This window comes from Acanthochromis polyacanthus, chromosome 18 (genome assembly GCF_021347895.1).
Source record: "Acanthochromis polyacanthus isolate Apoly-LR-REF ecotype Palm Island chromosome 18, KAUST_Apoly_ChrSc, whole genome shotgun sequence".
In the NCBI taxonomy this organism is placed as follows: domain Eukaryota; kingdom Metazoa; phylum Chordata; class Actinopteri; family Pomacentridae; genus Acanthochromis; species Acanthochromis polyacanthus.
Window position 1 is genome coordinate 34,589,474 of NC_067130.1, and position 142,229 is coordinate 34,731,702.

The 142,229-nt window shown below is 43.1% G+C and overlaps 7 protein-coding genes, 1 long non-coding RNA gene and 4 other non-coding genes across 31 annotated transcripts; 1 reads left to right on the forward strand and 11 right to left on the reverse strand.

Annotated features, from left to right (window-relative positions):
* Positions 1-6,898: 6,898 nt before the first annotated feature.
* nkx6.1 (NK6 homeobox 1) lies at positions 6,899-9,770 on the reverse strand. The gene is made up of 3 exons (XM_051938829.1): positions 9,058-9,770; positions 8,783-8,955; positions 6,899-7,435 (listed from the first exon to the last, which is right to left on the reverse strand). The coding sequence occupies exons 1-3, from the start codon at positions 9,578-9,580 to the stop codon at positions 7,199-7,201; spliced, it is 933 nt and encodes a 310-aa protein (XP_051794789.1). The 5' UTR covers positions 9,581-9,770; the 3' UTR covers positions 6,899-7,198.
* Positions 9,771-19,003: 9,233 nt separating this feature from the next.
* Positions 19,004-27,499, reverse strand: rpl17 (ribosomal protein L17). The gene is made up of 7 exons (XM_022216186.2): positions 27,450-27,499; positions 26,914-26,963; positions 26,689-26,729; positions 25,098-25,232; positions 24,830-24,928; positions 20,779-20,970; positions 19,004-19,081 (listed from the first exon to the last, which is right to left on the reverse strand). Exons 2-7 carry the CDS (start codon positions 26,951-26,953, stop codon positions 19,034-19,036), a joined length of 555 nt encoding a protein of 184 aa, XP_022071878.1. The 5' UTR covers positions 26,954-26,963; positions 27,450-27,499; the 3' UTR covers positions 19,004-19,033.
* Positions 19,146-19,212, reverse strand: LOC127530997 (small nucleolar RNA SNORD58). Its single transcript, XR_007937789.1, has one exon. It is a non-coding gene; the product is annotated as a small nucleolar RNA SNORD58 (small nucleolar RNA).
* On the reverse strand, positions 24,540-24,605 carry LOC127530996 (small nucleolar RNA SNORD58). Its single transcript, XR_007937788.1, has one exon. It is a non-coding gene; the product is annotated as a small nucleolar RNA SNORD58 (small nucleolar RNA).
* On the reverse strand, positions 24,996-25,062 carry LOC127530993 (small nucleolar RNA SNORD58). Its single transcript, XR_007937785.1, has one exon. It is a non-coding gene; the product is annotated as a small nucleolar RNA SNORD58 (small nucleolar RNA).
* Positions 26,809-26,876, reverse strand: LOC127530995 (small nucleolar RNA SNORD58). The gene has a single exon (XR_007937787.1). It is a non-coding gene; the product is annotated as a small nucleolar RNA SNORD58 (small nucleolar RNA).
* Positions 27,500-31,086: 3,587 nt separating the features above from the next.
* On the reverse strand, positions 31,087-58,038 carry mfhas1 (multifunctional ROCO family signaling regulator 1). The gene is made up of 3 exons (XM_051938215.1): positions 54,554-58,038; positions 33,307-33,517; positions 31,087-32,371 (listed from the first exon to the last, which is right to left on the reverse strand). The coding sequence occupies exons 1-2, from the start codon at positions 57,489-57,491 to the stop codon at positions 33,387-33,389; spliced, it is 3,069 nt and encodes a 1,022-aa protein (XP_051794175.1). The 5' UTR covers positions 57,492-58,038; the 3' UTR covers positions 31,087-32,371; positions 33,307-33,386.
* Positions 58,039-61,024: 2,986 nt separating this feature from the next.
* Positions 61,025-66,432, reverse strand: ppp1r3b (protein phosphatase 1, regulatory subunit 3B). Of its 2 annotated transcripts, none has more exons than XM_022216263.2 (2): positions 66,270-66,432; positions 61,025-62,816 (listed from the first exon to the last, which is right to left on the reverse strand). In XM_022216263.2, exon 2 carries the CDS (start codon positions 62,801-62,803, stop codon positions 62,000-62,002), a length of 804 nt encoding a protein of 267 aa, XP_022071955.1. In that variant the 5' UTR covers positions 62,804-62,816; positions 66,270-66,432; the 3' UTR covers positions 61,025-61,999. The 2 variants fall into 2 exon arrangements, with proteins under 2 accessions (XP_022071955.1, XP_022071954.1); XM_022216262.2 differs by lacking the exon at positions 66,270-66,432 and adding an exon at positions 66,115-66,263.
* Positions 66,433-68,315: 1,883 nt separating this feature from the next.
* epb41l4a (erythrocyte membrane protein band 4.1 like 4A) lies at positions 68,316-80,235 on the reverse strand. 6 transcript variants are annotated; one of them, XM_051938217.1, is made up of 23 exons: positions 80,074-80,235; positions 78,887-78,978; positions 77,791-77,895; positions 74,572-74,617; positions 74,367-74,445; positions 73,391-73,488; positions 73,197-73,275; positions 72,927-72,966; positions 72,753-72,841; positions 72,569-72,632; positions 72,200-72,291; positions 72,036-72,080; positions 71,766-71,863; positions 71,592-71,646; positions 71,444-71,512; positions 71,275-71,343; positions 71,158-71,208; positions 71,003-71,089; positions 70,874-70,927; positions 70,705-70,740; positions 68,768-68,836; positions 68,570-68,650; positions 68,316-68,490 (listed from the first exon to the last, which is right to left on the reverse strand). In XM_051938217.1, the coding sequence occupies exons 2-23, from the start codon at positions 78,974-78,976 to the stop codon at positions 68,418-68,420; spliced, it is 1,569 nt and encodes a 522-aa protein (XP_051794177.1). In that variant the 5' UTR covers positions 78,977-78,978; positions 80,074-80,235; the 3' UTR covers positions 68,316-68,417. The 6 variants fall into 6 exon arrangements, with proteins under 6 accessions (XP_051794177.1, XP_051794176.1, XP_022071958.2 ...); XM_051938216.1 differs by having other exon boundaries at positions 72,927-73,014; positions 80,074-80,234; XM_022216266.2 differs by having other exon boundaries at positions 71,003-71,086; positions 72,927-73,014; positions 80,074-80,232.
* A 648-nt stretch (positions 80,236-80,883) lies between these two features.
* LOC110966799 (FSD1-like protein) lies at positions 80,884-100,051 on the reverse strand. 3 transcript variants are annotated; one of them, XM_051938930.1, is made up of 13 exons: positions 99,940-100,051; positions 98,394-98,489; positions 98,165-98,296; positions 97,928-98,026; positions 97,824-97,846; positions 97,407-97,528; positions 95,592-95,816; positions 93,423-93,521; positions 93,179-93,308; positions 88,484-88,569; positions 82,330-82,584; positions 81,511-81,599; positions 80,884-81,331 (listed from the first exon to the last, which is right to left on the reverse strand). In XM_051938930.1, exons 1-13 carry the CDS (start codon positions 99,952-99,954, stop codon positions 81,230-81,232), a joined length of 1,473 nt encoding a protein of 490 aa, XP_051794890.1. In that variant the 5' UTR covers positions 99,955-100,051; the 3' UTR covers positions 80,884-81,229. The 3 variants fall into 3 exon arrangements, with proteins under 3 accessions (XP_051794890.1, XP_051794889.1, XP_051794888.1); XM_051938929.1 differs by having other exon boundaries at positions 88,484-88,566; positions 97,928-98,029; positions 99,940-100,050; XM_051938928.1 differs by having other exon boundaries at positions 97,928-98,029; positions 99,940-100,050.
* LOC127530941 (uncharacterized) lies at positions 81,553-82,322 on the forward strand. 9 transcript variants are annotated; one of them, XR_007937748.1, is made up of 4 exons: positions 81,581-81,656; positions 81,699-81,851; positions 81,886-81,953; positions 81,988-82,322. It is a non-coding gene; the product is annotated as an uncharacterized LOC127530941 (long non-coding RNA). The 9 variants fall into 9 exon arrangements; XR_007937747.1 differs by having other exon boundaries at positions 81,699-81,834; positions 81,869-81,953; XR_007937744.1 differs by having other exon boundaries at positions 81,699-81,817; positions 81,869-81,953.
* A 1,564-nt stretch (positions 100,052-101,615) lies between the features above and the next one.
* Positions 101,616-140,601, reverse strand: apc (APC regulator of WNT signaling pathway). Of its 4 annotated transcripts, none has more exons than XM_051938925.1 (18): positions 140,356-140,601; positions 118,231-118,386; positions 114,576-114,663; positions 112,749-112,971; positions 112,521-112,629; positions 110,958-111,071; positions 110,782-110,844; positions 110,599-110,649; positions 110,428-110,514; positions 110,134-110,311; positions 109,860-110,060; positions 109,642-109,737; positions 109,386-109,525; positions 109,225-109,302; positions 108,337-108,453; positions 108,008-108,222; positions 104,934-107,922; positions 101,616-104,494 (listed from the first exon to the last, which is right to left on the reverse strand). In XM_051938925.1, exons 2-18 carry the CDS (start codon positions 118,363-118,365, stop codon positions 102,530-102,532), a joined length of 6,849 nt encoding a protein of 2,282 aa, XP_051794885.1. In that variant the 5' UTR covers positions 118,366-118,386; positions 140,356-140,601; the 3' UTR covers positions 101,616-102,529. The 4 variants fall into 4 exon arrangements, with proteins under 4 accessions (XP_051794885.1, XP_051794886.1, XP_051794887.1 ...); XM_051938926.1 differs by lacking the exon at positions 140,356-140,601 and adding an exon at positions 140,085-140,328; XM_051938927.1 differs by lacking the exon at positions 140,356-140,601 and adding an exon at positions 125,898-126,016 and having other exon boundaries at positions 110,958-111,059.
* Positions 140,602-142,229: the final 1,628 nt, after the last annotated feature.

The following is a 142,229-nucleotide window of genomic DNA, read 5'->3' on the forward strand; positions in this document are numbered from 1 at the left end:
TCTTATTGGTATTTTTTCATATTTCTGTAATTTTTCATCTAGTTGAATACAATCTATTTGTGTATGATTGTCAGTCCAAAGAGGGAGAGATGAAAAAGGGGAAGGAGAGGAGAGAGTGCAAAGTCAGGAAGAAGCAGGTAAGAACACAAACAGAGAATAGAGAGAGGTGTGCACAACAGCACCTGTTAAGATGACAAAGAAGAACATTCATTCACAATATAATTTTACATACATGTCATGGAGGTTATGTGTTCTCCCCACAGTAAATGCTTTCCAGAAGCACACTTAACAGATATCAGTGGACTTCATTCTAAACAGGACGTCTTCATTACATTTTCCTAATTATCTATATGCTTTAATATTTGCTTAATTTGACTACAAAAGGAGGAGAAGATCAGGGAGAGACTCTGGAAGATGAGAGAGAACAGACCAGGGAGAGAGATGCTGTGCATCACTTTTCAAATAAAAGTCAAAAAATAAGTCCAAGGTCCATATTTGGTGTTTTTGGTGCTCAGTATAGGGGCTGGTTTACTCCAGAAACATGCATTCTGTTTATGTGTATGTTAAGGAGCTGCTGCATCTAAATGAGTCACTTTTCCCAGAAATTAGGGTTACAATAGGTTTCTTTTAAGATTCCAGAGCATTTCTCCTTTGCTGTGATTCAGCATTTAAATATCCTTTATCAGACTGGATGGTTTAGTCACAGACTTTTTAAAAAGTGTTGCTTTTCTTTGACAAATGTGGGAATGAAATTGCGTTAAAATGTAAAAAACAGTGAAATTTATGTTGCCTGGCCGGACACCTCTGGGTGCTCAGCACCCCTAAACCTCTGATCCTAGAATCGCCCCTGACTGTGACAATATCAAAACTGTTGTCCCAGCTGTACTTTAATGTCAGAATGATTCATTTATTATTATTTATCTCAGCATAATGAAGAAATATTGTGATGCCAATAAAGGTAAACAATGAATAAACAGTAGTGACTGAAAACAGCTAAAACAGCTAAAACAGGGACAGAAAAGGGAAGTAAACCAACACATATTTCTACAAAACAGCAACTTTCTACCATCTGGAACAGAACTCTGAATAGTGGCACTATGAGTCACACACCTGCAGTCTTGTCAACCTCATGTGAATCTTATGTGAATCTCATTATGTGAATCTCATAATCTCATGTGAATCTCATCATGTGAATCTCATCATGTGAATCTCATGTGAATCCCATCATGTGAATCTCATCATGTGAATCTTATCATGTGAATCTCATGTGAATCTCATTATGTGAATCTCATCATGTGAATCTCATCATGTGACTCTTATCATGTGAATCTCATCATGTGAATCTCATGTGAATCCCATCATGTGAATCTCATCATGTGAATCTTATCATGTGAATCTCATGTGAATCTCATTATGTGAATCTCATAATCTCATGTGAATCTCATCATGTGAATCTCATCATGTGAATCTCATGTGAATCCCATCATGTGAATCTCATCATGTGAATCTTATCATGTGAATCTCATGTGAATCTCATTATGTGAATCTCATCATGTGAATCTCATCATGTGACTCTTATCATGTGAATCTCATCATGTGAATCTCATGTGAATCTCATCATGTGAATCTCATCATGTGAATCTTATCATGTGAATCTCATCATGTGAATCTTATCATGTAAATCTCATGTGAATCTCATTATGTGAATCTCATCATGTGAATCTCATCATGTGAATCTCATCATGTGAATCTTATTATGTGAATCTCATGTGAATCTTATCATGTGAATCTCATCGTGTGAATCTCATCATGTGAATCTCATGTGAATTTTATTATGTGAATCTCATCATGTGAATCTATGTGAATCTTATCATGTGAATCTCATCATGTGAATCTTATGTGAATCTCATCATGTGAATCTTATCATGTGAATCTTATGTGAATATCATGTGAATCTCATCATGTGAATCTCATCATGTGAATCTTATCATGTGAATCTCATCATATGAATCTCATCATGTGAATCTCATGTGAATCTCATCATGTGAATCTCATCATGTGAATCTCATCATGTGAATCTTATCATGTGAATTTCATGTGAATCTCATCATGTGACTCTTATCATGTGAATCTCATCATGTGAATCTCATGTGAATCTCATCATGTGAATCTTATCGTGAATCTCATCATGGGAATCTTATCATGTAAATCTCATGTGAATCTCATTATGTGAATCTCATCATGTGAATCTCATCATGTGAATCTCATGTGAATCTCATCATGTGAATCTCATCATGTGAATCTCATCATGTGAATCTTGTCATGTGAATCTTATCATGTGAATCTCATGTGAATCTTATCATGTGAATCTTATCATGTGAATCTCATCATATGAATCTCATAATGTGAATCTCATGTGAATCTCATCATGTGAATCTCATCATGTGAATCTCATCATGTGAATCTTATCATGTGAATTTCATGTGAATCTCATCATGTGACTCTTATCATGTGAATCTCATCATGTGAATCTCATGTGAATCTCATCATGTGAATCTTATCGTGAATCTCATCATGGGAATCTTATCATGTAAATCTCATGTGAATCTCATTATGTGAATCTCATCATGTGAATCTCATCATGTGAATCTTATCATGTAAATCTCATGTGAATCTCATCATGTGAATCTCATCATGTGAATCGTATCGTGTGAATCTCATCGTGTGAATCTCATCATGTGAATCTATGTAAATCTTATCATGTGAATCTCATGTGAATTTTATCATGTGAATCTCATCTTGTGAATCTATGTAAATCTTATTATGTGAATCTCATCATGTGAATCACATCGTGTATCTCATCATGTGAATCTTATCATGTGAATCTTATGTGAATATCATGTGAATCTCTTCATGTGAATCTTATCGTGTAAATCTCATGTGAATCTCATGTGAATCTCATCATGTCAATCTCATCATGTCAATCTCATCATGTCAATCTTATCATGTCAATTTAATCATGTGAATATCATGTGAATCTCATCATGTGAATCTCATCATGTGAATCTTGTCATGTGAATCTTATCATGTGAATCTCATGTGAATCTCATCATTTGAATCTTATCAAGTGAATCTCATGTTAATCTCATGTGAATCTTATCATGTGAATCTTATCATGTGAATCTCATGTGAATCTCATAATGTGAATCTCATGTGAATCTTATCATGTGAATCTTATCATGGGAATCTCGTGAATCTTATCATGTGAATCTTATCATGGGAATCTCATGTGAATATCATCATGTGAATCTCATGTGAATCTTATGTGAACCTTGTCATGGGAATGTCATGTGACTCTCATATTAATCTTATCATGTAAATCTTATCATGTGAATCTCATCATGTGAATCTTAGCATGTGAATCCTATCATGTGAATCTTATGTGAATATTATCATGTGAATCTTAGCATGTGAATCTCCTCATGTGAATCTCATGTGAATCTTATCATGTGAATCTTATCATGTGAATCTCATGTGAATCTCATCATGTGAATCTCATGTTAATCTCATGTGAATCTTATCATGTGAATCTCATCATGTGAATCTCATCATGTGAATCTCATGTGAATCCTATCATGTGAATCTTATCATGTTAATCTCATGTGAATCTTATCATGTGAATCTCATCATGTGAATCTCATGTGAATCTTATCATGTAAATCTCCTCATGTGAATCTCCTCATGTGAATCCCGTGTCGTCTGGGGAATCTTTCCGTGTCAATCTAACCATGTTAATCTCGTCATGTGAATCCCGTGTCGTCTGGTGAATCTCTTTGGGTTGAATCTTCAGTCGGATCAGAACTTTGATTATTTTTCCGTCTGGCTGCAGCTGGAGGATCGACTGCGACACAGAATCAATCTGCAGCTCTTTTAATAAATGAACAGGAAATAAATCACTGATCAATAATAAAAATAACGGATTTATTCTGATTCTAAACCAAACCGTTTGATCAGAGGATTCACTGCTTTCATCTTAAACTAAGAAAACGACACGATTATTATTTTTTCTGACATTTTATGGAATAAAAACATGAATTCTTTGTTAAGAAAACATAAATGTTGGGTTTTGGTGCATTAATCAGATTTTCTGAACGTTCAGGAGAAAAATAAGAGCAGAAACCAACGTCCAGGTTTGACTTTATGCTTCATAAATAAACTATCAGTTATTAGTGAACAGAATAATAATAATAATAATAATAATAATAATAACATGAAAAACAGCTTCTCAGATCATTTGCTGAACAGAAACTGAAAAACTGGGTCAACAAAAGATGCGTTTAAAGTAAAAATAAGAGCACAGTGTGTTCAGGTGATGCAGAGAAAAGCAGCAAAATGTTCATTTAGTTTTTACTGATGCATTCAAATAATAATAATAATAATAATAATAATATGAAGCTGATCATTGATTTTATATTTTCTGTTTTCTGACACTTTATGGAATAAAAACTATAAATTCCTTTAAATAAAAAGATAAATGTTGGTTCATTGATCAGGTTTTCTGAAGTGAAACTGAAGAATCTTCTGGAGAAAAATGCAAATGGAAACCAACATGAAGCTTTGATTTTATGCTTCATAAACGATCAGTTATCAATGAAAATAATAAAAACATCTTCTCAGATTAACAACAGAACAAAAAGAGAAAAACTGGATCAGAAAAATACGTTTAAAGTAAAAAACATCATTAAAGTGATGCAGAAAAATCTCCTGTGAGGCTGAAATACGTTTGTTTAATTATTACACATGCAATAATAATAATATTAATAATAGTAATAATAATAACATAAAGCAGCTCTGTATTATGTGGGTGAAGCTGATCGCTCATGTCTCATTTATCAGCTCTGGGTTTTAAATCCCTCCTCAGCTTTCTGTTAATAAAATCACCGCTTTAAGAATAAAAAAAACCCAGGAATAATTCTGAATATTTTCTAGAATTAAAACTCTGCATTTATTGTTGATTAAAAACAGAAATATATGAATTTATATCAATCAGGTTTTGTGAACGTTCAGGAGAAAAATAAGAGCGGAAACCAACGTTCAGCTTTGACTTTATGCTTCATAAATAAATAATCAGTTATTTTAATTATTAACAACAATAATAATAAAAACACGTTCTCAGATCATAAACTGAACAAAAAGAGAAAAACTGGATCCTAAAAATACGTTTAAAGTGAAAATATCATTAAAGTGATGCAGAAAAACAAATGTGTAAACGTTCATTGAGTTCTTACTGCTGTATTTAAAAGTAATAATCATCATTTTTATTTTTTGGTCTGAGCTGAAGCTGATCGTTGTCTCTGATTTATGAGCTTTAACTTTTACGTCTGTTTCTCTTTTTAAATTCTCCTCAGCTTTCTGTCGACTCCGTGTGAAGTTTTCTCAGTTTTCTGATCATTTATGGAATAAAAATGTGAGTTATTGATGAAAATAAAGAAGGTTTGTTATTAATGTGAATCAAACATGAAATCATTTCATCACTGAAGCTTTAAGATGGAAATTCATCCATAAAAACAGAAAAACTTCTCAGAACAAAAACGTCCTCAAACGTTTCGTCTGAAATGATTTAATTAAAACGAATTCATTAAAAGGAAAATGATGTTTTCACCGTTTAGGGGCTGATTTTTACTTTGTTTACTGACGGATTCGTTCATAAATGAGCTTTGCTTTTTAATTCTCTCTTCAGGTTTCTGCTGCCGGTCGATGAATCCACCATCAGAATTAAATCGGTTTAAAAATGAAGATTTTTGTCGCTTTTATTCGTCTGAACTGAGATTTTCTGAACAAATGAAGCAGATTTTAATCTTCAGGTTTCCATCAGAGGATTTTAGATCCAGAAACAGAAAACCTGAAACCGCTGGAGAGTCTGACAGAAAAAGAGTCGAAGCCGCTGGAAATTAAATCATTTCACTTGAAATAATCGATTAGAAATCAAAGCGTTTGATCAGAATCTGGTTTAAATGTCCAGTTAGAAGCTTCTCAAAACACTTTCTGACAAATTAAACCAACATAAAACACAAAACCAGCATTTATTTCCTGGATTCCTGAAGCCTCCGGACCCATTCTGAGTTTAAATCTTTCATGATTTAAAGCATTAAAATAAATTATTTCTGCTCTTTGCTTCCTGTTTTCTGTCTCTCCTGCTGAATAAACGTCATTATTTCTGGGTTCTATCAGAGTTTCTTCCTGTTAGAGTTTTTCTCTTAATCTGAACTGGAATTTATTCTATTTAATTTGTTCTATTTCAGTCAATAAAACTGAACTGAAATGATTTCTGCTCCTTCAGAGGAAACAAAAGCACAGAAATCCTTTTTATTCATCTTCATCTGCTCCGCTTTGATGCAGTTTAAAGGTTTCATTCTTTAATGAGCAGAAATCTAAAATCTGATGGTTTTAATTGAATGAAGGTTGTTTGAAAGCTGCAGATATTAAATTTAATAAATTATACTGATGCAGACTCACAGGAACATTTAGTGTTTTTTTTTCTTTTGCTCTTATTATTTTCACAGAAACAGAAGAAAAGAAAAGGTTGAAGCTCAGCTCTGAGTCTGAAGCAGGAATCCAGAAATCATCTCGGATTTATTTCCGTTTCAACGTTTTTTCCTCTGAATCTTTTTTAAACGTTTCGTCCTCAGATTCCCACGAAACGAACCAGACGAAACTCCGAGAAAAAAAAGAGAAAATCCACCAAATCTGACGGAAAACTCCGGAAGATTCTCCGTTTAGAAGAAGTTTAGAGCCAAAAAAAATCACCTCAGATGTTGGAAAAGTCGAGTTCATCTCCAGAAAAAAACAGAACCAGAGTCAGAAGGTGTGAATAAAAGAAGGTTCTGGTCGAAGCAGCTTCGTGGAAACAAGAAGGAAACAGTTTTATTAAATAAAAGTGCATTACAGGAACCTGCGGGCTACAAGTGCGCAGGCGCAACTCACAACTTAAACATAAATAAAAAGGTGTGCGCGTGTGTGTGCGTGGTGCGTTCAGGGTCCGGGTCCAGATAAACTGAGTGGATCTGTACAAAACTGTTTGTTGTTTTTTACACATAAATTATTCACAGCAGATAATTTCTATCGGAACAAACTCACGGTTCTATTTACAGTCAGCAGTCCGGTGCTCCGGTAACGGGCCGGGCCGGGCCAGGGTCCGTTAGGAGCTGTCCGTCTCCGAGTGCAGCAGCAGCGCTCCCGGTTTGTGTTTCTTCAGCAGCTGCGTGATCTTCTCGTCGTCAGAGTTCGGGTCCAGAGGTTTGTTGTAGTCGTCGTCCTCGTCCTCCGCGTCCGAACCTTTGAGCCGCTCCGTCTCCGAGTCCTGCTTCTTCTTGGCCGAGGCCATCTCCGCCGCGTGCTTCTTCCTCCACTTGGTCCTCCGGTTCTGGAACCAAACCTGCCGGAACCACACAAACACGGACTCTTTTATGCACGGAACCAAAACTACTTTTACGCCGTTTTTACGCACAGAAAAGTCTCATTTGTCGGATCTACTCTCAGATGAACGTCGCTTTGGATGAAAGACTGAAAAATGAAGCTGAGGAACTGAAGCGGAACCTCACACTGTTTTCAGGCTCAGAACAGCGGAGTGTTTAACTCACAGAATCCTCAGAAACCTACAATTACAAACACGAACTGAACTAAACTTGCTGTCAATAACTAAATAAATGAATAAATACATAAATAAATAATAATAATAATAATAACAATAATACTACTACTAATAATAATAACAATAATAATAATTTGATTAGAATCAAACGTAAATCTGATTTTAAACACATTTCACTGGAAGTTCCATTAAATGAAACGAAATCTTCACTTCCCAAAAATAAATTGGTTTTATTAATTGATTTATATGAAAGCAAACCGCAGAAACAACACATTTAATTATTCACCGTCAAATTAATAAAGAAAATGTAAATTTCAATTTACAAACAGGTTTTTGTTTTTTATCCGATCTTTCCTTTTAGCTGCTTTAATGTTTTATTCTCATTTAAATGAATAAACTTCCGTTCTGTGAACCTGAAACAAAACCTGAAATAATAATAATAATAATGTTAAAAAGGCCTTCATGGTGTTAAATGAATTATTTTATTTGAACTCATTCAGAATGAACGTTTAGAGTTTTAGGAAGATTTTATTCTTTGAGCTGTCTTCTTTTTTAAAGTTATTTCCAACGGGATCAGAAAAGATTCTGGAAAGAAAAACGGAAAATGCCCGAAATTATCTTTAATATTATTAATTATTATTATTGATTATTAATTATTGATTAGCAGAGTTTGACTCGTTTTTGATGAAAAATCAGTTTTAAATCGAATTATAATGAATCAACTGGTTTTCCTCCACACACACACACACACACACACACACACACACACACACACACACACACACACACACACACACACACACACACACACACACACTCAGGTCGGTTCTTGAAACTTCCTGATGAGCCCAGAGTGGGTTTTTTCGTGTATTATTGTATATTTTTGTGCAGTATTGTGTAGTATTATTTGGAGCATTTACTGTCGTACTGTGTGTGTTTTAGTGCCTTGAAGTGTCTCTCTGTCATGTCCAGGCTGGAGAAGTGTTTTACTGCGTTAATGTGCATTTTCTGTCAACATTATTGAGGATTACTGTGCAGTATTTAGTGCAGTACCCGGTGCAGTACCCGGTGCAGTACCCGGTGCAGTACCCGGTGCAGTACCCGGTGCAGTACCCGGTGCAGTACCCGTACCTTGACCTGGCTCTCCGTCATGCCCAGGCTGTAGGCCAGTCTCGCCCTCTCGGGTCCCGCCAGATATTTGGTTTGTTCGAAAGTTTTTTCCAGCGCAAAGATCTGCTGTCCGGAGAACGTGGGTCTGGTGTGCTTCCTCTTCCCGTCCTTATCCAGCAGAACCGAGCCCTGGTCTGGGAGAAACACAAACAATCAGAACCGAGCCCCGGACTGGAAGAAACACAAGCAAACATCAGCTGAGCTCCACCGGTTCCGGTTCCGGGTCTTCCACTTACGGGGCGAGCAGGCGAACCGGGCGTCCCTCCAGTGCGGACTCTGCATCACTCCGGGCCAGAAGATCGGCGTCCGGCCCGGCAGCTCCGCCAGCGGCTTCGGGTACCGGGCCACCGCCGCCACCGCCGCGGCGCCCGGGCTGAAGTAGAGTCCGGGGGGCGGCGGCGGGCTGAGGCTGCTGAAGCGGGGCAGCCCGCTGAGGAGGCCCGCCGAGGAGGAGGCGGCGGCCGCGGCGGAGGACGCCGTGGGCCGGTTGAGGATGTCGTTAATCCCGTGCGGGGTGGCCGAGGAGCACTGCTGCGGGGAGCCGAGCCCCGAGGACAGCCCCGAGGAGCTCTTGATGCCCGGGGAGGAGCCCGCCATGCCGCCCGGGTTGGGCGACGTGGTGGCCGGGGACGTGGAGCAGTTGGGCCCGCCGGAGGGCAGCGGGTAGGCCGGGTACAGCGGCGTCTTCATCTCGGTCATGCTGGTCAGGGCGGCCAGCGGCGGCGGGCTGAGCAGGAAGCTCTGTCGGGACCCGTCCATCGGACCGCCGCTAGCTGCTCCTCTCTGCGGCCCTGCGGGAGGCTCACTGCGGCTCTCCGGACTCCATGGTCCGCTCACGGTCACCGGGAGGTTCGGTCCCGGGCGGCGCGGAGCTTCTGACGGCCGACCGGCGGAACCGGAGGTCCAAAGTTTGGAGCCGCCGTGGGGAGGGGGGACCGGGGCCGCTCCCGATTGGGTGACCCGCAGGTGACGTGGGCGGTCTGGCAGCAGCGGCGGCTCCTGATTGGCTGAGAGTCCGAGACGGAGGCTGCAGAGTTTGAGGTGAAGAAGATGAAGTTTGATGAAGAGGAGCAGCTTGAGGACAACAAAACAGACAGAAGAACAGCTTTAACCATCAACAGGAGGAAAAAACACTTTAGAATAAAAATAAAACGTTCCAACAGACAACAATGAAGAGTTGATTCTGTACAAATGTTCATTAAAATTAAAATGAGCTGCTGGAGGTCAGAGGTCAAACATGAACCTCATTAAATCAACATTTAAACTTTATTCATGACTTCTGCTTTAATGATGCAGCTGAATATTCTCATTAAAACTCATTTAACAAAATCTGAACATTCTTCAGTCAATAAATGATTAAAACATTTAAAGCAGTTTGTTGGTTTCATTAGAATTTAATTTATCTAAAAGATGAAATGATTTAAAGGTTCTTTAATGAACAATAATTCAGATCCTTCATTTATGACCGAAATAAATAAAATAAATTAAGACATTTCAACAGTTTTATAGATTTTTTACTATTAAATGAACCAGCAGGGGGCGCTCTATGTTAATCTGTCAGTTTAAGTCATTTAGTCTATCCCATAATAATAAAAATGTGCTTATTAATTGTTTTCTATTATTTAACGTTTGTTGGACAGTTTTAAATCAGAGCAATATTTCTACAAAAACTAAACACGAGGTTCAAATTAACTTAAATAAATTAAATTAAATTAAATTAAATTCACATCTACTCTTTAATAAACTGGATATTCTCCTGCGGCCTTTTTCAGGCCCGCCACCCTCATGTTGGACACCAGACCTGTTCCAGATGTTTTACTGCAGAATAATATTTTTATGTTTTTAGTTTTGATGAATCAGATCTCAGTGAATCTTCAGCTGCAGATTATTTCTGTAAAACCATGATTTAATCCAGTAGATTTATTGTTTCCTGATTATTCATTTAATTTTTTATCATTTCTGGATCCACTGGAAGAGAAAGCTGCAGTTTAAATGAAATAAATATGAAATAAAAAGCTGCAGTTTAAATTTGTTCTGACGTGAAAAAGGCCTGGAGAAGCAGATCCTTGTTTCTTCATAAAATCAACATTTAAACATGAGATTATTTGTGTGAAAACACGGATTAGACGGAGACGTTTTACCTAAGATCAAATAAAACTGATACATATACGGTTTGTTCCTCAGAATGAAGACTTAAATATGAAAGATTTAAATAAAAAGACTTAAATATAGAAGATTTAAATAAAAATATTTAAATATAGAAGATTTAAATAAAAAATATTTATAGAAGATTTAAATAAAAAATATTTAAATATAGAAGATTTAATAATAAAGACTTAAATATAGAAGATTTAATAATAAAGATTTAAATATAGAAGATTTAATAAAAAATATTTAAATATAGAAGATTTAATAATAAAGACTTAAATATAGAAGATTTAATAATAAATATTTAAATATAGAAGATTTAATAATAAAGACTTAAATATAGAAGATTTAATAATAAAGATTTAAATATAGAAGATTTAATAATAAAGATTTAAATATAGAAGATTTAATAATAAAGATTTAAATATAGAAGATTTAATAATAAAGATTTAAATATAGAAGCCTTAAAGGACTGAACTCTGGTTAACTGATGATCATCAGAGTTTTCTGCTGCAGATTAATAAACTCATTATTTCCTCAATAATCAGCTCAATGTTTGATTCATAAAATAGCAAAAAATAAAAAAACAAAGATGAAAAATATTAGAAGCAAAAGCAGAAAATAGTTTGATCTATAAAGCTGGAAACATGAAGAGTTTTTTTTTTTACCAGAATGAATGAATAAAACTGATTTTATTTATTATTTACAGCAGAATCCACGAAGAACTGAAATAAAGTGAATGTTTAATATTTAGATTTATGTTTGTTTCACTGATTTAACATGAAAACTAAAGTAAGAAGTTATTGTTCAGATTTAAATCCAACATTAAACCTTTGATACGGCTCTAAAATGAGAAGAGCTACTAATCTATAATCAATAATCCATCATTGATCCGTTATTTATTAGATAAAAACAGGAGAATAGTTTAGATTCATTCTCTGATCTGAAGATAGAAAACAGCTCACATTTAACTTCTGCTTCTAGATGGTTGTTTTATCCTGATAATTAAACTGATCAATAAATAAATAAACGATTAAACTGATCAATAAATAAATCATCTGCAGGCTGATGAACTTCATCTGATGTCAATCACAAGAAACCAGCAGCACAACATCCCATAATGTCCAAAAACATCCCATAATGTTCAGCATAAAGGAAGCAGTGAAGCTGCAGCGCCTCCATGTGGCCACAGAGAGAACCACAGCAGCAGCTCATGGTGCTGATCAGCCCCTCATAAATCATCAATATATTTATTTATAGGTCAATAAATCACCAGAAGCTTTAGAACACCACAACATCTCCGGTTCTTTATGGTCAGTTCTGCTTCTTAACGCCTGATTGTTCTCTGAAATTAAAGCAAAGAACAAATTAATGAAGTTAAAATAATACATTTAGAACCAAAGAGTCTCCTAAACTTTGACTCATCAGAGTTCCTCCTCTGGCAGATCCAACAGCTGAACTCATTCTGTCCTCAGTGGAAACCAGATGTTCTTCACGAAGTTCTTCCAGCTCTGCAGCAGAAGTTCCATAAATGTGTGGTTCTTGTAGGTTCTTTGCTTTCTCTCTTCTGTCCACTTCATCCAAACCAGCTCCATGGGTTTAAGTCTGGAGACTCCATGTTCTCAACCATCTGGTTCTTTGTTCCTCAGGTGGTTCTACAGAGCTTGGACTGATGTTCTGGGTCATTATCTTGATGGCCAACTAGAACATACCAGAGGGTTCTGCATGGAGCTGCAGAAAGCTGTGGTAGACGTTTAGGTTCAGGTTCCTCTCAGTCTGTAGAAGAACCGACCCTGGATCCATCAGAACAGCCCCAGAACATCACACTTCCTCCTCCATGTTGGACAGCTAATATCAGTTCAATTCAGTTTTATTTCTATAGCGCCAGCTACAGGTCAGATTGTCTGCAGATGCTTTCCAGAACCCATAAGAACCCCAGAACAGCTCTAAGGAGACAGTGGGAGAAAAACACCCTTTTAAGGGGAAGAAACCTCGAACAGAACCCGGTTCACTCACTAAAAGATGGAGCGACGGGAAAACAACTCTAAAAGGCACACAGCAGCACTACAAGAAGCAAACATTACACTAAAAATGCAAAAATTACACTAGAAGATGCACAAACAACACTAAAAGACACACAAACGATACTAAAAGATGCAAAAATTCAAGATTCAATCTTGAATTGAATCTGGAAAGATTCAAGATTTAAGAACTTGAATCTTGAACTAAAAGATCTGAAAATGACACTACAGTCACTTTGGTTAATAATCAAAGTTCTACATTCATATTATGAATATTTTCCATAAAAACAAGCAAACTGACCAGAAAAGCTGCAAAATCGATGGCAAGATTACTGCCATCATGATGGGATGTCAGCTAGCTTTATAGCTGATACTACAGAAGCTAATGCTGCTAATAAAGAATTTCTCACATCACCAGAGACAATTAGACTAAATTAGCAAAGAATTCCAGCTATCTAACTAGTGCTGCAGTAAGCTAATATTGCTAACTAACAAGTCCTAACATCACCCAGGATAATTAGACTAAACTAGCTAAGAATTCAGGCTATCTAACTAGTGCTACAGTAAGCTAATATTGCTAACAAGTTCTAATATCACTCGGAATAATTAGACTAAACTAGCAAATGATTCACATTAGCTAAGTAGTCAATGGTACATAGACCAAATTGTCACATCAGAGATAATTAGCCTATAAATTCAAGCCATTTAACTCGTGCTACAGGAAGCTAATATCGCTAACTAGCAAGTTCAAACATCACCTGGGATAATTTGCATAAATTATCAAAGAATTCAGGCTATCTAACTAGTGCTACAGTAAGCTAATACCGCTAACTAGCAAGGATAATTAGCCTAAACTAGCAGAGAATTCAGGCTATCTAACTAGTGCTACAGGAAGTTTATATTGCCAGATAACCATTTTATTTGTCACATCAACAGGAATGTTTAGCAAACATTTGCTAACACCAGCTAAGAACGCAAGCTAAACAGGTAGCTAGTGCCAGAGCCCGAGAGCTAGTAAGAGTTGCGACACTCCCATAGGGTGCCGTTGTACGCTTTCTTTCGGTCTACTTCCGGGTTGTGGAGGCTTGTTTAGTTCCAAGCACCGCTTCTACAGTGATAGCCACCGTTCATTTGCACTGCAGGTTGTTGAGTATATGTGGAGGTAAGTTGATGAAATGCCTTCCTCTTTTGAATTGTCAACTGCCTATATTTTATCAGAGGCTCTTTATGATGCACATGCTGAGCTTTATTTGTATTTGCGCAGCGTAATTATACGTTTTTTTTTATCTTGGTAGACGACCGAATTTCTGCTACTTTTTTTAGCTCGACTCTGCTGTTAGCTGTGAAGTTGACGGATTAATTGCTGATGAGTCGCTACCTCTTTTTAATTTTAACGTCTTTATATTATATCAGAAGCCCTTTGTGGTGCATACATTTATCTGTATTTGTGAATATTGGCAGATGAACGACTTTCAGGCATTGCCTTGTGCTTGTTAGCTGTTCTTTGAAAGCTACCTAGCTACATCGCTACCTCTTTTTAATTGTCAAGACTACGTCCTTTATATGAGACCCTTTATAATGCATAAACTTATACTTGTAAGTATTTAACAAATATATTTATTAATATCTATCCTATCTATCTATCCTCCAGTATCCTGAGAACCCTCACTGAAGACACGAAGACCCTCATTGTTTCTCCCATTGTCAATAAAACAAACTATTTCATTCATCAAAGCATAATGAGTTGTTATTCTTGAATATATATTTTGTGCATGTCTTAAAATGGTTATAGTGAGTCAACTCCTGCCTGGACACTATCTGCTGAATGGACTGTTGTTACTCTGCTTTTCAATAACTCCCAGACTACGGGTAAGTGAATCAGAGAAATATAGACATTGTCTGGAAATACAATAATCCAGCTGGGCAAAAATTAACATCTTCAATCATCTTACATTTCTGTGTAAAAGTCGATTTTCCATGCTAACACGAATGTGAAACATTTCCTCCAAAACCCCAAAAGTGTCTTTTATATGTCACCTTACGGCTCAAAATGTAAAACTGACATTTACATACATACTCCAATGAATTAATAATCAAACAAGTACTTGGAGGTGTGATTTTATTCCTTTTTTACAGTGAAATCGCCGCTCTCAGTCCCATAGAAGGAAATGACAGCGCTGGCTGTTTGGAACTATTCAGGCTTACATGAACCACGTGACCCCCCCGCTGCCAGAGCAGGAGTGTCGCAACTCTTACTGTCTCTAGGGCTCTGGGTAGTGCTACAGAAGCTAACCATTCAAATTAGCAGTTTGTCACATCAGGATATTTAGCAAACACTGGCTAAAAGTACAAGTTAAAAGACACGTCAGGGGAGGGATGGATGGATGAATGAATGGATAGATGGAACCTTTATTAATCCCACAGCGGGGAAGTTTACATTGTACAGCAGCAAATAGAACATTTGAATCAAAACAGAGTACTGCACACACTGCATGTATATAAATAAGAATATTTTCTTCAGAAGAAGAGAGAAAGCAGTATTTACAGCAAAATTTCTATGAAATTGCACAGCATCATTATTTACATTTCCTATTGCACAGTTCATAAATGTGTGAACAGAAACTACTGGGAGCTTGATTGTAAAGTGTGACTGCAGCAGAAAGGAAGGAGCTGCGGTATCTCTGCTTTAGACACCGCGGGTGAAGCAGTCTGTCACTGAAGGAGCTGCCCAGTGATCTTACTGTTTCCTGCAGGGGGGGGAGGTGTCCTCCATGATAGACAACAGCTTTGTCATCATCCTCCTGTCTCCCACCACCTCCACAGGATCAAGGGGGCAGCCCAGGATAGAACTGGCTTTCTTTACCAGTTTGTTTAGTCTCCTCCTGTCTGCAGCCGTGATGCTGCTGCTCCAGCAGACCACTCCATACATGATGGCTGATGCCACCACAGAATCATAAAAGGTCTTCAGAAGGACTCCCTGCACCCCGAAGGACCTCAGTTTTCTGAGCAGGTGGAGTCTGCTCTGACCTTTCTTGTAAAGTGCGCTGGTGTTAGTAGTCCAGTCCAGGTTCTTGTTCAGTGAACACCCAGGTACCTGTAGGAGTCCACAATCTCAATGTCCGTTCCGTGGATGTTCACTGGTGTAGGAGAAGTGTGTCTGTTCCTGCTAAAGTCCACCACCAGTTCCTTGGTTTTCACCGCATTGATCTGGAGGCTGTTCAGCAGGAACCAGTCCACAAAGTCCTGGTTAAGTTCTCTGTCCTCCTCCTCGTCTCCGTCTGTGATGAGGCCGACGATGGCAGAGTCGTCAGAGAACTTCTGAAGATGGCAGTTTGTGGTGTGATGGGAGAAGTCTGCAGTGTAGAGGATGAAAAGAAAGGGGGCAAGGACAGTCCCCTGTGGGGCCCCTGTACTGCAGACCATAGTGTCAGACACACAGTCTCCTGCCCTCAAACTGTGGCCGGTTGGTGAGGTAATCCAGCAGCATTGTGAGGTGAGAGTCCACTCCTGTCTGCTCCAGCTTGTCTCCCAGAAGCACAGGCTTGATGGTGTTGAAGGCACTGGAGAAATCATAAAACATGATTCTCACAGTGCTCTCCAGGTGAGAGAGACATCTGTGCAGGAGGTAGATCACTGCATCATCAACCCCGATGCCGGGCTGGTAGGCAAACTGCAGCGGGTCCAATGATGAGCTCACCAGGGGTCGCAGATGACAAAGGACCAACCTCTCCAGGGTCTTCATCGGGTGGGATGTTAGTACCACCGGCCTGAAGTGGTTGAGGTCCTTGGGGTGCGATATCTTCGGCACCGGTACCACGCAGGACGTCTTCCACAGCTGTGGTTCTCTCCCCAGCTTCAGGCTCAAGTTGAAAATATGTTCCACAATCCTGCTCAGCTGATCTGTGCAGGACTTGAGGAGCCTGGAGCTGATGCCATCTGGACCTGTAGCCTTCCTGATCTTCAGTCTGCTCAGTTCTCTCTGTGCAGATCTCATCTCCTCCTTGTCTCCTGACCTAAAAGCCTCCGTTTGTTCTTTAGGAGAGCCTTTAAATCAGGAGTAATCCAGGGTTTGCTGTTGGCGAAACAGCATAAAGTCCTGGTGGGCACAGTGTAATCCACACAGAAGTTCATGTAGTCTGTGATGCAGTGAGTGAGGTTGTTGATGTCCTCCCCATGATCCTCACAGAACACTTCCCACATAGTCGTGTCTAAACAGTCCCTGAGAGCCTCCTCAGCTTCCTCAGACCATCTCTTGACCATGCGGGTGACAGCTGGCTGTCTGTGTATCAGAGGTTTGTACAGGAAGGAGGTGAACCAGGTTATGGTCAGATTTACCAAGTGGTGGAAGAGGAGATGATGTGTATGCCTCCTCGGTGTTGGCATAGAAAAGGTCCAGTATTTTATTGTCTCTGGTGTGGCAGGTGATCTATTGTGTGAAGGTGGGTAGTGTGGACGATGGAGAGGCATGGTTAAAGTCCCCAGTAATAAGGAACAGGTTAATTGGGTGCTGTGTCTGCAGCTTGCTGAGTGTAGGACATCACAAACAGAATTAGTGTTAGCAGCTATCACGACAACATGAGGATTCCCTCAGAAGGTAGTATGGTCTCATGCTAACAGTTCAATGTCCCTGCTGCAAAGTCTGCAGATTATTTATGGACTTAAAGATGTTCGTAAAGCTTCACATCAGTTTGACCGCTGGAGAAACCAAATGTGTGAACATGAGCAGATCAGTGGTTTAAAGTGTTGCTTCATGAACTTCACTCACCTGTACTGACAGGTAGGGACGTTTACTGACAGGATGTGACATGAATCCATCGTTATCATCCACCGCCACCAAATTAAAACGGACCAAACTAAATTAAATGTCAGAAAAACCTCAAACTAGACAAAAGAAAAATTAAATTACTAAATGAATTGTCTAAAAAATTACAATTAAAAAACTGAAATATCCCCAAAAGTATTACCATAATCCCCAAACAAATCCATGAAACACTACATCTTAAAAATGACTTCAAATGGCTAAAAATGCTAAAGACAAAACCAATGTGAGAAAACTGCCTCTAAAGATGTATTTTATAAGAATAAAAACAGACGAGTGGAGAACCGTCAGAAAATAAACTTAGACATAAAACTGGATGTTTGTTCACTGCAGAATTATGGATCAGAGAATAAAAAGAAATGAATCCAGAAGTTTTTAAACACTGAAAGAAAAACAGAAATGTCTCAAACTGAAAAAATTCAAACAATAATTCCTGAAGATAAATGTTTAAAATAAATGAAATGTAAAAATAAAGAAATGGTCTCAAAAATAATCATTACATTTAATAATAAAACTGATAAAAGTCTGAGCAGCAGTGACGTCAAACGCACCCTAAAATGAAACCGTCTGTGGAAAAACTCTAAAATGTTTAGATTTCAACCTTTTGTTGGAAATCAATTTTAATCAACAAACTGTTTAAATGTTTGTTTTGCTGTTAAATAATGACAGAACATTCCAGTTTTTCAGTAAACGGGGGCCCAGATGACAGAAAAAAGCCTCCACAAACACGTTTAGATAAATATAAAGTTTGATCAGTTTCTTCCACTGCAGGCGCTCAGAACGTTTGGTTTCAGTGAAATAAACGATTGGAAGTGATGAAGGTAATTAAAGGACAACATCTGAACAAAGACAAAGACTGGAGGAAATGTGATCAACCATCTGATTTTAGTTTGAATAAACATTTTTAATTCCAAGTTTTTTCCTTAAATTCACCGTTTGGATTAAATTCAACAGAAACGTCACTTTAAATCTGATTTAATCGTCCAGAAATCAGAGTTTTCTGTATTTTAAGGAGCTGCTGGATCACAAACCCACCTGAAATGATCCAAAGTAGTTTAAATGAATCCACTGAAGAACTTTCCTGAAGTCCAGTGGATTGAGTTAAACTACTTTGGATGAATGAGAACCTACAAACCATCCTGAATGATCTGAGGCGCTTTTTAGTTCGACACAAATGAAGACAGAGTCCAGAGAGACGTTATAAATCAGGTGTTTTATTTCAGTTTACTCCCGTGCCATCAGCTTCTGCTTCTTCAGCTTCTTCTGTGAAACCTGCAGAGAAAACGTTCAGTTATTTTCTGATCACTTTGAAGGAAACAGCAAAGATCCAGTTACAGTCGCTCAGAGTTCAACAGCTTGTTTTCATCACAATACAAAGGTGTCCTAAGAAGTCATCAGAGCAACAGCAGAGGATCAGGAGGCCCTCCACCAGGAGGCCCTCCACCAGGAGGCCCTCCACCAGGAGGCCCTCCACCAGGAGGCCCTCCACCAGGAGGCCCTCCACCAGGAGGACCTCCACCAGGTCAGCAGGAAGGTTCTGGTCCACAGCAGCTTCTTAAACCATCACATTAGAAACTCAGAATCACATTTTTTATGGGATTTTTTTCAGCATTTTTGTTCTTTTCAATCATTTTTAATTCGATCATATGGGAAAATACTTTAATTTTGTGTATTTTTATTTTAATTAATAATTCCTAAATATTAAAACAAATACGACATTAAAAAGGAATAATTGTTCATACTGTTTGCATTTTCTAGAGTTTGGGATATTTTATTAAAAAACAGTAAAATATTGTATTAAGAACTAAAAATATCTGCAAAATAATCTCATTACAAACTGATTAATCTTTTTTTTTTTTGGCATTTTTGCAGATTTTTCCCATCATTTAATGATCTTTTCAACCATTTTATAATCGTTTGGTTTATTTCATTTTATGGGATTAAAAACCTTTTATTAGATTCTTAAAACATTTCTGGGGAATAATTGTTTTTATAGTTCAGGTTTGAAATAGTAATTTAAAATTTAAACCATGTAAAAGCTGAACGGTAAAAACACTTAAAAATGTAAATCTCTAAAAGCGGGGCAGAAACTATTTTAACCTGATTTAATGGAAAAGTTTGTGGTTTTCTGATTCTGAGAGGTTTGGACTTTTTCTGGCATTTTTATTCTTCACAGCTTTTAAAGAATCTAAACAGACTAATAACTGTAAAAACCTGGTATGAATATTGTTCTATGTAAACTGAAACTATGCAAATCCATGATGTAATGTGACATTTAGCAGCTGATCTGGATGAACTAGTTCTGATGCTCTGCAGGGAAAAGTACAGATATTTACTGGAAACACTCAGATTCTACTTCCTGTCCACGTGTAAACCGGATTAAAGGACCTGGAACAGAACTACGACCCACAGGACTAAACTGGATTAAACAGATTTAAACTGGACTTAGACCAGAGCTCAGAAACTTGTGAAGGCAAAACCTGATCAGACATTAAGCTACAGACGTCCCAATAAAATGCTTCAGAGTTCCATAAAATCAGCAGAGCAGTGGACAGAAGGCTTCAGTCAGACCGATGGAGGGCAGAGCAGCTCAGACATGGAGGTTCATCTGCTGGGTTCAGACGGGTCACAGCTTACTGGACTCCTGTGTTCTGGTGCTACATGCTGCTGATGGGCTGAAACACTCACTGATGTTAGAAACCTTCATGGATAGAAGAACAGGAAACTGTCTGGATGAACCCAAACTGTGGACCTGCAGACTGCCAAACGGTCCACAGAGTTTGATCTGCAGCCTACCATCTGATCTTTACCAACAACCTACAGTCCTATATCCGTACAAACCGTCTGGGTGATCCCAAGCTTTCTAACGGTAATGAGGACATGATTAACTATTAACAGCCCACTTCCAGCAGGTCCGGACCGGCCCCCATGTCTGAGCGCTCCTGCAGCGGTCTCCGGCTCACACTGACCTTCTTCTTCTGGGCCACCTCCTCCTCAGGCTTGGGGACGATCTGCTCCTTCTCGGTGAGGATCATCTCGATGTGGCAGGGGGAGCTCATGTAGGGGTTGATCCGGCCGTGGGCCCGGTAGGTCCGGCGCCTCATCTTGGGGGCCTTGTTCACCTGGATGTGCTCGATGACCAGAGAGTCCACGTCCAGACCCTGAAACAGAACCGGCTCACAGTCAGACATCTGGGTCCTCAGACCAGCAGCAGCCAGAATCAAACTTTAGTTTACAGAACGTTCTCCTCTGTTCTACAGCTGCTCAGTCTGAAGAACTAATGATCAGAGCTGCAGATGGTTCTTCATGGGAAACCTCAAACTAACACAGACCTGCCAACCTTGGCGAAATATTTTGAGTACCACTTAATCACACACACGTTGATTGGAAAAAAAACTCTCGGTGCTCATTTCCCAATATGACATCGTATTTTCAACGTGAAAGTAACGTTATTAACAGTACATATTTGCCAAAAGACAGACACAGACACACACACCATTTTAACCACCAGCTGCTGCGGGTGGGGGCACAGAGAACGGGGAGAGAGGAGGAGGGAGGCAGAGGACAGGAGAGAGCCGACCAACAATGGTTCTGCAGACTCCTTATTCTCCGCTACTCTATGATGATTGGTTGAAACTGCACCACTACACTGCTGCATCAGGCATGAATATTGCACGTCCACATTTCTAACAGCACTCACAGATGTCTGCAGCTTTTTCAGTAGTTTCATGAGGCGGAGCGTACCAGCATATTTTGATGTCAAATTGCGTACCTGCTACACAAAATGCGTACAGGTTGGCAGGTCTGCTAACAGATCATTCTGTGGGAGTTTTGGATTAAAATAACAACCCGATTCTACAATCATGTTCAGGTTGTGGTCTGTATGAGGGACACGGTTTGATTCAGGAGGACTGTCAGTTGTTTCCTTCATCCAAATAAAATCAGCATCAGTGACTAAAGAAAACATCCAGATTTAACCCTTTAAGCTTCAGTCAATTCCAGCCGTTTTCAGTACAAAAAATCGCTAATATTCTATTTTTAAATAAAAAAAATTACGAAAAATACGGGGAATATTGGACGCGCATCGGGAGGTGCATTTCCTTGAAAATGACCGATTTGGGGATTTTATACGACTTCAGGACATGTTTTGGACAAAATAGTTTACTGGCTTGTGTCATCTGATGTAAAAGGTTGGATTATGGCCGTTTTTTGTGGAATCTTTTTTTTTGTGTGTAATAATAAACCCGGAAATGTGAGTCGCGCTGTGTGCGTTGAAGCCGTGTACAGAGAACGGATGGATGGATATTCGTTTTTGTCGGACAAATGTGTTTTTCTCACCCGCTGTGGTAATCGCATCTGAAAGTGGTTTATACCGGCGGATTCATGAGAATCTAAGCTTTCCATCGGCGTATAGTGTTTGTATAATCGCGTTTGCAGCCGTCGGACATTCTTGAAATTCCTATGCAAATTAGTAGGTGTACCACCGGCGGTACACTGAAGCTTAAAGGGTTAAAGAGCAGAAGTCATGTCTGTGTTCATTATCCAAATAAAAAAACATTTACTTTAACATACCTCTGCAGACAAAAGAACAGATTTGATTCAGCTAAAGTTCATATTTTGGTGTTCAGGGTCATGTAAAGCGTGTTACAGTTCATGTAAAGCGTGTTCAGGGTCATGTAAAGCGTGTTCAGGGTCATGTAAAGCGTGTTCAGGGTCATGTAAAGCGTGTTCAGGGTCATGTAAAGCGTGTTACAGTTCATGTAAAGCGTGTTACAGTTCATGTAAAGCGTGTTACAGTTCATGTAAAGCGTGTTCAGGGTCATGTAAAGCGTGTTCAGGGTCATGTAAAGCGTGTTCAGGGTCATGTAAAGCGTGTTACAGTTCATGTAAAGCGTGTTACAGGGTCATGTAAAGCGTGTTACAGTTCATGTAAAGCGTGTTCAGGGTCATGTAAAGCGTGTTCAGGGTCATGTAAAGCGTGTTCAGGGTCATGTAAAGCGTGTTACAGTTCATGTAAAGCGTGTTACAGTTCATGTAAAGCGTGTTCAGGGTCATGTAAAGCGTGTTCAGGGTCATGTAAAGCGTGTTCAGGGTCATGTAAAGCGTGTACAGGGTCATGTAAAGCGTGTACAGGGTCATGTAAAGCGTGTTCAGGGTCATGTAAAGCGTGTTACAGTTCATGTAAAGCGTGTTCAGGGTCATGTAAAGCGTGTTCAGGGTCATGTAAAGCGTGTTACAGGGTCATGTAAAGCGTGTTACAGGGTCATGTAAAGCGTGTTACAGTTCATGTAAAGCGTGTTACAGGGTCATGTAAAGCGTGTTACAGTTCATGTAAAGCGTGTTCAGGGTCATGTAAAGCGTGTTCAGGGTCATGTAAAGCGTGTTACAGGGTCATGTAAAGCGTGTTACAGGGTCATGTAAAGCGTGTTACAGTTCATGTAAAGCGTGTTACAGGGTCATGTAAAGCGTGTTACAGTTCATGTAAAGCGTGTTACAGGGTCATGTAAAGCGTGTTACAGTTCATGTAAAGCGTGTTCAGGGTCATGTAAAGCGTGTTCAGGGTCATGTAAAGCGTGTTCAGGGTCATGTAAAGCGTGTTCAGGGTCATGTAAAGCGTGTTACAGGGTCATGTAAAGCGTGTTACAGTTCATGTAAAGCGTGTTCAGGGTCATGTAAAGCGTGTTACAGGGTCATGTAAAGCGTGTTACAGGGTCATGTAAAGCGTGTTACAGGGTCATGTAAAGCGTGTTGCAGTTCATGTAAAGCGTGTTCAGGGTCATGTAAAGCGTGTTCAGGGTCATGTAAAGCGTGTTACAGTTCATGTAAAGCGTGTTCAGGGTCATGTAAAGCGTGTACAGGGTCATGTAAAGCGTGTACAGGGTCATGTAAAGCGTGTACAGGGTCATGTAAAGCGTGTTCAGGGTCATGTAAAGCGTGTTCAGGGTCATGTAAAGCGTGTACAGGGTCATGTAAAGCGTGTACAGGGTCATGTAAAGCGTGTTCAGGGTCATGTAAAGCGTGTTACAGTTCATGTAAAGCGTGTTACAGGGTCATGTAAAGCGTGTTACAGTTCATGTAAAGCGTGTACAGGGTCATGTAAAGCGTGTTCAGGGTCATGTAAAGCGTGTTGCAGTTCATGTAAAGCGTGTTACAGGGTCATGTAAAGCGTGTTACAGTTCATGTAAAGCGTGTTACAGTTCATGTAAAGCGTGTTCAGGGTCATGTAAAGCGTGTTCAGGGTCATGTAAAGCGTGTTCAGGGTCATGTAAAGCGTGTTCAGGGTCATGTAAAGCGTGTTCAGGGTCATGTAAAGCGTGTTCAGGGTCATGTAAAGCGTGTTGCAGTTCATGTAAAGCGTGTTGCAGGGTCATGTAAAGCGTGTTACAGTTCATGTAAAGCGTGTTCAGGGTCATGTAAAGCGTGTTCAGGGTCATGTAAAGCGTGTTACAGTTCATGTAAAGCGTGTTCAGGGTCATGTAAAGCGTGTTCAGGGTCATGTAAAGCGTGTTCAGGGTCATGTAAAGCGTGTACAGGGTCATGTAAAGCGTGTTACAGTTCATGTAAAGCGTGTACAGGGTCATGTAAAGCGTGTTCAGGGTCATGTAAAGCGTGTACAGGGTCATGTAAAGCGTGTACAGGGTCATGTAAAGCGTGTACAGGGTCATGTAAAGCGTGTTCAGGGTCATGTAAAGCGTGTTCAGGGTCATGTAAAGCGTGTTCTCAGTAACAGACTGCTCAGACTGATTCTTTCTTTTCATGGTTCATCTAAAGGTGTCCTAAAAGGTCATCATTGCAATCTGGTGTCAGAACAGCAGCTCTTTACAACAGGAACCCAAACAACAATAAAAGCTGGACATTTACAGTTTAAACTGAAGCTTTCAGATCTCAGAGAGCTTCTCCAATCATCTCAGCATCAGTGTGTAGATTAGAACTGCAGGACGTCTAAGTCCTCTAAAATCAACACGTTTCGGCTCCATGAAGCTCCAGAACCACCAAACAAACAAAGTTCTACTGACTGACCTTCAGCTCAGCGTTGCTCTCGGCGTTCTTCAGCATGTGCAGGAGGAACTCTGCGCTCTTCTTGGGCCAGCGACCCTGCGTCCAGCCGAACTGTTTGGCCTGAAGACAGGAACAGAAACGGTTTAGAAGCTTTCTGTAAACCTGAGCGGTCAGTTCCTTCACCGCCGCTGCTCAGACTGAAAGATTAGTTTCATGATTCATCCAAAGGTGTCCTAAGAAGGTCATCAGTGCAGCAGGTGAACTGGCCCCGCCCCCTTCCAGGCCTCACCTGAGCGCAGCGTCCGACGCCGCCGTTGTAGCGACGGAAAGGAACACACTGGTGTTTGACCATGACGTCCCTCAGATACTTGTTGGCTTTACGGATGTGCATTCCTTTGATGGCCTGAGCCGTCTCACGGGTGTTCTGGAGGAAACCAAGAGAACCCATCAATAAGCAGGGTTCTGATCACCAATAATCAATCAATCAACAACTATCAGAACCAGTCTGAGGGCTTCTTTAAGGACATCCTCCTAAACGTAAACATTTTCTGGTTTCTTTCCTCTGACAGTAAACTGATCTACATTTTCTGACATTTTCAGACTAAATGAAATAATCCAGAAAATAAATCCAATAATTCCTTTCAGTTCAGTCTGACTTCAGCTGGACTCTGTGTGGTTTGTTTGTGATGTTTCCTGAATTCTGCTGTTAAATCCACATTTTAGAGCCTCTTCACGACTAAAAATAACCACTATTTTAGTATGTTTTTAGTGTTTTGTCTAAAATATCCCAGGATGCTGAAAATATCCATCATAGTCTGAAAGTCCAAGGAGATGACTTTAAAATGACTTTTTGTTCACCTGCTGGTTGAAAACTCAGTGAAATTAATCAGCAGCTAAATTCCAGTTGGTCACATTTATCATTCTGGAGAATGAAACTGATAAAATAAAAATCTGAGCAAAAATATCAGTTGGTAACAAAACCTGAGCATGTGGTGGCAGGACGACGCTCTGCCAGTTTTTATGGATTAAAAAGCTGTTTAACGTCAACATTATTACAGAACACGTGTTGGTTATAATCTACTGGTCACCACACGTCCAGCTGTACCTAATGACACCAATAATGTGTCCCACAGCAGGAAAACAGCCAATTATCAATAGAAATAATCCTTCCTCAGATATTTAAACCAGAATATTAAGTGTCCCAATAAGGAGGAAGTCTCTGCAGCAGTTTTTAAACCTTTTATCAACACGTCTGGTGTCAAATCTGAACTTTAAACCAGTTTACCATCATTCCATGCAATGAATTTCAGATAAATGAACAAAATCAGCACAAATTCATTCAACTACACACATCTGTCTTCACGTTTACAGCTACAGGGTAAATAGAATAAAAATAATACATCAAGGCAACAGGGACACTGACAAACAGCAAACATTTACATGAATTAAGCATAAAGTCTACAGATAAGGCTTGAAAGATTTTTACAGTGCAAGAATTCTGAATTATTTCAGTAATTTGTCAGGAAAATAAACAAAACACTAAAATTGATGGGTTAAATTATGGAGAAAGACACTAGTTATTCAAATCTACTGTAAATTCTAATTAAACCATTAATCTCCTGGTCTTCAGTAGAAATAAATCAATAAAAATAAACAACTACTGATACTGGCTGAAATTAAACATTTTACTGAGTATTTACACTTACAACCACCACTATTAACTATAATATATAACAATTATTACACGTCAGTTTGAAAACACTCATAGAAACTCCATTAAAGACTTTATAACACCTGCTGCTGCCTGTAAGGACACCTGAGTCCAGTGGACAGAAAACCAGTTTAACCTTCAGAGAACATGTGGACAGATGTGGACTTACCTTGAAGTGAACCCGGAGGTTGGAGCCCCTCGACTTGCATGCTGGAGATTAAAAAAAAACAAACACAAAGAGCTTTCAGAGACAGTAAACCTGCAGACACTCAGCTGGTGTGTTAATCTGGCAGCTCAGTTCTTTATGGGTTGTTTTCATGGTTAATCCAAAGGTGTCCTAAGAAGTCATCACAGCAGCCGGACAAACCGTCCAACTACCGGCTGCTTTACTCACATTTAGTCGGGTTCTCGGGGTCGAGAGAGTAGCGGACCATTTTCAGATATCTGTCAGAGGAGAAACGGGTCAGAAGCTTAGTTTAAACCGAATAAAATGGGCTAGAGGTTCAGATTAAGCCGAACTAATCAGGATCCTCATGACTGTTAGCTTAGCTAGTTAGCCGCGTTAGCTCGCTGCAGCCTGGTTCGTTGTAAATAACGGAACAGAACATTACAGAAAAACACCGTTTAACGTTACAAACCAACAGAAACAGCTTCAAACACAAAAAACAAACACACAAACAGCAGTTTTAACTCCAATTAATTTGACTTTCTATCGACTGATGCAGCCAACATGGCGGACAGCTACCAAACCGGCATTTCCATAAATACTACAATAAATACACATTTAACTCCTCAATATGGATTAATCTGACAGGATCTCAAGTTTAAACACATAGTCTACAGAACACAGGAGGTTTGGAAGCAGGATGGAGCAGATTTGAGTGAGATTAAAGAAGGATTGTGTCTCCAACAGCAGAACGGAGCTCCTACCTCTGAGGCCGCGGAGGGAAGAGGAAGTAGACGGGCAACGCTGCTCTTCTTCAGCCTCCTGAGCTAGCAGCGACCCCTGGCGGCCGGGAGGATAACTGCAGGGCGGTGCAGAGGCGGCGCGGACAGTAGGGGCGCTGCTGCACGCTACTTATACTATATTATATTATATTGTATTATATTATAATTTTTGTATTATATGTTAAAACAGTGGGCTGCACAGTGACGTAGTGGTTCGCACTTTCGCCTTGCAGCAAGAAGAGCCCCGGTTCAAATCCCGGCCTGGGATCTGTCTGCATGGAGTCTGCATGTTCTCCCTGTGCATGCGTGGGTTTTCTCCGGGTACTCCGGCTTCCTCCCACAGTCCAAAAACATGCTGAGGTTAATTGGTTACTCTAAATTGTCCGTAGGTGTGAATGTGAGTGTGATTGTGTGTCTGTATATGTAGCCCTGTGACAGACTGGTGACCTGTCCAGGGTGTCTCCTGCCTTCACCGAGTCAGCTGGGATAGACTCCAGCACCCCCCATGACCCTAGTGAGGATAAAGAGGTGTATAGAGGATGGATGGATGGATGTTAAAACAGAACAGCAACACGAAGACAAGCTCCTGTGTAATTTCCAGATGAGTACAGATATATTCACTTTCTGTGTCTTAAACTTCTTAAATTCACAGTGTAAAAATAAATCATGTTATTGTTGTATTTTGTTGCCGTTTCGTGTCTCTTTGGGGTTGTTCCATCTTAAATCTCTGGACCAGTTTCTGCTCAACCGTGTTTGATTTTATCATAAATTAAAGATATTTATAAAGATACGGGAAGATTTCAATTGACATATCTCACACACACACACACACACACACACACACACACACACACACACACACACACACACACACACACACACACACACACACACACACACACACACACACACACACACACACACACACACACACACACACACACACACACACACACACACACACACACACACACACACACACACACACACACACACACACACACACACACACGTTGGTACCCCTCAGTTAAAGAAGGAAAAACCCACAATTCTCACTGAAATCACTTGAAACTCACAAAAGTAACAATAAATAAAAATTTATTGAAAATTAAATAATCAAAATCAGCCATCACTTTTGAATTGTTGATTAACATAATTATTTTAAAAAACAAACTAATGAAATAGGGCTGGACAAAAATGATGGTACCCATAACTTAATATTTTGTTGCACAACCTTTTGAGGCAATCACTGCAATTAGACGATTTCTGTATTTGTCAATGAGCGTTCTGCAGCTGTCAACAGGTATTTTGGCCCACTCCTCATGAGCAAACAGCTCCAGTTGTCTCAGGTTTGATGGGTGTCTTCTCCAAATGGCATGTTTCAGCTCCTTCCACATATGTTCAATGGGATTCAGATCTGGGCTCATAGAAGGCCACTTTAGAATAGTCCAACGCTTTTCTCTCAGCCATTCTTGGCTGTTTTTGGCTGTGTGTTTTGGATCGTTGTCCTGTTGGAAGACCCATGACCTGCGACTGAGACCAAGCTTTCTGACACGAGGCAGCACATTTCTCTCCAGAATGCCTTGATAGTCTTCAGATTTCATCGTACCTTGCACACTTTCAAGACACCCTGTGCCAGATGCAGCAAAGCAGCCCCAAAACATTACTGAGCCTCCTCCATGTTTCACCGTAGGGACAGTGTTCTTTTCTTCGTATGCTTGGTTTTTGAGTCTATGAACATAGAGTTGATGTGCCTTACCAAAAAGCTCCAGTTTGGTCTCATCTGTCCAAAGGACATTCTCCCAGAAGCTTTGTGGCTTGTCAACATGCATTTTTGCAAATTCCAGTCTGGCTTTTTTATGAGTTTTTTTCAGCAGTGGTGTCCTCCTTGGTCGTCTCCCATGAAGTCCACTTTGGCTCAAACAACGACGAATGGTGCGATCTGACACTGATGTACCTTGGCCTTGGAGTTCACCTTTAATTTCTTTGGAGGTTGCTCTGGGCTCTTTGGATACAATTCCAACGATCCGTCTCTTCAATTTGTCATCAATTTTCCTCTTGCGGCCACGTCCAGGGAGGTTGGCTACTGTCCCGTGGGTCTTGAACTTCTGAATAATATGAGCCACTGTTGTCACAGGAACTTCAAGCTGTTTAGAGATGGTCTTATAGCCTTTACCTTTAAGATGTTTGTCTATCATTTTTTTTCGGATGTCCTGGGACAATTCTCTCCTTCGCTTTCTGTTGTCCATGTTCAGTGTGGTACACACCTTTTCACCAAACAGCAGGGTGACTACTTGTCTCCCTTTAAATAGGCAGACTGACTGATTATGAGTTTGGAAACACCTGTGATGTCAATTAAATGACACACCTGAGTTAATCATGTCACTCTGGTCAAATAGTTTTCAATCTTTTATAGAGGTACCATCATTTTTGTCCAGCCCTGTTTCATTAGTTTGTTTTTTTAAATAATTATGTTAATCAACAATTCAAAAGTAATGGCTGTTTTTGATTATTTAATTTTCAATAAATTTTTATTTATTGTTATTTTTGTGAGTTTCAAGTGATTTCAGTGAGAATTGTGGGTTTTTCCTTCTTTAACTGAGGGGTACCAACAATTTTGTCCACATGTGCATATACCGGGCTTTGCAAAAGTTCTGTTACACGGTTTCATGATCTTTAGAGACGTTTACACGTCGGAGTGAAAAATTCCATTAAATAAACTGAAAGTTCTACCTTATAGGCAGGTGTCCTTAATACAAATTTGTTCTCCGGTGAAGTTGTATCAAGATGGAAGTCAAAAGAGTTGCGATATCTGCTCTCCTTTGTGCTGAACATCAGCCGGATGACCGTCCACAGAGTCGCAGAGAGGCTAAAGAATGGTGAAGATCTTTCAGGTCTTCACCATTCTTGAAAGATCACTGAAAGATCTTCACCATTTTTGAGCTTCTCCGCGACTCTGTGGACGGTCATCCGGCTGATGTTCAGCTGCTTGGCTCTGTCAGACTTGTTGTGTCCAGCATGAAGGAGAGCAGATATCTCAACTCTTTTGACTTCCATCTTGATACAACTTCACCGGAGAACAAATTTGTATTAAGGACATCTGCCTATAAGGTAGAACTTTCAGTTTGTTTAATGGAATTTTTCACTCCGACATGTAAACGTCTCTAAAGATCATGAAACCGTGTAACAGAACTTTTGCAAAGCCCGGTATCTATATCTATATCTATATCTATATATATATATATATATGTATATATATATATATATATATATATATATATATATACATACATATATATATATATATATATGTATGTATATATATATATATATATATATATATATATGTATGTATATATATATATATATATATATATATGTTTATCAGATTTTTTCTGGATTAAAGATTCTTCTCTACCTGTCTGTCAGCAGGTTTATTCTCATATTTAAATCTGAGTGTGTTTGATCAACTAGTGAAAGTTTCAGCTTTTTATCTTTAATAGTTCCTCAGATATCGTTGTTCACACTCAGATTTATACTCCAGGCATACAGTAATAGATTACTCCAGGTTTAAAGTAATAGATTACTCCAGGTTTAAAGTAATAGATTACTCCAGGTGTACTGAACCAGTCTCTGTTTATTTGGTTTCAGCTTCATACAAACTGTGTGTCTGTGATCATGCAGCTCACCGACTCACCAACATACAAAAATAAAGATATTATTTACACAAACACAACCTCACTGCTGACACCAGCTCCACACACCTGGACACACACACCTGGACATCTTAATGTCAGTTCATCTCAGAGCGAACAACATGTGGAGCAGTTTGTCTCAGAATCCAGAGCAACACAACAGTGGTCGTTTTGTGTCTCTTTGTGGTCGTTTTGTGTCTCTTTGTGGTCGTTTTGTGTCTATTTGTGGTCGTTTTGTGTCTATTTGTGGTCGTTTTGTGTCTCTTTGTGGTCGTTTTGTGTCTATTTGTGGTCGTTTTGTGTCTATTTGTGGTCGTTTTGTGTCTCTTTGTGGTCGTTTTGTGTCTATTTGTGGTCGTTTTGTGTCTCTTTGTGGTCGTTTTGTGTCTATTTGTGGTCGTTTTGTGTCTCTGTGTGGTCGTTTTGTGTCTCTTTGTGGTCGTTTTGTGTCTCTTTGTGGTCATTTTGTGTCTATTTGTGGTCGTTTTGTGTCTCTGTGTGGTCGTTTTGTGTCTCTTTGTGGTAATTTTCTGTGTCTGTGTGGTCATTTTGTGTCTCTTTGTGGTCGTTTTCTGTCTCTTCGTGGTCGTTTAGTGTCTCTTTGTGGTTGTTTTGTGTCTCTTCGTGGTCGTTTAGTGTCTCTTTGTGGTTGTTTTGTGTCTCTTTGTGGTCATTTTCTGTCTCTGTGTGGTCATTTTGTGTCTCTGTGTGGTCGTTTCCTGTCTCTTTGTGGTCGTTTTGTGTTGTTGCAGTCGATTTGTGCCCAAATTCAGTAAAACTATGAATATTATAGAGTTTATTCAGTGTAAAATTGTAAAATGTGGAATCGGTGATGGAAGTTGTGTGTCTGTGTTTAGCTGCTGTGTTGTGTGTCTGTGTTTAGCTGCTGTGTTGTGTGTCTGTGTTTAGCTGCTGTGTTGTGTGTCTGTGTTTAACTGCTGTGTGGTGTGTCTGTGTGTCCTGGATGTGAACAAACTGATGAACATGTCGTCACGTCGTCTCACATCCTACAGTCCAGTCAGGAGGCTCGATCCACCTGCAGCTACAGCTGTGTCCAGGTGTGTCTGCTTGCATCACTTCCTGTCTCCTGGAGGGGTGTGGCTACATGAGAGGCTGCAGAGTCTGAACAGGTGCAGAACAGGAAGTAAAAGTTTGGAGGAAGTTTGTGCTCCTTAAGTTACAGATCAGGGTGAAGAGGAGTCGCACAACCTGTAACACAACAACAACACAACAACGGGTTAGAGCAACACAACAACAACAACAACAACGGGTTAGAACAACACAACGACAACACAACAACACAACAGGTTAGAACAACACAACAACAATACAACAACGGGTTAGAGCAACACAACAACAACAACAACAACGGGTTAGAACAACACAACAACAACAACAACAACGGGTTAGAACAACACAACAACAACAACACGACAACGGGTTAGAACAACACAACAACAACAACAATGGGTTAGAACAACACAACAATGGGTTAGAACAACACAACAACAACAACAACACAACAACGACAACAACACAACACCGGGTTAGAACAACACAACAACACAACAACACACAACGGGCTAGAACAACACGACGACAACACAACAACACAACAGGTTAGAACAACACAACAACAATACAACAACGGGTTAGAGCAACACAACAACAACAACAACAACGGGTTAGAACAACACAACGACAACACAACAACGGGTTAGAACAACACAACAACAACACGACAACGGGTTAGAACAACACAATGACAACACAACAACAACACAACGGGTTAGAACAACACAACAACAACAACAACGGGTTAGAACAACACAACAATGGGTTAGAACAACACAACAACAACAACAACACAACAACGACAACAACACAACACCGGGTTAGAACAACACAACAACACAACAACACACAACGGGCTAGAACAACACGACGACAACACAACAACACAACGGGTTAGAACAACACAACAACAACAACAACAACACAACACCGGGTTAGAACAACACAACAACACACAACGGGTTAGAACAACACAACGACAACACAACAACAACAACAGGTTAGAACAACACAACAACAACAACACAACAAAGGGTTAGAACAACAACACATGTGAAAGTTCCACCTACAGCAGAAGCAGCGTTCGGTGCTCTGCAGCGGGTCGGGATGGAGGGTGGAGGTTCTGGAGGTTCTGGACAGGTGGGTCAGGTCACTGGAGGCCGGGGCTGAGCACGGTCGGGGTAGGGGGGTAGACCAGCGCCACATTGACCCGCTCAGAACCGTTCTTTGGACAGATGATCTCAGTCAGACCTTCAGGTCGGGGCTGACTCAGCAGCTCACCTGGAAAAGAACCGAGGCGTTACTCACTGTAAAAAATACATGGAACAGAACCAACCCGTTACTCACTGTAAACAAAACCTGGAACAGAACCGACCCGTAACACACTGTAAATAATACATGGAACAGAACCGTTACACACTGTAAAAAACACCTAGAACAGAACCGTTACACACTGTAAAAAACACCTAGAACAGAACCGACCCGTTACTCACTGTAAACAAAACCTGGAACAGAACCGACCCGTAACACACTGTAAATAATACATGGAACAGAACCGTTACACACTGTAAAAAACACCTAGAACAGAACCGTTACACACTGTAAAAAACACCTAGAACAGAACCGACCCGTTACTCACTGTAAACAAAACCTGGAACAGAACCGACCGTTACACACTGTAAAACATACCAGGAATAGTACCGACCCATTACACACTGTAAAAAACACCTGGAACAGAACCGACCCGTTACACACTGTAAAAATCCAAATCCGAATATTTGGATCTCAAAATAAATATTCAATTACCATAGTAAAGACTGAATATTTGGATATTAGGATATTCGGGTCGCGCTCTAGTATTTTCCATGTTAAATAAATGATATTTATGTCTACTCCTGCAGTAACCAAAAAAATCCATTCATTCACAATGTTCAGTCACTAATAAATGGAACGCTTTTATTTATGAAACTCCAGGAAATGTTGGACTTGGATTTCTGTTGTTTTTCTTCCATTTTTTGCTCAAATCAAGACATTTTTCATCATTGTAACAGACACAAGACATCTCTGGTTTCTCTGTTCCTTCATGATGTTCTGGTTCCTCAGAGCTGCAGGACTTTAGATTAATAAATGATAAATGATCCTCAGTGGGTTAAAATGGTCCTCAGTGGGTTAAAATGATCCTCAGTGGGTTAAAATGGTCCAGGAAGCGTCCAGAGGGATTCAATGACTCTTTGTTCAGTCTGGTTTCTGTCCAGCAGGGGGCAGCAGCTCCACACTCTGACCTGCTGCTGTAGTTCCTCCTGCTCCCTGCAGGCGGCGCTGCTCCTCCCACTGAAACCAGGTCAGCTTTTCTGCTCACTGTCCCCTGAACTCAGTCTGTCAGACCCAGCAGCAGTTTTCTCTGAATTCAATCCATCAGTTATTAACTATTCTAATAGTGATAAATCCATCTGACTCTTTACTGTGGATATTTTCTGTTTCTCTCCTCTGTGATGGTAAACTGAAGGAGTTTTAACATCTGAACCTGTCAGTCTGAGCTCAGGGTTCTTGCTTCCCTTCTACTGTTGTTTCTGGAGCTTAGAATAAAGCAGCTGATCCTTCATCGCTTTGCTCTCATAATAAAATACTGATATTGAGGCCAGCGGCAGATTAAAGCAGAGCAGTGACCTTCAGTCCCCTGCAGCTAAAAAACACAAAACACACCAGATAAAAAGAACAAACTGGTTTCTGTCTGGTTGTTCTTCACTGTGGCTCTTTTGAAACAGAAATATTAAATCTAAATATACAGAAATATAACACACTGCAGTTCTGAGGAAAATAACTTTTAAAATGATTTTTAAAAAGTTCAATGAAATCAACTATTTTTAAAAAGACTCCAACAGTCTGGTTTAACTGGTTTCTATAAGTAAATGTGTTTTTACCAGTCAGACGTGAAACTGAAATGCTGATAACACACATGTTGTTGTTTTCTGATGTTTGTGTCGTCTATCACCTGATTTCCACACAGAACCGAGTCAGAGAAGAAAAAAAACGACTGAATGTCAGAACCAGGAACACCTTTAACTTCCTGATGTGGTTCCAGCTGCAGGAATCAGGATCTGAAGCTGAAGAGGATCAACGAGAACTCCTGCAGTCAGACCAGCTTAGAACCAGCCTCAAGACTCAGGGTTCTCCAGAATACAGCCCAGGGTTCTCCAGAATACAGCCCAGGGTTCTATAGAATACAGCCCAGGGTTCTCCAGAATACAGCCTGGGGTTCTATAGAATACAGCCCAGGGTTCTATAGAACACAGCCCAGGGTTCTATAGAACACAGCCCAGGGTTCTATAGAATACAGCCCAGGGTTCTATAGAATACAGCCCAGAGTTCTATAGAACACAGCCCAGGGTTCTATAGAATACAGCCCAGGGTTCTATAGAACACAGCCCAGGGTTCTATAGAACACAGCCCAGGGTTCTATAGAACACAGCCCAGGGTTCTATAGAACACAGCCCAGGGTTCTATAGAACACAGCCCAGGGTTCTATAGAACACAGCCCAGGGTTCTATAGAATACAGCCCAGAGTTCTATAGAATACAGCCCAGGGTTCTATAGAATACAGCCCAGGGTTCTATAGAACACAGCCCAGGGTTCTATAGAATACAGCCCAGGGTTCTATAGAATACAGCCCAGAGTTCTATAGAACACAGCCCAGGGTTCTATAGAATACAGCCCAGGGTTCTATAGAACACAGCCCAGGGTTCTATAGAATACAGCCCAGGGTTCTATAGAACACAGCCCAGGGTTCTATAGAATACAGCCCAGGGTTCTATAGAACACAGCCCAGGGTTCTATAGAATACAGCCCAGGGTTCTATAGAACACAGCCCAGGGTTCTATAGAACACAGCCCAGGGTTCTATAGAACACAGCCCAGGGTTCTATAGAATACAGCCCAGGGTTCTATAGAATACAGCCCGGGGTTCTCCAGAATACAGCCTGGGGTTCTATAGAATACAGCCCAGAGTTCTATAGAACACAGCCCAGGGTTCTATAGAATACAGCCCAGGGTTCTATAGAACACAGCCCAGGGTTCTATAGAATACAGCCCAGAGTTCTATAGAATACAGCCCAGGGTTCTATAGAATACAGCCCAGAGTTCTATAGAACACAGCCCAGGGTTCTATAGAATACAGCCCAGGGTTCTATAGAACACAGCCCAGGGTTCTATAGAACACAGCCCAGGGTTCTATAGAATACAGCCCAGGGTTCTATAGAACACAGCCCAGGGTTCTATAGAACACAGCCCAGGGTTCTATAGAACACAGCCCAGGGTTCTATAGAATACAGCCCAGAGTTCTATAGAACACAGCCCAGAGTTCTATAGAATACAGCCCAGGGTTCTCCAGAATACAGCCCAGGGTTCTCCAGAATACAGCCCAGGGTTCTCCAGAATACAGCCTGGGGTTCTATAGAATACAGCCCAGGGTTCTATAGAACACAGCCCAGGGTTCTATAGAATACAGCCCAGGGTTCTCCAGAATACAGCCTGGGGTTCTATAGAATACAGCCCAGGGTTCTATAGAATACAGCCCAGAGTTCTATAGAATACAGCCCAGGGTTCTCCAGAATACAGCCCAGGGTTCTCCAGAATACAGCCCAGGGGTCTCCAGAATACAGCCCAGGGTTCTATAGAATACAGCCCAGGGTTCTATAGAATACAGCCCAGGGTTCTCCAGAATACAGCCCAGGGTTATATAGAATACAGCCCAGGGTTATATAGAATACAGCCCAGAGTTCTATAGAATACAGCCCAGGGTTCTATAGAATACAGCCCAGGGTTCTATAGAACACAGCCCAGGGTTCTATAGAATACAGCCCAGGGTTCTCCAGAATACAGCCCAGGGTTCTATAGAATACAGCCCAGAGTTCTATAGAATACAGCCCAGGGTTCTATAGAATACAGCCCAGAGTTCTATAGAATACAGCCCAGGGTTCTATAGAATACAGCCCAGGGTTCTCCAGAATACAGCCCAGGGTTCTATAGAATACAGCCCAGAGTTCTATAGAATACAGCCCAGGGTTCTCCAGAATACAGCCCAGAGTTCTATAGAATACAGCCCAGGGTTCTATAGAATACAGCCCAGGGTTCTCCAGAATACAGCCCAGGGTTCTCCAGAATACAGCCCAGGGTTCTCCAGAAAACAGCCCAGGGTTCTATAGAATACAGCCCAGGGTTCTATAGAATACAGCCCAGGGTTCTCCAGAATACAGCCCAGGGTTCTCCAGAATACAGCCCAGGGTTCTATAGAATACAGCCCAGGGTTCTATAGAATACAGCCCAGAGTTCTATAGAATACAGCCCAGAGTTCTATAGAATACAGCCCAGGGTTCTATAGAATACAGCCCAGGGTTCTATAGAATACAGCCCAGGGTTCTCCAGAATACAGCCCAGGGTTCTCCAGAATACAGCCCAGGGTTCTATAGAATACAGCCCAGGGTTCTCCAGAATACAGCCCAGGGTTCTCCAGAATACAGCCCAGGGTTCTATAGAATACAGCCCAGGGTTCTATAGAATACAGCCCAGAGTTCTATAGAATACAGCCCAGAGTTCTATAGAATACAGCCCAGAGTTCTATAGAATACAGCCCAGGGTTCTATAGAATACAGCCCAGAGTTCTATAGAATACAGCCCAGAGTTCTATAGAATACAGCCCAGAGTTCTATAGAATACAGCCCAGGGTTCTATAGAATACAGCCCAGGGTTCTATAGAATACAGCCCAGGGTTCTATAGAATACAGCCCAGAGTTCTATAGAATACAGCCCAGAGTTCTATAGAATACAGCCCAGGGTTCTATAGAATACAGCCCAGGGTTCTATAGAATACAGCCCAGGGTTCTATAGAATACAGCCCAGAGTTCTATAGAATACAGCCCAGAGTTCTATAGAATACAGCCCAGGGTTCTCCAGAATACAGCCCAGGGTTCTCCAGAATACAGCCCAGAGTTCTATAGAATACAGCCCAGGGTTCTATAGAATACAGCCCAGGGTTCTCCAGAATACAGCCCAGGGTTCTCCAGAATACAGCCTAGGGTTCTAAACTCTAATATTAACTCACCAAAACAACAAACCATCAGCGACTTCATAAACTAATCTGAGGATGAAGATCTCTAGAAGGTTGGATAGACTGAAAGATGTCTGACTGGTACCGACCATCACCAAGTCCGTCATGATGCTGCAGCCACCAGAACCACCAGAACCTTCAGAACCACCAGAACCATCAGAACCACCAGAACCTTGAGAACCACCAGAACCTTCGACTGAACCCGAGTTCACAGTTGAAGGGCAAACGTCCAGCTGATGGTTTAAACTCCTCACTGTAACTGCTAACATCACTTCCTGTCTGTCTGACATCACTTCCTGTCTGTATCTGTTTGTTCAGGCAGCACTTCATCCATTAGTGTTATTGATCGTATCTGTTCTCTACACTTAATGTCTGAGCTGTTTGGGCTGAAGCCAGAAGCACTGATGGAGCCTCAGTTACATTTCTAGTTACAGTTACATTTCTAGCTACAGTTACTGATTTCTGTCCTGAACTCGAACACAGAATCAGCCATTTTATTCTCTGTTTCTCGGCCCTGAGTTCTGTCTGAAGGTTCTGGTCAGGAACATTCTGGATGCTGAGGTGGAGGAAGTATTTGGGTCCTCTATCGAAGTATGTAAAAGTAGAAATACTTAAGTAAAACTGCTGAACTGCTACTTAAGGAGGCAGTAGAAGGTAAAGTGCTGCAGAATGTTCCGTCTGAGAACGGTTCTACGACGTTATGATCGATCGTTTAATGTCCGGTAGATCCGGTGTCATGTTCCGTCCTCCAGGAAGGATCCATTACTTCATTAACACCCCCGTCTTCACAGCGATGGTCCGGTCCGATGATGGAGGAGCTGGGTCCAGATCCTTCTACCAGACTGAGGACGTTCTACACTGAAATCCACGTTCTTTATGTTCCACTGGGTTCATTTCCACAGTTCTGATGTTTGGGGCATTAATAAGCAGACTTTAAATGATTTAGTGGCTTTAGATCCAGGTTTAGATGTCTTAGTGGGGTCATATCCAGGTTTTGATGATCTGGTGTGTTTATACCTCGATCTTTTACGTTTTGTGGCATTTATATACAAGGTTTTAATGTGTTTTAGTGAATTCATTTCCAGGTTTTTAATGTTTTGGTGGGTTAATATCTGGGTTTTTGATATTTTGTTTCATTATTATGCAGGTTTTCTATGTTTTGCTGTACAAACATTCAGGTTCTCGGTGTTCTGATGTTGTTCTCCTGAAGCTAAAAGCCCAGAGAGGTGAATGAAACTGAAACTACAGCCACAGATTCTGATTCTCATGAAGGGTTTCTGCTGTTTTTCCACAGCAGGAAGCCGGCTGAGCGTCTGACTGGAACTAGGTCAGTCATAACTCTGATTTCAGGAAGCAGGAATGTCTCCTCCCTCTGCAGGTACAGCAGCTGTTCCCGTCACCTCCCTCCTCTGAGCCCAAAAAGGAGAAGTTTTCCAGGAAACTCTGGTCTGAGGAGGATCTCTGTCAGCAGAAAGAACCGCTCTGCTCCTACGCTTCAGGAACGAGTTTATTCTGAAAGGTTCAGCTTTTCTGACAGCTCTGTCTCTATTTTACAGCAGAAACCTTAAGAAACCACCGGCAGAAGACCGATGAAGAAGAAACACAGTTAACCTTTGACTCTGAGCAGCTTCTGGATCATTTTAAAGTCCTAAAGAACCAGAACATGAAAGAGGAGAACTCAGAGATGTCTTCTATCAGCAGGCTCACAATTGAAGTAGATTAAAATGAAATGACAAAAATGTGCCCAAACTGACTGAAAACTTGTCTGAAGGGACTGAAACATGTCCAGAATTACTGAAAATTTAGTTAACATGTCAACATTTTGGCAAAAAAATACAGAAAGTGTCTAAAATGACAAAACCAAATGGTCCAGAATGACTAACAGATGGTCTGAAACATCTCAGAATCTGATTAAACAAAAACTAAATTCATCCAAAATGACATAAAGTTAGTTTTAGTTCTTTATATTTGTTTAAAAATGTTTATCAGAATGGAAAAATCTGACACAAAACAACACAAAAATACCACAAAATGGTTCTAAAGGTGATAAAAGAACGACAGAAAAATAACAAACAACAACAATACACAATAACACACTGGACTGTGTGTGTGTGTGTGTGTGTGTGTGTGTGTGTGTGTGTGTGTGTGTGTGTGTGTGTGTGTGTGTGTGTGTGTGTGTGTGTGTGTGTGTCAGTGCGCTGAGCTGTAAATCCGTTGCGTCACTAATCTGTTGTATTACCTCAGATGTGACCTGAGGACTCATCAGTTTGTTTGTTTTGTGGTCATTTAGTGCGTTTGTTGGTCACCCTGTGTCTGTTTGTGGTTGTTTGGAATATATTTGTGTATTTTTTAGGTTGTTTTCTGTGCTTTTGTGTGTCTGTGTGTATTTCTGTACTTGTTCTGTTTGTTTTCTGTCTTTGTGTTTGTTTTGTGCGTCGTGAATTCTTGTTTGTTCTGAGTCTTTTTGTAGTTTTGTGTCTGTATTTTTGTAGTGTTTTTGTGATGTTTTTGTGATGTTTTTCTGCATTTTTGTGTATTTTTGTGTATTTTTGTGGTGTTTTGTGATGTTTTTGTGCATTTTTGTGTAATTTTTGATGTTTTTGTGTCTTTTGTGGTGTTTTGTGATGTTTTTGTGCATTTTTGTGTATTTTTGTGATGTTTTTGTGCATTTTTGTGGTTGTTTTGTATGTTTTTGTGCATTTTCTTGGTGTTTTGTGATGCTTTTGTGCGTTTTTGTGGTGTTTTGTGGTATTTTGTGGTGTTTTGTGGTGTTTTGTGCATTTCTTGGTATTTTGTGGTGTTTTGTCGTATTTTGTGGTTGTTTTGTGCATTTTTTGGTATTTTGTGGTGTTTTGTGGTATTTTGTGGTGTTTTGTGGTTGTTTTGTGTATTTCTGTGCATTTTTGTGGTGCTTTTGTGGTGTTTTGTGTATTTTTGTGGCGTTTTGTGGTTGTTTTGTGCATTTTGAGTCTTTCCATGTCTAACCCTGTGAACTCTGGAACCCGTCAGCAGGTGGCAGTTTTTATCGTTTACATCTCTTTAAAGTGTAAAAACTAATGAAGAATAAGAAGAAACGTCCACAGCTCAGTCTGCTGATGTCTGATGTTAAAATGATCAAAGACGTTTTCTGTGTTTTATTGTGAAAGGACTGCACTCTGCAGCAGGAAGTGAAACTGATAGATTCACTTCAACCAATAAAAACCTCCAGGGAGCTTCTGGCTCCTTCATCAGTCCCTGAACCTCATGCTGGACCACTGCAGACTTCCTGTCAGCTGATTCTGTCCTATCAGCTGATTCTGTTTTAAATCCACCACAAACCAACCAGAAGTTCTGACCAGATCCAGAGAAGAAATAAAAGTTCTGTGTTTCTGTGAGGAACCAAGAAGATCTGACTGACTCAGGATGACAGTAGGAGGAACTAAAGCTGACTGGTTTTAATCTTTAATCTTACAACTGGATCAATAGAAAGAGTGAAAGTTGCTGCAAGAAAATCAGCAAATCAAGAAACAGAAAAAATAAATAATAATAAAAATAATAATGAGAAAAACAACTAAATTAAATTGTTTATTTTTGACAAATGTTTTTAATACAATATTTGTGTTTTTGGTTGATCTGCTGTTGGTTTCATGAGGGAGGAATCAAACCGTTCAAACATTTAAAGGTCCAGAAAACGCATCATTTGTTTCCATCAGAACCAAAAATCTGAAAATAAATCCTTTAATCAAGGTGGATCGTTCTAAGATTCGTTCTTCAGGATGAGCTCAGACCATCGGAGGAACAACTGGTGGATTTTTCATCCAGTTCCACTGATTCTAAACGTCTCACCAGAGGCAGCATCAGAGAGGAGACCAGGACAGAACATCTAAACTCTGGAGTAATCTGCTGTCTGTGAGGAGAACCGCTCCAGAAAACAGCAGAACATGAATGATCCCAGCAGACGTCAGCTGCTGCCTTCAGGGTTTCTAAAGTCTACAGTTGATTCCTCCTCAGACTGCAGAAGAACCACAGATTAAACCTGAGAAGAACAGAGAGAAGCTTCAGGACGGTTTGTTCTGAGATGTTTATGAGGAACAGAAGGAACCAACTGGAGCTCCAGACTCTGGTCGGGTTCAGACCAGGAGGATCATCACTGCTCCTCTATTTTTACCGACGTCTAATTTAGCTGCAGCAACTTATAAATACCTGCAGCTCCAGGAGGATTAGGAACCAGGCCAAGGTTCAGCAGGAACCAGAGGAACGGCAGCTCCTGTTTCATATTCCACCCAGAGGAACCCAGAGGAACCCAGAAACAGCCCTCACACAGAGAACTGTTTTAAATTTCAACCCTCTGAACTCTGAATCTAAAGTCTTGCAGCTCTGAGGAACCAGGATGAGGAAGGAGAACTCAGGAACGCTTTCTATCAGAACGATAAAAACCAGAGAATAAAAACAGACCGTGAACTTCTCTCTGTTGTCCTCTGAAAACTCGGACTTTCTTTCTGTCCCTGAAGGCGTCACGGTTTCACTGAATGTTTGACTTTTGACTTTGATGTGATTCTGGTGAAACTTCAGGACTCTGATTTAAAATTCTGACACTTCAATGCATCACAGACGAGTAGTTCAAGGACACGTTATAAAGTTGGAAATTCTAGAATTTATTTAGAAACATTAATTCATATCTCCACCTCTGGGTGAGTCGATCAGAAGCTTCAGGTTTCTGGAGACTCTCTGTCAGCCGGTGGTTCAGTTTAACAACTTCTAAAGAGAAAACAGAGGAAACGATTGGAGCTGTGATGAAGAACGTCTACAGAAAAGCTGACAGACGTTAAAACTCTGAGCTGGTTGAGGACGTTGAGGCTGATCGCTGAGAACAAACAGATCAGGTCTGATAGAAACCAAAGCGTCTCCAGCGAAGACAAACTGTGTTCAGTCTGTTCCCTCTGGAGCTGAAAATATCTTCTCCTTAAAAGGCTGCAGCAGCAACGACTGAGACGGTTTACCCCGTCTGCAGCCTCACAACCGAACTACAGCCTGACTACAGCCCTACAACAGAACAACCAAACAACAGAACAACTAAACAACAACCGAACAACAGAACTACAGCCTGACTACAGCCCTACAACAGAACAACCAAACAACAGAACAACAACTAAACAACAACAGAACTACAGCCCTACAACAACAGAACAACTAAACAACAACAGAACAACTAAACAACAACAGAACAACTAAACAACAACAGAACTACAAAACTACAACTAAAAAACAACCGAACAACAACAGAACAACAACTAAACAACAACCAAACAAAAAACAAACAACAACAGAAAAACAACTGAACAACAACTAAACAACAACCAAACAACAACCTCACTACAGACCCCACAACAGAACAGCAACTAAACAACAACAGAACAACAAACAACAACAGAACAACAACCTCATACAAACCGTACAACAAAATGCAGACCCACAGACCTCCATCCACCTCCAACCACCAAACATCTAAACAACTGAGTAACCAAAACAGATTTGATCTAATTTGTACAATTTTCATTTTAATCAGATTCTGAGATGTTTCAGACCATCTGTGAGTCATTCTGGACCATTTGATTTGGTCATTTTAAACACTTTTTTTTTTGACAAAATGCTGAAGTTTTTACTAAGTTTTGAGTAATTTTGGACATTTTTAGTCCCTTTACATGAGTTTCAAGTCAGTTTAGACACATTTTTTTTTACATTTTAGACCAGATTTAGTGACTTTATTCTACTTTGGAGCTGATTTATGTAAATTCTGAACCTCATTTAATTGAGTCCTGCTGATAGAAAACATCTCTGAGTTCTCTCCTACTTCCTGAAGTTCTGGTTCCACAGAGCTGCAGGACTTTAGATTAAAATGATCCTACAGTGGGTTAAAATGATCCTCAGTGGGTTAAAATGATCCTACAGTGGGTTAAAATGATCCTACAGTGGGTTAAAATGATCCTACAGTGGGTTAAAATGATCCTACAGTGGGTTAAAATGGTCCTCAGTGGGTTAAAATGATCCTACAGTGGGTTAAAATGGTCCTCAGTGGGTTAAAATGATCCTCAGTGGGTTAAAATGATCCTACAGTGGGTTAAAATGATCCTACAGTGGGTTAAAATGATCCTACAGTGGGTTAAAATGGTCCTCAGTGGGTTAAAATGATCCTACAGTGGGTTAAAATGGTCCTCAGTGGGTTAAAATGATCCTACAGTGGGTTAAAATGGTCCTCAGTGGGTTAAAATGATCCTACAGTGGGTTAAAATGATCCTCAGTGGGTTAAAATGATCCTACAGTGGGTTAAAATGATCCTACAGTGGGTTAAAATGATCCTACAGTGGGTTAAAATGATCCTACAGTGGGTTAAAATGGTCCTCAGTGGGTTAAAATGATCCTACAGTGGGTTAAAATGGTCCTCAGTGGGTTAAAATGATCCGACAGTGGGTGAGCTGTGGACGGAGAGCAGCTGGAGGGTTAACCCGGTGGAGGAAGCGGCTCCACGGCTGCCTGCAGACGATAATAAAAAGCTGTTGTTTTTTTTTTCCTGCAGTTTCCTGAAGGAGGAATTTTATCTGCTGCAGTGAATCGAATGGTTGAACATGAAAACGCTGCTTAGATTAAACAGAAATCTGACGTTATTCAAGCTTCAGCTGCTTCAGACGCTGTTGTATTTAAGCTTCACACTGAGCAGGAACCAGCAGAACATCTCTAAACATCAACGCATCCTTCTTTCTGATCTGCTTCTCTTTTGCTACTGGCTCAGCTTCATGTTTCACATTTAAAGATGAATAAACTCCTTAAATCTGCTCATCAGAAGTAGCTTTCTGGAAACGCTGGAGGCTGATGTTCAGTCAGATCAGTGGAACAAATGGAGATCCACAAAGAAAAAGAGTGTCCACAGCTCTCTGATGGAGGAACTCAGAGCTCAAACACTGAACTCGGTCCAACTTCACTGTCCTTAGTCTGGGACTAAACTCTACTTTAAACTGAGAAACTTTCAGAATTTTCCTGACATGACTGTTGGTCTCAGCTGAGTCACTGAAGGCTTCGTATTTTCATAAAGAACTGCAGAATTTTTGTTTTTTCACAGAATCTGATTCAAGCAAACCATTTTTTTACATTTTTCTAAGAAAGACAAAGTTCAGATCAGGATCGTTTCCAGATCAAAGTCATGAAGAGTTTCTGTTGTCGCAGTTTGTGGCTGATGAATGAATTATTACTATTATTAATATTAATAATGAGTAAAACGGTGGTGATTTCTCCATGAGGTCATCGCTACTCATCATGTACGCTTCATGAGATCATCAGCAGCTCCTGATGGTAAAATAAACCTGCAGGATGCTCAGATGTTGGTCTGTCTTTAACCGTCTGATCTCTGGAAACCTCTGGCTTTTCTGAAGCATCATTTAGGCTTCAAAGAGAAAACGTTAAAAAACTGGCTGAACTTTTACCAAATGACTGTTGGTCACAGCTGAGTCTCTACTGTCTTCACATTTACACAAAGAAGAGAAGATGATGAAGATGAAGATGAAGATGATGATGATGATGACGATGATGATGCGGTCGTTCATGCTAAGTCACCAGCAGAGACGCTAACACAGCACCTGAATGAGCACAACCACCTCATTTTGGATCTAAACAGAACTGTGTTGTTTCTCCATAAGAAAACCAGGCTCAAATGAAAGTCTATGTGTTAAAATAAAGAATACAGAATACAGAGGTGAATGAGATTAAATACCGAGGAGTAATTTTAGATCCACAATATTAAGAAAATCACAAAGACTGTAAAGAGTAATCTGAAGTGTTTCACATTAATTAGACCCTATGTTCCAACTCAGCAGCTCAGATCTTCATGCACTCTGTGATTTCTTTAGGGTCCGAGCACCGAGGTGCCGAGGACAGGCGGTGCAAGGGCACCGACTGTCCTCGGCACCAACGGTGCTGAAGGATCCTATTGGAACGCTAGAGTTTTTTTATTATTATTATTATTATTCCGCCAAAACAACTGCATTTTTCAGGGCCTGAACATGCTTGAAAAGTCATGAAAATTTACACACACATGAGAACTGGCGAAAAATTTCATATTTTTTAGGGCATGTGGATGTGTGTTGCAAAATGGCTCCATAGCGCCCCCTACAAAATTTTAAAAAGTGGTATTAGGCCAACTCAGAGGACATTTGGCCGAGAGCTACAAAATTTGGGAGGCATATGCAGCACATCAGGAAACACAAAAAAGTCAATCACAGCCATGCTCTACACCCAACAGGAAGTGCGCCATCATGCGTTAACTGTACAAAATCTATGATGAACTCCTCCTAGGGGGTAAGTCATAGAGATCTGAAATTTTGCCAGTACATGCAGCCGGCCTTCCTGAGAAAAAGTTATCAAAATCTTCCTCCATAGTCAAAGGGTGTGGTCATGGTGGCCTATAGAAATTTGATCCTTCGCCATGAAACAGGAAATGCTGTCTAACTCTCCTGAACATGCTCCAATCTGAATGAAACTTTACATGTATGATCACAGACCTGCCTCGATGACATCCATACAGCAAGATTCACTCACAGTCACAGCGCCCCCTTGTGGTATCAAGAATTTGACATTTTTTACACTTTCATGTACTATTCTTAGCCTGTTACTCAGATTCCCCTCAGATGTGGCGACATAAGCCTGAACACATTGATGATGAATCACAGAAAAAATGGTGATGTGTGATGAAAAGGCGTGTCTGTGGAGAGACGGCAAAGTTTGATGTTTCGCCATGAAAATTGAAGTGTTCATATCTCACCTGCCCCAAACTTCATGTACTGGACACCAGGACCAGTCTGAAGACATCCACACTCTTAAATTTGGAAATAGTCATAGCGCCACCTATTGGTAACAGGACATTTAGGCATTACATTTACATATGCCATTGCCCAAAACTTTGTCATATAACTCTGAAAATTGGTCCACTGAGTCGTCATGCCATGACCGTGCCACAGTGAGAAAATTTTTATGTTTCAGACAACACTGTTGCCGTGGCAACCCATTGTTGATCTGATAAACAAAGTGCTTTTTGACATACAATGCTTATAACCTCACCAAAATTACCACACACATCACTGTCGACCCAAGGAAAGACACTGTATGCTTCTCAGCACTGCATGTGCTATAGCGCCCCCTGCAGTATTTTTAATAAACAGCCCCAGCAGCACGTTTCACCTACATATCCACCAAATTTGACAGGCATTTAGACCACACCAGGACACACAAAAAAGCCTCTTGGAGCCATCCCCTAAACCCAACAGGAAGTCCGCCATTTTGAATTAAGTTAAAAAAAATTCTCTATTTTTTTTTATTTTTGAGAGCGAACTCCTCCTAGGGGTTAAGCTCTCGAGAGCTGAAATTTTACCAGGATATACAACACGATGTCATGATCAAAAGTTATTAAAAGATTCTTCCAGAGTCAAAGGGTGTGGACATGGCGACCTCCAGAATTTTGATGGTTCGCCATGAAACATCAAGTGCTACCTAACTATCCTCTGCATGCTCCAATCTACCTCATACCTCACATGATTAAACACAGTCCTGTCCTGATCACATTTATAGACCAAAATACATTCACAGCATGGACCATAGCGCCCCCTACAGCATTTAAAAAAAATAGCCTTCACACAGACTTTCACCTATGACTATGAAATTTGGCATGCAAATGTAGCACGTCAGTGCAAACAAAAAAGTCTCTTGGAGTCATTCTCTAAACCCAACAGGAAGTCAGTCATTTTAAATTAAATGTCAGATTTTTGGTGTTTTTGATCATTTTCAACAATTCATTCCTCACAGGCAATAACTCCAAAACACCTGAAATTGGGACAATATATAAAACACGCCTTCAGGTTGCATATTTGTGAAAATTGTTCACAAAACTCAAAGGGTGTGGCCATGTCGGCCAACTGAACTTTAATGTTACACCATGAAGCAGGACATCTTATGTAAATCCCCTGTACATGCTGTAATCTGCCTCAAACTTTACATGTTTGATCAGAGTCCAGTCCTGATGAGTTTCATAGACCAATATACAGTCACACAGATAGCGCCACCTGGTGGATGGACAGACAGTGCTGCATTAATAGCCTTTACATGCTCCGATCTGCCTGAAATTTAACCTGTGTGCTCAGAATCCAGCCCTCGTTACATCCATGGGCCTAAATACACTTTGTCGCAGCATTGCCTGGTGGAGATGCTTGGGGTCACCGACCAGCAAGGATGCGAGGACCCGTTCAATGCTGCTTGCAGCTTTAATTAGGGTCCGAGCACCGAGGGTGCGAAGGACAGGCGGTGCCAGGGCACCGACTGTCCAAGGCACCAGCGGTGCCAAGGACCCTATTGAAACCCTAGGGTTTATTATTATTATTATTATTATTATTATTATTTTTTTTTTTTTTTCTCCCGTAAAGTAAATTGGCTTTTTGGCGGCCTTATCATACTCCAAAACGCGTGAAATTTGGCATGCACATCAGGACTGGCGAAAAATTTGATATTTTATGGGAGTTGCGCATGTGCGTGGCAAAATGGCTCTATAGCGCCACCTGCAAACTTGAAAAAGTAGTCATTAGGCCAACTGCCACAATGTTTCATGTACAGCTACAATATTTGGTGGGCATATGCAGAACATCTGGACACACCAAAAAGTCAATTACAGCCACGCCCTAAACCCAACAGGAAGTCGGCCACCTTCAATTTGCTGTAAATTTTTCAAACTTAATCGCTCCTCGGGAAATGACTTGCCTTTTTGGCGGCCTTATCATGAACCAAAACGCGTGAAATTTGGCGTGCACATCAGGACTGGCGAAAAATTTGATATTTTATGGGAGTTGCGCATATGTGTGAAAAAATGGCTCTATAGCGCCACCTGCAAAATTGAAACAGTGGTCATTAGGCCAACTTCCACAATGTTTTATTTACAGCTACAATATTTGGTGGGCATATGCACCACATCAGGACACACCAAAAAGTCAATCACAGCCACACCCTAAACCCAACAGGAAGTCGGCCATCTTGAATTTGCTGTACATTTGTCAAAATTTATAGCTCCTAGTGGATAAGTCTGAGAGAACTGAAATTTGGCCAGTACATGCACCAGACCTTTCTGATGAAAAGTTATCAAAAACTCAACCAGAAGCCAAAAGGTGTGGCCATGGCGGAGCCTCAAACAACTGATCCTTCGCCATGAAACAGGAAGTGGTGTCTAATTCTTCTCAACATGCTCCAATCTGCCTGAAACTTTACATGTATGATGACAGTCCTGTCCTGATGTCATCCACATAGGGATATTCATTGACAGTCATAGCGCCACCTTGTGGTTTCAGGAAATAGACATCTTTTACACTTTCATGCCCTATTGTTACCCGGTTGATCATATTCACTTCAAATGCAGTGACAACAGCCTAAACACATTGATGATGCATCCCAGTGAAAATGGTGACTTGTCATCAAAGGGCGTGTCTGTGGCGGCCAAACCAATTTCGATGTTTCGCCATGAAAATTTAACGATTCGTATCTCAGCTGAACAACATCCTATCTGCCTCAGACTTCACATGCTGGATACCAGGTCCAGTCTGAACACATCCACACTCATAAATTTTGAAAAAGTCATAGCGCCACCTGTTGGTAATAGTAAGTTTAAGGCCTTATATTTTCAGGTACAATGGCCCCAAACTTGGTGATATCATGCTGGAAATTGGTCAGTCGAGTCTTCACCTCTTGACAATCACACACTGTGAAGGGTGTGACATTTCATGCAACGCTGTTGCCGTAGCAACCAAATATCGCCATGAAAAACAAAGCCCTTTCTGACAGGTTAGGAATACTCCAATGCTCACAAAAATTACCACACACATCACCATTGACCCAAGGAACAACACTGTATGCATCTCGACACTGCACATGCTATAGCGCCCCCTACAGTATTTTTAACAAACAGCCCCCCCAGCACGTTTCACCTACATCCATGAAATTTGGGAGGCTTATAGAGCACATCAGGACGCACAAAAAAGCCTCTTGGAGCCATGTCCTAAACCCAACAGGAAGTCGGCCATCTTGGATTAATTGTGAGATTTTTGATGATTTTTCTCATTTTTGAGAGTTAATACCTCCTAGGGGATAATTCCAGGAGACCTGAAATTTTGTCAGTCCACACAGCAGGACTTGGTGATGAAAAGTTATCAAAAGTTTAACCAGAAGCCAAATGGCGTGGCCATGGCGACCATCAGCGTTTTGATGCTTCGCCATGAAACATCAACTGCTGTATAACTCTCCTCTGCATGCTCCAATCTGCCTCAAACTTTCCATGTGTGATCACAATCCAATCCTGATCACATCTACAGGCCAACAGACACTCTCAGTCGCAGCGCCACCTGATGGAGGGACAGTAAATGCTGTATAACTGGCCTCTACATGATCAAATCAGCCTGAAACTTTTCATGAGTGATCAGAGTCCAACCCTCATCACATCCACTGTGTGAAATACACTCTGAGTTACAGCGCCACCTGGTGGATGGACAGGAAATGCTCTATAACTGCTCTGAACATGCTACAGTCTGGCTGAAATTTTAAATGTATGATTGGACTCTGGTCCAGATGTGATTCAGAGGCCGACATACACTCTCAGTCACAGCGCCACCTGGTGGACGTGCGTGGATTCACGACCAGCATGGATGCGAGGACCCGTCCATCGCTGCTTGCAGCTTTAATTATTATTATTATTATTATTATTATTATTATTATTTTTTTTTTTTTTCTCCCGTAAAGTAAATTGGCTTTTTGGCGGCCTTATCATACTCCAAAACGCGTGAAATTTGGCATGCACATCAGGACTGGCGAAAAATTTGATATTTTATGGGAGTTGCGCATGTGCGTGGCAAAATGGCTCTATAGCGCCACCTGCAAACTTGAAAAAGTAGTCATTAGGCCAACTGCCACAATGTTTCATGTACAGCTACAATATTTGGTGGGCATATGCAGAACATCTGGACACACCAAAAAGTCAATTACAGCCACGCCCTAAACCCAACAGGAAGTCGGCCACCTTCAATTTGCTGTAAATTTTTCAAACTTAATCGCTCCTCGGGAAATGACTTGCCTTTTTGGCGGCCTTATCATGAACCAAAACGCGTGAAATTTGGCGTGCACATCAGGACTGGCGAAAAATTTGATATTTTATGGGAGTTGCGCATATGTGTGAAAAAATGGCTCTATAGCGCCACCTGCAAAATTGAAACAGTGGTCATTAGGCCAACTTCCACAATGTTTTATTTACAGCTACAATATTTGGTGGGCATATGCACCACATCAGGACACACCAAAAAGTCAATCACAGCCACACCCTAAACCCAACAGGAAGTCGGCCATCTTGAATTTGCTGTACATTTGTCAAAATTTATAGCTCCTAGTGGATAAGTCTGAGAGAACTGAAATTTGGCCAGTACATGCACCAGACCTTTCTGATGAAAAGTTATCAAAAACTCAACCAGAAGCCAAAAGGTGTGGGCATGGCGGAGCCTCAAACAACTGATCCTTCGCCATGAAACAGGAATTGGTGTCTAATTCTTCTCAACATGCTCCAATCTGCCTGAAACTTTACATGTATGATGACAGTCCTGTCCTGATGTCATCCACATAGGGATATTCATTGACAGTCATAGCGCCACCTTGTGGTTTCAGGAAATAGACATCTTTTACACTTTCATGCCCTATTGTTACCCGGTTGATCATATTCACTTCAAATGCAGTGACAACAGCCTAAACACATTGATGATGCATCCCAGTGAAAATGGTGACTTGTCATCAAAGGGCGTGTCTGTGGCGGCCAAACCAATTTCGATGTTTCGCCATGAAAATTTAACGATTCATATCTCAGCTGAACAACATCCTATCTGCCTCAGACTTCACATGCTGGATACCAGGTCCAGTCTGAACACATCCACACTCATAAATTTTGAAAAAGTCATAGCGCCACCTGTTGGTAATAGTAAGTTTAAGGCCTTATATTTTCAGGTACAATGGCCCCAAACTTGGTGATATCATGCTGGAAATTGGTCAGTCGAGTCTTCACCTCTTGACAATCCCACACTGTGAAGGGTGTGACATTTCATGTAACGCTGTTGCCGTAGCAACCAAATATCGCCATGAAAAACAAAGCCCTTTCTGACAGGTTAGGAATACTCCAATGCTCACAAAAATTACCACACACATCACCATTGACCCAAGGAACAACACTGTATGCATCTCGGCACTGCACATGCTATAGCGCCCCCTACAGTATTTTTAACAAACAGCCCCCCCAGCACGTTTCACCTACATCCATGAAATTTGGGAGGCTTATAGAGCACATCAGGACGCACAAAAAAGCCTCTTGGAGCCATGTCCTAAACCCAACAGGAAGTCGGCCATCTTGGATTAATTGTGAGATTTTTGATGATTTTTCTCATTTTTGAGAGTTAATACCTCCTGGGGGATAATTCCAGGAGACCTGAAATTTTGTCAGTCCACACAGCAGGACTTGGTTTGGAAAAGTTATCAAAAGTTTAACCAGAAGCCAAATGGCGTGGCCATGGCGACCATCAGCGTTTTGATGCTTCGCCATGAAACATCAACTGCTGTATAACTCTCCTCTGCATGCTCCAATCTGCCTCAAACTTTCCATGTGTGATCACAATCCAATCCTGATCACATCTACAGGCCAACAGACACTCTCAGTCGCAGCGCCACCTGATGGAGGGACAGTAAATGCTGTATAACTGGCCTCTACATGATCAAATCAGCCTGAAACTTTTCATGAGTGATCAGAGTCCAGCCCTCATCACATCCACTGTTTGAAATACACTCTGAGTTACAGCGCCACCTGGTGGATAGACAGGAAATGCTCTATAACTGCTCTGAACATGCTACAGTCCGGCTGAAATTTTAAATGTATGATTGGACTCTGGTCCAGATGCGATTCAGAGGCCGACATACACTCTCAGTCACAGCGCCACCTGGTGGACGTGCGTGGATTCACGACCAGCGTGGATGCGAGGACCCGTCCATCGCTGCTTGCAGCTTTAATTTCATATATTGTTTGACAGTGTGGGCTCAAGCTTCACCTTCTGCAGTAAGAACAGTCTCTGCATTCTAAAACCAGGCTCTGAAAATAATGGATAAAAAACTATCCGTGGCATCATTGCAATGTACAGAAAAAATACAGTGGAAGGAAACCGCAGGATTCAACGCCGCAGAGCCGCTTCTGGACAGTCTGCTTTTTCAGTCAGAGGCTGCAAACTTTGGAACATAATACCAATTGAAATAAAATCAATAACTAATATTAAAACCTTCACAAAAAAGTGAAGGCGTGGCTGAAAGCAAACCAGAGCTGTACTCGTTTTTAAAGTGTTGTAGTTTCAGGAGGTAATTTGGATTGATCTGTAACATTTTACTTTTTCTTTCCTTCTTGCTTTTGTTTTATAGATTTGTGGGGATTTTTAACTGTCTGTAAGTTATGTTTGTATTTGTTTAGGATTTTTGTGTATTGTACTTTTAAAGGACTGTGATCTTGTATGTTTTGGTTTTTAAAGCCCAGCTAGGGACAGGAGCTGAGGATTAGCTGTAGCTAAAACTCTGTACGCAACACATCAGATTCATGAACTGCAGTGAAACTATGTTAATTACATTGTCCCTATTAAATAAACAAGAAAAAATATTTTTAGTTTGTAACAGAATCTGACTCCTGTAAATGCTTGATTTCTGCTAGCTTTTTGAATAAGACGCGTAGAGGGAACATCTTTTGAGGTCAGGTGTGATTTTGGTGATTATCTGAAGAGAACCTGAATGATCATCCGTTAAAATAAAAACTAAATTCTGCTCTTCTTGGTGTAACGGAGGAACAATCAGAGACTCCCTAAGAGGTTCAGGTTGAACTGCAGGCAGTGTTTCACAGAGAGACTGAGAGGAAAATAAATGCAGCAGAAACAGAGAACAGAGGATCTAGTTGTTGGAGATCCATCCAGCATGGAGGAACATCTACTGATGATGAGCAGAGCAGAGAGGAAACATGGATGATAGAAAAACATCTACAGGACGAGGAGATGACAGGAGCTCCAGGATAAACCAGCTGGACCTATCATCTCCAGGACCTGATTACTGAGGTTTGATGGTATCTGCGTGAGTGTGGGTGCAGGTGTTGGATTGAGGACTCACCTGGGAAGGCATGGGGGTCGGTGGACCCTCTCTTGAGGCACTTGGAACAGAGGATGTGGACAGAGTAATGGAGGCCGGGCCACTCCTGCAGCAGCATGTTCAGCTCCTCCACCAGCGGCGTCACGGCCTGCCACGCCGTCCAGATGTTGGGCAGTGAGGCGTGGCTGGCGATGGACAGCGTCTCCGCCTGAGGCCTCCCTCTGGACGGCCGGTGGCTGATCACCACGGGGACTTTCCCCCGATAGGCGAAGATCTGGTGGCGTCCGTCGGAGCGCTGCACTACGTGTCCGTTGATCTGCACGCTGAAGCGCGAGAACAGTCCAGGAGGAAACAGGAAGGGGAAGCTGTACTGGATGTGGAGCTGCTCCACGGAGAAAAAGTGAGGCAGGGATCCGCTGCCGGACGCCGCCTCGGCCCGGGGCTCCTCGCTGCTGACGTAGCTGGGGAACTTGTACCACACGGTGGCGCCGTTCAGAGGCTTGCTGCGGGGCTTGTTGAGGCAGTAGCAGACGCCCATCTTCTCCAGCAGCTCCATAATGAGGTGCAGGTCCTGCTGCGTCTGGATGAGCGGCCGCAGCAGCAGCCGGATGACGTTGGAGGGCAGCCGGCCGTGCTGCAGGAAGCCTTCCACGTGCTGCTGAAGGTGCGTCACCCTGAGGTTCTCCCCCTTCTCGTCCTCCATCACCAGACTCACCCGGCCCTTGTCCCCCCGCTCCCCCTCCGACAGCAGCCGGTCCAGCAGCGAGGACTCGTCCCGCTGGAAGAAGACGTTAAGGATGGCGATGAAGCGGGGCAGGTTGTGGAAGACGTACTCCTTCAGCGTGAGGCTGTCCTCAAAGTACAGCAGCTTCCCGCTCTCGTGCAGGTAGGACAAGGCGCTCTGCAGCCGGTCCTCGGTGAGCCCCGCCTGCAGGCCCAGACGAGCCGAGTCCCACCAGGACAGCCACAAGTCTTTGGGCTTAAAGTGCAGCTCCTCCAGCATCTGCCAGGACTTGGGCAGCACGCGGTGGAGGTTGGGGAAGATCTCACGGTGGTCGGCCACCGACATGAGCTTCTCCCGCAGCCTCTGGACGTTCCTCTGCGTCTCTGTGCAGCTGACGCTCATCACGGGAGACAGGATCTGCAGCCGGTGGTTCAGCATGTACTGCAGCTGGGCTTTCCTGCGCCTCAGGTTGCGGTCGGAGACGCCGTAGAAGAGGACGTGAGGGCTGGAGGTGCGGACGCTGTAGCCCTGCTCCAGAGCCCGGTCCACCTGCTGGGCCAGGCTCCTCAGGTTCTGAACGTCCCTCTGCTCCTGCAGTCCGATCTGCCGGTGGATGTCCAGGCTCTTCTCCTCCAGCTCCAGCTCCCCACACAGGTCAGCGTGGGTCCCCACCAGACACACCACGGCGTGGGGCACTTTGGCGCAGAGCAGGTGGAGGAAATACCCGACGTGGGCGTAAAAGTTCTTTGGAGAATACGTTTTAAGGTTGACCACGATGACGTAGAGAGCACCGGGGGACAGGAAGAAGGGTTTGATGAGGTCGTAGTTTTGCTTCCCTGACAAGTCGTACACCAGAAAGGTGAGACGGCGGTCGGCGTCCGCCACCCAGTTGGTGACTTCGATGCCTTTGTTTCCCTGCGTTCCTCTGGTGTCCTGCTGCCTGCTCACCACGCTGCGCCTCAGCCAGGTCTTCCCGGCGTTCTTCATCCCCATCAGAACCAGTTTCAGTCGCGGCTTCACGGCGAGCTGCGAGTGGGCGAGCTCCTTCTGATAGACGGCGATGTAAGGAATCCCCTTCATGCACACCTCGTACGGAGGCTGGATCAGAGGGTTGTCCTTCACCTTCCAGATGTTCACCTTGGACAGCTTCCCAAAATGATCTGGAAGAATGGCGATCTGGTTACCCTGTAAGACCAGCTCCTCCAGCTTCTCCAGCTCCACGATGGAATCCGGCAGGTAGGTGATGTTGTTGTTGTCCAGCCAGAGGTTCACCAGCGCCACCAGCTGGCCGATCTCCTTAGGAATGTGAGTCAGTTTATTCCTGCTCAGGTAAAGTTCCTCCAACCCTGTGATGTTCAGGAGGACCTGAGGAAAGTTCTGCAGCTCGTTGGAGGACAGATTGATCATCTTGAGCCTCTGCAGGCGACCGAAGGCGGCAGGCAGCGCGGTGAGGCTGTTTCCGTCCAGCATCAGGCTCTCCAGGTTGGTCAGCTGGCAGAAGGAGTCGGGCAGCGAGGACATGTGAAGGCTGCTGAGCCACAGGATCTTGATGGAGCTCAGCTTCACCATGTCCGACGGCAGCACCTCGAACTTGTTCCCCGAACAGTCCAGCTCCTCCAGCTCGCCCAGGGCCACGATCTCCGCGGGGAACCGGTTGAGCTTGTTGTGGTCGACGTCCAGCGTCCGCAGCCTGGACAGTCCGGAGAAGGAGCTGGGAAGGTCCCGCAGCTCGTTGAAGCTGATGTCCAGCTCCTCCAGGGACTGCAGCGCTCCCATCTGGGTCGGCAGGTTCTGGATCTTGTTGTGGCTGATGCACAGCTTCTTCAGCCCCCTCAGCTGACCCACCGCCTCCGACAGGCTCCGCAGGCTGTTGTGGCTCATGTCCAGCTCCACCAGCCGCCCCAGCTCCGACACCACCCGTGGCACGGTGCTGAACCGGTTCCTGCGGAGGACCAGGATGCGCAGGTTGTTGAGGGAGGAGCCCAGCCCGTCCGGCAGCTCCTGCAGAGAGTTGTTGCCCAGGTTCAGCGCCTCTATCTCGGCGATGTCCTCCGGCAGCTCGATCCGGTTGTCTTTGGAGCAGAGGGTGAGCTGGCGCAGGTCGCTGCGCAGCTTCCTGGAGCGCAGGGCGGCATCCCTCCACAGCCGGGCCGTCCGCAGATTGCTCTCCTTGTCCTCCATGGCGCCGCGGCCGGACTCCTCCTGCTCCTCCCTGTTCTCATGGACGGTCCTCATGGAGCCCCGCACAAACCTCACGCTCCGTCCGGGGCAGAAGATCCAGGCGGCGTCGGGAAATAATCCGTGTTTTCAACGGGAACGGGAGCAGAGTGCGCGGCCGCGGAGGCATCCTTTTCTCTGCGCCACTCAGCACACAATGAGCCCGGAGAGCAGCTCACTGCTGCGGCGTCCAGCCCGACCAGGAGCCCCGGAGCCGCCGCTGTCCTCCGGCCGTCACCGCGGAGCTCATCGCCCGCAGCAGCCGTCCTCCGGGTCTCTCTGTCCGCCTCGACGGGTCCGTTTCTGGAGCTTTTCCGAACCGCCGAGTCTCTTCCTGCAGCGGGGAGTGAAGCGAGGCGCAGCCGCTCAGTGCGTCAGATCCCCGGACTCCTCCTTCTTCCTCCTGTTTTCTCCTGTTTTCTCCTCTCAGTGAACCGGTTCTGTCTGACTGCTGTAGATCAGTGTAAATGTGAATATCTGTCTGTCTGTGGACCAGGAGCTTCCAGGCTGAAGGATGAAGAACATTAAATCACTAAATCACGGATTAAAGAGTGAAAGTGAATAAAAGCAGAAAAGATGAAGCTCTGTCTCCACCTGCTGGACTCCACAGATCACAAATAAACTGAGATAAGATCAGATCTGCTTTACCCATCCCGGAGGAAATCATTTTACCAGAGTACAATAAACAGGTTTGTGGAATAAACACACAGAGGTTAGGAGTAAAGCAACAAAGGACATAAAGTACAAAATGTAGGTTTCTAAAAGTGTTTGGTGAAGAGTCTATAAACTAAGAATAAAAACCTGCTCAGAGCTGAGCTGAATGCTGCAGCCTAACATCTGACGCATTGTTCCATGTAAGCTCCACGTTCCAGGTTTGGTGGCATTCTGGGTCGTTGGTTCTTAGTTTTGGAACGTCGGAGGATCAGCTGAACAATAAAAGAGATTTTATTTGACAGAAGTGGAATGTTCTTCCCGCAACGTTCTCAGGATTTTTCACACTGTTCCATGAAAACGTAGGAAGAACATCTTCGGACCAACATCTGGAGACTTTTCCAGATGTTATGCAGGCCTCAGATGCTGAACGTTCTAAAACGTTCCTGAGCTGCGAGAAGCTACCAGTCAAAGGTTTGGACACACTTCCTCATTCATGGTTCTTCTTTATTTCCACTGTAGATTCTCCCTGAAGGCATCAAACTATGAATGATCATCTGGAATTATGGAGGAAACAACAAGGTGACCTTCAGTTCTTAAAGTAATGATGGACTGTAGGTTCTCTTAGCTGATTGGTTCCTCCATAATATGGATTCTAACAGTTGTCCAGTAGGACTGTCTTCTGATGGTCCAACCCCATCACAGTTCTTCACAGTCACTTTGGTTCATTTTTCAGATCAGAACTGAAATTCTCTGATCTACTTCTTCAGTCTTCTCATCATCGTGTCTCTGGTCCACTTCAAAATCAGTTTCTCTGAACTCGTTGTAAATGCTTTGGTTCATCCATGAAATGATTCTGTTCAATTCTCTGCTGCTTCCTCCATTATCAGCGGCTTCTGTCCTGCTGATCTAAATGTTTTCTAACGGGTCTCTGTTGAATAGTCTCACCCCCCCACAGCATTTAGCATCAGTTCATCACATCAGTCTTTACCTGCAGAACGGCTGAACAGGCTGTCAGAAGATGTCAGGACGTTTCTGAACATTTATATTAGACTTTTTTTTCTAAATCTGTCCTGAGTTGGTAAACTGCTTCCAGGTCAATCTTGACTTTCTCTAAGAAGGGAAATGTGTGAAGGGTTAGGGTTTTCTGAAATCACTCAAAGACACAAGAGAAGATATTCCTGATGTAGATGAGAACATCAGGAGGTGTAGGAAGACTGCTCTGTACATCCTACAGCAGCATGCAGTTTTTTACTGAGGAGATCATTCTATGTTCACATTTCTACTTTTATTTTTTGCGTTTTTTCTTTGTGCTATGCAGCACCGTTTTCCTTTCTGTATCACAATGATGTGGTCTGTCAACAAATTACAGCTCAAACAGTAAAAGAGTAAAAATGAATCTGGTCCAGTCTCTTACAATCAATCTCCCACATACACTAAGGTGGAACTTACAATTTACAATAACTGTCATCAAACTTTATCCATAGTTTCCATCAGAACATCCCTCAAGATTACACTGTTAGAATGACATGACTCAGCAATCTGATCTACAGTGACATGACTCAGCAATCTGACCGTCTGATCCACTAATGACACCAGGACTGGTCATTCTGATGGACCTGACATGTTCACTCATGCAGATATTTACTTTAGAGATGGACTCAGGATTTAGAGCAGAGGCTGGCTTTTCTAGGTAATTAATGGTGTTTTGCTATTTGTATGAATTGTTTTAAGAAATGCACTTACTGTTTTGCACATGTCAAGGATGATTGGAGAAATGTACCAAAGCACTGAGAGAAATTCTAAGAAGGCAACAAATTCCACTCATGAACCTTGACAAGGAATGCCTGTGAAGTGGAACCATTTCAGGTTCTACCTCATGAAGCTCCTCCAGAGAACAACAGGAGAGTTCAAAGCAGGAATCAAATCAGAAAACCTGACTGTTGGTCCTGATAAATGGTGTCACCGAGTCAGGCCTTCAGAGGTTTAACAGAACAACAGAAAAGCTGAAAAGCAGCTCAAAGATCATTTCACAGAAAAGTGGTTCAGGTCATCCAAGTCCAAATAAATAACAGAAAGTTTTAACTGTAGCTCAGATAAGCTGCTGTTTGCTGAAGACCTCAGTCTGTTTGGACCAGACTCTAATGCTGGAGTCTGAATCAAACCGTCTTAAGCTCACATTCTGCTCTGTAAAGTCCACAAACTCTGGTTTACAGGCAATATGATGATTCCAGACAGACCGGTTGGAGATGATGTTAGAGTCTCTGGTTTCCATCGTCTCTGAAGTCCAACAGACCTGCATTAGCTGAGAGGAACCAACTAAAGTTAACTAAAACATCTACAGCACAACAGATTATGCTCTTTTAGTCGTTTTCTTAGATTAGCTGGCAAAGTTAGTAAGGGAGAGCTTTATGTGGCTGAACGATGGCACCATAGCAGCATCAGTTACCATGGAGATCTGTCTCCTCAGCATCAGTTACCATGGAGATCTGGCAGGTTGAAGGGTTTTACGTTGCTGAGGACTCACTGATCTCTTCAGATCTGAGGTTCCAGCAGGACTGATTTATTAATACAAACTTTAAAAGGAAGGGAAGTCTTTAGATGTTCCAAAAGAGACGCTGAGGACTAAAAGTTCATTCATAAAGTCCAGATAATCTGTTGTCCACAGTCTGTTAACTGGTCCGGCATCAGAAACTGTGTTTTCATTTCTACAGATCAGTTTTATTGAAACCTCTCTGATCAGCTGAACTTCATTTCAGGTCTTCAACTCCTGACTGGATGTTTGGGAGATCCAGAGCTGATCTTTAGATGATTCTATAAAACCCGACCAGCAGCGTTTTCACCTCTCCTTTTAGATTTTGCTCTGTTTGTATTTTAACTGAAAGAACCAAAGCTCAGAGTACAAATCTAAATTTTATTGTTCTTCAGATCATTTTAGACACAGATTGTTGCTACAAACAATTTAAAATGTGAAACATTACAACAACTTTATTAAGCAGAATCTCTAAAAGTAACTCAGATTCCTTTCAGACACACAAAGACATTTAAAGACAGACAGAAAGTCCACAGACGGATCCATGGTGAGAAGAGTCCAGAGAAACGTCTGAATGTTGGATGAATCCTGAACACCGTCTGAAGCTGCTCCTGTGAACTGATGTTTTCAGTGATTGTGAAACAGACGGCAGATAAAGTGCAGCTCGTCGTGTTGACAGATCCCGTGAAACATTAAACAGCTGCAGGCTGACGAGTCGAAGCCCAGCAGCCGATCAGATAAAGTCTGAACTGTGATCCCAGAGTCTCTGAACCAAACATTCAGCTTCAGTCCAACAAAACACCTCAAGTCACTTCAGGTTTACAGCAGCTTCAGGCGGTTTACAGTCCAAACAGATCTACAGAAACTCTACTCACCAGAACCTGATCTTCAGAGCCGGTGACACTGACTGCTTCCTACCTTCTGTCTTCATATCTGGCAGCGAGAAACAAACTAAACAAACAAGTCGAGTCCCAGAAAAACTGATGAGAAACGTTCAGTTTAACCTCTGTTGAATAAAAACTGAACTTTATTTTGTCGACCGATTATCAAAGTAAAACCCTGTCACTCGTGTTGGTGAGGAAAAATAAAGCGACTCCAACAAACAATGTAAAAACTGGACTTGGACTGCAGGACGAGATGTTCAAGTCGACATTCAACTTGTTTCCAACTGCAGTGAAGAGAAGCAGGAACCTGCTGAAGAGCTGCTCCTCTGTTGATCAGCTGCAGGCTCTGGTTCTCCGATCGGATTCTCAGGCAGCTTCTGAACCGACCTTCCTGTTCCTGTTCCTGCTAGACGGAACCCGTTTCATGTTCCATCAGCTCTAGAACCAGTCAGAACCTGTCAGTAGTACGGTCCGATGTTCTCGTAGCCGGCGTAGCTCGGCCAGTCTGGGAAGATGCCGTGGGAACATGTGGGGCTGCCGTAGCGGTCGAAGTGAATCCCAAAGTCCCGTGTGTCGGAGTGCCGGTCCTGGCGGCGCCTCAGCGATGCCCACACGATGCGGTAGTTGTCACCATGGTTACTGTCCCAGTACTCCCGGCCGTCCACCTCGTAGCGGACGGCGAACTCGACACGCTCGTGGAGCTGCAGCTCGGCCGGCAGCGACACCTCGAAGGAGAAGGTGTCGCTGTACGAGCTGGGATACGAGTCCTTCACGTATCTGCAGTCCACATCCAGGTGGCTCCTCCACGAGTCGAAGGTCACGCGAAGCTTCACCGACTTCTCAAAGGACACGTTTTTGACCTTGATGGTTCCGGCGAAGGTTCGCTCCTTCAGAACGCAGTGTTCCAGGCAGACCAGGCCACCGTCCAGCCGCTGGCGGAACTGCAGGTAGTCGGAGGACGGCTGGCTGAAGTCCAGCTCCAGTTTGTCCTGTTGGGCCAATGGAGCCGAGCTCAGCTGGACACTCAGAGGGACGTCGATGGGGTCGCTGAACTCGGAGAAGACCTTCACTCTGGTCAGAGACAGACCTTTGTGGTCGGCAAACGTCACCTGCTTCTTGGTTTTCCTGCCGCGATCGTAGGATCTGACATCTGAGGACTCGATGCTGAACGAAGAGCCGAGAGCAGGGGGACAGGATGGAGGCGGCGAGTAGACGAAGTCTTCCTGGGACAGGTAGACGGGTAGAGTCATGTCGATAGGCATGATGGACCAGAACCTGGAGGACAGAAACACTGGGATCAGAACAAACCTGAAACCAGCAACACTGAAAGAACAGAAACAGCATCTTTTGTTTTTTAATTAAATCTAAAAAGACAAACATGATGAAAAAATCTAAAGAACTTGAAGAACGTTGAAATATAACAAAGAAAAACATTTAAAATTTAATCATTTTTAGTATCTGTTAAATCTTTTCATAATAAAAGTCCAGCGTTTCCTGTTTCAAACTGCTCTGGTTGATGTCAAATCAACCAAATTGGATAGAACTCCCCAGAACCTTCTGATTCTTCATCTCTTAACTTTATTTATTGAAGCAGAGTTTCCTGCTCTGCTCTCATTGGCTGTCAGAGGATGAGGTGGCGTCTGTTGCTACACATCAAACACACGGTTACATCACACAGAGCAAAGATTAAGCAAACGCAGACACAGACTGTAGCAGAACCAACATCTGTAGCAGAACTAGAACCAACATCTGTAGCAGAACCAGAACCAACATCTGTAGCAGAACCAGAACCAACATCTGTAGCAGAACCAGAACCAACATCTGTAGTAGAACCAACATCTGTAGTAGAACTAGAACCAACATCTGTAGCAAAACCAATGTCTGTAGCAGAACCAACATCTGTAGGAGACCTACAACCAACATCTGTAGCAGAACCAACATCTGTAGCAGAACTAGAACCAACATCTGTAGCAAAACCGACGTCTCTAGTAGAACCAACATCTGTAGTAGAAATAGAACCACCATCTGTAGTAGAACTAGAACCAACATCTGTAGTAGAACTAGAACCAACATCTGTAGCAGAACCAACATCTGGAGTAGAACCAGAACCAACATCTGTAGTAGAACTAGAACCAACATCTGTAGCAAAACCGACGTCTCTAGTAGAACCAACATCTGTAGTAGAAATAGAACCACCATCTGTAGCAAAACCAACATCTGTAGTAGAACCAGAACCAACATCTGTAGCAAAACCGACGTCTCTAGTAGAACCAACATCTGTAGCAAAACCGACGTCTCTAGTAGAACCAACATCTGTAGTAGAACTAGAACCAACATCTGTAGCAAAACCAACATCTGTAGCAGAACCAACATCTGTAGTAGAACCAACATCTGTAGTAGAAACAACATCTGTAGTAGAACCAACATCTGTAGTAGAAACAACATCTGTAGCAAAACCAACATCTGTAGTAGAAACAACATCTGTCGTAGAACTAGAAACAACATCTGTAGCAGAACTAGAACCAACGTCTGTAGAACTAGAACCAACATCTGTAGCAGAACCAACATCTGTACCAGAACTAGAACCAACATCTGTAGAAGAACCAACATCGGTAGCAGAACCAACATCTGTAGCAGAACCAACATCTGTAGCAGAACTAGAACCAACATCTGTAGCAAAACCAACGTCTCTAGTAGAACCAACATCTGTAGTAGAACTAGAACCAACATCTGTAGCAAAACCGACGTCTCTAGTAGAACCAACATCTGTAGTAGAACTAGAACCAACATCTGTAGCAAAACCGACGTCTCTAGTAGAACCAACATCTGTAGTAGAAATAGAACCACCATCTGTAGTAGAACCAACATCTGTAGCAAAACCAACATCTGTAGTAGAAACAACATCTGTAGTAGAACCAACATCTGTAGTAGAAACAACATCTGTAGCAAAACCAACATCTGTAGTAGAAACAACATCTGTCGTAGAACTAGAACCAACATCTGTAGAAGAACCAACATCGGTAGCAGAACCAACATCTGTAGCAGAACCAACATCTGTAGCAGAACTAGAACCAACATCTGTAGCAAAACCGACGTCTCTAGTAGAACCAACATCTGTAGCAAAACCGACGTCTCTAGTAGAACCAACATCTGTAGTAGAACTAGAACCAACATCTGTAGCAAAACCAACATCTGTAGCAGAACCAACATCTGTAGTAGAACCAACATCTGTAGCAGAACCAACATCTGTAGTAGAAACAACATCTGTAGTAGAACCAACATCTGTAGTAGAAACAACATCTGTAGCAAAACCAACATCTGTAGTAGAAACAACATCTGTCGTAGAACTAGAAACAACATCTGTAGCAGAACTAGAACCAACGTCTGTAGAACTAGAACCAACATCTGTAGCAGAACCAACATCTGTACCAGAACTAGAACCAACATCTGTAGAAGAACCAACATCGGTAGCAGAACCAACATCTGTAGCAGAACCAACATCTGTAGCAGAACTAGAACCAACATCTGTAGCAAAACCAACGTCTCTAGTAGAACCAACATCTGTAGTAGAACTAGAACCGACATCTGGAGTAGAACTAGAACCAACATTTGTAGCAGAACCAACATCTGTAGCAGAGCTAGAACCAACGTCTGTAGTAGAACTAGAACCAACACCTGTAGCAGAACCAACATCTGTAGCAGAACTAGAACCAACATCTGTTGAACTAGAACCAACATCTGTAGCAGAACTAGAACCAACATCTGTAGTAGAACTAGAACCAACATCTGTAGCAGGACCAACGTCTCTAGTAGAACCAACATCTGTAGCAGAACCAACATCTGTACCAGAACTAGAACCAACATCTGGAGTAGAAATAGAACCAACATCTGTAGCAGAACCAACATCTGTACCAGAACTAGAACCAACATCTGGAGTAGAACTAGAACCAACATCTGTAGCAAAACCAACATCTGTAGTAGAACCAACATCTGTAGTAGAACTAGAACCAACATCTGTAGTAAAATCAACATCTGTAGTAGAACTCAAAGCAACGTCTGTAATAGAACTAGAACCAACATCTGTAGTAGAACCAGAACCAACATCTGTAGTAGAACTAGAACCAACATCTGTAGTAGAACCAGAACCAACATCCATAGTAGAACTAGCACCACCTTTTGTAACAGAACCAGAACCAGATCAGGTAATAACTGATTACAGTTTATTGATCAGTGATGAACGTTGAAACATCTGGAGGTGAAGTTCTCAGGTCTGTATTAGCCTGCAGATGCATTCAGGAGCATCACGTAAACTACACCTTCACTAGAACCTGTAGGTAATCTGGAGCTGATCAGCTGTTTAACTGATGCTGTTCTGATAATCAGTTGATCAGTTTGAGTCATTTCTAATAAATCCCGGTCCTCAGCTCCTTCATGGAACGTTTTCTGGTCTGATGTTTATCAAATGTTTATCTGTTCCACATTTCAGAGCAAACAGCTGATCGATTGATCCAGAAATGAATTAACTACAAATAACTGTGATCAGTGTTGTTTAAATTGATCCACACACACACACCTGGGCGTGCAGGTGGTCACAGCGTCCAGCTGCATGAGGAGTTTCCAGCCACAACACAGACACACCTGGGCGACTCCACACCTGTGGGAACGTCACTGCGGCTCCGCAGAGCACCTCAAGCCGACTCTACCCTCCAGAAACCGTCAGTGGCTCACCTGCAGAAGCAGCAGTCGTGTTCGGCTCGGCTCGGTTCGGTTCGGCTCTGTACGGTTCGGCTCGGTTACCTGCGGCGGCTCCTCATCGGGTTCGTGGCTGCCTCCTGCCCTCCTGTCCTCTGGACGGCTCCGTCTCGCGCTTCATGAGCGACACAGCGTTCACGTGAACAGCAGCCGGCAGCCAATCAGAGGCCGCGCAGACGACGTGCAGGAGGGGGCGGGGCTTCGCAGCTGACTGATCAGATCAATGGATGAACTTATTGATCCTCTGTTGGAATCAGGTCAATAAATGTGGTTGATCAGGACCAATCAGCTGACAGAGACTGACCTCATCATCATTTACAACCACTGACACACAAATGCACAACATGAACACACAACATCAGCGCTGTTTTGTGTGTCAGTGTGTCATGTGTTCATGTTGTGTGCTCATGGTGTGTGTTCATGGTGTGTGTTCATGGTGTGTGTCCTCACCTGAACTCTGACTGAAGGGTTGATTTAGCTGCACTCCTGGATCAGCCTCACCTGTCTGTGCTGCCATGGTAACCAGGAGTGTTAGTGTCTACCAGGACATGTCAGGTGATGGTGATGTCACCAGCTCACCTGCTCCAAGTGACTTCAGGTCATCTCTGCTCTGCAAATATTGACCAATGAGCTGCAAGAACCTGCAGCATGTTCTGTCCTGAGGCTCCGTGCTGCTGGACACGGCTGTAACGTGCACACGGCTGTAACGTGCACACAGCTGTAATGTGTCCAGTTTACTGAGACTAAAGCAGGACAAACTGACCTCAGAACATTCTGGTGGGAGCTGTTGTTCACCTGCTGTCAGCAGTTTCTGAGGACACACTGTCTCTGCCTGACCTGATTGGCTACCTGCCAGCCAATCACACGCTGATGCTAGCGGATCACACACACCTCTGGCAGCTGTTTTATCCCATGGACTGTATCTGTGCTGCAGATATTCAGTCTAAAACAACCAAACTGAACACAAAACAACCACAAAGACACACAAAACAATCACAAAGAGACACAAAACAATCACAGAGAGACACAAAACAACCAGACGGACACAAAACACCCACAGAGAGACACAAAACAACTGCAAATAGTCACAAAACAACCACAAATAAACACAAAACAACCGCAGACACACAAAACCACCACAAAGAGACACAAAACAATCACAGAGAGACACAAAACAACCACAAAGAGACACAAAACAATCACAAAGAGACACAAAACACCCACAGAGAGACACAAAACAACCGCAAAGAGTCACAAAACAATCACAGAGAGACACAAAACAACCACAAAGAGACACAAAACAATCACAGAGAGACACAAAACAACCACAAAGAGACACAAAACAATCACAAAGAGACACAAAACACCCACAGAGAGACACAAAACAACCGCAAAGAGTCACAAAACAATCACAGAGAGACACAAAACAACCACAAAGAGACACAAAACAATCACAAAGAGACACAAAACACCCACAGAGAGACACAAAACAACCAGACGGACACAAAACACCCACAGAGAGACACAAAACAACCACAAAGAGACACAAAACAATCACAAAGAGACACAAAACACCCACAGAGAGACACAAAACAACCAGACGGACACAAAACACCCACAGAGAGACACAAAACAACCGCAAAGAGTCACAAAACAACCACAAATAAACACAAAACAACCACAGACACACAAAACCACAAAGAGACCCAAAACAATCACAGAGAGACACAAAACAACCACAAAGAGACACAAAACACCTACAGAGAGACACAAAACAACCGCAAAGAGTCACAAAACAACCACCAATAAACACAAAACAACCGTAGACACACAAAACCACCACAAAGAGACACAAAACAATCAATAAGAGACACAAAACGACCACGAAGAGACACAAAACAACTACAAAGAGACACAAAAGAACCACAAAGAGACACAAAACGACCACACAGAGACACAAAACCACTAGAAAACACACAAACCAACAGAGAAAGATGTTCTAAGGATGTTTTCATTTCATCATCACTGGAGGAAAGTTTTTTAATGACATGTAAACAGGTGCATCGTGGGTAGAGAACAGGTGCATTGTGGGTAGAGAACAGGTGCACTGTGGGTCCAGCTGCCTCAGTGATTGGTAGGTACCCGACAGGAAGTGTCTGTTGCTGTGGTAACAAGAAGAGGCGGGACCATCTGTGACCTAAAATACAAACAGGAAGTAGAATCAAAACGAGGCGCAGCGAGTACCCCCACCCTCTGGTGTTGTCATTAACACTTACTGCAGCTGTGAGGCCGATGCCCACCGCTGATGTCGTTGTCCCTTGGGAGAACGACGTGTTCTGATTGGCTCCCCCGACACTCTGTAGGACACAAACAAGTTTCCTTTATTCTTCCTCACTTCCTTCTGTCCTTACTTCACTTCTTTCCTTCCTTATCTCACTTGTTTTCCTCCTTACCTGACTTCCTTCTTTCCTTACCTCACTTCCTTATATGGTATTTCCTCCGTTTGTCTGTCAATCACACCATCAGGATCCACCAGATGCTTCCTGTTTACATCCAGATCACAATTAGAATACTGTGTACTATGTGTAGAGCACTGCGTATACAGTGTGTACTATGTGTACTACGTACAGAGTACTGCATATACAGTGTGTACTATGTGTACTACGTACAGAGTACTGCGTATACAGTGTGTACTATGTGTACTACGTACAGAGTACTGCGTATACAGTGTGTACTATGTGTACTACGTACAGAGTACTGCGTATACAGTGTGTACTATGCGTACTATATGTGTAGAGTACTGCATATACAGTGTGTACTATGTGTACTATGTACAGAGTACTGCATAACAAAGCTTAAAAAACACTTTTTACTCTTCTTTTGTAACATACTAATGATGTTTGCAGTGCAGTTTTTTTATACTGTCATGTCGTTACTTTTAGAAATATATTTAACAGCCTTCAGCTTCCAGTCACAACGTTGTGATAAAGACTGGACTGAGGAGCTGAGTGTGACTATTTTCTACTTGTTAGAAAAAAGAAACGAAAGATGCTGGCCATTTTTTGTACTCTTTTTTTTCTGTTGTATCGTCTTTAATTCGTAGAACCAAACACTTCACCACCAAATTCACAAACTTTCTTATCGGCTTTGATGCTCTCAAAGTATTTATTGAGTTGTAGCGCGTGCCAAATCAAACTTGGCCTTTCCAGAAATACCAGCTGCTTAAATTTCCATCTTCTGCTTGTATCTGCTGTTGCACCATACTGCATATACAGTGTGTACTATGTGTACTATGTGCAGAGTACTGCATATACAGTGTGTACTATGTGTACTATGTGCAGAGTACTGCATATACAGTGTGTACTATGTGTACTATGTGCAGAGTACTGCATATACAGTGTGTACTATGTGTACTATGGGTACTATGTGTAGAGTACTGCATATACAGTGTGTACTATGTGTACTATGTGTACTATGTGCAGAGTACTGCATATACAGTGTGTACTATGTGTACTATGGGTACTATGTGTAGAGTACTGCATATACAGTGTGTACTATGTGTACTATGTGCAGAGTACTGCATATACAGTGTGTACTATGTGTACTATGTGCAGAGTACTGCATATACAGTGTGTACTATGTGTACTATGTGCAGAGTACTGCATATACAGTGTGTACTATGTGTACTATGTGTAGAGTACTGCATATACAGTGTGTACTATGTGTACTATGTGTACTATGTGCAGAGTACTGCATATACAGTGTGTACTATGTGTACTATGTGTACTATGTGTACTATGTGTAGAGTACTGCATATACAGTGTGTACTATGTGTACTATGTGTACTATGTGTACTATGTGTAGAGTACTGCATATACAGTGTGTACTATGTGTACTACGTACAGAGTACTGCATATACAGTGTGTACTATGTGTACTATGTGTAGAGTACTGCATATACAGTGTGTACTATGTGTACTATGTGTAGAGTACTGCATATACAGTGTGTACTATGTGTACTATGTGTACTACATACAGAGTACTGCATATACGTACAGAGTACTGCATATACAGTGTGTACTATGTGTACTACATACAGAGTACTGCATATACGTACAGAGTACTGCATGTACAGTGTGTACTATGTGTACTACGTACAGAGTACTGCATGTACAGTGTGTACTATGTGTACTACATACAGAGTACTGCATATACGTACAGAGTACTGCATGTACAGTGTGTACTATGTGTACTACGTACAGAGTACTGCATATACAGTGTGTACTATGTGTACTATGTGTACTACATACAGAGTACTGCATATACAGTGTGTACTATGTGTACTATGTACAGAGTACTGCATACACAGTGTGTACTATGTGTACTGTGTATATTGTGTGATTTAAACTCACTGAATGTGTTTCCATGTTCTGGCGTCCGGACTGTGTCTACAGAGAGACAGCATTAGCATTAGCATTAGCATTAGCCACAGGTAGTTGACAGGCTAATAGTACAGTTAACATTCTAGTATAATCTCCTGAAAATTAAATGTTAGCATTAGCAGGTTAGCATTGTCCTTACGATCTGGCGCGGCAGTGGGAGGCGGAGTCAGGGCCCCGGTCACCATGGCGACCCCTCGATATAAACAGAAAGTCACTTTAAGATTTTGCAGACAGGAAGTCGATGCAGATGTGTCGTCACTTCCGTTACCGGCTCTTTGTTCTCCTCTGCCGCCGCTCGCTGTTGCTCTTCTCTGATTCGCTGCCGCTGCTTGTGTTGCCATGGGAACGAGACCTGCTGGTCAGAAGTAAACATCAGTCTGATGTGTGACTGTTCCACTGTTTACCAATGAGAACAGTAGTCACCTTCTCCTCTGCCCTCTGATTGGTCGATCACCATCCAAACTTCTGCTGCGTCTGAAACACAAACAGAGATCAGCTGATCGTCTGGTGATAATTCATCTGTCTGTCTGTCTGTCTCACCTCTGTGGTCGTCCTCCATCTTTTTCTTCTTCTTTGGTGTTTGGAGGAAACTTTGGGTTGAACAGACCGCTGGAACAACCATCAGTAATCACATTACATTTACACAGTAATCAGATTACACCTGCAGGTCCTTAATAACTGGTTATTATTCTCATCATGCTAGTTCTACCTTGCAGTGCCGCTGTTCTCCCATGGTGCACTGGGCCTCCCCTGGTCCGACTTGGCCCCGCCCTCTGACCTGCAGGCACAAGACGAACTACATCACATGACTCATCATGACTCATCATGACTCATCACATGACATCTGCAGCTCTCACCTGTGAGCAGCTGGTGGCGCCGTCTGCTTCATCAGTGGTTCACGGCTGTGATTGGCTGGAAGTGAGGAGAGGGGGTGGAGTCGGTAAAATGTTTACAAACAAACATTTTCAGATGAATGATGAGATGTTCTGTTGACAGATTATTGATCAGTGATCAGGAGATATTGAACTGACTGGACACAGCTGCTGCTGCTGCTGCTGCTGTTGTTGTTTTGTTGTTGACAGGTGTGCTTGTGAGCTGAGGGAGAGCTGCAGAGGGAGAACGAGCAGCGCTGCAGAGTTCAATAAAACAATCAGTTTATAAGCCTGTTGATCTGATAAACAACAAGTAAACAGATGGCAGATCGATCAGAAACCAGAGAAAATACAATAAATATTCAGCATCATGAAACCAAAGAAACGTTCTGATCAATAAAGATGTTGTTCGTTTGTTTGTTTGTTTACCTGTTGAGTTTCAGTTTGTGTGTTTGTGGATTCGACTCCGACATCCTGAAGACAAGAAATACAAAAAAAACATCACATCACCTGTGTGTGTGTGTGTGTGCGTGTGTGTGTGCGTGTGTGTGTGTGTGTGTGTGTGTGTGCGTGTGTGTGTGCGTGTGTGTTACCTGAAGAAGGTGTGATGTTCAACACAACACCTCCACAAACGTTTACAGTCACATCGATCAGATGTCTGAAAGAAGAATGACGTCTCTGAACCCTGAAACACACACACACACACACACACACACACACACACACACACACACACACACACACACACACACACACACACGTGATGTTTTATATTTCTTGTGTTCAGGATGTCAGTGTCAAATCCACCAACTGTGTCTACGTTGCTGTTTTCATGGTCTAAAGTCTAAAAAAGTCTAATGTTATGTTTTCATTAATTGTTAGCATTAGCATTAGCTACAAGTATGACCACTGGAAGTATGGTTAGCATTAACATTAGCCTCAGTCAGCCAATAGGAACTCACGTTTTTGCCGAGAACTCTGAGCTCAAACATCTCGTCTTTGAAGTGAAGTTTGGTGATTCGTCGCCTGAAGGAAACAGCTCTGATGTCACAACGTCACATGACAGGTATGCAGCAGGTAACAAGGTCACATGACAGAAACAGGAAGTGAGTCAGACAAAGATAGTTAATGAGGTCTCACTCCTACCAGAAATATTTTCCCACCAGCTCTTTGTTTTTGTAGATGACCACACCCACTGGAGTTGGACCCAAGAAGTACTCAGTCTGGTTCTCGCCCTGCAAGGCATCATGGGAGTAACGATGGATCAATAATAAAACAGGTGATTGATAAACAGCTGATGGTATTGATCGGTGGTCTTACATAGGCAGCGAACAGAGAGACTCCATACATCTGCAGAGAGCTGCAGAGAGACAGAACGAGACTCTGAGCCTGGAGACGAGAGATGCCACTGGACAGGAAACACAGATTCAATAATCAATCAATCAATCAATCAATCAATCAATCAATCAGTCAGTCAATCAATCAACATGTGCTCCTTGTAGCATCATCATGTTTGAGTCCTCCTTTAAACTTTTCTTTAGGTCTGATTTATTACGGATTGATTATTGATTATTGATCATGCTTGTTCACCTCAGTGTTTTGTAGATGAGTTGAACTTCCTGCCTCTCTGAGTCTGACGTGTCGTCATCTCTGAGGTCTCCTCGCTCCGCTGGATCAATAAATGAAAACCAGTTAACTCCGTGTCACTAATAACGGACCAATAACTGGATCAGATGTTCAGGATGAAGACAAACATTCATCAGAAGAAATTAAAGTTCCTTCACCCTGCAGCATCAGAGCGTCCAGCCGTGGGCGGAGGTAGGTGGGGCAGAGCAGCCGACCTCGCCGGACATCCTGACGGAGCTGCAGGTAGAACTGACACCTGGAGAAGAGAACATCTCATGAACCCCTCAGACAGAACCATACGGTTCTATCCTCCACACTCAGAGAACATCTCATGAACCCCTCAGACAGAACCATACGGTTCTATCCTCCACACTCAGAGAACATCTCATGAACCCCTCAGACAGAACCGTTCTATCTGTCCACTCAGGAACCCAAAACACGTTTCTACAACCAGGATTCTGGAGGAGGTTCTGCTGTTGTCTGGACCTCCGTCTTCAGTCCTCAGATGTTCTGTCGGGTCACAGACTCCTGAAGCTCCTCCAGCGTTGTGGGAAAGAAGACCAGCCTCCCCTATGATGATGCCACCTCCATGCTGAAGCAGAGATGACCTGGTTGATCTTCCAGCAGCTTCTCCTCTGAACAGAACCCCTGGAGATAAAGACCGTCGGCTTCTCTGTCCCAGATGAAGAGTTCTGCTAGTTCCAGTCTGCTGAGGGTCACCATCGTTTGGTCTCTGAGATCCTGAACCTCAGAGTCTGTTCTGAGCTGCAGACTGAACTGAGATATTCAGGTGTGGTTCTGTTCTCCGTCCTCAGGTGAGTTCTCTTCAGGAGCCTGTTGGATAAAGATTCTACTGGGATGAAGAGTCTGAAGATGTCTAAGAAGAGTTCAGACTCTTCATCCCGGTAGAACCTCTACACTTCCTTCAGAGTTCTGAGTTACTGAGTGCAGGTCGATGGAGACGACTGATGGCTTCACGTTCTGCCAGCCTGGTTAAAATACTACAGTAATACTTCACTGCAAGTACAGCAGTACTCTGGTACTACATATATATATATATATATATATATATAGACATGCATTCATCAGAAAAGACATTAAAATGTGATAAACAGTTGGATGTATTGGTGGTACCGAGTTGTTTCTTCCTTCAGCTTTGTGGGATCTTCAACATAAAACTTGACTCCAAAGTAGAAAATGTACGGAGGCCCGACTGGGACAAAACACAGACAGAGAAACAATTAATACAAGCCAAAAATCATAATTAATCACCCAAACTCTTTATTTTTATCAATGAAATCACAGTAAAGATTGAGTTCTGATGAAGGCTGAGACTCACGGAGGAGTCGATGCTGTGACAGAGTCTTGGACGGATCCAACCAGAGCTGAAAGACACAAAGAACCGAAACAGCATCAATATCTCATCTTCTGTTTCCCCCATCTGAAGGACAACTGAGCTCAAAACGTTTAACTTTCAGACTGTTTTAAAGACTCCAGTTCACTGGAGCCACTTTGACTTTAAATGAGTTAAATCAGCGGTGTCAAACATACGGACAGAGGGTCCAATCTGGCCCACGGGACGACATTGCAAAGTGTAAAAATGTAAAACTATAAATATTAAATAATTTATAGACCTTGACAAAATGTTTTGATCATAAAGTAAAATGCTCCACCGATCAGCCACAACTCTACGACCACTGACGGGCGGAGTGAATATCATCGATCATGTTGGTTCTGTGAGGAGTTCTGATGGAGAACCTTGGAATCTGGTGTCTGTGTTGATGAGACTGAGACACCCAAATAAATGCTGTCCCAGAACAAACACACTCCTTCATGCAAATGGAAATCTTACATGTCACTGGTCTGCCCCCAGAGGAAGATACACCCCACAACGTCACAAGAACATCAACCAATCAGGAACATCTTGAGGAACACAAAGATGTTGGTTTGACCTCCAAACTTTCTAGACTTCATTCTGATCAAACATCAACAACATGCAGTGGAACAAGTCTGATTCCCAGAGAACCCACTGGAGAACTCAAAGGATCCACTGCCAACGTCCTCTGGTCCAGACCCCGTAGGACGCCCTGAGACGTCCTCTGGTCCAGACCCCGTAGGACGCCCTGAGACGTCCTCTGGTCCAGACCCCGTAGGACGTCCTGAGACGTCCTCTGGTCCAGACCCCGTAGGACGCCATGAGACGTCCTCTGGTCCAGACCCCGTAGGACGCCCTGAGACGTCCTTTGGTCCAGACCCCGTAGGACGCCCTGAGACGTCCTTTGGTCCAGACCCCGTAGGACGCCCTGAGACGTCCTTTGGTCCAGACCCCGTAGGACGCCCTGAGACGTCCTTTGGTCCAGACCTGGTGGTTCAGAGCATTTCGACCACATGAATGGACCTACACAGTGTTAGTCTGGTGTTTTCAGGTTCTGGCTGATCGGTGTTTCTGGTTCAGCTCCACATTTCTGAGACTGAGTGTTTTGTTCCTTTGAAGACGTTCTGATCTGGAAGTTCTGATGAGAAACAATAAACTGAAGCTTCATGTTGCTGAAAATGAATTCTAAAAAAATGTAGTTCTCTTAAAGCTGCTGTCCGGAGTTTGAATCGCAGCGTCTCCCAAAACACTGTTGGTCCCTCCCTCTTATTTTTATTTGTGCACGCGTGCAGTACATGAGAGAAGTGCCCGGAGTGCTGCAGCATCTCGCCTGTTTTGCTGTTTTCCCCTCTTCTACATTTAGTACATTTAGTAAATAATAAAGGAATTACGTTAGAATTCTGTATTGAGTCTAACTTGTCCTAATACCAAAATAACATGAATCTGCTAGGACGAACGAGTAAAGTTTCAATATGTGATTACACTCGTGTATCCCTCTGGATGACGTTGTTTATCAAACTTAGTGCATTTACGCGTGTATATGTGTTACATTGTTTATTTATTTCTATCTAGAGTTCAGAATTGCATGACTCCTCTGACGAAGAGTATGTCCCAGACGCCCCAACATCTTCCTCCAGAGGTCGGGCATCTAAACGAAGCCGTCAGGCGGGCTATGGAGGCCGTGATCGGGGAGCGAGGCGAGCACCCCGAGCCAAAAAACGTCCTGCAGTCTCTTGGCCTGACAAGCCGTGGGATCGGTAACTTTTCTGGAAGTTGCTGAGCCCTGATGCTCTCTCCTCCACAAGCAAAACAAATGTGCGCGCGGTTGCGTAGTGCGTAGCTCGCCCACCTCTGCATGGGCTTGCTTGCTGTGCGCGTAACCGTTGATTGACAGCATGACAAAGCTGAAGCTCGAACTTGATTGGTCGGCAGCGACCGGCGCTTTTTGGAATAACGTGGGGGTCTATGAGAGGAAGGCGGAGCTCAGGAATAAATTTTCATATCGCGTCATACTAACTTATTATAGTATCGAACTAGACTAACACATTTAAGCTTTGTTAAACAATGATACATAAATTGAAAACAAACAGAAACTCCGGACACGAGCTTTAAGAAAGTTCACGTTGTTCATGATGTTTTTTTAAAAAGGTAGTTCATTAAATGTGAACCTTTTCAAAATGTGTGTTTTTTCCACTTAAACAAAGGGAAACATTCGGTTGTTTCTGGGTTATTTATGGGTTGTTATGCTTTACTGGTCACTGGAGGTCAGACTGGGCTGAACTATGATGAGTTTGAGATAAATGAAGGAACGAAGAACTGAATGTTCCGTCAGATCTGTAACCAGGTTTAGAAGAAGCAAAACCAGAATATGAGCAGATTTCCCAGCATGCACCGCTGGAGAGGTAAACCTCCACAGAGACTCTTGTTCTGTGGTTTGAGAAAACAGATGTGGTGGAAATAATCATTTATTTTATCAGATAAATGAGTATTTTATAGGATGCTTCTCTTCATAATAATGTCAATAACTCTAAGTGGAACAAGAAGAACAGCTGAAGTTTAATGTTTGGTAACTGAGCTAAGCTAAGCTAAGCTAAGCTAAGCTAACAGCTCTAAGTTAGATCAACTGAAATCCTTTAATTCTTCTCAAATCAACAGTTTTCGTTTTTGTTTTGTAATTCTTCCCAAAGAAAACTGCAGATTAATTTATTTAACCCTTCTGTTGTCTTCGTTTACAGGCACCAAAAAATATTGTTTCCTTGTCTGAAAAAAATCCAAAAATCCAGCAAAAAAATCCCCAAATTACTGAAAATTTGCAAAACCTTCAGGAAGAAAATTCAATAATTCCTTAAAATTTTCCCTTCAAAGTTTTATTTTTTTCCACATTTTCAAAATAAAACAGGTCAATCTGAGCCACAGGACGACACGAGGGTTAAACATTTGATGCTAAAGCAGCAGAAAACCTCCATTTAACTGAAATGAAAGCAGCAGCTTAAAGGAAAAATGTGGTTTCAGGTTGGTAGAAGCCATGAAAGGGAAGAAGCTTCACCCAGACAGGAAGACGAACTGATCAGCAGATTCAGTTTCTGAAGGTTTGAACGAAGAACAAACTGTGGTTCAGCTGAACTTCACCTCGCTCTTTAAAACCTGAGCTTCAGATGTTCTCAGCTCTTCTGGGTTCCTCACCGTCTGCTGTTTGTCGTCGCAGAACCTCAGACCGAAGAACTGCCCCTCCTCCAGGTTCAGGTGAGAGAACACCTGCTGCAAGATGGCCGCCGCCTTCCACGACTTCTGCATTCAGACGAGTGACATCACAGTGACATCACAGAGAGACATGGAGGAATCAACGTCAGAGAAAAAACCTGTCCAAATAAATATATTAGGAATCTCATTCAACCCATTAAAAGACCGATTGCAACTACATTCTGGAATACAGTGCACGATGAAATAAACTGGGTAAGGCTGTGGGCTGTTTGTATATATAATAAAGTTAAAGAGGTCTTTTAAAATATTACATAATATATACCCTGTTAAGAAAACATTAGAAAGATTCAAATTGGATATAGACTATAAATGTGACTTCTGTCAGACTGAAATAGAAACTATTTCTCATCTGTTTTATAACTGTTCATACAGCAGGGAATTCTGGTCCCATATACAGCAGTTCATTTATGATAAAACTGGATATCTGATCAGCCTCCAGGAGAGGGACTTCATATTTTATTTTGATAAACCAGATCTGCCCTGAAACTTCTCCGTTTTGGTTCAAAACTCTAATTATGCTGGCAAAATACCATAAACATAAAACTCAATGGTCAAAAGCAAAACCAAATGGACCATATTTTGAAAATGAAATCTCAGTACCTTAATTTGATCAAATATGCGTCTAATTCTAAAGCTGTGAAAACCTATCGAGCAGCCTGTAATTTCCTTAAAATAACAACTTAATGCTTGTCATCATGTGTGTTTGTGTCTATATGTATATGGCATGTATATATGTGATGTTTGCATGTATACATATATTTCCCCTTCTTTCTTCTTTTTTTCTTTTTTCTTTCTTTTCTTTTCTTTTTTCTCTCTCTTTTCAGTTTACTTTTTATTCTTCAGTGTTATTTATTGTTCTTTTATTAATATTTTGTAATGCTATTGCCTTATTTATTATCACTGTGTATTGTAAAGTTAAATAATTAAAATAAAATAAAATAAAAATAAAAAATCACAGAGAGACATGGATGAACCAGGAAGTGGAACCAGGAGAACCCGACAGGAAGTCCTCGCTCACCTTGATGCCCGTCAGCGTCAGCTTCCTCTCGTCCAATAGGAGCACTTCTCCGTAGAGTTCCTCCCGGTTGCCACGGAAACAGGTCATCATCCCTAGCATTAAAAAACAAACCAATGAGGAGCCACGTTATTGTGACGTGTGACATACTGTAAAAAATTCAACTTTCAAACATTTTATCTGTCATTTCTTAATCAATTTACTGTTGTTTTGTTCCATTACTGAAAAAAATCTACTAAAATGACAGAATAAAAGTATTAAAAGGCAAAAACCACGAAACGAACCTGTTTTTACTAAAGATCACTTGTTCTTTTACAGTTTGTTGTCATAAAACTAGTTTCCTTGATGACATTAAATCACCAGAACATAAAATAAACAAGAACAGTTATTTATTACGGTTATCTGCTGTTATGTGATGAAGGGATTTAACACATTTTCTACTGTTCTTTTACAGATTTCTCCTGTTTTATTTCTGGACAGACTTCTCAAAACTCCACATCGGGAGTCTGTATTTATCAAGCAGTAGTTTATTATTCTACAATCTGCAAAATAATGCATTTATTAGTACATTTAAATACAAAAAACTCATTATTTTACAGATATTTACTGTCAGCGAAGGAAAAATCCTGAAAAAACAAGAAAACAAGCAGAGAAATGTCAAAATATCTGGAGAAAAAAATAACAAATGAGCAGCAATATTTCAGCAGATTTAGATTCAAACTTGACACTGTGAAAGAAAGAAGCAGGCTTTATGCAAACCTTACTGTAAGTGATGAGATTTTACTGTAGTTTTACTACTTGATGATTTAATGGAACAGAATAGTCACAGTACTTTTAAATGATTTAACAACTTTCACTCTTTAAAATGATTCCTTTCCTTCCATATAACAGCAAACAATGTATGTATATAAAATGTGATTTTTCCTGATTCAAACACGGTAAAAGTCAAACGATGCTAACATTTCTACAGTTTCTGTTTCTTCAGTAAACGAAAAACATTTTCTGTGATTTTTTTTCTGGTTATTTTCTGTGAAAGCAGCAGGAAACATCTCCAGATCAGAACTCTTCTTCTCATCATTTCTTTGGTGCAGAGTTTTCCTGGACGTCCTGACAGACTCTGACGGTTCCTGTTCAGGTTTAGAGATCGTCCTGCTGCATCCTGGGAAATGAAGGCAGAGTTTTCTCCTCACCTGCTGCTGCACATCCACCGTCCTCGTCTTCTTCTCCTTCTTCTCTCTGTTTCGTCTCTCTCTTCTCTTTCTGCTGTGTTGTTGCTGTGTTGCCATGGAGACCACCTCCTCACCCCTCCCTCTCTCCTCTGAACTTCCTGTTTTGTTTTTCTTTTCTTTCACAGTAAAACTACATTTTTACTTGTTTGTTTTGTCGTTCTTCAGACTGAGGTTCTCCGGTTTAACCTTCCACATTTTCAACATTTTTAGGAAATCTTGGAAGATTTTCTGGTGTTAAAAAAGAAATAACAAAAAAATGTTTCTTTAAGAACATTTGGAAAAAAAATCAACCAAAATCCAAAGAATTTCACTGGATTTTGGTTGCTTTTTTCTGGATGTTCTTAAAGAAAATACTGGAAATTTTAGGATTTCTTTTGGAATATTATTCATTATTTTAAAAAAAATATTTACAATTTTAATTTTATTTTTCTTGCCAAATTTGAGCATTTTTTGAAATAAAACTTTTAAGGAATTTTCTTGTGAAGGTTTTGCAATTTTTTTTTTATAAATTTGGAGAATTTCTTGCTGAATTTTTTTTGATTTTTTCAGACAAGGGAACAATATTTCTGGTGCCATAAATGAGGACAAATGGAGGGTTAAAGTTGTGGTTCTCCCAGTCAATAATAAATTCAGTTGCAGTTTTGTAAAATATTTGTTTCTTTTTTGGTTTTGTTTGTTTTGATTTTGTCATAAACAGGAGATGACATCACGCCTTCAGGTGTGTCCTGATTGGCTGTTGGAGATTCTACAGCATAAAAACAAGCAGGATGATTCAGAAACATCAGAGATTTATTTCAGTTCCATCTTTCAGTTTATCAAAATGTTGATAGAAAACATCTGAGATGACTTAAACATTTACACAGCACAGATCAATAACCAATAAATAAATTCATAATCAATAAACAGATCAAAAATCAATAAACAGAGCGAAAATCAATAAATTAATCCATAATCAATAAATAGATGAATGAGATTTTCTCATATTTTTGTTTCAAACTAAACAGAGTTGAATAAAAACAATGATTTGTTGAATGAAATCCTCTGATATGAAATCAATAACAAATATTTAGAATCAATCAAACAGGATGTAAATCAGTCATGTGATCAATCAGCTGATCTACTGCGTCAGGCTGCTCAGGCTCTGATTGGTCGACGCAAACTTTCCCATGAAGCTCGGCACCTGCAGACCCGTCGCTACGGTGATACCCCCGCACCACACCTGAAAGACAGTTTTACTGCTCTTAGTACTGCAGTAGTACTGCAATACACCAAATACAGTACGACTGTTCCACTCACAGTAAAGTATTGTTGGACAATTTCTGTAGTATTACTATAGCATTACTGTAGTACTACTGTAGTATTGTTGAAGTATTACTGTAGTATTACTGTAATACTCACGGTGAAGGCAGGAACTAGCGGTTGGCTGAACTTTGTTTTGAAGGAGTGAAGAAGACGAAGCTGATCAACGTCAACAAACATTAAGTCACCTGAAAACACAGAAACACGACAGGTGAGACCAGAGGACAGGTGAGACCAGAGAACAGGTGAGACCAGAGAACAGGTGAGACCAGAGGACCAGAGGACAGGTGAGACCAGAGAACAGGTGAGACCAGAGGACAGGTGAGACCAGAGGACAGGTGAGACCAGAGGACAGGTGAGACCAGAGAACAGGTGAGACCAGAGAACAGGTGAGACCAGAGGACAGGTGAGACCAGAGGACAGGTGAGACCAGAGGACAGGTGAGACCAGAGAACAGGTGAGACCAGAGAACAGGTGAGACCAGAGGACAGGTGAGACCAGAGAACAGGTGAGACCAGAGGACAGGTGAGACCAGAGAACAGGTGAGACCAGAGAACAGGTGAGACCAGAGGACAGGTGAGACCAGAGGACAGGTGAGACCAGAGAACAGGTGAGACCAGAGGACAGGTGAGACCAGAGAACAGGTGAGACCAGAGGACAGGTGAGACCAGAGGACAGGTGAGACCAGAGGACAGGTGAGACCAGAGAACAGGTGAGTGAACAGGGAAGTTGGAGGTGGTGACTCCAGTCCAGTAGCCTGGTTACCTGGTAAACTGGTTACTACCTAGTTACCTGGTAATCTGGTTACCTGGTTACCTGCTACAGAGACTGCTTTAAAGTTTGCTGTGAGATGAGGGCAGGTGAAGCATCACCTGACACCAGGTGAGAAATGAAACCATAAAAGGACTTCCTGTGTACCGTTGTCATAGTCGCAGTAGATTCCGATTCGCTGAGGCAGCGGCCAATCCAGCGCCTTCGCCCGGTTGTTGTGCTTCGCGGCCAGAGAGGTCTGCAGCCATTGGCTGGCGGAAAGACACCAGGAACCAGCGCCCTTCCCTAATTGGTCAAAGCGGCCCAAGCTGGCTCGATAGGCCACGCCCACACTGAAAGACTTCCAGTCAGCCAGGGGGCGGAGCTCCCAGTAATAAGAGCCGCCAGTCATCTCCTGGTCACCTAGGAGACAGAAGATCAATAAACAGATAACACAAAAGTAAATAACCAATAAAAAGCCAGCAAGCAAAATGTAAATTTATAAATGTTTGAAAATGAAAAATAAATCAAAAAACATTTTAAATTTAACTTCTGCCTTCATTCTATCCTGATAGTATCACAAATAATACACACAAGTACTCCAGTTAATACTTCAGTTCATGACTTTCAAATTAAAAAGTACAAACTATTTTCAATGTGTAATATTATATATGAAGCTATGATGTAAAAACAAACTCATAGATATTCTGATTTCAGACATTCTTCAGCAGGACTTTCATCAGCATGTCGTACGAGTGTAGTAGTACTAATGTAGTAGTAGTATAGTGTAGTAGTACTAATATAGTAGTAGTATAGTGTAGTAGTACTAATATAGTAGTAGTATAGTGTAGTAGTACTAATATAGTAGTAGAATAGTGTAGTAGTACTAATGTAGTAGTACTAGTGTAGTAGTACTAATATAGTAGTAGTACTAGTGTAGTAGTACTAAGATAGTAGTAGTATAGTGTAGTAGTACTAATGTAGTAGTACTAGTGTAGTAGTACTAATATAGTAGTAGTACTAGTGTAGTAGTACTAATATAGTAGTAGTACTAGTGTAGTAGTACTAAGATAGTAGTAGTATAGTGTAGTAGTACTAATATAGCAGTAGAATAGAGTAGTAGTACTAATGTAGTAGTAGTATAGTGTAGTAGTACTAATATAGTAGTAGTACTAGTGTAGTAGTACTAATATAGTAGTAGTACTAGTGTAGCAGTACTAATGTTGTAGTAGTACTAGTGTAGTAGTACTAATGTAGTAGTAATATAGTGTAGTAGTACTAATATAGTAGTAGTACTAGTGTAGTAGTACTAATGTTGTAGTAGTATAGTGTAGTAGTACTAATGTAGTAGTAGTACTAGTGTAGTAGTACTAATGTTGTAGTAGTACTAGTGTAGTAGTACTAATATAGTAGTAGTATAGTGTAGTAGTACTAATATAGTAGTAGTACTAGTGTAGTAGTACTAATATAGTAGTAGTACTAGTGTAGTAGTACTAAGATAGTAGTAGTATAGTGTAGTAGTACTAATATAGCAGTAGAATAGAGTAGTAGTACTAATGTAGTAGTAGTATAGTGTAGTAGTACTAATGTAGTAGTAGTACTAGTGTAGTAGTACTAATGTTGTAGTAGTACTAGTGTAGTAGTACTAATATAGTAGTAGTATAGTGTAGTAGTACTAATATAGTAGTAGTACTAGTGTAGTAGTACTAATATAGTAGTAGTACTAGTGTAGTAGTACTAATATAGTAGTAGTATAGTGTAGTAGTACTAATATAGCAGTAGAATAGAGTAGTAGTACTAATGTTGTAGTAGTATAGTGTAGTAGTACTAATATAGTAGTAGTACTAGTGTAGTAGTACTAATATAGTAGTAGTACTAGTGTAGTAGTACTAATATAGTAGTAGTACTAGTGTAGCAGTACTAATGTTGTAGTAGTACTAGTGTAGTAGTACTAATGTAGTAGTAATATAGTGTAGTAGTACTAATATAGTAGTAGTACTAGTGTAGTAGTACTAATGTTGTAGTAGTATAGTGTAGTAGTACTAATGTTGTAGTAGTACTAGTGTAGTAGTACTAATGTAGTAGTAGTATAGTGTAGTAGTACTAATGTAGTAGTAGTATAGTGTAGTAGTACTAATATAGTAGTAGTACTAGTGTAGTAGTAGTATAGTGTAGTAGTACTAATGTTGTAGTAGTACTAGTGTAGTAGTACTAATATAGTAGTAGAATAGTGTAGTAGTACTAATGTAATAGTAGTATAGTGTAGTAGTACTAATATGGTAGTAGTACTAGTGTAGTAGTACTAATGTTGTAGTAGTACTAGTGTAGCAGTACTAATATAGTAGTAGTACTAGTGTAGTAGTACTAATGTTGTAGTAGTATAGTGTAGTAGTACTAATGTTGTAGTAGTACTAGTGTAGTAGTACTAATGTAGTAGTAGTATAGTGTAGTAGTACTAATATAGTAGTAGTACTAGTGTAGTAGTACTAATATAGTAGTAGAATAGTGTAGTAGTACTAATGTAATAGTAGTATAGTGTAGTAGTACTAATATAGTAGGAGTACTAGTGTAGTAGTACTAATGTTGTAGTAGTACTAGTGTAGTAGTACTAATGTTGTAGTAGTATAGTGTAGTAGTACTAATGTTGTAGTAGTACTAGTGTAGTAGTACTAATGTTGTAGCAGTATAGTGTAGTAGTACTAATGTTGTAGTAGTACTAGTGTAGTAGTACTAATATAGTAGTAGTACTAGTGTAGTAGTACTAATGTTGTAGTAGTATAGTGTAGTAGTACTACTGTTGTAGTAGTACTAGTGTAGTAGTACTAATGTTGTAGCAGTATAGTGTAGTAGTACTAATGTTGTAGTAGTACTAGTGTAGTAGTACTAATATAGTAGTAGTACTAGTGTAGTAGTACTAATGTTGTAGTAGTATAGTGTAGTAGTACTAATGTTGTAGTAGTATAGTGTAGTAGTACTAATGTTGTAGTAGTACTAGTGTAGCAGTACTAATATAGTAGTAGTATAGTGTAGTAGTACTAATGTAGTAGTAGTATAGTGTAGTAGTACTAATATAGTAGTAGTACTAGTGTAGTAGTACTAATGTTGTCGTAGTAGTAGTGTAGTAGTACTAATATAGTAGTAGAATAGTGTAGTAGTACTAATGTTGTAGTAGTACTAGTGTAGTAGTACTAATATAGTAGTAGTATAGTGTAGTAGTACTAATGTTGTAGTAGTATAGTGTAGTAGTACTAATGTAGTAGTAGTATAGTGTAGTAGTACTAATGTTGTAGTAGTATAGTGTAGTAGTACTAATATAGTAGTAGAATAGTGTTGTAGTACTAATGTTGTAGTAGTATAGTGTAGTAGTACTAATATAGTAGTAGTATAGTGTAGTAGTACTAATGTAGTAGTAGTATAGTGTAGTAGTACTAATGTTGTAGTAGTACTAGTGTAGTAGTACTAATATAGCAGTAGTATAGTGTAGTAGTACTAATATAGTAGTAGTACTAGTGTAGTAGTACTAATGTAGTAGTAGTATAGTGTAGTAGTACTAATGTTGTAGTAGAATAGAGTAGTAGTACTAATGTTGTAGTAGTACTAGTGTAGTAGTACTAATATAGCAGTAGTATAGTGTAGTAGTACTAATATAGTAGTAGTACTAGTGTAGTAGTACTAATGTTGTAGTAGTACTAGTGTAGTAGTACTAATATAGCAGTAGAATAGTGTAGTAGTACTAATGTAGTAGTAGTATAGTGTAGTAGTACTAATGTAGTAGTAGAATAGTGTAGTAGTACTAATGTAGTAGTAGTACTAGTGTAGTAGTACTAATATAGTAGTAGTATAGTGTAGTAGTACTAATGTTGTAGTAGTATAGTGTAGTAGTACTAATGTAGTAGTACTAGTGTAGTAGTACTAATATAGTAGTAGTATAGTGTAGTAGTACTAATATAGTAGTAGTATAGTGTAGTAGTACTAATGTAGTAGTAGTACTAGTGTAGTAGTACTAATGTTGTAGTAGTACTAGTGTAGTAGTACTAATATAGCAGTAGAATAGAGTAGTAGTACTAATGTAGTAGTAGTATAGTGTAGTAGTACTAATATAGTAGTAGTACTAGTGTAGTAGTACTAATATAGTAGTAGTACTAGTGTAGTAGTACTAATGTTGTAGTAGTATAGTGTAGTAGTACTAATGTTGTAGTAGAATAGTGTAGTAGTACTAATGTAATAGTAGTATAGTGTAGTGGTACTAATATAGTAGTAGTACTAGTGTAGTAGTACTAATGTTGTAGTAGTATAGTGTAGTAGTACTAATGTTGTAGTAGTACTAGTGTAGCAGTACTAATATAGTAGTAGTATAGTGTAGTAGTACTAATGTAGTAGTAGTATAGTGTAGTAGTACTAATATAGTAGTAGTACTAGTGTAGTAGTACTAATGTTGTAGTAGTAGTAGTGTAGTAGTACTAATATAGTAGTAGAATAGTGTAGTAGTACTAATGTTGTAGTAGTACTAGTGTAGTAGTACTAATATAGTAGTAGTATAGTGTAGTAGTACTAATGTTGTAGTAGTATAGTGTAGTAGTACTAATGTAGTAGTAGTATAGTGTAGTAGTACTAATGTTGTAGTAGTATAGTGTAGTAGTACTAATATAGTAGTAGAATAGTGTTGTAGTACTAATGTTGTAGTAGTATAGTGTAGTAGTACTAATATAGTAGTAGTATAGTGTAGTAGTACTAATGTAGTAGTAGTATAGTGTAGTAGTACTAATGTTGTAGTAGTACTAGTGTAGTAGTACTAATGTTGTAGTAGAATAGAGTAGTAGTACTAATATAGTAGTAGTACTAGTGTAGTAGTACTAATATAGTAGTAGTACTAGTGTAGTAGTACTAATATAGCAGTAGTATAGTGTAGTAGTACTAATATAGTAGTAGTACTAGTGTAGTAGTACTAATGTAGTAGTAGTATAGTGTAGTAGTACTAATGTTGTAGTAGAATAGAGTAGTAGTACTAATGTTGTAGTAGTACTAGTGTAGTAGTACTAATATAGCAGTAGTATAGTGTAGTAGTACTAATATAGTAGTAGTACTAGTGTAGTAGTACTAATGTTGTAGTAGTACTAGTGTAGTAGTACTAATATAGCAGTAGAATAGTGTAGTAGTACTAATGTAGTAGTAGTATAGTGTAGTAGTACTAATGTAGTAGTAGAATAGTGTAGTAGTACTAATGTAGTAGTAGTACTAGTGTAGTAGTACTAATATAGTAGTAGTATAGTGTAGTAGTACTAATGTTGTAGTAGTATAGTGTAGTAGTACTAATGTAGTAGTACTAGTGTAGTAGTACTAATATAGTAGTAGTATAGTGTAGTAGTACTAATATAGCAGTAGAATAGAGTAGTAGTACTAATGTAGTAGTAGTATAGTGTAGTAGTACTAATATAGTAGTAGTACTAGTGTAGTAGTACTAATATAGTAGTAGTACTAGTGTAGTAGTACTAATGTTGTAGTAGTACTAGTGTAGTAGTACTAATGTAGTAGTAGTATAGTGTAGTAGTACTAATATAGCAGTAGTATAGTGTAGTAGTACTAATATAGTAGTAGTACTAGTGTAGTAGTACTAATGTTGTAGTAGTATAGTGTAGTAGTACTAATATAGTAGTAGTACTAGTGTAGCAGTACTAATATAGTAGTAGTATAGTGTAGTAGTACTAATGTAGTAGTAGTATAGTGTAGTAGTACTAATATAGTAGTAGAATAGTGTAGTAGTACTAATGTTGTAGTAGTACTAGTGTAGTAGTACTAATATAGTAGTAGTATAGTGTAGTAGTACTAATATAGTAGTAGTACTAGTGTAGTAGTACTAATGTTGTAGTAGTATAGTGTAGTAGTACTAATATAGTAGTAGTACTAGTGTAGCAGTACTAATATAGTAGTAGTATAGTGTAGTAGTACTAATGTAGTAGTAGTATAGTGTAGTAGTACTAATATAGTAGTAGAATAGTGTAGTAGTACTAATGTAGTAGTAGTATAGTGTAGTAGTACTAATATAGTAGTAGTACTAGTGTAGTAGTACTAATGTTGTAGTAGTAGTAGTGTAGTAGTACTAATATAGTAGTAGAATAGTGTAGTAGTACTAATGTTGTAGTAGTACTAGTGTAGTAGTACTAATATAGTAGTAGTATAGTGTAGTAGTACTAATGTTGTAGTAGTATAGTGTAGTAGTACTAATGTAGTAGTAGTATAGTGTAGTAGTACTAATGTTGTAGTAGTGTAGTGTAGTAGTAATAATGTAGTAGTAGTATAGTGTAGTAGTACTCAGAGGAAGTACCCAGCACTGTGTACGACTCCCCAGCGAATCGGTCGCGTCCTGCCCGGCTCGCTGCCGTCTTATTGGGCGACGGCGTCGCGCTCCTGCTGTTGGACCAAACAGAAACGTTAAAGTCAGTGTGAGCCTCAGAACCAATGAGGAACGACGACGTGGAAACAGCCAATGAGGTCGAGTCAAAGCGATGATGCAGCAGAGAGATGGAAGAATGAATAAAAGACTGAAAACAAGTTTTACTGATAAACGATGAAAACTGAAGTCAGACCGAGACGTCCGAATAAAAGAGCTGCAGGTTTTGTAGAATAAACAGAAGAACCAGAGAATGAATCTACAGCTTCAGTTTACATTCAGTCTAAAGTCTTTAAACCTTTAAATGCTCTATAAAAGAGAGAGTTTGGAGAAATAATTGATTCACTGTAAAGAAACAAAAAAATAAAAGCAAAAAAAAATGTCGGTTAAAAAATTCAAACATGGAGATTTCATTAAAAACTTTAAATTAAACGCTGATGTGATGTCAGCAGTGATTGGCTGCATGGGTGAGTGATGGCGGATGAGGAAAGTGATTGGCGGTTGCTCGGCAACCAGTCAGCGATGACAGTCTCTACCTGAACGAGTCGAAGAGGACGAAGTACGGAGACTGAGGAGGGACAAAAAGGTCAGAACAGCTGGAGGTTACTATTATGGGACGTTTAGGAACCTGCACAGCAGATCAGAAGCTGCATGGAAACGAGTTGTGGAAGAAATGTGAGATAAATAAAGATAAAACTGTGTATAGATATCAGAATATAAATACTGTGCGTGAATAAATACACCACCGGCCAAAGGTTTGGAAACAAGACCAGAAAGATTCCAGCTCCAGTGGTTCGAAGAAATCCATCCATTCTCTATACATCGCTTTATCCTCACGAGGGTCATGGGGGGTGCTGGAGTCTATCCCAGCTGACTCGGTGAAGGCAGGGGACACCCTGGACAGGTCACCAGTCTGTCACAGGGCTACATATACAGACACACAATCACACTCACATTCACACCTACGGACAGTTTAGAGTAACCAATTAACCTCAGCATGTTTTTGGACTGTGGGAGGAAGCCGGAGTACCCGGAGAAAACCCACGCATGTACAGGGAGAACATGCAAACTCCATGCAGAAAGATCCCAGACCCAGGCCGGGATTTGAACCTTGCTGCACGGTGAAAGTGCTAACCACTACGCCACTGTGCAGGGTTCAAAGAAATTAAATGATTATTATCAGAACAGTTCTACTATAGTTATCAGGTGTTTGGGGTTTTCTTTCTTCAGACTAACTTCCTCTCTGACAGCAGCTTCATCCATACGATCCACTGTTTCCTCAGGTTCTCCAAGGTCTCTGCAGGAACAGTTCATCGGTGGCAAACTGATGACTCACTTTTGTGACTCATCAATCCAATTCCAGAGGTCTGGAGACTGAGGGTCAAACCGGCTTTGGAAGAACTCCTTACCCTTCTGGTTGCGTAGGTAAGGGAGAGGCTCAGGATCTGCTGTACAACTACCTGCAGATGGAACAGATGCTGGAGGATGGAGAGGTTCTCTTCATGGGACCCTTTACTTCAAACAGGACATCCCCATACCATGATACTACCTCCTCCTTGCTTTACTGTGGGTGTTAGCCACCATGGTACTACTTCCTCCATGCTTTACTGTGGGTGTTAGCCACCATGGTACTACCTCCTCCATGCTTTACTGTGGGTGTTAGCCACCATGGTACTACCTCCTCCTTGCTTTACTGTGGGTGTTAGCCACCATGGTACTACCTCCTCCTTGCTTTACTGTGGGTGTTAGCCACCATGGTACTACCTCCTCCATGCTTTACTGTGGGTGTTAGCCACCATGGTACTACCTCCTCCATGCTTTACTGTGGGTGTTAGCCACCATGGTACTACCTCCTCCTTGCTTTACTGTGGGTGTTAGCCACCATGGTACTACCTCCTCCATGCTTTACTGTGGGTGTTAGCCACCATGGTACTACCTCCTCCTTGCTTTACTGTGGGTGTTAGCCACCATGGTACTACCTCCTCCATGCTTTACTGTGGGTGTTAGCCACCATGGTACTACCTCCTCCTTGCTTTACTGTGGGTGTTAGCCACCATGGTACTACCTCCTCCTTGCTTTATAATGCTTTAAGATGTCCATCAGTCTGTCTGATTAGAACCAAATAGTTCCAGCTTGTTGTCATCGGTCCACAGATCTTGTTTCCAGTCTTCATAGGTCCGGTTCTTGTGCTTTTGTCCACTCAGATCTTATTTCTTTTTCTCTAGACAAAGTGGTGTTTGTTTTTCAGATCTCTGACCCTTCAGACTGGAGTTTTTCAAACATCTTTCCACAGCTGTCAGAGGTCTGGCTTTGTCCTCATCATGACCTCCTCCTTACAGTGCATGGTAAAAGTATTCACCTGCGTTGGTTTTTACCTATTTTGTCACATTACAACCTCTAATTTACATCATTTGTTACAAATCTGAGATTTATTTGATGAGTCTGCACAAAATAAGTGAAATTAGAAATGTATATACATAAAAAATATTTTTAAAAATTAAAAACTGAAAATCAGCATGTGCATATGTATTCACCTCCTTTGTTATGAAGTCCCTAAAAAGCTCTGGTCCAACCAATTACCTTCAGAAGTCCTATAATTAGTGAAATGAAGTCCACATGCGTGTCAAAGGATCTGTCAGTAGAAACACACCTTCTCTGAAAGGCCCCAGAGGCTGCAACACTGAAGTAAGAGGAACCACTAAACAAACACCACCATGAAGACCAAGGAACTATCCAGACAAGTCAGGGACAAAGTTACAGAGAAGTACAAGTCAGGGTTGGGCTATAAAAAAATATCTGAATCTTTGATGATCCCGAGGAGCACCATCAAATCCATTATAAGCAAATGGAAAGAACATGGCACCACAACACACCTGTCAACAGAGGGCCGCTCACCAAAACTCACAGACCAAGCGAGGAGAGCATTAAGCAGAGAGGCAGCACAAAGACCAAAGGTAACCCTGGAGGAACTGCAGAGTTCCACAGCAGAGGCTGGAGTATCTGTCCACAGGACCACAATAAGCCGTACACTCCATAGAGCTGGGCTTTATGGAAGAGTGGCCAGAAGAAAGACATGACTTTCAGCTAAAAATAAGAAGGCACGTTTTGAGTTTGCAAAAAGGCATGTGGGAGACTCCCAGAATGTATGGAGGAAGGTGCTCTGGTCAGATGAGACTAAAATGTAACCTTTTGACCATCAAGGAAAACGCTATGTCTGGCGTACACCCAACACAACTCATCACCCTGAACACCATCTCCACAGTGAAGCATGGTGGAGGTAGCATCATGCTGAGGGGATGTTTTTCAGAAGCAGGGACTGAGACAGTGGTCTGAGTCGAGGGAGAGATGGATTGTGTTAAATACACGGATAATCTTGAGCAAAACCTGTACCAGTCTGTAAGAGATCTGAGACTAGGATGGAGGTTCACCTTCCAGAGGACAAAGACCCAATATACTGTTAACGCACCTGAGTGGTTTAAGGAGAAACAAATAAGTGTGTTGGGATGGCCTAGTCAAAGCCCAGACCTCAATCCAACTGAGAATCTGTGGTCAGACTTAAAGATTGCTGTTCACAAGCACAACCATCAAACCTGAAGGAGCTGGAGCAGCTTTCCATTGAGGAATGGACAAAAATCCCAGTGGAAGATGTGGAAAGCTCATAGACTTATCAAAGACGACCTGCAGCTGCTAAAGGATCGACAAAGTACTGACTCTAGGGGGGTGAATAGTTATGCACATCGATGTTTTCTGTTATTTTCTCCTATTTTTGTTTGCTCTACAATAAAAAATAATCACATCTTCAAATTTGTCGGCATGTTCTGCAGATTAAATGATGCAAACGTTCAAACAATCCATTTGAATTCCAGGGTGTGAGGCAACAAAACACGAAAAATGTCAAATACTTTTACAAGGCACTGTGTTTGTGGAGCTTTTTTCTCTTTGTGGTGATGAGATGTTTATCCTCTAACCTCCTTTTTCTATCAGAACTCTCTTCAGGGTTTAGTGAACTCCTTAGCTGGACACCATCAGGTGTTCTACAGTTCCTCCTTCTTTCCTCGGTGTATAAATCTTTACTCTGGTTTCTTCACAGCTGTTTCCTTCTCGTCACTTCTGTGGTAGTTATAGAAATAAGGACACGGTGGAGATTTACTGGCATTTCTGAGCCAAGGTGAATGTCGTAAACTGATTAACACTGACGTTGTGACTCTTATAAATCTCCTCAACCCTAAAACTAAACCCGACTTTTCTTTAGTTAACATTTATTCAGCGATTGTCTGGTAGCTTCAGTGTGAACCTGAAGGTGAACTGATCAATGACAGCAAAGTCTGATCCTGCAGTAAAAACATCCCAGAATCCACAGAGTTCATACTGGCTTTTAAGAAAGACGCTGTGAATAGAAACTTGAGTTACTTCCAAATTTTTGGCCTGTGGTGTAAATATAAATATAACTATACATACATACACACAAACATATATGTATATGTATGTTTAAAAACACATATATGTCCAGCACAGATGACTGCAGGTCACTCTGTGTGCTGGTTGTTCTCTAACCTGATTCATTCTGCAAACACATCTATAAAAGGTAAATTTGTAAATAAAGTTTTAAAAAACGGATGACATCATCACCTGCTTTTGTTGTCTTTGGCTCTGAGTCGGGGGTCATGACCTTTGACCCCCTGCGGCTCCCAGGTCACCGAGTCGCCGTGAACCTTCAGCTCAGCGTGAGCAGTCACCGCATCGAAGCCGAAGTTAAACGCTGACAAAGAAGAAGAAGAAGAAGAAGAAGGAGGAGGAGTCAATGTTTGGTAGGAGTGAGACCTCTCTACTGTCCCCCCATCTTCACCAAACATCCATCCATTCATGCACTCACCCTTGGTTTCCATGGCGATGGGCTCTGAGAAGTCGCCGGCGGCCGCTTTATTTCTCGCTCGAACTCGAACGACGACAAATGGTGAATCAAACTTCAGACCTGAAATATGAAATAAATGATTGTTTAAATCAATAATCAAATAAATCACTGGAGAACAGAAGACATGAGATTTATTAATAATAATAATAATAATGATAATAATACATTATAATGACCTACTGAATTATCATCAGTGTTTGTTTCAGGTTCTGTGTGAAAACATTCAATAAAATCAGCCTCAGATGTTAAACAGGAATCAACATGAAGCAGATTCTAACAACTGGACCTCTATGAACACCTGGACCTCTATGAACACATAGACGTCTATGAACACCTAGACCTCTATGACCATCTAGACCTCTATGAACATCTAGACTTCTATGAACATCTAGACCTCCATGAACATCTAGACCTCTATGAACATCTAGACCTCTATGAGCATCTGGACTTCTATGAACATTTAGACCTCTGTGAACATCTAGACCTCTGTGAACATCTAGACCTCTGTGAACATCTAGACCTCTATGAACATCTAGACCTCTATGAACACCTAGACCTCCGTGAACACCTAGACCTCCGTGAACACCTAGACCTCTGAGAACATCTAGACCTCTGTGAACACATAGACGTCTATGAACACCTAGACCTCTGTGAACACATAGACGTCTATGAACACCTAGACCTCTATGAACACATAGACCTCCGTGAACACCGAGACCTCTATGAACACCTGGACCTCCATGAACACCTGGACCTCCGCGAACACCTGGACCTCCGTGAACACCAAGACCTCGATGAACATCTAGACCTCTATGAACATCTGGACCTCTATGACCATCTAGACCTCTATGAACACATAGACGTCTATGAACACATAGACCTCTGTGAACATCTAGACCTCTTTGAACACCTAGACCTCTGAACATCTAGACCTCTATGAACATCTAGACCTCTATGAACACCTAGACCTCCGTGAACACCTCGACCTCTATGAACACATAGACGTCTATGAACACCTAGACCTCTATGAACACATAGACGTCTATGAACACCTAGACCTCTATGAACATCTAGACTTCTATGAACATCTAGACCTCTATGAACACATAGACGTCTATGAACACCTAGACCTCTGTGAACATCTAGACCTCTGTGAACATCTAGACCTCTGTGAACATCTAGACCTCTATGACCATCTAGACCTCTATGAACACATAGACGTCTATGAACACCTAGACCTCTGTGAACATCTAGACCTCTGTGAACATCTAGACCTCTGTGAACATCTAGACCTCTGTGAACATCTAGACCTCTATGAACACCTAGACCTCCGTGAACACCTAGACCTCTATGAACACATAGACGTCTATGAACACCTAGACCTCCGTGAACACCTAGACCTCTATGAACACATAGACGTCTATGAACACCTAGACCTCTATGAACATCTAGACTTCTATGAACATCTGGGCCTCTATGACCATCTGGACCTCTGTGAACATCTGGACCTCTATGAACACCGGGACCTCTGAACATCTAGACCTCCATGAACATCTGGACCTCTGTGAACAGCTAGACCTCTATGAACATCTGGACTTCTATGAACATTTAGACATCTGTGAACATCGAGACCTCTGTGAACATCTAGACCTCTATGAACATCTAGACCTCTATGAACATCTAGACCTCTATGAACACCTAGACTTCTATGAACATCTAGACCTCTATGAACACCTAGACTTCTATGAACATCTAGACCTCTATGGACATCTAGACCTCTAAGAACACCCAGACCTCTATGAACACCTAGACCTCCATGAACATCTAGACCTCTATGAACATCTAGACCTCCATGAACATCTAGACCTCTGTGAACATCTGGACCTCTATGAACATCTAGACCTCTATGGACATCTAGACCTCTAAGAACACCCAGACCTCTATGAACACCCAGACCTCTATGAACATCTGGACCTCTATGAACATCTAGACCTCCATGAACATCTAGACCTCCATGAACATCTAGACCTCTATGAACATCTAGACCTCTGTGAACATCTAGACCTCTGTGAACATCTGGACCTCTATGAACACGAGGAGAAGACTTTTCCTGTAACCTCTGGCCCTCACCTGAGATGGTGACCTGTGTCTCTCTGATGTCACAGATTTTTTCCCAGCATGCCTCTCCTGCGGCTCTGGAACTGTCACGGTTCGTTTTTCGGTATTCAAGTTCGTAGCGTTCTATTGGTCCGCTGCCACCGTCACTGTCAGCGTCACCCAGTGGTTGCCAGGCGACTGTGATGGCGTTGTCACGGACGACGCAGTTGGACAGGTCGATCTCTGGAGCTCTGGGGACTGTGACACATACACTGTGAGTTTTCATGGAAACCTTAGGTGTGACAACAGGTGAAGGAAGAAAACACATTCAGACACAGCACATTCAGAAAAACTCTGAATGTGCTGTTTCCACGACAAAAAAGCAACCCCCTGATGATGAAAACCATGTGATGTGGTCAAAAGCTGCAGAATAAGAGAGTTAAGATTGATGAGGCCACCAAGACTCCTATGACTCCTCTGAAGGAGTTCCAGCTTCAGACTGTTCATCAACAACTGCTGTCTGTTCTTTACCAGTCAAAGCTTCATGGAGACAAAGAGAAAATCTCTGATGGAAAAAGCTCCAATTAAATCTGGACTAGAGTTCACCAGGAGACATGTGGAGACTCTGAAGACACCTGGAAGAAGGTTCTTTGGTCTGAGGAGACCAGGATGGAGCTTTGTGTCCATCAGACTAAATGATATGTTTGATGGACACCAAACACTGAACATCATCACAAAGACACCATCCCCACTGAGAAGCATGGTGGTGGCAGCATCATTCAATTCAATTCAATTCAATTTTATTTATATAGCGTCAATTACAGTCAAATCGTCTCAAGACGCTTTACAGAACCCAAATGCCTGACCCCCAGAGCAAGCCCAAAGGCGACAGTGGCAAGGAAAAACACCCTTTTAACAGGGAAGAAACCTCGAGCAGAACCCGGCTCTAAATAGGGGGGACCCATCTGCCTGCTGGCCGGGCGGGTTGAGAAGGACAGAAGAGGGCAAGGGGGAGGGATGGGAGAAGAGGGAGGGGTGAGAAAGCAAGGAAAACACAACACACATTTGAATACATGCATGACAGGATATGTGACACAGACAAAGTATAAGCTAACATTGAAAACTGACTCATAGTTTACTCTTATGATGTACGGCTCTCATCATGAGGTGAAGCATGGTGGAGGCAACATCATGATATGAAGCATGGTGGTGGAAGCATCATGATGTGAAGCATGGTGGAGGCAACATCATGATATGAAGCATGGTGGAGGCAGCATCATGATATGAAGCATGGTGGTGGAAGCATCATGATGTGAAGCATGGTGGTGGAAGCATCATGATGTGAAGCATGGTGGAGGCAACATCATGATGTGAAGCACGGTGGATGCAGCATCATGATGTGAAGAATGATGGAGGCAGCGTCATGATGAAGCATGGTGGTGGCAGCATCATATTGTGAAGCACGGTGGTGGCAGCATCATGATGTGAAGCATGGTGGAGGCAGCATCATGATATGAAACATGGTGAAGGCAGCATCATGATGAAGCATGGTGGTGGCAGCATCATGCTATGAAGCATGATGGAGGCAGCATCATGATGTGAAGCATGGTGGTGGCAGCATCATGCTATGAAGCACGGTGGAGGCAGCATCATGATGTGAAGCATGGTGGTGGCAGCATCATGGTATGAAGCATGGTGGAGGCAGCATCATGATGCGAAATATGGTGGAGGCAGCATCATGATGAGGAGCACAACGACAGACTCACAGAAAGATGATAATAGGCGCCAATGTCTGACAACAAAAAAACGAAAAAGAAAGAATCCGACTCTGCAGGTGTGACGACTCACCTGGTAGAAAGTGAAGTCGTTGAAGCCCCGCCCTCTCCGTGCTGAAGTCAACGGTAAACTGAGACATGTTGTCCGACACTGCCGGGCGAGTCGTCAGCCGGAACGCTGGAGCCATCGTTACCCTGGCAACAGCAGGGACGAGTCCCAGTGTAGTGAGCGTGTTAGGAGTTAGTGTTCAGGGGCGGAGCTTAGCATGCAAATCATTTCAGAGCATCATTTACAGACTGATTGGTTAGTTTAATGTGTTAATGTTTCAGAAAGATCCATATAGAGACGGCAGGAAATGACAAAAGCAAAGTGAAAAAATCAAGTGACAGCGTTAAAACAAATAACAGAAAATACAAAAAAGAAAAATGATGAAAACATAAAAATGTAACAGATGATTTAAATAAACTCCTGTTGTACTGAGAAACTCACCGTTCTTTGATCTGCTTTGCAGCCTGAAAAAGAGCAGAAGAAGTAAAAAATTAGAAATATGAATCATATCTGCTGATTGGTTCTAGGTTTGGATGACATCATACCGTGAGGAATTCTTCTTCGTTGGTAATCGTCAGCGTTTGATTGGCGAATTCTCGCAGCTCTTCACAAGACAGCAGAGCAAACTTTCCCTCCGACAGCTGCTTCTGGATCCAACAGAAAACCAGATAAAACCAGTTAAAACCAGATAAAACGAGCCTCCAGCAGAGAAATGATCTGAAGCTCCAAATGTTTGTGGGAGAAAAAAAAGTTCTCATTTTAAAAATATCAACCAAAAGTACCTGAAGCTCTGCCTCCTTCCTCTGCTGCTCCTCCTTTATAATGTGACGGAGCTCCGCCCCCTTTTCCTCAAGGACAGAACGCAGCTGCTCAAGCTCCGCCTCCAGATCTGACATCACTTTATATGACTCCTCCTGATTGGACAAAGTTTCACATCAGTTATTTCATTCTTTGCTTTGCTCTCACCTCTAAGCCCCGTCCCCGCTCCCTTTCAGCCAATGAGCTGCTGACCTGCAGGCCTGTCACTGTGTTTTCAACCGTTTCCAGGAAGTTTTGGAGCTCATCGTTCTTATTGGCTAGTGTGCTGATGATTCTGCGCAGAGCTTCCTGTGGGACACACAAACATTTTTAGTTTTTAAAAATCGGAAAAGAATAAAAGGTTTTCATGTGTTTTTGACACTGCAGTAGTTTTACAGTGCAGTAGTTTTATAGTACTTTTACAGTGCAGCAGTTTTACTGCGCAGTAGTTTTAAAGTAGTTTTACAGTGCTGTAGTTTTACAGTAGTTTTACAGTGCAGTTGTTTTAAAGTGTAGCTGTTTTACAGTAGTTTTACAGTGCAGTAGATTTCCAGTAGTTTTACAGTATTTTTTTTACAGTGCAGTAGTTTTACAATGCAGTAGTTTTACAGTAGTTTTCAAGTGCAGTAGTTTTACAGTAGTTTTACAGTGCAGTAGTTTTACAGTAGTTTTACAATGCAGTAGTTTTTCAGTAGTTTTACAGTGCAGTAGATTTACAGTAGTTTTACAGTAGTTTTTTTTTACAGTGCAGTAGTTTTACAGCAGTTTTACAGTGCAGTAGATTTACAATGCAGTAGTTTTACAGTAGTTTTACAATGCAGTAGTTTTTCAGTAGTTTTACAATGCAGTAGATTTACAATGCAGTAGTTTTACAGTAGTTTTACAGTGCAGTAGATTTACAATGCAGTAGTTTTACAGTAGTTTTACAATGCAGTAGTTTTTCAGTAGTTTTACAGTGCAGTAGATTTACAGTAGTTTTACAGTAATTTTTTTACAGTGCAGTAGTTTTACAGCAGTTTTACAGTGCAGTAGATTTACAATGCAGTAGTTTTACAGTAGTTTTACAATGCAGTAGTTTTTCAGTAGTTTTACAGTGCTATAGATTTACAATAGTTTTACAGTATTTTTTACAGTGCGGTAGTTTTACAGTGCAGTAGTTTTACAGTAGTTTTAGAATGCGGTAGTTCTACAGTAGTTTTACAGTACAGTCGTTTGACAGTAGTTTTACAGTACAGTAGTTCTACAGTAGTTTTAAAGTGCAGTAGATTTACAGTGCAGAAAGAGAGATGGTCGAGCGACATAGACACTGAATGAGAGACAAGAAGCTTCTTTTACTTTGAAAATAATTTCGATCTTAAAGTCTTAATTTGAAACTGATGGACTGAACCTGATCTCAGAGCAGTAGCTTCATGTGACCTTCACCTGCACACACCTGAGCTGATCGATACTCTGTATTGATCAGAGAGATACGTCGAAAGAATGATCAATCAGTCCCTGAAGAGAAACACACCAAAGCTTTCACTGATCAGTGATCGATCTGCAGCTGATCGATCACTGATCAGTCCTTCATCTGATCCAGTCTGAGCAGGAAATCCTCCCTGATGATGCTGCTGCTAACGGCTGGCTGCTAACTGTTAGCTGCTAACGGCTAGCTGCTAACGGCTAGCGCATAGCTGCTAGCTGGTAATGCTCTCTGAGTCCATGTCGGTCTTTATCTCAGCCTCCATCAGCTCTTATTGATTATTGATCAGATTCTTACCTTCTGGGTGTCCATCACCTGAGAGAGGACGGAGACACACAGGACGTGACGACACACGCAGCGACGCTTCCTACGTGGAGTGTCAGAATAAAAGCTGCCGCTTGTTCAGGTGAAAAAAAACCATTTGGTGCAAATTAAATCAGATCTGAGCAATAGGAATTTAATCTATCAACAAGTCATGTTTAAATTCATTGTCTGCAGCCTGAAGACTTAACCCTTCTGTCGTTCTCATTTACAGGCACCCAAAATATTTATATATATATTTATAGTTTCCTTGTCTGAAAAAAATCAAACATTCAGCAAAAAAAATTCCCCAAATTTCTGAAAATTTACAAAACCTTCAGGAAGAAAATTCCAATCATTCCTTTAAAGTTTCGTATAAAAGTTTTATTTTAAAAAATCAAAAATCAACCAAAATCCAGTGAAATTCGCTGCATTTTGGTTGATTTTTATGTGAATGTTCTTAAGAAACATTCTTAACATTACTTCTTTTCCACCACAAATGTTCAAAGATTTCCAGATGTGTTGAAAATGTGGACATCAGATGTTTCACTGTGATAAAATAATTTTTTCCTCCCCAGTTTTAAACTTGAAAATGGGTAATTTGACCTCCAGGATGACGCAAGGGTTAAAATCAGTATTTAAATGAAGTGAAGCTGGTTAGCGTGTTAGCACGTTGTCTGGATGAGTTTCACTGTTTCATCCTGGGTCTGCTGTCCCACAACAGAAACATCTGCAAATGAGGCCACAAAGCTGTTTAGATGTAAACTAACATCTGGGTCAGAGTCTGAGATCATCAACTAGTCTGGAGTTACCGAAGTAAAGAAGTTCTCGTCCACAACTTTTATTTTACACCTCCAGGTTTAGAACAACCACAGACAAAGTCTCTGTTCCCAGCTCATCAGTCAATCAATCAGTTTGTGTTCTTGAGTTGATCAATACTCACAACTCATGCCTCCCAAAAACTCACCTGTTTGTCTTCATCACCTGGTGGTCAGTTTGAACAGCTGCTACGTTGAATCGAATCAGTCAGATCGGTCATCCATTAAAAACATCCATATTCCATTAAATCTGTCTACACGTGACGTCTATAAAAATTTTAGTAAGATCTGTCTATAAAGGTCTCATCAATGAAAACGTTCATTCAGATTATCTGCTCCACATGCTGACTGCCTGGAAACAGAAACTTCACATTTGATTTTGTTAGAAAATCAGGAGTAAAGTGGATTAAAAAGATGAAGAGAATTTCCTGTTGTCATTTTCTGAAGCAGCTTTCAGGTTTTTGACGTCTGTTTTGACATTCAGCCTGGAATGTAAACTTGAAGGTGTTTCTGCTGATGTGGTGGTGTTGAAGAAGCATCAACATGAAGAACAGAAGCAGCTCCAGAAATCGTAGGAACTTCAGTAGAGGGAGGATCTTAGACTGCCCAGAGAAGTCCTGTTGACCTCTACCGAAGCTCGTATGTTTGTATTCATTTTGATCAATTTCATAATTCAAGATAATTTACAATAATTAAAGCTGCAACTAGTGATTATTTAGATTTCCAAAAACTCATTATCACCGTTAGGGCTATGGTTAGTTCTTTCGAACCTCCCAGAGAAGTCCTGTTGGATTCTACCAAAGCTCATACGATCATCACGACCCGGATGACGGAGAATCTACACAGACCAGCAGCTCAAGTGTTGAATTTTATTGTTCATCTTCAGTTTAACATAAAAGGTTTTTGCCTTCGAGTCGTTTTCGTCCAGCAGCGACAGTAAACAGTGAAAATCATCTTACAGCCATCGACAGAACGCTGAAACCTTTTTGGCAAAAATCTGTTTTAAATTATGTGCTTCAAAGTTAAAAGGTTTTCAGGTTTACAGCAATAACTTAGGTTTTACAGTGTTATGTGTTTCCAAGGCGACAGAGCAGGAGGTTCTCAGCTGACAGGCGAACGTCTCCAGGATCACAAAATCCCGGAAATCACCAAGAAGTTCAAGAATCCACAAACTGTTCAGTCGACAAACTTCCTCCAGAAAAACACAGCAGAGGGTTTCTGGACAAACATCTGGACCAGAGAAACAGATCCAGTCTGTTGGACCATTCTGCTGCTCAGGTTTAGAAGAATGACCTGGACATAAACTGAATCTGAGACGTTCAGGATCTGTTTCTACCAGACGTTTGTTCACAACCAAACTCCTTTCAACAAAACAGGAAATATCATCTTGGACGCTACAGCTAGCAAAAACATTACTGTCATCATCATCTTTATGTCACCATGGTAACTGTCATCAGTAAGAGAGGGGGCGGGGCCATGCAGGGACAGGCAGAGGGGGCGGAGCTAAGCGCTACACATCGTTTTAGTGGTATAAAAACATAAAAAGTTCATTTTTAAAGTTTTCTCTCGCTGATTAAAGAAGCTTGACAGACAGGTGAGGAGCCAATCAAGGAAGAGGAGGGAGGCGAGGGGGAGGGGCTAGGACTTAAATACAGACTGACTTCCTGTACAGTTCAGTTCAGTTCACAACCACTTCCTGTTGTTCCTCCATATTTACACTTCCTGTCTGGCCTGAGTGGCCATTCTGTGTGCAGATTCTTCTTCCCGTCTCAGACCGATGTCACAATGTACGAGCCGCGCTCGCCGCCGGCCCCGCCCCCACCGCTCCCCTCTCCGCCCTTCGGCTCCCGTTTCTTGGTGACGGGGGTGGGGATGAGCGACGGGCGTGTGGGGGTTGTGGACGAAGATGTGGTGGTGGTTGCCGTGGTGGTCGCTGTGGTGATATCAGTGTTGCTCTTCCTGGGGCTTGGTGTGTAGTTGAAGGGGCTGACCCGGGCCGCCACGGCGCCGCTGCGCTGCTGCGAGCGCTGCTGCTGCTGCTGCTGCTGCTGCTGCTGCTGCTGCTGCTGCTGCTGCTGCGGTGGTTGTCGTTCGGTTGGCGGCTTGTCGTCGAGGCTCTCACAGCTCCGCCGCAGGTTGAGGTTGGAGGAAGAGGAAGAGGAGGAAGAGGGGATCTTGGAGGGGGCGGGGCTGTCAATAATGGGAGGGGCATTGGCAGCGGTGGGTGAACGGGCGGAACAGGCGGAGGAGGAACGCGGGTTGTTGACGGGACAGTCCTCCAGACGAACCCACACATCCTCTGATTTGTCGGTGAAGCCTCGGCCGGCCGCTGAGTCACCGCTGCCGCCCTTGGCCTTCCTCCAGGTGCCCTTTGACCTCACAGCGCTCTCCTCCTCGCTCCGCCCCTTCTCACTGGACTCGGATGATGCCGACAGCACCGATGACGAGCTTCCCGTCCTCTTCCAAGTGCCCACCCGTGGTAGTGACGTCGAGTGTTTGCCTCCGCTCCCTCCTCCTCCCCCACCGCCATTTTCTCGTTTCCAGGTACCAGTGCGGCTGAACCGAGATGATGTCACTTCCTGAGGGCGTGACGGGCTCTCGGAGTGGGAGCGGTTGACGTCATGTCTCCTGGTTGTGGATGGCAGTGGTGCATCAGGGCTGGACGGTGATTCCAACGCTGCTGCTGCTGCTGATTCCTCCAGCTTCCTCTTCAGCGTTGGGCTCGGTGCCTCTTTGATGAAGGTTGACTGACGGACCAGTGCCGGCTTCTCAGGCTCCGCCTTCTGCTTTTTGGCGGCCGTGGAGCCACTCACCCTCGATGCCGACTCGCTCCTCGGGATGCCGCCGCTCCTTGGCGTTCCGCTGGGTTTGGCGGGTCTGGAGGCCGCCGCCGCCGCCGCCGAGGATGCGCTTCCTGGAGACGCGGTGCGTGGCAGCTGCGACAGCTTTCCTCCTTTCTGATTGGCTGCTGCAGTAGAGCGGGAGGGCGTGGAGTCTCGAGAGGATCCACCTCTGTCAGCGCCGTCGCTGCTCCCTGGAGCTTTGGCCATGGCTGCTGCTCGGGGTTTGCTCCGCCCCCTGGCTGATGGCTCCGCCCTCGGCTTGCCTGTGATCAAACTCCGGTACACCTTCTTCCCACCTCTCAACGCCTTCGCCTCTTCTTCTTCCTCTTCCTCCTTCTTCTTCTTGGCCTCCAGGGTGCTGCGCTCGCCTGGCTTCAGGATCCGGGCACCTCGTTTCACCTCCTCCTTCTCCGGCTCCTCTTCCTCTGCGTTGCGATTGGCTGTCGGCAAGTGGAAGGGCGAGCCGACGGACTTCAGGGACAGCACAGAGTCAGAGTCTGACGATGGTTGGCGGGACAGCGACGAGGCGGCGGCAGCGTTCAGACTGCTGACGATGGAGTTGGCACCTTCTTGGATGGCTTTCCAATCGAAGGACTCTGAGTCCGGGGAGGCGGGGCTTCTCGGCGCCTCTGAAGGCTCCTCCTCGGCCAGAATGCTATCTTCGCTTTTGGAAATGGGAAGCGGCGTGGCCACGGCGGCGGGGAGGGCGGCAGCTTTCTTCTTCTTCTTGGGCATGGCAGAGCTGATGCACTCTTGCAGCAGGTCGTCCTCAGAGTCGATGCTCAGCGAGCTGAGCGACGAGTTCCTGGAGAAGCAGACGGGCGTGTCCTCCACGTGGAAGGCTTTGGGTGCATAGCCGCTGGCTGCAGGGGGGCGGGGCTTGGACTCCACCTGTGGAGAACAGAGGGGAGGAGTTACATCGGCTCTGTAATCTGGCAGTAATGCACAGTTATGATAGTAAGCAGCTCATATTTACAGCAATGACAGAATGCCCACCTGAAGTCAGAGCGCCACAGGCCACGCCCACACTCACCTGAACACCAGGTGTCAACAGACTCATTAGTCCAGATGTTCAGATTATTTTTGTTTAACTGTAACTAATGGCTATTTTCATTCCGGATCAATCTGCTGATTATTTTCTTTATTAACTGATTCTTTGTGAAACTCTAAAGCTCGTCAGAAATGCTGTCAGATTACCGAAAGAGTCGGCAAATGTCTGTTAATTCACGGATCGATTGCTCTCTTGGGTACTTAATAAAGTTCCTTACATGAAGTACAAGTGCCTCAAACCTTTAGGGAAAACCCTCAGTAAAGGTGACTCTCTACCCACCTCTGCAGGAGGAGCTGGAGACTTTGCTCCTGGTTTTCCTCCGTCTTGCTGGTCTGGTGGTGGTGGAGCGAACTCCTTGTTGTTGTTCTCCTGGTCGATGTCACTCAGCGAGCTCAGGGAAGAGTTCCTGGAGAAGCAGACGGGCGTGTCTTCGATGGCAAACTTCTGCTTCTCATCTGTCGCTGTCTGATTCGTCGCAGGTTTGGTTCGAGGAAAAACGGCAGCCGTCTGCTGCTTCCTCTTCCTGCCTTCTTCTTCTTTTACTTTCTTCTCCTCTTCATCCTTCTCACCACCGTCGTCCTCGTCGAAGTCCAGGGAGCTCAGCGAGTCGTTGCGTGAGAAGCAGCACGGCGTTCCCTCGATAGGCGTGTAGTGACGCGGAGAGTCGAAGGCAAAGCCCGGTTTAGCTTTAGTCGCTGCTGTCGCAGTGAAGCCGAACGCCGCCCGCTGAGGCATTGGTTTGACTGGTGAGGTTGGCTTCTTCTTCTGCTGCTGTGGACCGAGGGGGGGTGGGGCAGGAGGAGGGAGAGGAGGGGGGAGAGGCGGAGCTTGCAGGTGCTCGCTGTTAGCCGCTGCTCTGATTGGCTTCCTGGGTTTGGCTTTAGGCATGGCGGCGCTGATGCACTCAGCAAGGATGTCATCACCATTCTCACCCTCTGGAAAGCCGGCCCGCCTCCTTGGAGCTGAGGTGGGCGGGGCTACAGGTATGAGGGCTGCTGCTGCCTCCTCATTGGGCGGAGAGTCAATAGTGAGGTCACTGAGCGAGGTGGCGGTGGAGAAGTTAAGCGGTGTTCCTTCCACACAATAAACTCGCGGCACTTCCTCCGGCGGCGGCGGCACGTCCTTCCTCTGCTGCGTCTGGGCGCGGCTTTGAGGTGGGAGGAGCTTGTAGACAGGAAGCTGGCTCGGTTTCCTTGGCGCTGCTTGTTGCTGTTTCTTTGGTTTCCGTGACGACTTGGGCATGGCCATGTTGATGCACGCCTCCAAGATCTCAATGTCATCGTCATCATCCGATTCATCCAGGATTGGTTTGGGAGGCTCCTCCTTCCTCTCCTCTGCCCCTCCGTCCTCCTCCTCGTTCTTCTTCTTCATCTCTGCTGCGATGTACGGTTCATCCAGACTGAGCGCGCTCAGACTAGAGGCTCTGGAGAAGCCATGCGGCGTGCTCTCTGTGGCAAAGTGCAGCAAGACGTCGGTGCTGCTCTCCTCTTCGTCTTTCTTCTTGGCCTTTTCCTCCTCCTTGGTTTTCTGGCTGGGTGGCGGCAGTGGCGGGGTTTTGGCACGACTCGGCGGCATCGTCTGACCCGGGCTGTCGGGCAGGTCGCTGGGACTCACCACGCCGCTCGGCACGCCGCTACAGGGCTCGCTGGAGCGAACCGAGCTGGCAATGGAGGAGGTGGAGAAGCTGTCCAGGGAGCTGACCGACGTGCATCTGCTGAACATCAGCGGCGTCTCCTGGGCATACGGCTGCTCTGGTGGGCTTTTAGGAGTCCTGGCGCCCGATGATGAGGTCACATGGTGGTGGTGGTGGTGGTGGTGGGAATGGCCGTGGTGGTGGTGGTGACCTCGCCGCCCTCGTGTGGACGGAGCGGTGGCGGTCTGACTCTCCGCCTCCTTCAGCTGCCGCTGCTGCTGCTGTTCGTGCGCATCTTTCTCGCTGACAGGAAGCGTCGGGTAGTCGTTGCTGCGACCGCCGTTTCCGCCCCTCCTCTTCCTGCCGATGACATCACTGTCCTCCTCGTCCTCTGAGGACAGCGAGGACAGCGAGCTGCCTCTGGAGAAGCAGATGGGCGTGTCCTCCACGCAGTATGTCTGTGTGGATTCCTGGTTGCTCTTCGGCACTGCTCGGCTGGTGGGTGGAGGCGGGGGACGGAGCTTGTTGGAGGAGGAGGATGGGGGCTGGGGGAGGGAGGGCGTGGTGCTCTCTTCCTGTTTGAACAGCGGTTTGCGGGCAGTGTCACCAGCATATTTCAGGCTGTAGTCTATCGGCTGCTCAGCTGCTGAGTCACCGCCGTAGTTGGACGCCGCCGAGACGACGACGTAGCGCGGTGGAGGAACGGACGCCATGCGGCCACTGCTAGCCGCTGATTCACTGCCGTCGTTCCTCCTCAGCCTGGTGTCCTGCTCGTTGTCGTCGTCACTCTCGATGCCTCCGCGGTGACTTGGACTCTGCCTCCCTGAATTTAGCTGTTCGTCAGAGTACTTCAGGCTGTAGTTGATGGGCGTGTCCAGCTCTGCGCCGTCGTCGTCTGCCATGTGGTTGGCGCTACGGATTTTATGGGCCAGGTCGGCCGGGTACTTCCTGTAGACACAGCACTTGTTGGCACCGCTCTCATCCGATGAGTAGAATGGCTCCGATGACGGTTTGGTCTTTCCACGGTTGCCGTAGCCATCTGCACTCGTCACGCTGTTGAGGCTGTCGCTGGACGCCCGGACGCTGGGAGGAAACACTGGCCGAGCGTACGCCACTTCTTCACTCGTCCTCTTTGATCCTTCTCCATTCTTCGGGCTCGACAGCACCGGTGTGTTGGTGTAGGACCGAGTCGTACCCCCTGCTCCTCCTCCGGCGCCGTTACAGCCCCGGCCCTTCCTGTGTGCTGCTTTGGGGCTCAGGTTGTCAATGTTATCGAAGGTCTCTGACAGCTGCTGGGCGTCCAGCTCCTCAAACAGGGCCTTCTGTTTGCGAGCGTGCAGCGACGGTGCGCCGGCACCAGGCGACACAACGTTAGTGTCTTTGTAGCGTGCTGGGCGGTTGGCCATCAGGTTACGTAAGGCGGCGGCGCTACCCATAGCGATCATCTTGTGGCGAGAGTGGATTAGGTTACGCAGCATGCCCACGGCGCCCAGCTCCCATAACGCCTCCTGGTCTTTAGCGTCGCGGGCAGACAGGTTCCACAGCGTTCCGCAGGCATTGGACACGATAGTCAAACTGTGAGACTTCAGGTGCTGCAGCAGAGTCGGCAGGCAGCTGTGCTCCCGCAGGATCTGCCTGCAAGATGAGAAGGAGGGAGAAGAGTCAAGGAAAGTCCAAATCCGTGTTAATGTGCAAGGTTTCATTAGTTCACAGTCTTTACCTGTGCGCCTCGTTGGTGGCGATGAGGCTGGACACGTTCCGGAGGATGCCTCCACCGCTCTCGATGATGGCAAGTGTGTTGGTGTGGCTGCGATGAGTCAGCGTTCCCACCAGGAACGCTAAAGCACCGTCCACCGCACAGATGTCAGCCTTGTTCTCTGTGCAGTGAGCCGACAGGTTCCAGAGCGCGCTCAGAACCGACTTCAGTGTCGACTCCTGAATGAAGAGAAAAGAACGAGTAAAAAAACAAAAGAACAGATTCTGCATTTGCTAAACGTCACCGTCATTGCCAGGAAGTAGGAACAAAAAACATCAGAACAGTTTTCATACCTTCTGCACCTCCAGAGCACAGCCCATCAGTGCCCGCACGCTGCCCACCTCACGCAGCGTCTTCTTGCTGTTGACATCAGCACGCCACGACAAGTTCCTCAGAACACTGGCTATCACCTGGAAACACAACAGACACTGGCTATCACCTGGAAGCACAACAAACACTGGCTATCACCTGGAAGCACAACAAACACTGGCTATCACCTGGAAACACAGCTAACACTGGCTATCACCTGGAAACACAACAGACACTGGCTATCACCTGGAAGCACAACAGACACTGGCTATCACCTGGAAGCACAACAAACACTGGCTATCACCTGGAAACACAGCTAACACTGGCTATCACCTGGAAACACAACAGACACTGGCTATCACCTGGAAGCACAACAAACACTGGCTATCACCTGGAAACACAGCTAACACTGGCTATCACCTGGAAACACAACAGACACTGGCTATCACCTGGAAGCACAACAAACACTGGCTATCACCTGGAAACACAGCTAACACTGGCTATCACCTGGAAACACAGCTAACACTGGCTATCACCTGGAAACACAACAAACACTGGCTATCACCTGGAAGCACAACAAACACTGGCTATCACCTGGAAACACAGCTAACACTGGCTATCACCTGGAAACACAACAGACACTGGCTATCACCTGGAAGCACAACAAACACTGGCTATCACCTGGAAACACAGCTAACACTGGCTATCACCTGGAAACACAACAGACACTGGCTATCACCTGGAAGCACAACAAACACTGGCTATCACCTGGAAACACAACAGACACTGGCTATCACCTGGAAACACAACAGACACTGGCTATCACCTGGAAGCACAACAGACACTGTTGCCATGGTGACAGCTGGACTTACCTGCTGCAGATCTTCGCTCTCAGACTTGAGCTGAGCGACCATCGCTCTCATGCAGCCCTTCATGGAGCACAGCGTGGCCTGGTGGAGAAGGAAGAAGAAGGAGTTGTGAGGTGGACTGTGTCACTCGAACAGTCACACATTCAGAGGAAACTTCATCTCACCTTATTGGCGACATCTCCAAAGGTGAGGTTGGTGAGTGCCATGCCGGCGTATCGCCGCAGAGTGACGCTGTAGTGATCGCTGCTCAGACCGAACATCTCACAGTCCACCTGCAGCAGCTCTGCCACCGCCTGCAAACCGCCTGCAGGACAAACCATCCACAGAGAGGAGGAGTGAAAACCAGTAACCCAGTAGGTTAACCAGTTCACCCAGTGACTGTCCAGTCACACCAGTAAAACCACAGTGGGTGAGACTCACCGAGCTCATTCATGGCGTGCCGATGTTCTTCATCAAAGGACAGCTTCATGAGGACGCAGACGGCCGGACAGATCTGATGCTCCACCGGAGACGGCACTGAATACGTCACCAAACGCGTGTTAATTCACACAAACATGACAACATGCTGCTGACAAACTGAAACACAAACCACTCTGAATGTGATTTGGTCATTGGTTAGTGTGTGTGACATCACTCACTGGGGTTGTCCTCCTGGTCGACGCCCCTCTCGTGGTTCTCCTGCCAGCTCCAGCAGGCCTCGCAGTAATGACGCACCTGCTCCAGCAGGTGGAGCACTCTGATCTCACGCCGACCTCTCTTATCGTCCGGCTGACTGTGGACAATGTTGTGCAGCGCCGCAGACGCTCGTGCACGGGCCTCTTTGCTGCCACGGGAGTTACCTGGGCAACCAGACAACAATAAACAACAAACAACAACTTTACAGACCTTACCATTCTGAAAGCTAACAGTTACCTAGCAACAGGGAGTCCTTGTCGTTGCCGTGCAGCAGCTGGATGAGGAGCGGCAGGCAGCCGGACTGACGCATGGCGATGCACGAGTCCTGTGAACTGGACATGGCCAGGAGCGTCCGTGACATGTCGTCTTTATCGTGAGTCCCCAACATGGACAGAAGGCTGTACACCATCTCCACCTGCAGGGGGCGACATAAGGTTCCAGTGATTACTGCCGACCCTCCTCCACCTGCAGGGGGAGCATGTTTTGGAGAAGGGTCAGGGTAGTCTGTCGGCTGTTGCTGGGCAGAATTACCTTGGTTCCTAGGTGGCTGGTGATTCGTCGAGGCATAGAGTAGCTGCTCTCACTGGCCGGCTCATGGTCCAATCGGCTGCTGGAGCTCTGCAGGACAAAAAGAAATTTTAATTTGGAGACAGGAAGAATAAAGAATAATTAACCAATGAGAGTTAAGGACAGGACGCTCACCTGAGCTCCGGCCAATCCGCTGCTGTCACTCGGCCCCTGAGCTCCTTCAACCTAGAGAGAGAGAGAAGTTGCTTAGGTAACCACGACACAGAACTCACCTGATTCAGGTAGAAAGGTCAAAGTGTCAGTTAGTTGCTGCTGCTGCACGAAGGCAGCCGGTGAACCCCTCACAGGTGAGCTTACCTGTAGTCGAGCTCCCATTCTTAGGATGTCCTTCTCTATCTGCTGGATACGAGACACACGCGCCTGAAAACACAAAGGTACAGTGTGAAGGTGTGACCCTGAACACACCTCAGGTCAGGACTTCCCATGATGCACTGAGCACTCAGGTGAAGCAGCTACAGGTGTGCTCCTCCTACCTGAGCTCTCCTCTCCATCTCCTGACAGGAGCCCAGCTGCTCCTCCATCGCCGAACGGATCTGACGAGCCTCAAACTCCAACTGACGCCGACTCATGTCCGTCTGCAAAGTGAACTGACAAGAAGCTCCAGTTAGCATTCAAAACTACAAGTCCCAGAATGCATTTCAGCAGCGAACCAGGCTGGGATTCAGTTCAACTGATCCACATTCACAGGAATCCTGAACATCTGGCTGCCTTACATCTGGGAAGACATATTTAACCACGCCTGACGTACTTCAGCAGGGTTACTGCATTCGCTTCGGTATCTGGCTGGGTAAGTATGTATGTGGGTATGTCCGGTCAGATATCTCTGCAAGTGCTGAAGTCAGGATAATCAAACTCTGCACTGAAGATCAGTCTAAGGTCCCCTGCTCAGTTGTGGAGTTAGAGGTCAGCAGATCTAGTAGGAAGGGATATACGTAGGATGATCAAAACTGATACAGAGTATCATGCATGGGTGTGGTTCTGCCCTCTACTGAGGGCTCGTCTAGTTAAACTACAGCTGCAGTCCTGTGGCTGAAAACAGATGACTGTACAGTTCAGAGCACCTCCTGAAAACACAAACACAGATCTGAGATCAGTGTGTGCACAGCAGAAACTATCACAAGCTAACGTTATCTAGCTATGTTAGCAAGCTACGCTAGCCAGCTACATTACCTAGCTACGATAGCCAGCTATATTAGTCATCTACATTGCCAAGTTATGTTAGCCAGCTACGTTAGCCAGCTATATTAGTCAGCTACATCACTAAGTTATGTTAGCCAGCTACGTTAGCCAGCTATGATAGTCAGCTACATTACCCAGTTCTGTTAGCCAGCTACGGTAACCAGCTATGTTAGCCAGCTACGTTAACCAGCTATGTTAGCCAGCTACATTAGTCAGCTGCATTGCCCAGCTATGTTAGCTAGCTACATTAGTCAGCTATGTTAGCCAGCTACGTTACCAGCTACGTTACAAGCTATGTTAGCCAGCTACATTACCCAGCTATGTTAGCCAGCTATGTTACCAGCTATGATAGCCAGCTATGTTAGCCAACTACATTACCCAGTTATGTTAGCCAGCTACGTTAACCAGCTATGTTAGCCAGCTACGTTAACCAGCTATGTTAGCCAGCTATGATAGCCAGCTACAGTACCCAGCTATGTTACCCAGCTATGTTAGCCAGCTACATTAACCAGCTATGTTAGCCAGCTATGTTACCCAGCTACGTTACCCAGCTATGTTACCCAGCTACATTACCCAGCTATGTTACCCAGCTATGTTAGCCAGTTACATTAGCCAGCTACATTAGTCAGCTACGTTAGTCAGCTACGTTAGCCAGCTACGTTAGCCAGCTACGTTAGCCAGCTACGTTAGCCAGCTGACCAAACAGTCAGTGATACTTCAGTTGTGAACCTTCAGGGATAAACACTGTGTGTCTGCTCACGTTATATTACATATTATATTAAAGTGATTTCCTGTGGTAATATTTCCCAGACTTCTCCAAACTTTCTAGGATTTCAAAACCTAAAAGGTCTTCTTACGTTTTCGGTGAGCGGCAGGGTGTCGATCCTCTTGGTGAGGTTCTGCAGCTGAGCGTAGTACCAGTCCTTCTCCTTCTCCTCCTTCTCCAGCTCCGCCAGCAGGAGGGACCTGGCAGGGAGCAGCCAATCACAGTGCAGAACAGAGAGGGACTGAGCCGCTAAACCCCAGCAGCCAATCACAGTGCTCGTATTAGTCCTGTACTACAGTATTATTACTGTTAGCGGTACCTCTCCTTCTCTAGCTCCTCCAGGCACCGGTCGTGGCTGTCTCTGCCTGCAGACGGCAGCCCTTTCCTGGGGAAGGCGGCAGACGTCGAGGGGCCAGGAGCTCCAGAGCCTCCGGCTGCTCCTGCCGGAGGTCCAGATCCAGAAGAGGCCGAGCTGGAGGACGACGAGGGGGGCAAAGGAGGCCTGGACCTAGGCTTAAAGCCTGCTGAGTCCAGGCTCATCTCTGGAGGCAGATTACACAGAGCATACATAGACACGAGGGGTTTGGTTCTGATCCAGTCTCTGAGGTAGCCTGTTTGTTCATGTAAACATCTTATTCTGGTTTCTGAGTCACATGACTTGCGTCAGCACCTCTGGTCACTCTGTGAAGTGCCCAGAGAATACAAACACATAGAAATATACGTAGATGTAGTAATAAAGTGGAATCAGTACACACAGTGTGTACTCCTGTGTACTTGTACTGTTTGGGCCACGTCATTTCAGAAAACAGTGTTACTCCGCCTCTCAGATTTAGTCCACAGTTTGTTTATTTGATATTTAGGAAATAAATAAATGGATAATGAACACCAACTTCTAGACCTCTATGAACACCCAGACCTCTATGAACACCCAGACCTCTATGAACACCCAGACCTCTATGACCATCTCGACCTCTATGAACACCTAGACCTCTATGAACATCTAGACCTCTATGAACACCTAGACCTCTATGAACACCCAGACCTCTATGAACACCTAGACCTCTATGAACACCCAGACCTCTATGAACACCAAGACCTCTATGAACACCCAGACCTCTATGAACACCTAGACCTCTATGAACACCCAGACCTCTATGAACACCTAGACCTCTATGAACACCCAGACCTCTATGAACACCCAGACCTCTAAGAACACCAACATCTAGACCTCTATGAACATCTAGACCTCTATGAACATCAAGACCTCTATGAACATCTAGATCTCTATGAACACCCAGACCTCTATGAACACCAACATCGAGACCTCTATGAACATCTAGACCTCTATGAACACCCAGACCTCTATGAACACCCAGACCTCTATGACCATCTAGACCTCTATGAACACCCAGACCTCTATGAACACCAACATCTTGACCTCTATGAACATCTAGACCTCTATGAACATCTAGACCTCTATGAACACCCAGACCTCTATGAACACCCAGACCTCTATGAACACCAACATCGAGACCTCTATGAACATCTAGACCTCTATGAACACCCAGACCTCTATGAACACCCAGACCTCTAAGAACACCAACATCTAGACCTCTATGAACATCTAGACCTCTATGAACTCCAGGTTCTGGTTCCTACCAATGAGTCCACATCAATATTTAGTCTAAACATCTAAAAACTGGAACCTTGTTTGGTCAAACATTAATCCATCAGGTTCTACTGATGTTAGAGCCTCAACAGTTGGAGAAATGTGAACCAAAGACTGGATTATATTGGAAATATGGATCCATCACTTACAGGAACTTTATGGAGACACCAGACCATCCTGGATTTATTGATTTAGTGTTTTTATTTAAGTTCAAGGTTCAATAATTAAACTGTGTGACCTGATGAAACTATTCTGTCTGTCCTCGCCACATTTCATGGTTGTTAGTTTTTTGAGGGTGAAATTACGAAAATTCTCGGTCGTAAAAAATATGTCATTAATTCTTTAAAAAGTGAAAAGCTCAGTTTCAGGTTCCAGATAACAGATCAGTCAACTGAAGGAAATCTGAGAAGCTGCAGCGACACGTTTCCTGAACTCCGTTGATCCGACATAGTGTTTGTGAGCATTTGTTTTGTTCACCTTTCAGTCTTTCAATGAGCTCCAGCTGAGATCCAGATGCCTCTCCAGACTCTTCTTCTATGGTGCCCTGCAGCTGCTTCAGCACCTCCTGGCAGACATGATGATAAAACAAAGATGGAGTTAGGACGCCACAGGGGGCGCTCTCACACACCGAGGACACTCAGGGTTTAAGGTGAAAAGGAGAAAGAAGCGATATGAACAACAAAGAGGCCTCTGCTGGGAGAGAAAAATCAAACTGGTCTAAAACACCAGCTGTGTCTGTTGGGATAAGTACTGGTCTTAACTCACCACGATGAATCTGCAGCGTTTGTACAGCGACATGATGGAAACTAAACACTCAGACTGCTTCTGCTCATCGACACAAAACAGGAAACGGGAAATGGGAAGTGAGTGTGAGCTGAGAGGAAAGACCGGACAATAACCGAGCAGAGACAACAAGAACAAGACTACAACTGAAAACCAACACCACTGAAAACCGAAAAGTCACAGTTTATCTACAAAACACACAGAAGTCAGAACACAGTAGGATAAAATATGAGAAAGAGAAATAATAAAAGCAGACGAGGCAGGAAGAAAAAGGAAGAGAGAGAGTAGTAAACAACGAGAGGGAGAGAAAACAAGAACACCAGACGAAATAAATAAGAAAAGACTGAAAGAAAGACAACCAGAAGAAACAGAAAATACAACAAATAAACAAGAAAAACAATCAAAAAAGAAAATAGGAGACAGAGCGCTCACTCTGACAGGTTTCCTGAGTCCTCAAAGATCCTCACAAGATTAGACGTCTCACTCTGAACAACAACAAGGAGCTTATTCTAAGGAGCAACGTGATTGGTGGAAAATACCACCGGTCTATTCTGAGCTAAGGACAGCCAGAGTTATATGGAAGAGCTGGAGGGAGAGACACGAAGCCCTCAGACCGAACATCAGCACAAAGCTACACACCCAGTCCTGATCCAGCCCATAATAACCCAGACTGGTTTACAGCTAGTACATCTGAACATGTTCACATTTAAAGAACCATCTTCTTACTAAACATCCATCATCCATACACCGCTTATTCATCAGGAGGGTCGCAGGGGGTTCACCTGGACAGGTAACAGTCTGTCACAGGTTCACTTTTGTAAAACCTGAAAATGAAATTATGAACATAAAACGGAAGTCTATTGTCTTAATGAGAATAAAATAAAGCTGCAGATCTTTAGTGTGATGGCCTTTCACTGTGAAATAAAACATAAAACTGAAACCTTCCCATTAAAGCGGTAAATTAAAGCAGGGTTTCTGAGTAAACTTCACTCATATGTAGTGTCTACACTAAATCTGTAGCTGAATGTTGGAACCAGCTCACTACCAACTAACCGGGTCTCTGCTGGACCTGGTAAACAGATCAGATCAGAAACAGACCTGGAGATCAACGTCAGGACAAACAAAACCTGATCCAGCGTTCTTAGTTAGTGTAACCGCTGGCCAGCTAAAATTAGCAGGTAAACGAAAACATTTAAATAACACTACTACTACTACTACCACTAGTAATAATAAAAATGATAACCAGGTACTACATGACCTTCATCCTCCATCTTTAAGGTCTATAGATAATCATCATCAGCCCTCGTCTGGAAGTTTCTCTCCTGCTGCTATGAAGTATTTAGCAGGAACCCTGACGGCTGAATGTAGTGCCTCTATTGCCCTGGTAGTGCCTCTATTGCCCTGGTAGTGCCTCTATTGCCCTGGTAGTGCCTCTACCGCCCTGGTAGTGCCTCTACCGCCTTGGTAGTGCCTCTATTGCCCTGGTAGTGCCTCTATTGCCCTGGTAGTGCCTCTACCGCCCTGGTAGTGCCTCTACCGCCCTGGTAGTGCCTCTATTGCCCTGGTAGTGCCTCTAACGCCCTGGTAGTGCCTCTACCGCCCTGGTAGTGCCTCTAACGCCCTGGTAGTGCCTCTAACGCCCTGGTAGTGCCTCTAACGCCCTGGTTGTGCCTCTATTGCCCTGGTAGTGCCTCTAACGCCCTGGTAGTGCCTCTATTGCCCTGGTAGTGCCTCTACTGCCCTGGTAGTGCCTCTACCGCCCTGGTAGTGCCTCTATTGCCCTGGTAGTGCCTCTATTGCCCTGGTAGTGCCTCTACCGCCCTGGTAGTGCCTCTACCGCCCTGGTAGTGCCTCTACCGCCCTGGTAGTGCCTCTATTGCCCTGGTAGTGCCTCTACCGCCCTGGTAGTGCCTCTAACGCCCTGGTAGTGCCTCTACCGCCCTGGTAGTGCCTCTATTGCCCTGGTAGTGCCTCTACCGCCCTGGTAGTGCCTCTATTGCCCTGGTAGTGCCTCTATTGCCCTGGTAGTGCCTCTACCGCCCTGGTAGTGCCTCTATTGCCCTGGTAGTGCCTCTACTGCCCTGGTAGTGCCTCTACTGCCCTGGTAGTGCCTCTACCGCCCTGGTAGTGCCTCTATTGCCCTGGTAGTGCCTCTAACACCCTGGTAGTGCCTCTACCGCCCTGGTAGTGCCTCTATTGCCCTGGTAGTGCCTCTACCGCCCTGGTAGTGCCTCTACCGCCCTGGTAGTGCCTCTATTGCCCTGGTAGTGCCTCTATTGCCCTGGTAGTGCCTCTACCGCCCTGGTAGTGCCTCTATTGCCCTGGTAGTGCCTCTAACACCCTGGTAGTGCCTCTACCGCCCTGGTAGTGCCTCTACCGCCCTGGTAGTGCCTCTACCGCCCTGGTAGTGCCTCTATTGCCCTGGTAGTGCCTCTACCGCCCTGGTAGTGCCTCTATTGCCCTGGTAGTGCCTCTAGTGCCCTGGTAGTGCCTCTACCGCCCTGGTAGTGCCTCTATTGCCCTGGTAGTGCCTCTATTGCCCTGGTAGTGCCTCTATTGCCCTGGTAGTGCCTCTATTGCCCTGGTAGTGCCTCTACCGCCCTGGTAGTGCCTCTAACGCCCTGGTAGTGCCTCTAACGCCCTGGTAGTGCCTCTACCGCCCTGGTAGTGCCTCTACCGCCCTGGTAGTGCCTCTATTGCCCTGGTAGTGCCTCTATTGCCCTGGTAGTGCCTCTAGTGCCCTGGTAGTGCCTCTATTGCCCTGGTAGTGCCTCTACCGCCCTGGTAGTGCCTCTATTGCCCTGGTAGTGCCTCTACCGCCCTGGTAGTGCCTCTATTGCCCTGGTAGTGCCTCTATTGCCCTGGTAGTGCCTCTATTGCCCTGGTAGTGCCTCTATTGCCCTGGTAGTGCCTCTAACGCCCTGGTAGTGCCTCTATTGCCCTGGTAGTGCCTCTATTGCCCTGGTAGTGCCTCTATCGCCCTGGTAGTGCCTCTACCGCCCTGGTAGTACCTCTATTGCCCTGGTAGTGCCTCTATTGCCCTGGTAGTGCCTCTATTGCCCTGGTAGTGCCTCTATCGCCCTGGTAGTGCCTCTATCGCCCTGGTAGTACCTCTACCGCCCTGGTAGTGCCTCTATTGCCCTAGTGCCCAGTTAAATACTTTCAGTGTGCACTCACATACTTCTACAGAAGTACTAACACCTCGATGTAAACCCCAAAGTAACAGTATGTGAGTATAATGACAGAGATGTACTACAGTAGTAACAATACTCCTCCCCTATGACTGTAGTTCGCTGATGCAGTATATGACATCATTAGATTACAGTACTGCAGTAGTGGTGGTACTAACCTTCATGTTGGAGGCCTCGGTCTCCAGCTTGGTCAGGTGGTTGGAGTTGTCCTGCAGCTCCTGCCTCAGGTTGGAGTTCTCCATCTTCAGCACCTCCACCTGCCTCAGCAGCTGGTCGTAGGACGCTGCCGCCATGTTGGACACGCCACGACTGACCTGCAAACACACCAAGTCAGTACCCATGTAGTTCTCTGGAAACACATGTAGTACTGATGTAGTACTCTGGAAATACATGTAGTACTGATGTAGTTCTCTGGAAACACATGTAGTACTGATGTAGTTCTCTGGAAACACATGTAGTACTGATGTAGTACTCTGGAAACACATGTAGTACTGATGTAGTACTCTGGAAATACATGTAGTACTGATGTAGTACTCTGGAAACACATGTAGTACTGATGTAGTACTCTGGAAACACATGTAGTACTGATGTAGTACTCTGGAAATACATGTAGTACTGATGTAGTACTCTGGAAACACATGTAGTACTGATGTAGTACTCTGGAAATACATGTAGTACTGATGTAGTTCTCTGGAAACACATGTAGTACTGATGTAGTACTCTGGAAATACATGTAGTACTGATATAGTACTCTGGAAATACATGTAGTACTGATGTAGTACTCTGGAAACACATACAGTACTGATGTAGTTCTCTGGAAATACATGTAGTACTGATGTAGTTCTCTGGAAACACATGTAGTACTGATGTAGTTCTCTGGAAACACATGTAGTACTGATGTAGTTCTCTGGAAATACATGTAGTACTGATGTAGTTCTCTGGAAATACATGTAGTACTGATGTAGTTCTCTGGAAACACATGTAGTACTGATGTAGTTCTCTGGAAACACATGTAGTACTGATGTAGTTCTCTGGAAATACATGTAGTACCGATGTAGTTCTCTGGAAACACATGTAGTACTGATGTAGTTCTCTGGAAACACATGTAGTACCGATGTAGTACTCTGGAAACACATGTAGTACTGATGTAGTTCTCTGGAAATACATGTAGCACTGATGTAGCACTCTGGAAATACATGTAGTACTGATGTAGTTCTCTGGAAACACATGTAGTACTGATGTAGTACTCTGGAAATACATGTAGTACTGATGTAGTTCTCTGGAAACACATGTAGTACTGATGTAGTACTCTGGAAATACATGTAGTACTGATGTAGTTCTCTGGAAATACATGTAGTACTGATGTAGTTCTCTGGAAATACATGTAGTACTGATGTAGTTCTCTGGAAACACATGTAGTACTGATGTAGTACTCTGGAAATACATGTAGTACTGATGTCGTTCTCTGGAAACACATGTAGTACTGATGTAGTACTCTGGAAATACATGTAGTACTGATGTAGTTCTCTGGAAACACATGTAGTACTGATGTAGTACTCTGGAAATACATGTAGTACTGATGTAGTACTCTGGAAACACATGTAGTACTGATGTAGTACTCTGGAAACACATGTAGTACTGATGTAGTTCTCTGGAAACACATGTAGTACTGATGTAGTTCTCTGGAAACACATGTAGTACTGATGTAGTACTCTGAAAACACATGTAGTACTGATGTAGTTCTCTGGAAACACATGTAGTACTGATGTAGTTCTCTGGAAATACATGTAGTACTGATGTAGTTCTCTGGAAACACATGTAGTACTGATGTAGTACTCTGGAAATACATGTAGTACTGATGTAGTTCTCTGGAAACACATGTAGTACTGATGTAGTACTCTGGAAATACATGTAGTACTGATGTAGTTCTCTGGAAACACATGTAGTACTGATGTAGTACTCTGGAAACACACGTAGTACTGATGTAGTACTCTGGAAATACATGTCGTACTGATGTAGTACTCTGGAAACACATGAAGTACTGATGTAGTACTCTGGAAACACACGTAGTACTGACGTAGTACTCTGGAAACACATGAAGTACTGATGTAGTACTCTGGAAACACATGTAGTACTGATGTAGTACTCTGGAAACACACGTAGTACTGATGTAGTACTCTGGAAACACATGAAGTACTGATGTAGTACTCTGGAAACACATGAAGTACTGATGTAGTTCTCTGGAAACACACGTAGTACTGATGTAGTACTCTGGAAACACATCCAGTACTGCAGTTGTACTCTGGAAATACATGTAGTACTGATGTAGTTCTCTGGAAACACACGTAGTACTGATGTAGTACTCTGGAAACACATCCAGTACTGCAGTAGTACTCTGGAAATACATGTAGTACTGCAGTAGAACTGCACATCATCATCTGAAAGCAGAATACTTGCTGAAAAAAACTAAAGAAGTGAAGTATTGAAGAGAAAAACACCAGAATCTGTTAAACTCAGCTGGTGAAGGTTCTACAGGTTAACGTGTTAAACACGCTTAGATACCTTTAGTACACTGGTTCATGTCTGTGTCTACTGGTATACACACAGTACACACAATCAACACACAGATGGATGTCAGGAAATAAAGCTGACAGTTATTTTTATTGTACGTTAATTTGTCATCATCATTGATTTGTCTGTACAGTCAAACCTCTACAGATGATCCAGAATGCAGCACGTCTGGTCTTCAACCAGCCCAAAAGAGCTCATGTCACTCCCCTATTCATCTCCCTTCACTGGCTTCCAGTTGCAGCCAGAATCAAATTCAAAACTCTCCTCCTGGCTTACAAAACATTTACAAGAACGGCCCCAGCCTACCTGGATTCCCTGATCCAGGTCTACTCCCTGATCCAGGTCTACTCCCTACCAAACTCTGTGCGTTCTGCTGAGTCCCTTTCTACTTTTAAGAGACAATTGAAGACTCAATTGTTCAGAGAACACCTAAGCACTTAATCTGACTACACCTTAGGGGTAGAATAAGTCAGGTGGTCCAAAACCCAGCACTTATTTAGCACTGACAAAGTTTTATAAAGGGGGGGGGGGGGGGGGTGAATTTCTTCTGCAGCTTGATGGCAACACCTTTGACCAATCACACTTTTTGCACTTACTACAGGTTTTTCCTTATGTCTGAATTCTTGCTTGTGTTGTACGTCGCTTTGGACAAAAGCGTCTGCTAAATGAAATTGTAGAATTGTAGAATTGTCTGTTTTTATTTTTTGGATCAATCGATTGGCTGTTTGAACAGGAAACAGTGAAACATGTGGATCGGTGTTTGACTACAGCTAAGAACACATGACAGCAACAGTATGAGTATCATGTGTTGTTACTGACTGTCACATGAGTCATACAAACACTTGCTGACCATAACACGCACAGCAGCGCCCCCTGCAGACACACAACCTCCCATTACATCTGAAGGACTTATCCTCTGGAAACACCAGCATCCACCAGCATCCACCAATACCACCGTACCGAGCATCCAGCTGAACCCAGCTGTAGCTCAGGATCAGCTCAGGTTTAGCTCAGGATCAGCTCAGGTTTAGCTCAGGATCAGCTCAAATGTAACTCGGGATCAGCTCAGGTTTAGCTCAGGATCAGCTCAAATGTAACTCGGGATCAGCTCAGGTTTAGCTCAGGATCAGCTCAAATGTAACTCGGGATCAGCTCAGGTTTAGCTCAGGATCTGCTAAGTTGTAACTCAGGATCAGCTCAGGTTTAGCTCAGGATCAGCTAAGTTGTAACTCGGGATCAGCTCAGGTTTAACTCGGGATCAGCTCAGGTTTAACTCGGGATCAGCTCAGGTTTAAATCGGGATCAGCTCAGGTTTAACTCGGGATCAGCTCAGGTTTAACTCGGGATCAGCTCAGGTTTAACTCGGGATCAGCTCAGGTTTACCTCGGCATCACTTCAGGTTTAACTCAGGATCAGCTCAGTTGTAGCTCAGGATCAACTCAGGATCAGCTCAGGATTAACTCAGCATCAGTTCAGGTTTAACTCAGGATCAGCTCAGTTGTAACTCAGAATCAGGTCAGGTTTCTGCACCAGCTGCAGAAACAGTAGCAAATACTAGTAGTAACAGTAGTAGTAGCAATATTAGTAGCAACAGCAGTAGTACTTTAAGTATTAGTAGTAAAAGTAGTTTCTAAAGAACAGAAACCTCCTCACATCCGGTTTCTGCTTATAGCTGCATATTCTGTCCCACCTTATTGTCCACTGTACTGCAGTATTACCACATTGTACTGCAGTAGAACCTCACCGTACTGCCGTATTACCAAACTGTACTGCAGTAGTACCACACTGGACTGCATTAGAACCTCAACGTACTGCAGTAGAACCTCAACGTACTGCAGTAGAACCTCATCGTACTGCAGTAGAACCTCACCGTACTGCCGTAGTACCAAACTGTACTGCAGTAGTACCACACCGTACTGCAGTAGAACCTCAACGTACTTCAGTAGAACCTCACCGTACTGCAGTAGTACCACACCGTACTGCAGTAGAACCACACTGTACTGCAGTAGAACCTCACTGTACTGCAGTAGAACCACACTGTACTGCAGTAGAACCTCACTGTACTGCAGTAGAACCTCACTGTACTGCAGTAGAATCACCGTACTGCAGTAGAACCTCACTGTACTGCAGTAGAACCTCACCGTACTGCAGTAGAACCTCACTGTACTGCAGTAGAATCACCGTACTGCAATAGAACCTCACCGTACTGCAGTAGAACCTCACCGTACTGCAGTAGAACCTCACTGTACTGCAGTAGAACCTCACTGTACTGCAGTAGTACCACACTGTACTGCAGTAGTACCACACTGTACTGCAGTAGTACCATACTGTACTGCAGCAGAACCTCACTGGACTGCAGTAGAACCACAGTATTGCAGTAGAACCACACAGTACTGCAGTAGAACCTCACTGTACTGCAGTAGAATCACCGTACTGCAGTAGAACCTCACTGTACTGCAGTAGTACCATACCGTACTGCAGTAGAACCACACCGTACTGCAGTAGAACCACACCGAACTGCAGTAGAACCTCACTGTACTGCAGGAGTACCACACTGTACTGCAGTAGTACCACACTGTACTGCAGTAGAACATCACTGTATTGTAGTAGAACCACACCGTACTGCAGTAGAAAATCACTGTACTGCAGTAGAACGTCACTGTATTGCAATAGAACCACACAGTACTTCAGTAGTACCATACTGTACTGCAGTAGTACCATACCGTACTGCAGTAGTACCATACTGTACTGCAGTAGTACCATACCGTACTGCAGTAGTACCACACCGTACTGCAGTAGAACCTCACTGTACTGCAGTAGAACCTCACTGTACTGCAGTAGAACGTCACTGTATTGTAGTAGAACCTCACCGTACTGCAGTAGAAAATCACTGTACTGCAGTAGAACCTCACTGTATTGCAATAGAACCACAGTATTGCAGTAGAACCTCACTGTACTGCAGTAGAACCTCACTGTATTGCAATAGAACCACAGTATTGCAGTAGAACCTCACTGTACTGCAGTAGAACCTCACTGTACTGCAGTAGTACCACACTGTACTGCAGTAGTACCACACTGTACTGCAGTAGAACCTCACTGTACTGCAGTAGAACCTCACCGTACTGCAGTAGAACCTCACTGTACTGCAGTAGAATCACCGTACTGCAATAGAACCTCACTGTACTGCAGTAGTACCACACTGTACTGCAGTAGAACCTCACCGTACTGCAGTAGAACCTCACTGTACTGCAGTAGAACACACTGTACTGCAGTAGAACCTCACTGTACTGCAGTAGAACCTCACTGTACTGCAGTAGTACCACACTGTACTGCAGTAGTACCATACTGTACTGCAGTAGAACCTCACTGGACTGCAGTAGAACCACAGTATTGCAGTAGAACCACACAGTACTGCAGTAGAACCTCACTGTACTGCAGTAGAACCTCACTGTACTGCAGTAGTACCATACCGTACTGCAGTAGAACCACACCGTACTGCAGTAGAACCACACCGTACTGCAGTAGAACCACACCGTACTGCAGTAGAACCTCACTGTACTGCAGTAGTACCACACTGTACTGCAGTAGAACGTCACTGTATTGTAGTAGAACCACACCGTACTGCAGTAGAAAATCACTGTACTGCAGTAGAACGTCACTGTATTGCAATAGAACCACAGTATTGCAGTAGAACCTCACTGTACTGCAGTAGAACCTCACTGTACTGCAGTAGTACCATACTGTACTGCAGTAGTACCATACCGTACTGCAGTAGAACCACACCGTACTGCAGTAGAACCACACCGTACTGCAGTAGAACCTCACTGTACTGCAGTAGAACGTCACTGTATTGTAGTAGAACCTCACCGTACTGCAGTAGAAAATCACTGTACTGCAGTAGAACCTCACTGTATTGCAATAGAACCACAGTATTGCAGTAGAACCTCACTGTACTGCAGTAGAACCTCACTGTACTGCAGTAGTACCACACTGTACTGCAGTAGTACCACACTGTACTGCAGTAGAACCTCACTATATTGCAATAGAACCACAGTATTGCTTAGAACCTCACTGTACTGCAGTAGAACCTCACTGTACTGCAGTAGTACCACACTGTACTGCAGTAGTACCACACTGTACTGCAGTAGAACCTCACTGTACTGCAGTAGTACCACACTGTACTGCAGTAGAACCTCACTGTACTGCCGTAGTACCACACTGTACTGCAGTAGAACCTCACTGTACTGCAGTAGTACCACACTGTACTGCAGTAGTACCACACTGTACTGCAGTAGTACCACACTGTACTGCAGTAGTACCACTGTACTGCAGTAGAACCTCACTATATTGCAATAGAACCACAGTATTGCTTAGAACCTCACTGTACTGCAGTAGAACCTCACTGTACTGCAGTAGTACCACACTGTACTGCAGTAGTACCACACTGTACTGCAGTAGAACCTCACTGTACTGCAGTAGAACCACAGTATTGCTTAGAACCTCACTGTACTGCAGTAGTACCACACTGTACTGCAGTAGTACCACACTGTACTGCAGTAGAACCTCACTATATTGCAATAGAACCACAGTATTGCTTAGAACCTCACTGTACTGCAGTAGAACCTCACTGTACTGCAGTAGTACCACACTGTACTGCAGTAGAACCTCACTGTACTGCAGTAGTACCACACTGTACTGCAGTAGAACCTCACTGTACTGCAGTAGTACCACACTGTACTGCAGTAGAACCTCACTGTACTGCAGTAGAACCTCACTGTACTGCAGTAGAACCTCACTGTACTGCAGTAGTAGCACACATTCTGCTGACCTGTGATCAGGTTGTGACAGTGGTTCCGATCCATGATGATGTCACTGATCAGCGGATCAATGAGCGGTAGAAGTCGGACAGATCGCCCCTCTCCCCTCCCCCTCCATCCTCCCCCAGCGATCGGCCATTTCGTCTCCTGCCTCATCCCTCCATCATCCTCCATCCTTCCATCCTACATCCTTCCTCCCCCTGTCCTCTCCTCTCTCCTCCATTACAGACGTACAGAATTAATCACCTCCACCATAGAAGAAGAAACCAGCCGACAAACAACAGACAATAGGAGACCTCCTCCCCCGTCTCCTCCCTCTCCCCCATGTCCTCCCTCTCCCCCATCCTCCCTCCATCCTGCAGTAAACACAGAGAGCAGCAGACGGAGGATAAAGGATGAAGGGAAGGTGGATAAAGAAAGAGAAAATGGCAGCTCACCCCATCGCTGTCGCCTCCATCAGCCTCCCTCTCTCTCTGTCTGACAGAGGGCAGTCAGCTGGGCCGGCCGGCGGCCAATCAGCAGCCAGGCTCGCAGAGGGGGAGGGAGGGAGGGGCGGCCCCCCTGCTCCCAGCATGCTTTGCAGCCACTGCTGCAGCCTGACTGACCGGGTTATTGAAGTACAAATACACACAGATACACATAGAAATACACCGAGGATACACAGAAATACACCGAATACAAAACCACAAACACAGAGAACACGGAGGAGTACTCCAAGAAATACATACAGATAAAAAAATACACACAGATTAAAAAAAAATACAGACATAAAATGTACACAGATGTAAAGAAATAAACAGAGATGTAAAGAAGTAAACAGAGATGTAAAGAAATAAACAGAGATGTAAAGAAATAAACAGACATCTAAAGAAATAAACAGAGATGTAAAGAAATAAACAGAGACGTAAAGAAATAAACAGAGATGTAAAGAAATAAACAGAGATGTAAAGAAATAAACAGAGATGTAAAGAAATAAACAGACATCTAAAGAAATAAACAGAGATGTAAAGAAATAAACAGAGATGTAAAGAAATAAACAGAGACGTAAAGAAATAAACAGAGATGTAAAGGAATAAACAGACATCTAAAGAAATAAACAGAGATGTAAAGAAATAAACAGAGATGTAAAGAAATAAACAGAGATGTAAAGAAATAAACAGAGACGTAAAGAAATAAACAGAGACGTAAAGAAATAAACAGAGACGTAAAGAAATAAACAGAGATGTAAAGAAATAAACAGAGACGTAAGGACATAAACAGAGATGTAAAGAAATAAACAGAGATGTAAAGAAATAAACAGACATCTAAAGAAATAAACAGAGATGTAAGGACATAAACAGAGATGTAAAGAAATAAACAGAGATGTAAAGAAATAAACAGAGATGTAAAGAAATAAACAGAGACGTAAAGAAATAAACAGAGACGTAAAGAAATAAACAGAGACGTAAAGAAATAAACAGAGATGTAAAGAAATAAACAGAGATGTAAAGAAATAAACAGAGACGTAAAGAAATAAACAGAGACGTAAAGAAATAAACAGAGATGTAAAGAAATAAACAGAGACGTAAAGAAATAAACAGAGACGTAAAGAAATAAACAGAGATGTAAAGAAATAAACAGAGACGTAAAGAAATAAGCAGAGATGGGTCATTTCATGTGGTTTCAATAATGGGTGTTGCTACATTTTCTTGTGATGGAAGATAGACACAAAACAACTTTCCATGCAAAAAATAGAGCTCTAGGTCTATTAGTTCCAAACTTATGGGATCTTGATTTTATTAGAATTTGGGCTTAAACCCACCCCCAAATCCTCACCTAGGATTTTGCACTATTTAACCCTTTAAGCTGCAGTCAATTCCAGCCATTTTCAGTACAAAAAAAAAATCGCTAATATTCTATTTGTAAATAAAAATATGACGAGAAATACAGGGAATATTGGACGCACATCGCGAGGTGCATTTCCTTGAAAACGACCTATTCGTGGATTTTATACCAACTTCAGGACATGTTTTGGACAAAATATTCTACTGGCTTGTTTCGTCTGGATGTCCAAGGTTGGATTATGGCCGTTTTTGTGGAATATTTTCATCTGTGTGTAATAATGAACCCGGAAATGTGAGTCGCGCTGTGTACGTTGAAGCCGTGTATAGAAAACGGATGGATGAATATTCGTTGTTTGTCGGACAAATGTGTTTATATTACCCGCTGTGGTAATCACATCTGAAAGTGGTTTATACCGGCGGATTCATGAGAATCTAAGCTTTCCATCGGCGTATAGTGTTTGTATAATCGCGTTTGCAGTTTCAGACATTTAGCAAATTGCTTATGCAGATCTCAAAGTGTACCGCAGGCGGAACACTGAAGCGCAACTGAAGCGCAACTCGTTAACTGCTTATTTCTCAGCTTCTAGACATTGTTGATGGCTGAAATTGTTGAGGCCGGAAGGCGATGTGGCACAGTTGGTAGAGATCTATGAATTTGTATAAAATATCTTCCATCATGGTACTACAAGCCTACAAAACCCCGGTTTGGCTTATTTCCTCCTTCATGGTCAACCATACACTTGAAGTGAAGCCCTATAACCTGCTTGTGAACCTGTGTTTTCCCGTATATGAACTGAATGATGGTGGAATGGTGTGACACAGGTGGTAGAGATCTGTAACCCTGAATAAATTATCTTCTATCTTGCTGCTAGAAGCCTGCAAAATTCCAGTTTGGTTTCTCTCCTCCTTCATGGTTAACCGTACAATTATGTGGACTCATATAAACAGCTTACAAATCTATGTTTTGCATTATATGAATTGAATTTTGTTGATATATCTTTTTTCTTTTGCAGTAAACTGAGCTGAAGATAGAGTAAAAGTCCTGTCCATATGATGGTGCCTGACATGTTGTAGTATAACTGTAGTGTAGCGCTACACTACAGTTATACTACATGTCAAACTGGAATTTTGCAGGCTTCTAGCAGCATGATAGAAGATAATTTAGTCAGAGTTACAGACCTCTACCACCTGTGCCACATCGTCTTCCGGCCTCACCAAAATTGGTCACTTTTTGTGGGGTCCATACTTTAGCAGCTCATATCTTTCTATATGATACCCCCAGAAGTCTCCAACTTTGTAAGTTATCATACAATTTTGTTTAGAATAGGACAGAGTGGTCCTTGGGTCAACATTTATAACATTTCTAGTAATTTTAGACCCATAAAACCTACTCACGAGTGTGTTTTTCTTAATTTTTAGAAGGCTCCTGTGGTCTGTAGAGAGTAGCTAGGAGGCTGTGAGGCTACCTGTGATGTCAGATGGTTGCTGTGAACTTGTCTGCCAAATTTCAGCCATCAACAATATCTAGAAGCTGAGAAATAAGCAGTTAAATAGTGCAAAATCCTAGGCGAGGATTGAGGGGGTGGGTTTAGGTCCAAATTCCAGAAATTTTAAGAGGTCATAACTTTGGAACTAGTAGAGATAGAGACCTATAATTTTGCATGGAAAGTTCTATTGTAACTACCTTTCAGCACATAAAACCCTGAGAAAATTGTCAATGGTGCAACAACCACTTTTCTGGAAGTTGTGTGTTTTCACATGAAATGACCGTGATGTAAAGAAATACACCAAGATATGCAGAGATACACCTAAATTAAATCCAAACACAGATAAACAAACAGAAATGAGAGCAGCTGGTGTCTGACTGTCACGCTGTTCTGCTGCTGTTGAATCTGGTTCAGGATCATTGAGGTCAGTATTGATTCTGAAAGTAAACCTGAAACCAATCGATCAGCTGATTATTCTGCTCCCAAAATAAACTCTCTCCAGTGTGGGGGACACACATACCAGGGCAGTACAGAGAAACACTGAAGACGGACCGGACCAGATAAACCAGGGGTGTCCAACAAGAGGCCCGTGGACCAAAAGTGGTCCTCCAGAGGGTCCAACATGAGGCCCGTGGACCAAAAGTGGTCCTCCAGAGGGTCAACATGAGGCCCGTGGACCAAAAGTGGTCCTCCAGAGGGTCAACATGAGGCCCGTGGACCAAAAGTGGTCCTCCAGAGGGTCAACATGAGGCCCGTGGTCCAAAAGTGGTCCTCCAGAGGGTCAACATGAGGCCCGTGGACCAAAAGTGGTCCTCCAGAGGGTCAACATGAGGCCCGTGGTCCAAAAGTGGTCCTCCAGAGGGTCAACATGAGGCCCGTGGTCCAAAAGTGGTCCTCCAGAGGGTCAACATGAGGCCCGTGGTCCAAAAGTGGTCCTCCAGAGGGTCAACATGAGGCCCGTGGTCCAAAAGTGGTCCTCCAGAGGGTCCAACATGAGGCCCGTGGTCCAAAAGTGGTCCTCCAGGGGGTCAACATGAGGCCCGTGGTCCAAAAGTGGTCCTCCAGAGGGTCCAACATGAGGCCCGTGGTCCAAAAGTGGTCCTCCAGAGGGTCAACATGAGGCCCGTGGACCAAAAGTGGTCCTCCAGAGGGTCCAACATGAGGCCCGTGGTCCAAAAGTGGTCCTCCAGAGGGTCAACATGAGGCCCGTGGACCAAAAGTGGTCCTCCAGAGGGTCCAACATGAGGCCCGTGGTCCAAAAGTGGTCCTCCAGAGGGTCAACATGAGGCCCGTGGTCCAAAAGCGGTCCTCCAGAGGGTCCAACATGAGGCCCGTGGACCAAAAGCGGTCCTCCAGAGGGTCCAACATGAGGCCCGTGGTCCAAAAGTGGTCCTCCAGAGGGTCCAATCCGGTCCTCAAAGTGTAAAAATTACAGAGAAGACATTAACTGCTGATTGTATATTAGTAAAAGTATGGATTTAAAATCATTTCTAGACCATGACAAGTTGTTTGGATCAGAAAGTAAAATATCAGATTGTTCTTTGTAATATTTTGTCTTTTTTTTGTCATTTTGTTTCTCATCTTGTCAGTTTGTGTTATTTTTGTCTCGCTTGTGTCTTTTGTTTCGTTTCTTATTTTGTAATTTTTGGTCTTGTTTGTGTCATTTGTATGATTTTTTGTCTTGATTTGGTCGTTTGTCTCGTTTTTTGTGTCTTTGTAACTTTTTTGTCTATTTTTTGGCTCTTTTTTGTTTTGCGTCTCATTTTTGTAGTATCTTGTCTTTTATTTTGTTTTTTTATCTGACATTTGTGGTTGTGATCCTCCAGTAAATCCTCTGTGGTTCAGTTCCAGGTGACTAAATGTTGTGTTCCTTTGTAGACACTCTGATCTGGAAGTTGAAATGTGGAAATGATAAACTTGAATTTATTTTTCTTCATAAATTTCAGGTTGTTCATGATGTTTACATAAAAGCTAATTCCTTAAGTGTGAACATTTTTGCACTAAACAAAGGAACCATTGGGAGTTGTGGTTATTTAGAGGTTATTATGCTGTGGTTCTACTGGTTTTACTGGACCGGTCCACAGGAGATCACACAAGACTGAATGTGGAACCTGAACTAAGGTGATGGAGCTCTGAGGAGACACAGTGTTGCGCCCCGTGTTCACCACCAGAGGTCTGAGAAAGATGGCGACGACAAGCGGTGAAGAACAACTCTGTCCATTAGGGTGACAGGCATCAACACCTGCACACACCTGTCCTGCCAGGAGAACCAATCTGCAAAGTTATACGGGTCATTCCAGAACTGGAGGACATCTGGGCTCTAAATGTCAGAAATAAACCTTCTGTTTTCCAGTTTTCTGCTCCATATTGATCAATAATAGGTACTGATTGTCTCATTTTTACTCCATGTTTCTGTGTTGTTGCTAACCCTACTCTAATCCATGCTAATGTGATCTTTTTCTCAGCAGTAGAAGCTAGATATTTAGCTAGCTGTTACTGCTGACCACTGATGGAAAACAGTCCAAAGAATGAGTCTGATCCTGATAATATGAGGTAGAGAGAGACGTTCAATCAAGGCTGACAATGGATGAAAAGATGGAAAATAGAAGAGAGGAGGGTTTCCGCTACATTCATTCTGCAGCGGCGGCCCGCCTCTGCTAAAATTCCAGCACCGCTTCTTTAAATGTTTTTTTTAATCATCATAAACATCCACCTTCACAGCAGTCCTGCACTGTGTCAGACACTCACGAGTACTGAGGTAAACTACAGATAACTACCTCAGTATCTACTCTTTCTTTGTGTGTGTAGTAAGGCTGGACAATATTTCAATATCAATATATACCGCGGTATATTTTTATTCAATAACGGTGATATGAGTTTTAAATAGGGCTGGGTATCAATCTAAAAGTTTCGATACCGGTACCAATTCCGATACCTTCACTTCGATACCGGTTCTTAAACAATACTTTTTTCGATACCAGTTTTACAATGTATACTCTAACCGAATGAAAATTGCATTACACATTACTTTTCACATCTTGAGTTTAATTTTCCAGTGATTTCCAGTGCAAAAGAACATTTGCAAGCAATGTACAGTTCAGTACATACTGAGCCACCTTCGGCCCCGGACCCTTCCTGGCCGACCCGGAGCCGGTCGCGGCGCACCGCCGCGGAGGAAATGTGCCAGGCGGGGGACGGCCCGCACCCGGTGAGAGGTCCCGCGAGGGGATCCTCCCGCACTGAGCGGCCGCCCCTGACCCGCCGAGTTGAATCTCCCGGGCGGACTGAGCGGACCCCACCCGTTTACCTCTTAACGGTTTCACGCCCTCTTGAACTCTCTCTTCAAAGTTCTTGTCAACTTTCCCTTCAGGTACTTGTCGACTATCGGTCTCGTGCCGGTATTTAGCCTTAGATGGAGTTTACCACCCGCTTTGGCATATACTGCACCGCGCACTATTGGCGTCTGTGGCGATGGGCGTGGGAGAGCTCAGCTGCAGAGGGGAGAGGTGTGGAGGAGAGTGTGTGGAAGCAGCGTCAGGTTAATTAGCGCAGCTGGCACCAATTAGACTCACCTGATTCTCTCGGCAGTAGCAGACTGAAGCAGAGGACAAAAGACAGACGGACAGAGAGGACGGGGGAACGGACGAGCGGAGAACAGCGGACAGGACGAGGTCCGGTGGAGCGGGCAGCTTATCGAACGAGATCCTGTGGAGAGCCGGCTGACACTGAGACTGTTTACCGGACGAGGTCCGGTGTAGCGCCGGGCAAGGAAGAGAGACTGTTTTATTTACATTGAGACGGTGTGGTGAATAAAAGACTTTGTCTGCATTGGCCGAACTGCCGTGGTTATTGTGCTGAGCAGAGCCGCAGACAGGTTCTCCTGTTACAGCGTCCATTTTACAAAAGTAGAGCCACGTTTTAGACCTCAGAGGCATCTTTTCCCACTTCGACGACATGCTACACAACTGCAGTAAAGTCAATGTACCTAACGTGAAACCTGTCTGTGAACGGGCAGCATGCTTTTTTCCGGCTTGCCGCAATCACGTGTAATGTTACAGCCAATCACAGGTTTGCTTTATCATAATCACGTGATAAGTACCGGAACATGGAACCGAAAGACGAGGCTTATTTTGATACTCATTAGTACCGAAACATTTCGGTCGGTGCCATTAAAGAACCGAAGTTCGGTACTCAGCCCTAGTTTTAAACACATTTTCGATATTTCGATATAGTACATTAGAGTATGTAATTACAGCGTTTCACATGCCGTTCACGGCGCAGCCAATTCAAGCCGAACAGGAGCCGAACAGAAAGTGCCACAAGACATTGGCTACAAAGACTGATGACGTCACAGACGGAGCCAGATTGAGCTCAGAAGCAGCTGGCTGTCCTCAGTTCATAGACAGGCTAGCAAGCAAAGCCCCACCGCGGCAAGCTACAAAATGAGTGCCCATGACCGTGATGTAAACGTGACTGAACAAGCTACCACAAGCCAAGAAAAAGCTGACGAAATAGTTGACGAGAGGAAAAACTAATTCGGTGGTGTGGTAGTGGTTCGGCTATCGAAAATCCGATAAACTTCAGGTTTCAGTGTGCTGCAAAATATGCCGGAGAGTCGTGCCAACTAGCAGCGGGAACACATCGAACCTGTTCCACCATCTGAAGCATTTCCACTCGATAGAGTATGACGAGAGTCAGAAGATAAAGCACCATAAAAATTTGAGCCAACCCGTACCTGAAGCGTCACCCCCAGCAGCAGCGACAGCGGAGTCAAAAGAGAAGTCCATGCAGCAAACGCAGATCGCCGTTTTCATGCCTTATGACAAGAACTCCAAACGCCATAAAGACATAACCAAGGCCGTCGCAAACTTCTTGGCTAAAGACATGATGCCGTTTGCTACAGTGGAAAACGTGGGCTTTAGGAAAATTATGTCAGTCCTCGACCACAGATACGAGCTCCCCGGACGTAAATATTTTTCACGCACAGCCATACCTGCACTTTATGGTGAAGTGAGAGAGAGGGTGGAGGAGCAGCTGAAGAAGTCCGTCACAAAATTTGCGACCACAGCTGACCTGTGGTCAAGCAGAACCTCCGAGCCTTACTTGAGCCTGACAGTTCATTTTGTTGACCAAGATTGGAAGCTTGTCAGCTTATGCCTCCAGACGGTCTATTTTCCCGAGGATCACACCGGCGAAGCTGTTGCAGCCGGACTTAAAGATGCGCTTGCATCCTGAGGACTCAGCGAGGATCAGCAGGTCTGCATCACCACAGATAGTGGGACCAATATCATCAAAGCCGCTGAACTGAATTCCTGGACAAGACTGCAGTGCTTCGGGCACCGACTAAACTCTGCTATTGGTAAGTTAAACACATAAAGACACTTGAGTGTAACGTTATTTTGTTTATGGTATAAGGGTTTATAACTAAATGTTCTGTTAAAAATACCTTATGCTTCACACGAAATAAGCTTAAAAAATAAAGCCACCTTGACCTTAACCTGAACAAACTTAATTACATCAATATCTGTATGTTTTAATAGCTATTTTTATTACATCACATTTACTTAGCTAACGTTTTTATCCGAAGACACTTTTCAATATTCTTTTTATTATGTGCAATTTATGCTTGGTATACTTATTGAATGCAAAGGGTGTAATTAAGCATGAGTCATACACTGTGTAATTCAAGCTTTACACTCACTACATTGTAGTAAAGTGTAGTTTCTTCAGGGTTGTCATGTGAAAAGATGTGATTAAATATTTACAAACATGTGATGGTTGTACTCACTTTTGTAAGATATTGTACCATCACTTATTGCTCAGTTGGCCTAGAATTTTGATCAGCTGATTTAACAAGTCATTTGATAGACTTTTTATTTAGGTCTTCATATTTGTATGGATTATAAAAGCTTTAATTCTCTCATTTAACTTCAAAGGTGTTTAACTGACATGAAAAATGATTTGATAAATTTGTTCCTTTGCTTTTTTGTGTGAACCTTTATACCTGATGCAGCTGTTACACCTGCATTTCCCCTTTGTATGACAATGAAGACCGTTTCTATTATTCTATCAGATGTAATCAATCATATGAATTTAGAACTGGAATTTTCCCCAAAAATATAAAGAACTTTTTAAAAAAATATATGAATACATATGTGTTTATTTTATACAATATCATATTGCAACTTTTTTTTTTTACCCTCTCTGTGTATCTATCGACAGATAAAGTTAATCAAGACAAGCGAGTGGACAGAGCAGTTGGTGTCTGTAAAAAGGTTGTGGCTGCCTTCTACTCCTGGAAGAGGAAACGGGACCTTGCAGCTGCTCAGGAGTTTCACTTGCCAAAGCACAAGCTTGTCACTGAAACACCAACAAGATGGGGCTCCCGTCAACAAATGGTGAAGCGGATTCTGGAGCAGAAAAAGGCCATCACAGAGGTCCTCTCAAAAGACAAGAAGACCAGGTCATTGGTTCCAATATGGCAGGATGTGGATATATTAGAGTCTATTGATGCAGCTCTAAGCCCACTCCTCAAATTCACTGATGCCTTGTCTGGTGAGTCCTACGTCAGTGTGTCATTCTTAAAACCAGTGATGCATCTCTTCAACACTTCCATCTTGAAGGAAACCGAGGATGACACAGAGCTCACAAGAAGCATAAAGACAACAGTCAGTGTTTTCCGAGAGCGACCGCGGCCCGCGGAATTGCGGATTACCGCTCATCTGTCCGCAGGTTGCTGCCGAAGTCTAATCATTTGGTCCTTGTGTCATTTCTGACCGACCCTGAAAACTTAATTCAAATCCCCGAGTCAGTTTTGAATGATGTGGGTAACAAGGAAATGATTCACACACGCTGACCGTCACATAACTCCGCCGTGGCTCTCAGCGGCGAGACCGAGACGCCCCGTCTGCCCCAGTTGTCCGACCACTCCAAGACTATATCGCTGCAGTCTCAACCATGGAGCGCGTTGCCTGTGGTAGCGTCCTGCTCAGGCGGCGGTCGACCCTCCGGACAACACGGACATTTCTCTGCACTCTTTGGTGGAATAATTAATCTAATTTACCTTCATTCTTTCAGTGCTCTAACGGATCTGGATGCAACAGTTTCCATCATGGCGATTTGTCTGGTCTGTTGTCCGCTCATTTCAGCCGTTCTAATATGTTTCGTGATTCTTTTTTTTAAAACTGTGCATCAATTGATGATTTTCTTTTTCTTTTTGTATTCCACCACAATATTGCACGGTTGTAAAACAGTTTAGCTCCGCTTTGGTGAAGAACATCAGTGAATTAATTGTTTATCACGGTCTGCAGCAGTAATTTTTGTTGGTAAATGAGAGACATTAGTATCGCACGTCTGCATCTTCAAACCATAAACAGGAAGTGAATTCGGTGACGTACGTGCATTACGTTTTCGCTGGGAGCTGCTATGATTGGTGGAACTCACGGAAGGCGGGCCAAAATTGCGGGAAAGTTGCGGTGATTGGACAAAATTGCAAGGCCGTGCAAAATTCATGGAGATTGGTTGATTTCGCGTGATCGCAACATTTCTGGAGGGAATTGTTTGGAGATTGTTTGATTCATGAATGAGAATGTCCTCAGAGAGGAAGCAGGAGATTGGCAAGGGCCAGCAGACCATGTTGGGCTTCCTAAAAAAACAAACAGGTGTTCACCACTTTTTTGCTTACGAGCTATGATTTGACATTACTAAACTTTACTGAAACAAATCCCATGAATGTAAACATTTCATAGATTTGTTCATTACCTTTTATGAATGAATGAAATGACAGAATACAGGAGAAATGCTGCCCTTTTTTTTTTTTTTGCATGTCTGGACTTAGAAAATATTCTGGGTGCTACCCATATAGATCTAATTTAGCCTTTTTCATTAATGCTCTAAATGATTGTAAATATTTTGTAAGATGAGTGAAATGATAAAATACAGGGGAAGTCCTTTTTTCACATCTGGACTTAGAAAAATATTCTGGTCATTTTCACTTTTTAATTTCTGTTCTGATCTGCTTTATAATAATCAATAATCAATCAGAGCTAGCAGTCACTCAGCCAGCAGCAGTCTGAGTGAATGAACAAAACAGGATTTACTTACCATATAATGTTAGTTTGTTTCATTCCCAGAGCTGTCTGGAGTGCCTCGGTTCCCATAAGTCTATGATCCCGTAGTTAAGGTCTCACACAGTCATTAAATTAGGTTCATTCATATTTTCCCAAAACCAAACGTACAGAAAGATGCACAACATCTATGCTAAACATGCAGTTATGTTACAAGCCAGACAACAGACTACAGAGGTTTACTAAGAGACCAGACACACATACTACTGGTGAAAGTGCAGTTTGCATGAAAATTGTGTACTTAAAACTCACATTTTGATGAAATGTACTTAAATACACAAATCACATGACAAAACCAAGTGCTAGAAAAATGTTAAATTACACAAATAAAATGCACCAGAGGCCACCAAATAGCACTAAAAAATCTAAATTTTCTTGGGGGGGCATGCCCCCAAGCCCCCCTACATTGTGCACACCTCCGTTACGCAAGAGTGGTGCAGGCTACTTTATTTCTAGTGCAGGCTACTAGTACTTCTTGGGAAAACTCTGAACAGTGATGGGATATCTCAACGAAAAGTACAAGGATCCAGCCATGGATGATCTGCTCGACATGGCATGCCTTGTTGATCCAAGATTCAATCTTCAGTACACTCAGGAGGAGATGAAAGAGCACATCAAAGAGAGGGCTGTGTTGGAGATGCTTAAGAGAGAAACAGCTGTTGTGGTTGGAGAAGAGTCCAGAGAAGAGGCTACTGGAGATGCTTCTGCAGCAGGGCCTCCAGCCAAGAAAACAAAAAGGTCTCTGTCCAGCTATTTCTCAAACAGGCCCACTACCTCAGAGACAGAAAGCTTGAGTGCACAGCAGGCAGCTGAGAGGGAGCTCAGTAACTAACTTTTGTCTCCTGGTGCTGACAGTGACTCAAATCCTCTGGACTGGTGGAAGGTCTATCAGAAGAACTTCCCCAGAGTAAGCCAGCTGGCAGAACATTACTTGTGCATTCAGGCCACAAGTTCCCCATCTGAGAGGGTCTTCAGTACAGGCGGCAACATTGTCACGTGCAAAAGAGCATCTCTGAAGCCGGATAATGTAGACCAGCTGGTATTTCTTGCCAGAAACCTTTAAAACCTTTGTGGGGTGTCATTAATCCTAAGTGTCCCAGCTACATGTGTGTTCATTGTTGCTTACTCTTTTTTTCTGTTTATTGCAGGAATTCTGCTCACTTTTATATTTTTGCCTGGTTAAACCACTTTTGTTTAAATCTATAACAAAAACTGTGTTGTACTTTAAAAGTCAGCTATTAATATTGAAAAGGTGAGTTTGATGTATGGCAGTGAGTCCCAGGAGCATTTGTGTTTGTCGCTCACTCTTTTTTGTGTGTATTGCAGCACTTCTGAGCACTTTTTTTCCCTGGTTGAAGCCCCTTTGTTTGAATCTATAACAATGGCATAACTGTATTGTAGTTTAAAGTGAAAGCTATTTGTATTGAAAAAGGTGAGACTTTTGTGTTTATTTGACAGTGATTTCAAATTTCTTAAATAAAAAGGTGAACATTAATTTTTTGTAGTTTTATTTCTAAAATTTTACACTGGAGGTGCGTCCTGTCAAAATAATGTGCATTCTTAACAGTTTTTCTGAGGCTTTTATATTACTTATATCGACATCGGAATTATATCGTATCAACCGAAATTAAGAGCTATATCGTGATAAAGGTTTTAGCCATATCGTCCAGGCTAGTGTGTAGGTGTGTGTGGGCGCGTGCAGGGAGCCTGCCGCCACTACAGAAAAAACGACAAAAACAAGACAGAAAATGACAAAAATAAGACACAAAACCAGAAAATCAAGACATAAAAGGAAAAAAACAAGACACAAAACTATAAAAACAAGACAAAGAACAACAGAAATGCGATAAAAACAACAAAAACGAGACACAGAATGACAGAAATGCAACAAAAATGACAAAAATATGACACAAACCGACAAAAATGAAACACAAAATGATAAAAACAAGACACAAAACAACAAAAACAAGACACCGGGTCCATCCACGAGGACCCCCAATTAGCTAATGACTGATCAGAAACCTTCCTGCAGACAGGTTAAGTTTGGTTAATTCTTCTTCTGGGATGCTGGGTGGTTTTCTTCTGTACCGGAGCCTCCAGCGCCACCTGCTGATGACTCCTCACACTTTAAATCTGTTTTCCTGCTGCATCCAGGTGTCCTCACAGCACTTTGCTTCTTGAACTCTTCTGGCAGAAAATCTCTGAACTGTCGGGTGCTGGTGTCGCCACCGTGGCTCCTGTTCAGGCAACCAATCACATGAGCAGGACTCGTTGCCTTGGTAACCAAGAAGATGCAGGAGAAACGTGTTGTGGAGCATCCGTCTTCCTGTTACTGCTACAGGTGATAGATGCGGTCCTGTTTCTGGACCTTTGTGTGTGGAGATGTCATGGAGATGTTCTGGAGAGGCTCTGAAACCAGCCACAGCTGGACGTTTCAGAGCTTCTCCAGAACCCAGGTGCTAGATATCTCAGCTGATGAGTCCAGAGTAGACGACCTGCACTCCAGCCTTGCTCTCCCCGTCCCCTGACCTGTCTGACTGCTCCCAACACCCAGTTTAATGTTGAATTTGCTTCTGAATAAACTCCTGTACCTGAACCAAAAACATCTGGTGACCCAAGAGGTTGGATCCTAACACCTTCAGAGTCATACAAATGGCAGACAGAATGACAGTGAGGGGTGGTACCGGTCAACCAACACTCGGTTACCATGGTGACATGTTGTTACCATGTTGTTGTCATAGAAACAAAACCCTCCACAGCAGCACCATGTTCACAAAGCACTTCCTGTGAGAGAAACACCAACCGAACCAACACCTGCAGTTCAACCTCTACCAGATCTAAAGACCCTGGTACACCTGGTGACCCGTCAGGACGAGTCAGACCCAGACCAGTCCAGGATAACACACAGCAACATCTGGAACATCACCTAACCTGATGACATCAACATCATTTAAAATCAGCTCTAATCAGAAATTACAGAAAAATCTAAGTCAGTCAGAACCGAAATCGGCAACATCAGGTGTACTACAGTCCAGTAATAGTATCAGTAGTACTACAGTAACGACATGAGTATTACTGTACAGTAACAGTATCAACTGTATAGTAATAGTATCAGCGGTATATAATTCTGTATGGTGATAGTATAAGTAGTATTACTGTGCTGTACAATAACAGTGTTTTATACTTACAGTACTGCAGTAGTACTTGTTAGCCTCCTCGGTGACAATAGCCGCAGCTGTGTTAGCCGACTGTACAGTCCCGCTAACACTGTCCCGGTACCGTTTTTTGCTGAAAAAAATCTGCTTTCTGTCCGTTCATTAAACCCCCGCTTCTAAGCTTTGGTCCCGGTGATCCGGTACCGGGTACCGATGTGTACTCAGGTCCATCCGAACACCGACACACAACCAAAACAAACGGTTACGGGGAGCTAAGCTAGTAGCTGGCAGCGGCCGTTCTTACCTTCCCGGTTTGTAGAAAACGACCAAAGTCTGCTTCAAACGGGGGCACAATCACGGAAACATCCCCCGGGAAACACAGCCAGCCGGTAAACGGACCGTTAGGGGCGGCGGGGAACCGTCATGTCTCCGGTCACAGCGGGAAAAGTGGAGTTTAACAAAGTCCGGGAGAAGTTTTAGCTCGGCCTTTTTGTTGTGGACGAACCGCAGCTGCTGCCGTCCGCCATCTTGTTCTGTGTGCAGTGTGCTGGTGTTCCGGTGTAGTGGGGACACACACACGTTCTCACAGGTACCATGTGGGGACCTGGCACCACTTTACCCAGGTGTTTAACCAGCTGTTTATCTACTTCAACCAGCTACTTCAACCAGCTGTTTATCTACTTTAACCAGCTGTTTATCTACTTCAACTAGCTGTTTACCTATTTTAACCATCTACTTATCTATTTTAACCAGCTGCAGCTTCGGACGGACGGACAGACATATAGATATTGAACTTTCCTATCTTAACAATATTCAATACAGACGTTCATGCTGCTCACTGAGACATTTAAAATGAAATAAATGTGAAATAACCCTCACTCAGCTTCAACCTGAAAGCTGTGAAGTTAGAAGACTGAGGATGAACTGATGTCTGATCAATATATTGATCTTCAGCTGCTGTTTGGTATTTCATGTAGAACAGAATCAGCAGTTAGACTTCAGATGATTCTACTGGAGGCTTGGCTCTTTATGCTCCCGTTGCCATGGTGACTCTTTAGTTTCACGTTGCCATGGTGACTCTTCAGCTGCCCGTTGCTATGGTGTTTGTGCTGTATGGACTGACCAGTGACCAGCTGAGTCCACTGAGAGTTTGGAGTTTCAGCTTGTTGAATCTGTAAAACCAGACGACTACACTGAACTTTTTCCTCTCATTCTGATTTAAAGTCTGTAGCCGTACATTCAGTGTATTTAGTAGAGAAATGTCTTCTGCAGCGGCTTTGAAAGAAAGTAAAAATGAACACGATTTGACCTGAGACTATAGAAGTTAAATCGTCAGCATCACATTCATTCTGGACTCGGTTTGACTCGCTGTTCTGTCTCTTGGCGATGTGAAACTACGTGTTCATTATTTCAGGTAGACGATAATCTACTTCTCTGCTATTAAGCTGTTTATTCTCTAATATCAGACTCAAGAGGATTTTGATCAAGGACCCTCTCTAAAGTCTGACATGAACACAGCCTTTTATACAGTATGGTGAACTGTGATTGGTTACAGAACACAAACATAGAATTCAAATACTGAAATGTGATTGGCTAAAGGTGTGGATTAACCTAGTTTAGACTCAGCTCTCCCATCAGTTGGTGCTTAAATATGTCCATATCTCTGTACGCGATCCATCCGATCTCCAAGAACCTCATCCTGTTCTCCACCCGTCCATCTGTTCCTGTTAGCTGTGATGCAGCTACTGGTGGTATCTCTTACGGAGGATTTTTCTGGTTTCCACCTTAAACAGCATTAAATTAACAGTTTCAATTAGCTGTTACTTTATAAAGAAATAGGAACAAATGATTGGAGATCTCTCCATCTTTTTGGTGTTTAAGTCTGAAAAGTGTCCAGTGTGACCTCTCTGCATCCATCTGTCTGCAGTTAATGCCTGAATCCATCTCTCTTCCTTTAAAGGTCAAAGACAGCTCATGCATTAATTACACAATAAAAGGCTATTAATTATAATATTGTAATACTCATATGTGATGTCGGTGTTCAGCTAGCAGTGTCTTTGTGAGATAATAAATCCTTACAGTCTTGTTGTTGTGTCTGTGAGCAGTCTGGGATTTCAGCTGGAAAGTGAAGAAGTGTTTATTGACGAGGACGGTAAATATGTTGACCTTTCTGTTGAT

What these genes read in the sequence shown, in the direction of transcription:
- rpl17 (XM_022216186.2), bottom strand. Translation starts at nt 26,953, where the DNA reads ATGGTCCGCTACTCTCTCGACCCCGAGAACCCGACTAAAT. An exon ending in CCCCGAGAACCCGACTAAAT is followed by an intron (nt 26,730 to 26,913) that starts GTGAGTAAAGCA and finishes TTTAATCTCCAG; the next exon opens with CATGCAAGTCGAGGGGCTCC. An exon ending in AGGTGGCCCAGAAGAAGAAG is followed by an intron (nt 19,082 to 20,778) that starts GTCAGTGTGAGC and finishes TTTTCTCTGCAG; the next exon opens with GTTTCACAGAAGAAGCTGAA.
- apc (XM_051938925.1), bottom strand. Translation starts at nt 118,365, where the DNA reads ATGGCGGCAGCGTCCTACGACCAGCTGCTGAGGCAGGTGGAGGTGCTG. An exon ending in CCGAGGCCTCCAACATGAAG is followed by an intron (nt 114,664 to 118,230) that starts GTTAGTACCACC and finishes CATGTCTGCCAG; the next exon opens with GAGGTGCTGAAGCAGCTGCA. An exon ending in CCAGCCACCTAGGAACCAAG is followed by an intron (nt 110,312 to 110,427) that starts GTAATTCTGCCC and finishes CGCCCCCTGCAG; the next exon opens with GTGGAGATGGTGTACAGCCT.
- mfhas1 (XM_051938215.1), bottom strand. Translation starts at nt 57,491, where the DNA reads ATGAGGACCGTCCATGAGAACAGGGAGGAGCAGGAGGAGTCCGGCCGC. An exon ending in CGACCCCCATGCCTTCCCAG is followed by an intron (nt 33,518 to 54,553) that starts GTGAGTCCTCAA and finishes GTTCTTTTCCAG; the next exon opens with GTGAGCTGCTGAGTCAGCCC.
- nkx6.1 (XM_051938829.1), bottom strand. Translation starts at nt 9,580, where the DNA reads ATGGACGGGTCCCGACAGAGCTTCCTGCTCAGCCCGCCGCCGCTGGCC. An exon ending in CCGGTTCGCCTGCTCGCCCC is followed by an intron (nt 8,956 to 9,057) that starts GTAAGTGGAAGA and finishes TGTTTCTCCCAG; the next exon opens with ACCAGGGCTCGGTTCTGCTG. An exon ending in TGACGGAGAGCCAGGTCAAG is followed by an intron (nt 7,436 to 8,782) that starts GTACGGGTACTG and finishes TGGTTCCGGCAG; the next exon opens with GTTTGGTTCCAGAACCGGAG.
- LOC110966799 (XM_051938928.1), bottom strand. An exon ending in ACGACTTCACTTTCTACCAG is followed by an intron (nt 95,817 to 97,406) that starts GTGAGTCGTCAC and finishes TATGTGTCACAG; the next exon opens with TCCCCAGAGCTCCAGAGATC. An exon ending in CATCGCCATGGAAACCAAGG is followed by an intron (nt 93,309 to 93,422) that starts GTGAGTGCATGA and finishes CTTCTTTGTCAG; the next exon opens with CGTTTAACTTCGGCTTCGAT.
- epb41l4a (XM_051938216.1), bottom strand. Translation starts at nt 78,976, where the DNA reads ATGATGACCTGTTTCCGTGGCAACCGGGAGGAACTCTACGGAGAAGTG. An exon ending in CTGAAGGAAGAAACAACTCG is followed by an intron (nt 73,489 to 74,366) that starts GTACCACCAATA and finishes TCTCTTCTCCAG; the next exon opens with GTGTCAGTTCTACCTGCAGC. An exon ending in TCTCTCTGTTCGCTGCCTAT is followed by an intron (nt 72,842 to 72,926) that starts GTAAGACCACCG and finishes GATGCCTTGCAG; the next exon opens with GGCGAGAACCAGACTGAGTA.
- ppp1r3b (XM_022216262.2), bottom strand. Translation starts at nt 66,149, where the DNA reads ATGCAGCTGGACGCTGTGACCACCTGCACGCCCAG. An exon ending in GTGACCACCTGCACGCCCAG is followed by an intron (nt 62,817 to 66,114) that starts GTGTGTGTGTGT and finishes TCTGTCCTCCAG; the next exon opens with GTTCTGGTCCATCATGCCTA.